The 144179-nt window shown below is 37.2% G+C and overlaps 3 protein-coding genes and 1 long non-coding RNA gene across 4 annotated transcripts; 2 read left to right on the top strand and 2 right to left on the bottom strand.

The window, feature by feature from the left end:
• Nucleotides 1-38830: 38830 nt before the first annotated feature.
• Nucleotides 38831-50862, bottom strand: LOC142606710 (uncharacterized). The gene is made up of 4 exons (XR_012839165.1): nt 50495-50862; nt 50336-50402; nt 39248-39349; nt 38831-39166 (listed from the first exon to the last, which is right to left on the bottom strand). It is a non-coding gene; the product is annotated as an uncharacterized LOC142606710 (long non-coding RNA).
• Nucleotides 50863-69154: 18292 nt separating this feature from the next.
• On the top strand, nt 69155-75343 carry LOC142608284 (endoglucanase 7). The gene is made up of 5 exons (XM_075780029.1): nt 69155-69772; nt 72502-72806; nt 73053-73653; nt 74396-74568; nt 74717-75343. Exons 1-5 carry the CDS (start codon nt 69379-69381, stop codon nt 75116-75118), a joined length of 1875 nt encoding a protein of 624 aa, XP_075636144.1. The 5' UTR covers nt 69155-69378; the 3' UTR covers nt 75119-75343.
• A 6973-nt stretch (nt 75344-82316) lies between these two features.
• Nucleotides 82317-122969, bottom strand: LOC142607960 (beta-hexosaminidase 3-like). The gene is made up of 14 exons (XM_075779650.1): nt 122447-122969; nt 121695-121769; nt 120642-120677; nt 120402-120513; nt 119577-119647; nt 116788-116918; nt 116634-116699; nt 115382-115482; nt 115132-115191; nt 93643-93676; nt 92380-92478; nt 92245-92304; nt 88958-89208; nt 82317-82888 (listed from the first exon to the last, which is right to left on the bottom strand). Exons 1-14 carry the CDS (start codon nt 122777-122779, stop codon nt 82722-82724), a joined length of 1596 nt encoding a protein of 531 aa, XP_075635765.1. The 5' UTR covers nt 122780-122969; the 3' UTR covers nt 82317-82721.
• Nucleotides 122970-130327: 7358 nt separating this feature from the next.
• Nucleotides 130328-130816, top strand: LOC142607603 (uncharacterized). Its single transcript, XM_075779146.1, has one exon. It carries the CDS (start codon nt 130328-130330, stop codon nt 130814-130816), a length of 489 nt encoding a protein of 162 aa, XP_075635261.1.
• Nucleotides 130817-144179: the final 13363 nt, after the last annotated feature.

Genomic DNA, 144179 nt, shown 5'->3' with positions numbered 1-144179 from the left:
GGGGCTAAGCTACCACCACTTCTTTCACCAAGGCACCACCAGTCACAGGAGGAAGCACCTAGGCTTGTAAAGAAAAGAAAGGCTTTAAAAAAAAAAGTGACAGTGCCAAAGAAAGAAAGAAAGCAAAAAGTGAAAGAGAATAAGTAAATAAGAGCCATACCACATCATCATCAGAGGATTGACTCTTTGCTCCCTTAGGGTCTGACTTGCACTTAGACTACAAAAAAGGAACGTCCACTCATTAGTAAGGAAAAAGAGGAAGATGCAACAAAACAACAAACCAAAGTAAGGAGATGTCAAAAAAAAAAAAGGAATGAGGCCTTGCCCTTCTCTCTCTTTCTCTATAGATTCTTCAACAAAATTTTGCTTACTACAGGTATACCTAGAGGGTCGTAGGGGAAATTAAGGTATGATGTCAAGAGACCCCGAAGAACCATGGGTTAAGGAAGTAACAGCTACTAAAGAGGTTCCTTTAAAGGAATCCATAGGAACCTGAAGGACAGAATACGCTACCTTAGTCTTCACTCTGATCTTTGGGATGAGAAGATGGCTGACCTCCTTTCCAATTATAGAAGGGTCCACTCCCTCGGGCTCTTCGAAAATAACAAGCTACTTGTGAAACTTAGCCATTTTCCTCTTCTTGGTCTTATGGCCTGTCTCAGTACCCTCAACACTGCGCTCAACCTCAGCCTTCTTGACAGCCTCCTGCTTGATCTTCTCTTCCTTGCCTTTGCCCATAGGGGTTACAGCACCAATTTCCTCTACCACTCCTCTCTTGATTGGCACACGAGAGGAAGATCCCATAATGAGGTCACACCTTGACCAAGCATCAGGAAAGGCATTGGCATAGCACACCTAGCCACCCCTAGTGGCATGCCACTCTGCAAATCCTGTTTTACTGCTTATTGTAGCTTAGATAATGCCAGCAGTAGGGAGGGCCAAATGCTTGTTGTAAGTGGGAGTAAAGAAGAGATTAGGATCAGGAACCCTTCCAATCTTGCCAAAACCAACAAAGTCGAAGGACTTCCAGTAACCAGCAAAGCCACTGGAAGCAAATACTCCCTGCTAAGAGTTTGGCACCACGAACTGGGGGCTCCTCCACGACCAATAAGAAAGGGCCTGAAGCCTTAGAAATAGATCTATGGAGAGGAGAGAAGACACTACCTCTTTGAACACCGGTGGCATGTCTAGATCAAAATGAAATTGCCTGAGTACCCGATGTGCTGAGTAGTGAGTGTACCTTGGACCACTTGATGAAGGCACTAGAAGCCATGAGTGACTAGTACAGGCTAAGTATGCCAAGCTGCCTTCATCTCCTTGGCAAAGGTCAAAGGTATGTCCTAGGAAGTTGAGGAAAGAGGCCAACATAAAATCACATGCAAATCCAAGACTAGACTCTCGGGGAGAATGCTAACTCAAGTGCCTTGCCTGATCAAATAACTCCACCAGATTAAGACTGCCACCCTTCAAGTTAGACCAGCGAAAGATGATAGGGTGATTATCAATAGAACTACCATACAGACCCTTAATCACATCTGGGGATCCTTGAAACTTATCCTTTACATACTTCAAGTTCCTGCATTTCGCCAAAGTGACAGAAGAACGATCCCACATGAAAACCTGAAGGATAGCACAGTGGAGAGACAAAGTAGTGGTATAGCAGGAATTGCCTTCAACCTCATCTTCATGAAGCAAGTCCAACTAAGAATAAACATGGCTTAAAAACATGGGGGCTAAAGGATACTGGGCACCCCGGGCCAATTTGATCGTGAGAGGAAAATAGACTTAATCCCATACCCGGGGAACTCGCTGAACAAAAACTTGCTAAGCCATAGTGTCAGGAACCCAGCTTGCCTAACCACCTTGTCCTTTTCCTAAGAAAGGGTTATTACCCACTTGCCCATTCTAGCCGGTTTCCCCCTAAAAGAAGCAATACGCCCGCCAAAGTGACTGAAAAAATTGTCTTCAACCTTGAGATCCTCACTGGAAACGCTAATGTCAAAAGAATTCTCATCACCAAACACTGGGAGGAGGAAATTACTAACCACATCCTCCAATGTGATGGTGAGCTCACCAACAGAAAAGAAAAATGTGTGGAGAGAAGGACACCAACAGCGCACCAAGTGTCTAATGCCCTTAGCGTCCCTAAAATCTTCAAGATTCCTAGAAATTCTCACTAATTTCAGGATCCTGAAACGTTCCAAGCAACTAACAAACTCACTGTTAGAAAGCTCCTTGTCCACCCAATTGGACCAACCAATAATCTTCCCAGGGACAAAGTCAAAAGAGGGGAACTACCTTGCGGGATCCCCGTCTAATATGAAGATCCAAAATCTCCACAGGATCTAGAATCCGGGTGAAACTGGCGAACCCAGGTGAACCAAAAAATACCCAGGTGTGGGGAGAAGGGGGAGCTTTGCCATGGGACACCTGAGGAAAGAACAGGCTAGGGGTTTCCCGTAAAGGGAAGGCTGGGCGATCTGCAACCTCCTGCACCTCGCCCTATGCTTACCCTACTGAAGAATCCTCACCCTCAGAAGGAGTGGGAGAGCACTCCCTCCTTTTTTGTGAAGAAGAAGAATTCATGGAGTAACAGTGCAATGAAAAAAGAGAAGTTAAGGGAGTGAAAGACAAAGAAGAAGGGACAAAGGAAAAAACCAGAAGGAAGAAGATAAGTTTGAAAAGAAAAAATCTCTGGAAGTGAAAAGATGGTTTAGGATGACTGCAATAATGGCACAGACAACAGTTGGAGAAGACAATGACACGCTAGTTGCCAATATTCAATTTTATAAGAAAAAGTTATTGACAGTTATTAATGGGAGTTACGGAAAACGTAAAAGTGGAGGGGGAAGTTTACTCAAACACTTAACTGCCATATTCTGTGGAAAAATGGAGAGTCACAAAAGGAGTGGGATACGTGAAAGATCAGGACGCCAGAGGATAACATGAAGAAGTAGGATCCCAAGAAGCAGAGAATAGGGATCCCGAAGCTAACTAAGACAGCAAATGAGAAATCCTTACAAACATCAAGAGTCTCCCCTACTCATGCGTGGGCTGCAAACAACCCATGAGCTTGAGGGGCTAAACGTTGAGGTCCAAAATATCATAATGTGGTACCAAAGCCCAAAACAACACAAAGGATTGAAATCTGGAAAACATTCGGGTTTCCAATAAAAAAGGGAAGGCCCAAATCTATTAAGGGGCCATAAGAAGGGACCCAAGCCCATGAATGAGCAAGCTTTGGACCTCACAAAACAAAAGAAAGAAGAAGTCTAGCCCATCACTCAAAAGTAGGAAAATCATTAAGGAGCCCGAGGAGAAAATTGGACCGGGATACCTAGGGATTCCTAGGAGCCTGAGATCCTTGAGATGTGCAGCAAGGCCAAGTTAAGATTGAAATAGTTCAAGGAGGCATGCTTAGAAACACAAAGAACGAGGGCAAATATGTCCCATCAGCCACCTAATGATGCAAACAAATGATCAAAAGACTTGAGAACTAACAACTCATGAATAAGGGCCTAGTACCTCAAGCAACCCAAGAAGATGAACCATGAAGGAAGGTGGCTAGGGATCTTTCAGCCTAGTAGAAAGGAATCAATCCATTTGGGAAAAATGACAAAAGGGAAAGCAGCAAAAAGGTGGGTCTAAAAAAGTGAAATCTAGAAGCTTTGGAAAAAGAAAGATCAAAGGTCAACCCTCTAGGACCCCCCAGAACAGAAAGTCAGCTAAGGGCTTTTGAGGAGGGAACCTCAAAAGAGAGAAATAGTGAAGAATAAGGAAAGGACCAGCCACCAATGTTGCTGACACAATATTGGTTCTAGTACCCAGGGGAGCAAATATAAGGAATAAATGGTACCCTAGAAACCCTAGGATGGCACTATAAAATGAGAGGCAGCCAAAAGTGAAAGGGTCATTTAGCAACAGTGGAATTAGAGTGAAAAATCCTTGAGAAAGCTCTATTAGAATTCAAAAAAAGAGAAAAGAAAGGGAAAACACCGTCCGGGATCCTCGTACAGCCACTAGAGAGAACACTTGGATTCAAAGGGATTCAAACATCACAAGTATTGGAAGCCTAAAGAGCCATCTAAGTCTGTGATTTTTGAACTTATTTGGACCTTGTAACACGTCCTAGTGAGCATGATGTATTACAAATAAGTAAACAATGAAATACTTCATATTGTCTTAAGGATCCTTAACGTTTTTTTTTTATACTTTTCTCCTTCATTATTACGTTCTTTGCTATTCCTTGCTATTCAATGCGTATATATTCTCTATATGTTAGTGTGTATGTGTTGTAGGATCTGCTCTTTGTGCACCACTTGGTTCGAAATCAGCCCAATTTAGCTACGGTGAACAAAGCTGAGTCCCTCAAAACAATAAGCAACTGACCCAGGATCCCTATTTGGCTACTTGGGCCTTTATGTTGTTTAACAAAAACAAAGAACCCACACACATCTTATGTGAAAAGGTGAGTAAATACTAAAACTTAAAGGGAAAAATGAAAAGGCACAAATGTTCGGTGTTTTTAAATGTATATGTGGCATAAATCTCTATAGCCACATGGAGCAATGAGGAGCGGTAAAAAAAAAAAGTCAAACATTTCGACTATTAGTTATTATGTGTGTGTGTGTGTGCACGCGCGCGCGTATGAAAGCCAAGATTTCATATGAGAGAATATGAGGTTCTGGCATGTAGCGTTTTATTATATTAGTTTTACATTTAACCTTCCACATTAACTTCTTCCAACTCTATTCCAAGTAATAAAGGTAATTTTTAAATTAGCGAAACAACTCAAATCTTTAATTTACCTTTATTACTTTAAATGCTTTAGATAGATTTAATGTGTAACTTTTCAGTTTTCTCTTTTTTCATAAGAACTATTATTATTTTAAATAATTTACATGGATTCAATGAATAATTTTTCATTTTTTTCCTTTACTGCATAAGAACTAACTTCAATGTAGAGTTGCAAAATTCAAATTCAATGGATTGGGACCACAACAATGACTATTATACATTGGTTTGACTATGTCCCAACTCTAGCACATTCTAAGTCATGAAATGACAACAACAACAACAACAACAACAACAACAACAACAAAAATCTATTGAGCACATTTAGTTCAATTTAACTACTTTTTTAATAATACCCAAATATCATTTTCCATCCAATAAACCATGTACAAAACTTTTTCTACTTTTAAGTTCTAAAAAAAATAATCTAACAATTTATAGTTTCATGATCACTACTTGAATGTTTAAAGACTCAAGTCAATCAGTTGCTACATATATATTTCCCAAAAGATATATATATATATATATATATATATTCCAAACATCTATACAAACATTTTAATTTTTCTTTAGATTGAGAACTACGTATCATGTGACTTGGAGACTTGCTTTATTTGCTTAACTCTAATTTGGATTGATGATCACTGCCCATATCATCATCCTCGTATCTCTTCCTCCCAACCACATTCCGTGTATTAGGATTTCTGGAGAAAAAAAAAATACAATTAAGCAATTTTATCAAACAAATTGTATACATCTAATAAATATTACTAAAAGCTCAACCACAACCTTATAATCACCTTTTGCATTTTTTTAAAAAAAATTTATCAAAGTATAAAGTAACTAATCTATTGAGTAGACATATAATAAACACAATATCATCACTCTCATCTAAAACAATTCCAATCCGAATTAGTCAACAAAGACAAATTTTTGTTTTTTAGCATAAAACCTAAATTTATGGTGTTCCAAAAAAAAGGTTTTAGTGTATTTTAAAAAGTATTTCCAAATATATATATATATATATATATATATATATATATATATATATATATATATATATAAATTAAAAAAAAGAAAAAAGAAAAGAAGAAAAGGTGTAGTACATGTTAAAAAGTGTAGATACACACACAAAACACTTATGCGCAAGTTTATATAGATACCGTATTTTGTCTGCTCTCAATTTGCGTGCCACCCTGAAAATTTGAAAAATATTAACTTCTCTCCATGGGGCCGAGGAAACATCTAGATTGACGTGATGCAACCCGTTTGGACATCAGAGCACTCAAAGTGCTATTTTAGGTTAAATTGAACAAAATGCCTTTGGTTAACCCTAGGTTGACCAAAAGTCAAAGTTAAAATCATCCTAAAATAACATTTTTCACGTTTCTTCATCAAACCTAAGCTACTTGGAGATTTTTTTCTACTTTGACCATGTTTGACCCAAGGTTGACTCTTGGAGGCACCAAAAACCCTTATTTTAATCTAGCCATCAAAACGGGTTGAGGCTAGTGTCATTACAAAGATTATTGAATTCCCTTTCCAATGACTATTTAGGGGTCGAAATCAAAATTAAAACGGTTGAGATATCTTTGAAAATCGGGTGGAACGCATCAGCATGTTTCCTAAGGCCATAAGTTTTGATCTAACCGTCGAAATATCAACTTCTTTAATGTTTTGGAATCTAGACATCTAGATTTTTCCATGGAAACCAAGATCAGCACAATTGGAGTTTGGGAAGACCTTCAAATATGCATCTGAAGTTGAACTAAGGAAGAAGCTGAGATTGCTAAGATCATCATTAAACCTAGCGGCCACTAAAGGGCCGCCAGAGTTGACTGGCACTGAAAGGTCATTTTTTTTTAGATCTTTAACCCCAAGACCCCCCTCAGACCAAAAAGAAAAAAGAAAAAAAGATTTTGGCCACTTGGGAGCATTTTCTTGGCAGTTTCTTTCTCTCTCTTTCTCTCTATATACTCTTCCAAATACACCCAAAAACCTTTGATTTCTCTTTTTTCTCAACAATCAAGAGGTAGTGTTCTTGCACTCTTTTTCTTCTCCTTGGTCTTAGGATGTTGGATTTGAGGTTTTGAGGGTGTAGATGTAGCTTTTTAGCTACAACCTACACCCATTACTTTATCTTGCTTTATAATATTTTTTATTGCTTTCCATAGTATATATCTTACTTTATCTTGCTTCCTAGCATGTTTTATAGTTTTTCTAGCATGTCTCCTTGCTTTCTAACATGTTTTATTACTTTGACGATGTTGGCCTAGCCTTCTTGGGCTAGGATATTCCTAAATATTATGTTTGTGCTTAGATCTATATGCCTAGGTGCTTTTTTGCCATTTTATGCCTAGATCCATATATTCATGTCCTCCTTGCATGCTTATGCTTAGATCTACATGTTTATGTGCTCCTTGCCATGCCTATGTGTCTAGATCTACATGTTGGATGCTATTCCTTATGCTTTTTATGGCTTTTGTCTCTTGCTATACCCTTTTTCTTATCTTTTGGCCCTTAGGTAGGGTGTAGATCTAGATCTTGTGGTTTAGGCCTACATCCATACACCCAGGCCTACATTAAAGGGGTTTGGATCATTTCCTATATGGATATGTTTTCTTGTTTGCTTCTATGCTTTATATCCATGTATACCTGCCTAGATCTAGGTTTTGCCATACTTTGTGCCCTTTGTGGTCTTGTGCTTGTTGGTCTTTGGGGCCACTTGCTTGTGTGGTTGCATTCGTCCCACTTGTGGCTTATTTGGATGTAACTACTTGTGAGATACATTTTCTATGATGTTGGTTTGCTTGATGCATACTTCTCTCCAGTCTATGTAATGATATGCTTGCCTTGTTTGCTTTGTGCCCCCGTTTGGATTTCTTTGTTTCTTTGCATCTACTAGGACATATGTAAATCATTTTAGGAACATTGGCTAATCCTTTGACAAAACGCACTTTACTTGTAATTGGGTAGATCTAGGATGTGTTTAATGCTTCAAGGAACAAGTTTTCAAGTTCAAGTGTTAAAACCATGCAAGTCTGTCCAAGAATCAAGTGAAGAAGTGATGGATTTTAAAGCTCAACAACTAGTATCTATCGAGGCTTAAAAGGCTGTTTTAGCTCGTGGCTCGATAGCAGCTCGATAGATAGGGTATTTGTCGAGATTTATGAAAATCAATTTTTCAGATCTGATTTCATTCCAATCCGTGAATGTATGTTTGGGTTTTCTTTTCACACAACCCTAAACATATATAAGGATTGTTTTAAGGGCCGTCAAAGGTTGCTTAAGTTGCACAAGTGTGAAGCAAAGTGTTGTTCATGCAAATTGTGACCGGAAACCTAATTTGCCCTAGTTCTTCTTTCTCTTGAAAAATCTGCTGTGTTTGTACACCATAGGGTTTTGTGATCAAGTAACTTTGTGATCTTCATCGTGTGATGAACTGAAGAACTTTGCAACCAACATCCTTCTCAAGTTGGTGATCAAGTCGTGTACTAGGATCCACGCATCTATTGGTTAGTCAAGTACTGGGAGCCGTGCATTAAAAGGAGAGATTGTCACTACAAAACAAGTCCAATCGGGTATTGGGGTAAGGGTTCAACTGTAGGTTGGTATAAGGTACTAGGATTTCATTACTTGTAACAATTTGGTGTGATAATAATGAATTCTCGGGAGTGGTGACCTTAAAATCACCTGGTGGGGTTTTTGCCTCGAAGGTTTTCCCCATTTGTAAACAAATCACCGGGTCAACTTTATTTTCCACTGCACTTTATTTTAGTTGGTGATTTGTTTGTGCTGCCACGTATATTGCATGTTAATTTGATTAATTAATAAACTTGGTTAATTAATCAATTAATTTATCACAAGGGGTCAATACATTTTTGGCCTTTCAGCATCCTTGCACGCTTGCCTACGTGTCCATGCATGCGTCCTTGTGTGTATTTGTGTCATCAAGAGTAATTCCTACAAATCTTCTACAGGTTCACACCCTTTCTTGACACACAAGTCCTCAAGTCCCTTTAGGAATTTTGCTTGATGGCACGTGCGTCGTCCATACTCCAATCTCATGGAACTATAGACACCCAATCCAAACCTATATTTGTCCTCCTAGGACACCCCCTTTTTGTTTGATAACACGCTTGTTTACCCTTGTTTGGCTCTCTTTGAAAGTTCAATCCCTTTGCATGCTTTCTTTGTAGTTGTTTCTTTGCTTGTCTGCTGGCTTGTTTCCTTTTTCATTGCATATACACGCTAGAAGCAAGGACGCTTGGAGTGAGGGTGCGACTTCCTAGGCATGAGCAAAAAAGGCAAGGATGCAAGCAAGAAGATGCAGGCCAAAAAAGGGCAATGTTCAGTAGATTAGGAACTTTAGCCTTCCATGTAGATTAGGAGGTTTAGCCTGCTCTTCTTAGCTTCTTGCTTAGAGCCTTATTTTATGGTTCTCATCCTTGTATCCAACTATAGGCTACATTTCTAGGGTATGGCATATGTTTGTTTTACATTTCCTGTACCTTGTTAGGCTATACCCTTTAGATGTAGGCATGTATCATTTATCCTTCCTACACTTTGCCTGGGCCGCGTTCCTTGGGTATGTCAATGTCTGATTTACATTTCATGTACCGTGCTGGGTCATACCCTTGAAACATCGGCAATGTCTACTTCACTTTCCCGCTCTTTGTGATAGCATTATGCATGTTTTATGTATATCTATATATGTTTGTATGTGGGTGATCGTACACTTCGTTTAACGAACTTTTGTGGCTAAGAGAGCGACCCTCTCTAGTGATGAGTGCTCTTGACCTTGTAGTGTGAGTATGTGCTCAAAGCAATTGTTGTAGGTGCATATTCATGCTACATTGTGTGCGTGATCATCGTGGTGTAATTGTCTCAATCCATATCACCTAAGTTACATTGGATTTCCCATGTATGTGACACGCATCAATATGCTTGATGCTTTGATGGGCTTCGGCTCGTCTTAGCACGAGTATGTTGGCACACACCATATACATAGGTATGAGACTCTGCCTGTGCACCATAGCGCATCAAATGCAAAACTTTGCCAGATTTTCGCCATAAAAATGGGGTACCTCCATTGCCGTATTCTCATTGCAAAAGCTTGGTAAGAATAGTTTTTTATGCACTATGACGCACCTGAGGCAAAGCGTTGCCGGATTTCTGCCACAAAAATAAGGTGAAATGCAACCCAATTTTCATCGTAGAATTTTGGTAACAATTCCAAACACACTAGGGAAGCATCGATCAAGACCATACCCTTTCTGAAACCAAACCTCAATGAAATTTGTTTAAAGCCTCGAAAGCTAATGCCAATAGCTTGTTTTTAATTGCCAATGTCCTTAAATTAAGATTTTACCAAAACAAAGAATTGTCTATGGAAAGGCGTTGTGGGGTGCCTAACAACTTCCCCACATGTAACCAAACTTCCAATCTCAAAAATCAAGAGTTGTATCCATCCATATTAGATTAAGAAAAACGGCCTTTTTCTTAGCCTGGGATTGGTAATAAAGTCAAATAGAGTCTAGTGACCAATCACAACTTAGAAAAAACCCAATGATTGGTGACAACTTCACTTACCTTTGGTAACTTCAATAAAATTGACTTATTTCCAGTCACACACCAGAGGTCTACACTTTTCACAGCGCCCGAGCTCCTAGGCACATACACCACGAGCCCATGCACGCCTCCCAAGAGAGGGCGCACATGTGAGTGTGGTCACGATGGGTGGTCAACCGTTGCAAGGCATCAATAGACTATATCCTTTGTACACTGTCTTTCAAAAACATTGCAATTGGCATTAGCTTCTGGGTCTTTCTTTTTGAAAAATTCTTTTACTATATCCTTAGTAAACTACTTTCAAAATATTTGATGCATGCATAATAGATTTGAATTATGAATATGAATCCTCTTTTAATTTTTTTTATCCTTTACAAAACAGATCTGATGTTATTCATTAAACTCCATTTTTCTCAATCTTACAAAATAGATCTAATTTTTCTTTGAGAAGAGGTCATATTCATAAGACGAATTTTTTTAAATTAATTTTTGTCAAGTAAGTATTTGTTACATGTATTATAGCATAACATTCAACATTATACAAAATGGTTTATAATGCTCATTAGAGTCTAGAAGACCAAACTCTATCTAGGGGGAATGGGTGCCTAACACCTTCCAATTCTGTAATCTAGCCCCCGAACTTAGGTTTTGCATAGGTAGATTAGTATTTTGTCTTTTTTTTTTTTTTTTTGGGTAGATTGTAACTAGGATCAAAGCTTTGTAATTTTTACATAGATTGTATTAGGACCAAAGCCTTTTAAAGTTATTCTACCATGATGTAATTGTATTTCCATAGTCAATTAATAACATTCGAGGAATTTTTGGACATATAATTGTATTTTATTTTCTTTCTTATTATTTTGTATAAAACACAAGTGGCAACTCCACACAATTACCCAAAAGAAAGGTGCCCTAAGCACCCAAATCCCCTTTTTTTAGAGCACCCCTTATGGTCTCTTACAGTGGCGACTCCGCTGGCGATGTCGAGAGTTAAGCTTCGTATTAGACTTTAAGTGGCCAACTATATACCCTTGTTTTTTGTATGATGTTGTTGTTTGGTTGGTTGTCTATGTCTTGAGATGTTTGTATGATATTTTTTGTTTGTGTTGCCATGTTGATTGTTAAAAGCTTTTCCTAACTGTCATACTGTATGCCATAAAAAAAAAACAACAAATATGTAAGCACCCATCTCAACATATGGTGGTAGTAACTATGGATAACTAGTCTTCATTAGATACGGGTACCTAGTGGCGAACTCACCAACTCATAGCCTAAAGTCACTGGATCATTTCATGTTGACTATAAAGGATAGACCATGCCGTTTGGACCAATGTAATGTTCATTACATTACAAGTTGGGAGGTGTAACGTCCTAACTATGGGAAAAAATAAAATAACAAACTCACCCTACAATGTAATGACTTAGAACCTACCCTCAAGGCGGTCCATGTTAAAATTGCATTGCATTTTGCGTGTGTTTGTTTGGTTGGTAGACTACTGTAGATGGGGACCTAACTTTGTTTGACCCAACCAAGCCTTTTCTTAAGGGAGACTTTGGTCAAGATCAGAGGGAATACTCCAAAGAGAATCCAAGGCCGACAGTCAAGCTGGTAGTGTCAATTCCAAGCCTATCATGGTACTAAAGCCCATGAGCATAAAAGGCACTCCACTGTTACAACATCGTAATCCTATGTTCGACCTACAAGACAGCCCAAGCCACAAGAAGTCTGAAGATTCCATTACATTGGCAGAATGGGAAGAGCATCCAAACACTAAAGAACCCATGAACACTCAGGAGCTACTAAACACCATGGTAGCTAGTCAATCTAATTGAGGGAAGCCATGAACCTTATCGTACAGCAGTTTCAGAACCTGAAGAGTGGCCAAAAGGAGAACAAGATGGATCATAATCCCCCAACCATGAAAGGTGAGAAGACGATAAATGAGAGGATAAACAAGGTAGAAGAGATGATCAAAAGGGCCCGTAAGATGGAGGACCTCATGGAGTACCAATCTCTCTCACTTTTCCCAAATGTGAGATTGCCTCCCAAATTCAAGATGCCAACTTTAGATAAGTTCAATGGGACTGGCTGCCCAAAGTCCCATTTGAAGATGTACATGAGGGCTATACTGCCCCTAGGAGTAACCGAAGAACTACTAGCTCAAATGTTTCAAAATACCTTGATTGGAGCTGCTCTTAGGTGGTTCCTCAACCTAGATGATGCTTGAGTAAGGAGTTAGAGGACATCTGCTACGAGTTTCACAATCAATACAAGTATAACACAGAAGTGGATGTGACGAGGAGAGATTTGGAGACCACCAAACAAGAGCTGAAATAATCTTTCTCTACCTTCATTACCAAGTGGAGGTCCAAAGCTACATAGATAATGAATAGGCCAAATGAAGAACAATTAACCATGATTGTAAAAAACTTGTTACCTATATACCATAAGTATTTGTTTGCTTTATATTTTCCAAATTTTAAAGCTTTAATTTTTGCTGGTACCTAAATTGAGGATGCAATAAATAATGGCACCATAAAGAATGAGGATGCACTGAGGTTTAAAAAGAATTTAGGATCTAGTTCTAAAACTACAAAAGTCTTCAATATATACAAAAATGATCCTTACCAACTTATTACCCCTGTGCAAATATCACAAAGGCCGCCTCCAAAGCCTAGGAGGGAATTTCATGAGTTGTATATGATCGTAAGTCAAGTGTTTGAAAAAGTAAAAGCAAAGGGGTTGCTAAAACCCTTAGACCCAAGACCAATCCCAAACCCATTATCTATGAGATTTAATGTGAGTAAAAGGCGTGCCTACCATCAAGGCTCATGCCACGACATTGACAAGTGTTTTAGCCTTTGTCATGCAATTCAAGATTTAATAGACACCAAGGTGATTGCACCACCTACGAGGCCTAGCATCACCAATAATCCTTTGCCTAACCATAATTTTGGGAAAGGACCGAGGATTAATTGTTTGATGACCAAAGAGGAAGGTGAAAAGAACCCATCTGAGTTGATTTATGACCTACCTGAATGCTTTATGATGACATGGGAAGAGTTGATAGGTATGACATCCACTGCAGGATGTGATATATGGAGTGAAGATGCTACGGAAACCCCAAATTACCCAACATCCACATACGGGGGGAGACATTTCAAACCCTAATCAAATCACCCAACAACCACATATGGGGAGAGACACTTCGAACCCCACACAAACAACCCAACACCCACCTATGGGAAGAGACACTTCAAACCCCCATACTTGGAGATAGATAACTCGATAGAGGCCTTGAACAAATCTACCCAACAAATATTCACTGAAGAAGATGAGGTCCTCAAGCAATGGCAGAAGATGCAAGCCAATATATCTTTATGGGGTTTACTCATGGCCTCATACAACTACCACCAAAATCTAGTAGACCTTCTTAATTAAATCCAATTCCCTACTGTTAAGGACATATTCTATGTAATTGGCTAATCCTTTGACAAAACGTACAAAGATTTCAAGAAACATGTTTTTCAAGTCAAGTATTAAAGCCACGAAGATTGGTTTAAGACTTCAAGGGCATATTCTATCTAGGATGGTTTAAGACTTCAAGAATCATGTTTTTCAAGTCAAGTATTAAAGCCACGAAGATTGGACCAAGAAACAAGCGAAGAAAAAGCTGTTCATTAAAGCTAGACAAATTCTCAACAGCTTCCGATAGATAATATCTATTGAGGATTAATGAATCTCGATAGATAGCTCGAGCAATATATCTATCAAGGTCTCAAAGATAGCTTAACAGTTCTATCTATCGAGAATTATGAAATTCAGATTTCCAGATCTGATTTTCGGCCCATGTTGACATGTATGTGTTGGGTTTCTTTTCTCACAACCCTAGACATATATAAGGCTTATTTTAAAGGCCGTCACATAATAGACTACGAGGAGAACACATGCATAAGGTGACCAATGCCTTGTTCTCTCTGAAAGAAGCTACTGCGTCTTTGTGCCTTAGGGTTTTGTAACCAATTGCTTCTTTATCTTCATTATTAATGAAGTGAAGAGCTTTGTGTTAGGATTAGTGCCCATAAATCCTATTGTATGATGCTATGTATGATATTATGTATGACATTATGTATGACATAATGTATGACTTAATATTGTGATTGATAAAGTTATTTTATTATTATCTAAAATAACGGTAACATGAATATGGGACATTATCATATAGTCCATGAGTTGCATTGTATGTGATTTATGTGAAAAGTCACAGAAGATGTAAATCACAAATTCTTTGTAAACTCAGAATTTATAGTTCGTAGCCGGTGATGAAATTGGGCATTTCATTTGCGAAGACTATAACGTATCAATTAAGATGATTTGTCTTAATCATGGAAGTGGAGACTTCTAGTTGATATATTGATATATTTTAAGAGTTAAGACATATTGAACAGGACCGCTATGAGATTTATTATTCTCCTAACGACTGTCAAATGAATAATAAATCTCAGGACTTCTATTTGCATGAACTCTTAATCCTGAGAGAATAATGGACCTGATCATGAGGTGTAGGTTGCTTTGATATATCAGGAGTGAGATCTAAAGTGACGGTCAAAACCTCAGTATGTTGCGTAGCCACATTTAGTGTTGATGGAACATATATTCTCAAGATGGAATTCATAGTCTCTTGATGGAGATATAAAATATTCCCTTGAGATAAATTTAATGAGTTCAGTTATTCAGAGAGTTAAGCCTAACCCACTTTAGTAAGAAATTACTAAAGTATATATTTATGAAATTGGATTTCATAAATATATAATGAATAACTTTAAAGAATTAAACCGGGTACTCAAGGATAAGATGTAGTAATTTACAAAGTGGCAGTCTACATTTATGACTTTGTGTTACTACGAATATTTTATGAAGGGGTTGCATGTATAATAAAGTCTTGGGATATAATTTATTAATAAGGCCTAGAGTGCAATTATATTTATATAGTGGTATTAAATATAATTAATGGTAACTTTGGACTTGTCAAGAGTTGACGAAAAAGCCCAAGGCCCATTGGAGCTAGTGTCTTATTGGTCCCTTTTTGGTCCCACTCCAAGCCACACACTAAAACCCAATTGGAAAGGCCCAATAGGCCAGCCCAAGGAGCATACAGAATTTTTATTAGTGAAATAAGAAACGGTGTGTGAGAGAGTGTGAGACACACTTTCATTCTCCCTTGAAAACTGATTGAGAGACCACACATCTTGAGCGTAAAGTAGAATTAGAGTGAAAATTAAAAGTGTTCCCAAGTGCTTCTAATCTTTGTTTTGAATATCTCCACACCAAGGTACGCTATCTTGTTCTTAAATTCTAAAATTTACATAGTGCATGTTATCAATCATGAATGAAATAGATCCTTGTTTGTTGCTTCCGCTATGTGTTTTGTATGAGATACAAAACCAGAATTTTTCCTACACTTTGTAGCCAACAATCTTCTTCAAGTTGGCGAGTCAGTCAAGTAGGGAGTTGTACATCTTTGGTTAGTCACGTACTGGGATCCGTACAAAAGGGTGGCGTTCATATATTGAAGAGTTCAAAGATTTTACAGTAGTAAAAGGTTTCTGCTGTAAGTTCATCGACGGGGATTGTAAAGTCTAGGGATAAAGATTTTGTACTAGATCTAAAACTTCTCTATACTATAATAAAATTCTTTTCAGGAAGGTTTCCTCATAGATTTTTTATTGTGAAACTAGTTTATTTAATTGGTTTTCCTGGGTCATCATATCTTGTCTTTAATTTTCTGTTGTGCATGATTTTGACATGATATTGATGTTTTTTTGTTTTAACCAGTTTTATACATAATAAATCTAATTAAAAACTTGGGTTTAATACTTGTTAATTTTATCAACCGGGGTCTAAAATTCTCAACTACTTCTCAAGATCTGAATGCTATGATTGGGTCTATAAGTAGTGAACTCACTATTTCCTACTCCGACAAAGATTTGATGAAGAAAGGGAAGCATCACAATGACCCATTGCACATTATTGTAGATGCCAAAGGAAAGAGGATCCCAATGGTCCTAATTGATGATGGAAGTGCCTTAAATGTGTGTCCTTTAAAGACTGCAAGTAGCCTAGGCCTAAGCATTGAGGATTTTGTGCCAACTGATCAACATGTAACAACAGCAAAATGTATCTTTAGTGACAACTATTAGTGAGAAAATATTTTCCATCATTAAAAGTACAGATTTAGTGACGAAATTACATCGTTAAAAGTACAGATTTAGTGACGAAATATGAATTTCGTCACTAAGAATGAAAAAAAAATTATAACATTTAGTGGCAAAAAATAATTTTCATTGCTATTGTGATCTGAAAAATGGGCGCCAGTAAGGGAAACTTTGGCGCGAACTTAATTAATCTATAGCGACTAAATATTTCGTTGCTAAAAGTTGAAATTTTTAGTGACGCAATACTTTGTCACTGTTGGTATTGCTGTGGATAGTATTAACGACGAAAATCCTTTCGTCGCTATAAGGAAGAACTAACGACGGAAAATAATCATCGCTAAAAATAATAATGGTTTTACATTTCATTGTTTTAGTGACGAAATCACAATTCGTCACTAAAAGTATGCTATAGCAACTAAATATGAATTTCGTCTCTAAAAATCTTTACAAAATCTGGGTTCTTTAGTGACGAAATTGACCTTCGTCACTAAAAACTTAAAAAACATGATACCTTTTGCGACGAAGAGGAAGCAATAGCGACAGAAAGAGTCATTGCTAAAAACGCGACTATAAATATACCCTTATAAAGCATCCTCTCTCTCTCACCACCATTAAACCTACCTAGTCCCTCCCAATCACATCTCTTGCCGTCCATTCCAATCTCCTCTTCGCCGCCTCCTCCCACAAGATCAACATCTACATTCCATCTGTTAGCTCATTCAACGGCTAGGATTCTTCCTCGGCATGGATCGAGCATTCCAACTCTGTCACTAGCCTCACCGTTAACGACGATTTCATCTATTGGATTTCGACTTCTAATCTCCATTGCATTGAGTCCGTTAAATCTCACGAGGATGTCGTTAACGCAATAATGGTCTCTAAAGATGGAATGGTTTACATGAGCTTCACCGATAAGCGAATCCAAGTTTGGGCCAAACCATTCGCTGTGAATTCCTTGGCCTTAAACAACAACAGATTGGTGAGTGCGCTGCCATGGATTTGAGCATCTCACTGCCAATCTGAGCCACCCTTTCCCTCCCAAACCCATCTTGACCCTTCACCTCCCTTCCCCTCACAAAGCCATCCTGACCCTTCGCCTCCCTTCCCGTCACAAACCCATCACAAACTCTGTGGCTCCAATCCCATCTTCGACTCAGTACCCATTTTTTTCTTTATTTTCATTTACATGTATTTTATGAGCAGCCAAACAGAGACTATCTGAATGTCTATGGTTATCTTTTTTTGTTTGTAAATAAGAATTCACTTAAAGGATCAAGAAAATTCATTAGCAAATCAAGTTCGGCACTTGCTTCAGTGAAATGCGTGTTGAAATTTTTTTAATCTTTGAGTTGTACTGACTGGTTTCTTCTTCTTCTTTTTTTCATTTTACAAGAAATGCCTTTCTGATGGGAAACTTTTGTAAGTCAAAAATGATTATGCACTATTTTGGAAGGAAAATGAAAACCTTGATAAATGTCTGATGTGTGAAGCGCCTAGGCACAAGGATACACATGCCCAAGGTAAGAAGATTCCTCAAAAGGTATTGCGTTACTTCCCATTGACACCGAAACTAAGAAGATTGTACATGTCAGGCCAAAGAGCTAAGAACATGAGATGGTATATGGACAAACATGTGGATGATGGGATAATGAGGCATCCGGCTAATAGTGAGGAGTGGAAGGAGTTTGATTTGCAGCATCCAAATTTTTCCCTCGAACCTTGCAATGTAAGATTAGGGTTGGATATAGATGGATTTAACCTTTTGGGAATATGAACAACAACTATAGTATGTGGCCTGTCATACTTATCCCCTATAACCTACCACCTTGGTTGGTTATGAAGGAGCCATATTTTATGTTGTCTTTGCTTATTCCTGATCCCCATCAACCGGAAAATGAGATTGATATTTACTTGAAACCATTGGTTGACAAGTTGGAGGAGTTGTGGGAAGAATGTGTAGAAACTTATAATGCTTATAGTAAAGAGCATTTTTAGATGCGTGCAACTTTGTTGTGGACAATACATGACTATCCTAGATTTGGTAACATGTCTAGGTGGAGGACAAAAGGTTATCATTCTTGTTACACTTGCAACAATGGACCATATTCAAAAGCTTTGGAAAGTAAAATTGGATTCATTAACCATCGAGCTTATTTGCCTATGGAACATCGTTGGAGACATAGTCAGTTGCATAATGGTTTATCGGAGAAACGGAAGAGATTTTTAGAGTTACCAGTGGGAAAGATACAAGAGTAGCTACATAGAATGCCAAATATAATTTTAGGAAAGCATCCAAGTAACAAGAAGAGACAACTTATTGGGGAGCCAAATTTGTCAAAGGTAAGTATTTTGTACAAGCTTCCATACTGGAAAAAAAGAAGCTTAAGCACAACATTGATGTCATGCATGTGGAGAAAAACATTAGTGAGAATACTTACAGTACTTTATTGGGCATTGAAAGGAAAAACAAGGACACTAACAAGGCATGGATAGACTTGCAAAATATGAACTTTAAGCACACGTTGCATTTGAAACAACACCCTGATGGATCATATGACAAGCCTCAGGCTTTCTTTTCATAAAGCCCAAATGAAAGGGATGGTTTCTATGACTTTTTGAAATCATATCAAGGTCAGTGAATGTAAAAAATGGTAGATTATCTGGTTTGAAAAGCCATGACTGTCATGTGCTACTACAACATATTCTTCCAATTTGGTTGTAAGGGTTTGCACATAAAGACCTTAGTATTGTACTGTTTGAGTTAAGCAGTTTCTTCCAAGCCTTATGCTCAAGGACCCTAAAGCAGAGTGAATTGCAGAAACTAGAAAAACGTATAGTTCTTATCCTATGCAAGCTTAAGAAGTTCTTTCCTCCAGCATTCTTTGATGTTATGGTCCACCTTGCTGTTCACTTGCCTCAAGAAGCAATTCTAGTAGGCTCGATACAATATTTGTGGATGTACCCAATTGAAAGGTAATTAGATCCTTTGATGCATCCATCAATTGCATCTTTACCATGTGGTATAAAATCACATACTTCAAAAAACTTTTCCTCGTAGGTACCTTAGAAAATTGAAAAGATACGTTTCCAACCAAGCTCAACCAAAAGGTTCGATTGTAGAGGCTTACATTCTTAAAGAATGTATTAACAACTGGTCTTTGTATATTGATAGGATCAAAACTGTGCATAATCAAAAATTAAGAAATGAAGATTTTGGTGAATCTAGAGAAGGATTGATAGTTTTTTCACAGGCTGCCTGACCTACAAGTGGTAGGCGGAATGATGGCAACTTGTCTCGTGCATTGCTTGATACTGCTCATTGGTACATGTTGTACAATAGTCTTGAGCTAGGGCCTTATTTAAAGTATGTGATTTCATATGCATGTATTGTTTGATCAAGTTTTGAATATTATCTGCAATGCTTAGCTAAAAATAAATCACCTTATATTTAACAGTGAACACAAAAGCACATTGCATAATCCTACTGGAGAAGCAATAACTCAAATCCAATGACAAGAGTTTCCCAAGTGGTTCAAAGAACATGTGAGACATTTGAAATTTAATCACATACTAATAAAAATTAAACATTTAAATAGTTTCGTCATTGCTTATTACTAATTAATATCACTTGTTGTAAGTCATTATAGATGAATAGATTGAAAGTTAACGAATCACCAGAATCTACTAAACAGTTATGGTCATTAGCAAATGGTTCTAACCCGCATGTGAAGGAGTACACAATTTGTATGGTCAATGGTGTAAAGTTCCATACAAGGGAATTAAAGTATGTGTTTCGCCATAAAGTTGTTTTGTTCAAGTGTGAATTGTACAATACTGGTACCAATGGTCGAAGGAGAATGATAAGAACCGATGCACACTGCATAAGCATTGATGTTACAAGTCAGTGGTCTAAAAATGACCCTTTTATACTTCCTAGTCAAGCGAGACAAGTTTTCTACCTTCAAGATACCAAATTGGGTGAACCTTGGAAAATTGTGCAATCCATCCAACATAGGGGAGTGTTTGATGTCTCAGAAGTCAGGGGTGGAGAATCCAATGATAATATAGAAGATAGTCACACATTCCAACAAGAAGCGATTGTTGATGTTGTCTCTATCAATGTTAGGAACAATATTATTGAGTATTTTATCGGTGATGTTGAAACTGAGGCTATTCTTGAAGGTGGAACTTCAAGAGATGCTAATCAAAACGGAGAGCATGGCATACCTGATGTTGATCTTGATATGGATTATGATATATAGAGTTCATAACAATTGTCTCAAATGTTGTGTGCTTGTCTTAAAGTTTTATGCTGGTCTAAGTAGCAATTTTTTTAAAGTTTTGTGCTTATCTTGAACTTGATATGGATATTGATGTGGTCATTTGTTGTGTTAAGTTAATAGTAATTGTGTTAAAATTTTGCACTTGAGAATTGCTTCATATGGATAATGGTGTGGACTATGATATGTAAAGTTAGTAGTAATTGTTATTGAGATGTTTTGTACTTATCTTGAACTTGATATGGATATTGATGTAGTCATTTGTTGTGTTGAGTTAGTAGCAATTGTGTTCAAATTTTGCACATGTGAATTGCTTGATATGGATAATTGTGTGAACTATGATGTTAAGTTAGTAGCAATGGTACTTATCTTTCATGTCAATACATAGTTTCAAAAAATGCCCAAAATGGCCAAATACACTCATAATATACCGATGTATGAGATGGCAAGATTGGATAGAATGAGGCAAAACCAAGAGAGAATTGATGCTTTAGGATTAAAGCACATCTCAACTTCTCTAAAGGATTCTGCTCAGTCCAATTGTGCAAAAGGGAAAAGAAGTAAAGCTAGTGTTGTGGTAGATGATAATTATGTATCACCTATTGGTGACGATGACAATGATGATGAGTCATCTAGTTCTTTAATCTGTAAGGTATAATAGATGTTCCATAGGGTACAATAGATGATAATAACTTTGTTGTTCAATTATTTGTAATGACTTTGTTATTCCATTATATGTATGTTTGCTAGTTACAGATGGCACCAGGATGACTTACACGCTCGCAAGGTGAGGCATCTATCTCGATGGTCCAATCTACGATCCAATTTATGGAAACACCTCCTGAAGCAAATCCTCCCACCCAAAGTTCTTCTAGTGCGGAGGCGCGGACTACCAACGCATTAACTATCATGACTGGTAATTACATTGAACATACTTAATTACAATTGCACCCTATTTTTACTATTAAGATTATACTTCAGTTAATTTAGCTATAATGTAAATGGAATGTATAATTTTTTAACATTGATAATGTTTAAATAGGATCTATTAGCATAAATACCCGTGGAACAACACATGGTACAGAAATACGGGCACTTGTTGAAAAAAGTGGTAAGCTGCCAGTATGTAAAGCTGTAGAGTATGATGCTCCTGTTGGAAAGAATGCGTGCAAGCTTGTCAATCAAACTGGTGTACAAGTGCGAAGTAATTTGTCCAGTTACAACATGAAACATTGCAAAAGTGTTGATGCTGCTACTAGAGATCTAGTGCTTCAAAATATTGTAGTAAATTTACATTGATAACGTCTAACTCGTCTTTGCTGTCACTAAGCATATTAAATTCATATAATAATATTTTTATAATACATATACACTTCATTTTATAGGATCAATTTGAGTTACAAGGAGATTCCAACATGGTAACGAAAACATTAAATACAAAATGTGGAAGATTATTGAATTGCAGCTCCAACAAGCTGCATTAGGCTTATAAAAGCTCGTACAATCTCATGGTGCTGACTATGCAAGAAGCCACCCGGAAAAGAATGCCACACTTGAGTAATGGACTGGACTCATTGATGGGAAACGGACCAATGAGGAATGGCTGGTAAATTATTTATGCATATATTATTATTATCCAATGTTTACTATATTATGTTGCCAAATGATTAGATTAATACTTAGATGAAGTAAAAGTGTACTGTTTTATTCATGATCTAATAAATAGCTTGAATGTTCTTTATTAGAAAAAATCGAGAAAGAACTCTGAAAATAGGAAGAACTCTGAAAATAGGAAGAAAACCTCAGGCAAACATAGATGCGGGACAAAGGCACTTGCTGTTAGGGTTGATAAGGAGGTGCGTGTTTTTTCATTTTCTTAAACCTTAGTATATTACATGTTGTGATTAATTAACTATATATATCTAACACTCGAATTTTAATTAATCAGACAAATAATAATGACGGTCAAGTTCCTAAATTGGCAAAAATCCTCAAAGATGTTCATTTCAATCCAAATACAAATATGTAGATACACCATAAGGATGAAGCGACATATGTATGTATATCATTCCATCCCTATCATGTTTGTAAAGCTATAACATATGTAGTATTAATGTTGTGATTGTTTGTTTCTTTCTCTCTTTCAAATGATAGCAAACTTTTCTCAAAGTACAAGAGGATCACTGTCAAGATCCTAATGCAATTCCCCTTACACAAGAGGAGATCTGAAACTTGGTTTTTAAGAAGAAGTCCAATTTTGTAAAAGGACTTGGCATGAGACCTTCCTATTCTCTAGTAACCACTGCCTCATCTAGTTCCTCGGTGGAGTATATCCATCGGCTAGAAAATGAGATAATTGAGCTTAAAGAGGCAAGAGCTAGGGACCAAGTGGCTCAAGCTAAGCAATAAGAGATCCAAAAGAATATTCTTAACTTTTTGAGGAGCAAGGGTTATGATGATGCTCTTACCTATGGGGGTAGTTCGTCTTCAAGTTAAAACACTTACTGGTTAGTACTTTATTTTAGCAAATGACCCGCACTACATGGTGTGACTACTTTTTTTGATGCATTATTTGAAACTAATTATATTATATTACACTTGAAAATCTATATTTGCTTTCTACAACTTATACATTAGGAGTTGTGATTTTAATTCACTGGTGTGGCTACTCTTAATGCATTTTTAGAAATATTTCCTATAACATAGTTAATGTTTTTACTTTATGATTTTAATGTAGTATTTTTTTTTTTTTTTTTTTTTGTGCAGATTTCTTATTGGTGGCTTTTAGGGAATTTACTTTTGGCATTACTTGAAGACATATGAGGATATCTTCCGTTGGTTCTAATTATATTATGCTACAATTTTTGTATTGTTATAAAACATCTTGAGTTATTGTATGTGTTGCAAAAAATTAGTGTAGGAAAGAAGTTTGAATTGGATACTTGTTTTATTTTTTACTTGTGGAATGTACGGATCTTTTTATATAAATGTGTTGTTGAAATAAATTTGTTATTCAAATGTAAGGTTTTAATAATGTAATGACAGGTTACAAGTTAATTTCAAGCTACGAAAAAAATAAAACCAGAAAATAAGTTTTAGCGACGAATTTTTCCGTCACAAATATAACAACAAAAAATTGTTTTAGTGACGAAATATTTCGTTGCTATATGTAGCAGAATTTTGTAAGAAATGGTTTTAGTGACGAAAATTTTCGTCGCTATATGTGCTTGGATTTTCTTAAAAATAGTTGAAGTGGCAAACTTTTTTGTCACTATATGTACCCGAAAATAATTTTAGTGACTAAATTATTCATCACTAAATATGATTTGATAAACTAAAGTGTTTTTAGCGACGAAATATTTTCGTCACTGAATAGTGTTTTTAGCAAGGAAAACATTTAGCGACGAAATATTTTCGTCGCTAAAAGTTTTTTTTTTTTTTTTAACAAATGGGACTTTATTGATGAAATTTTTCGTCGCCAAGACTTTTAGCGACGAGGTTTTAGAGACAAAATAAATTTCATCGCTAATTAGTAGATTTTGTCGCTAAAGGTCCTTGGCGACAAAAAACTAGACTTTTAGTGACGAATTTTTTCATCAATGAAAATACATTTTGTTGTAGTGCGTGAGAGCATAACAATAGTAGAAGCGAGGTCTTGGGAACTGTGACACTAGAGCTCACCATATGGCCAATGATCCAGAATGTGGAATTTCAAGTTCTGAACATAGTTTCGTGCTTCAATATGCTTCTTGGGCAACCATGGATCCATGATACAGAAGCTGTACCTTCATCCCTATGCCAAAAGGTTCAGTTTACACATGAAGGAGCCAAGAGAGGTGTTGGGAACCGTGACACTAGAGCTCACCATAGGGCCAATGATCAAGAAGGTGGAATTTCAAGTTCTGAACATAGTTTCGTGCTTCAATATGCTCCTTGGGCAACCATAGATCCATGATATAGAAGCCGTACCTTTATCCCTACGCCAAACGGTTCGGTTTACGCATGATGGAGCCATAGTTACCATATATTGTGATACTTCGACTATACCAAAGCCCATTTTTGGTATCGATTCTGACAAAGAGCCATTAACCTTGGAGGGCTTTGAAATTGAGAAGCCTAGTTTTGGAAGAAGAGAAGAAGAGGTTGAAAAGATTCCCATGGAGTTTGCTCCCTCTAGTAACAACAATGTAGTGGCAATGACTACGCTTTTGGGAGATGCCATCTTCAATATAGAAGAAGAAGAGTACTGGGAAGCTTGCCAACATGCATTGAAAAACTCGTATGAACCAAGAACAAATGATGAAGATGAGGAAGGGGGGGAAGCCCCTAGTGATGATGATGAAGGTAGCGACAGCAAGAGTGTAGTAGTAGTGATAGTAGCAGTAGTGACAGTGGAGATAGTGAGGACAACAGCAACAATGATAGTGATAGTGACAGCAACAGTAGTGAAGATTATGATAGCCAATACAGTGGCAATGATAGAGGAGAACCCCCTAGTGATAGAGAGGATAAAGATATAGGATCTTTCTATGAAGACCACTTTAATGATGATGTGGACTACTATGATGGAGATATAGAGGACGATGCTGAAGCTGAGCCTCTAGATAGGGAGGATAGTGTAGAAGCTGAAAGTGAAGAAAATGATCTAGAAGCTGAAGGTGAAGATGTAAGAGATAATGTAGAAGTTGAAGATGAAGAAGTGGAGGAAGCTATAGAAGCTAAAGGTATAGATTATGAAAATTACCCCTATGGGCGGCCCTCAGATTGATGTTAGTTTAAGATCAGGCCCTTGATACGACAAGCCTGGTAGAGAAATTCCTGAGTTAGGGTCATTCCACAATTCAGAACTTGGCTCATTGACCCCATACACTGAGGAAGAAGATGACATAAATGCTAGATGGGCTACATTAGACAGAAAATTGATGATCCACAATTTCAAAAACTTAACACTAGAGAGTCTTGAAGGTGAAGATGAGAGAATGGAAGAGAATGAGTCAGAATACCTCCCCTAATACATCCACCTAAGCAACAAAGGAAAGCAAGATCTATTTGGTGAGTGGATGGACAACATAGAGCGTCTGGATGCTGAAGGCACAAATTACATGGATGAATGTCACATGGTACTAATACAAGGGAAGAAGGAACTCATTGGGAGCCACTCACCATTGTTGAAGCCTCAACCGAGTTGAAGAATTGGGCATGGGTGGGAGCCGCCCACCCCATGGAAGACTCTCTAGAGAAGATCAAAACCGCTGAGCTAATCACTCCTACCAAAAACATTGTTTCTATCCCTATTGAGTCTATTTCTGCTAGCATTATTGTTCCTGTTGAGTTTACTTGTGGTTGTATTCCTATAGAGTCTATTTCTGTTGAGTCTGTTAAGAACTCTATTCCTTATAATATGATTTCTAAGTCTGCTTATTTGTTGGCTGTGAATGTTTTTATTTCAAAAATTGGTAAAGAAACTTTTATTAATGAGGAATTAAAACAAGGGCATGTAGAACCTATAAAAGAAGAAACCCAACCTGTTAACTTGGGAACTAATGATGAACCTAAAATGGTATAAAAGGGCAACGCCTTAACCTCCACTGAAAAAGATGCATTAGTAGCACTACTGACAAAATTCAAAGAGGTATTTTCATGGTCATACGAAGACATGCCTAAGATTGATACAAATATAATGCAATACTACATTCTAACAAATCTAACCATAAAGCCAGTCAAGTAGAAGTTAAGAAGAATGAAGCCAGAATGAACTCTCAAGATCAAAGAAGAAGTTGAGAAATAGTACAATGCAGGATTTTTGAGGGTGGTCAACTACCCAGAATGGTTAGCAAATGTGGTTCTAGTGCCGAAGAAGGATGGGAAAGTGAGAATGTGTGTAGACTTCTGAGATCTTAATAAGGCTAGCCTAAAAGATGATTTTCCTTTGCCTCACATTGATATCATGTTTAATAACACAATAGGAGATGCCTTGCTATCATTTATGGTTGTTTTTTCAGGATATAATTAGATAAAGATGGCTCCGGAAGATATGGAGAAGACCTCCTTCATTACTCCATGGGGGACGTATTGCGACAAGGGCATGCCATTTGGCCTTAAAAATGCTGGTGCTACTTACCAACATGCAGCCACTACCCTATTGCATAATTTGATCCATAAAGAAGTAGAAGTTTATGTTGACAACATGATAGTGAAGTCCAGAAACCGTGAAGGGCACATACCAGCTTTACGGAAGTTCTTTGAAAGAATCCAATCTTATAAATTGCAGTTGAATCCAAAGAAGCGTACTTTTGGTGTAACATCCAGGAAGTTGTTGCGGTTTATGGTAAGTTAGAGGGGAACTGAAGTCGATTCTGACAAAATCAAGGCAATTGTAGAGATGAAGCCTTCAAGGACTGAGAAGGAGAATTGAGGATTTTTAGGGAGGATACAATACATCAGCAGATTCATAGCCCAGCTCACCATTACATGTGAGCCACTTTTCTGATTGCTCAAGAAAGAAATTCCCATAGTATGGAATGAACAATGCCAAGAAGCTTTTGAGAAGATTAAGAATTATTTGATGAAGCCACCCATATTGGTTCCACCGGTACCTGAAAAGCCATTACTATTTTATCTCACAACTATGGATATAGCAATGGGGGCTTTGCTTGCTCAGTACCTAAAGGAGTCTAGGAAGGAGAATACAATTTACTACATTAGCAAGATGATGTTGGCTTATGAAGAGAAGTATTTACCACTCGAGAAGACATGTGTAGCATTTGTATGGGCAACCCGAAAACTCAGACATTACTCGTTTGCTTCCAAGGTTTTGTTGATTGCAAGAATGGACCCATTGAAATACTTGACGGACAAGCCTATGCAAGATGGGAAGACAGCTAAATGGGTTTTATTGTGTCAAAATTTGATATTAAATATATGACTTAGAAGTTTGTAAAGGTTAGAGCAATTACTAATCACTTAGCCCACTGTTCACCTAAAGAAGTCGAAGAAATCCAAGGAGATTTTCTAGATGACGATATCATGGGGATCGAGTTAGAATTATGGAAGATGTATTTTGATGGAGAAACTAATCAAAATGGAAATGGCATTGGAGTTCTCTTAATTTCTCCAAAAGGGACAAACAACCCATTCTCTGGTAGGCTCAACTTTCTTGCTACTAATAATGCCACTGAATATGAAGCTTGCATTATGGGGTTACAAGTGGCCCTAGGTCTTAGAGTAAAAGAGTTGGAAGTATATGGTGATTCAACCTTGATAATTTCTCAGATTCAAAATAGCTGGAAGATCAAGGAAGAAAAACTAATGCCTTATCATGAACATCTTCAAAAGTAAACCTCGAAATTCAGTAAGATTCAATACCAGTATGTGCCAAGAATGCAAATTATATTGCAAATGCTTTAGCAACAATGGTATCCATGATGGATGGACCTAAGGAGGATGAAACTTAACCAATAGTGGTGGAACAAAAAGAAGAGCCAACTTATTGCATGTCAATAGAAGAAGATGAGGAAAAGAATGGGGAAGGTGAATGGTATTCAGACATTTTACAATACCTCAAGGATGGGACATACCCAAACTCTGTAGATAACAATGACCAATTGACCATCAAAAGGCTGTCCACTAATTATATTATTCTTGGTGAGAGGCTTTACAGAAGATCATATGATGGAATTGTTAGGATGTGTGTCCTTAAATCCTATTGTATGATGCTATGTATAACTTAATGTTATGTTTAATAAAGTTGTTTTATTATTATCTAAAATAATAGTAACATGAATATTGGGACATTATCATATAGTCCATGAGATGCATAGTATGTGATTTATGTGATTTAGTCACAGAAGATATAAATCACAAGTTCTTTATAAACTCAGAATTTTAGTTCGTAGTCGGTGATGAAATTGGGCATTTCATCTGCAAAGACTATAACATATCAACTAAGATGATTTGTCTTGATCATGGAAGTAGAGACTTCTAGTTGGTATGTTGATATGTTTTAAGAGTTAAGACATATTGAACTGGGCCGCTGTGAGATTTATTAATCTTCTAACGACTGTCAAATGAATAATAAACTCACGACTTCTATTTATATGAACTCTTAATCCTGAGAGGATAATGGACCTGATCATGAAGTGTAGGTTCCTTTGATATATCAGGAGTGAGGTCTAAAGTCACGATCAAAACCTAAGTATGTTGGGCAGCCACATTTAGTATTGATGGAACATATATTCTCAAGATGGAATTCATAGTCTCTTAACGAAGATATAAAATATTCCCTTGAGATAAGTTTAATGGGTTTGGTTATTCAGAGTGTTAGGCCTAACCACTTTAGTAGGGAGTTACTAAAGTATATATTTATAGGATTGGATTTCGTAAATATATGATGAATAACTTAAAAGATTAAACCAGGTACTCAAGGAATTAAGATGTAGTAATTTACAAAGTGGCAGTCTACATTCATGACTTTGTATTACTACGAATATATTATGAAAAGGTTGCATGTACAATAAACTCTTGAGATATAATTTATAAATAAGGCTTAGAGTGCAACTATATTTATATAGTGGTATTAAATTTAGTTAATGGTAACTTTGGACTTGTCAAGAGTTAACAGAAAAGCCCAAGGCTTATTGGAGCTAGTGTCTTATTGGTCCCTTTTGGTCCCACTCCAAGCCACACACTTAAGCCCAATTGGAAAGGCCCAAAAGACCAGCCCAATTAGATAATCAGTTAGATACAAAGGGAAAAACATACAGAATTTTTATTAAGGAACAACACTCTTGTGAAATGGTGTATGTGTGAGTGTAAGTCACTCTCTCTAATTCTCCCATGGAAAACTGATTGAGAGACCACACTTCTTGGGCGTTAGTAGAATTGGAGTGAAGATTAAAAGTGTTCCCAAATGCTTCTGATCTTTGTTTTTGAAATTCACCACACCAAGGTACACTCTCTTGTTCTTAAATTTTGAAACTTACATAGTGCATGTTATTAATTGCGAATGAAGTAGATCCGTTAATTTTCCGCAGCGTATGTTTTGTATGCAATACAAACATGTATTTTTCCAACAATTACAAACATGTATTTTTCCAACAGGAATTCATCTCCTTTACATGACTGCCAAGGAAGCACAACAAGTAATTGAGGAGGTTCATAAGTCAAGTTATGGGCGACATACGAATGCACAAATGCTATCACGAAAGATAATGAGACAAGGTTATTACTGGACTACTATAGAGGTAGACTACGTAAGCCATGTTCAAAGATGCCATCAATGCCATGTCCATGGATATCTGAAGCATATGCCAACTATGCCATTACATACCATGACTTTGCCCTGGCCATTCTCTACATGGGGAATAGATATTATTGGGAAGATTCACCCAACAACATCCAATGACCATGAATTTATACTTGTTTCTATTGACTACTTCACTAAATGGATGGAAGCTGCCTCATACAAGGTTTTGAACTCAAAGAAAGTTGCTCAGTTTATTCAAACTAATATCAATTGTAGATATGGGGTACCGCATGAAATTATTTCAAACAATGGGCTGCATTTCAAGGGAGAAACAGAGAAGCTGCAAATGAATAATTATTCTCCTAATGACTATCAAATGAATAATAAATCTCACGACTTCTATTTGCATGAACTCTTAATCCTGAGAGAATAATGGATCTGATCATGAGGTGTAGGTTGCTTTGATATATTAGGAGTGAGATCTAAAGTAACGGTCAAAACCTCAGTATGTTGGGCAGCCACATTTAGTGTTGATGGAACATATATTCTCAAGATGGAATTCATAATCTCTTAACGGAGATACAAAATATTCCCTTAAGATAAGTTTAATAGGTTTGTTATTCAGAGAGTTAGGCCTAACCACTTTGGTAAGGAGTTACTAAAGTATATATTTATAAAATTGGATTTCATAAATATATGATGAATAACTTTAAAGGATTAAACCGGGTACTCAAGGATAAGATGTAGTAATTTACAAAGTGGCAGTCTACATTCATGACTTTATGTTACTACGAATATTTTATGAAGGGGTTGCATGTATAATAAAGTCTTGGGATATAATTTATTAATAAGGCCTAGAGTGCAATTATATTTATATAGTGGTATTAAATATAATTAATGGTAACTTTGGACTTGTCAAGAGTTGACAGAAAAGCCCAAGACCCATTAAAGCTAAAGACCCATTAAAGTTAGTGTCTTATTGGTCCCACTCCAAGCCATACACTAAATCCCAATTGGAAAGGCCTAATAGGCCAGCCTAATTAGATAATTAGTTAGTTATAAAGGGAGAAACATATAGAATTTTTTTATTAGAGAAATAATAAGAAAGAGACATCATTGTGAAATGGTGTGTATGTGTGAGTGAAGCCACTCAATCATTCTCCCTTAGAAACTGATTGAGAGACCACTATTCTTATGCGTAAAGTGGAATTGGAGTGAAGATTAAAAGTGTTCCCAGGTGCTTTCGATCTTTTGTTTTGAATTTCACCACACCAAGGTACGCTTTCTTATTTTTAAATTCTGAAATTTACATAGTGCATGTTATCAATCATGAATGAAATAGATCCTTGTTTGTTGCTTTCGCTGTGTGTTTTGTATGACATACAAAACTAGTTTTTCCAACAATTGGTTTCAAAACCAGGTTTTCATATCATGATTGTATAGCATGTGATTGGATTTTAGAATAAAAGAAAAATGGTTTCTTAATAGTTATTGCATCATTTGGATATAATGAAGAGAATTGCATCACTAGTATATATATCCGTGTGACTATTGAAATAACCGTCATGATTGAAAGGCATTGTTAATGTATATCAACCAAGAGACCCATTAATGGAAGAATACAGTTGAGTGTTAATGCATTGACAGATTGCCTTGATGCATTGATTGTTATGTTATATATATGAATTTTGTATGGATTGCATTGATTAATGGAAGTTATGTAACTATCAAAGCCCTTTGGATTGTTAATGCACCGTTTGGCCTATAATTGCACTCTTGGACTTTAATGCATGGATTGCATGGCTTGGCCTATATTTTCACGGCTAAGACTTAATGCATGGATTGCATGGCTTGAATTTGATGCACGGCTTGGCTATTCAAGGATTCAATTGTCTTGCATGTATTATAGCCAACTTGCATGCATATATAAAGGATTCCATTTGCATATATAATCCATATGTAAGATTTCATATAATAATAATATATAATGTAATAATTATATATTACTTATATTAATCCGTATATTATATTATATATAATATAAAATGGATTTTTATAATTTAATATGGGTTTATTTTACATTATATATATTTATATATGTTAATGCTAGTTTAATGAAATTTATTCCTAATGAGATTAGGATTATGTTTTCGAAGTGTCTAGCATTATTATGATTCTTGATCTTAAAAACCTTTAATTTAGAATATCTAGTGGGAGAGAGATACAAGCATTGGATCTCACGGCCTCCATTATCGGTTCATAGTAGTGTGGGTAAACACCTCGTCTTGGCGTATATGTCTCGCGATCCCAAAGGAGAACGTTTACTTCATAGTACTACAAGATTGAACTTACCTATTTAAAGTAGTGTGGACGAACACCTCGTCTTGGTGTATATGCCTCGTGATCCCAAAGGAGGGTGTTTTGTTTCTTGGTACTACAAGTTTAAACACTATAAAAGGGAGATGAAATGTGGCTACACATGACTCTAGATAATGGTGTACACTAGACTAAGTGTAATGTTAACCCCCTAAAGGTAATACGGAATATTGTTAGTGTTTGATAAGAGTTATTATGATAGCACTAATAATGAGAATAGTTCTCAACCAATTAATGTGTTTATAATAAACTTGTTACCAAGGAATTATAGACATGGATTGGGTTGTCGTTGCATATATTATTTTATGGTTTTATTAAGATTTCATATTATATGCTTATATGCTAAATTGATAATGTCCAGTTTATTTATTGTATTTATGTTTATTATTTTCAGATTTAAATCATGGCATCATTTAGCCCACTTGTTGCTATTCTTAACCAAAACAAAATGACTGGATCCAACTATGTTGACTGGAAAAGAAATTTAGACATTATTCTTATAGTTGAAGAGCACAAATATGTGCTTACTCAACCATGTCCTAACTTTCCTTCATTAGATGCTCTTCTTAAGGAAAAACAGCAATATGATCATTGGCAAAAATCTAATGAGATGGCCAAGTGCTATATCCTAGCATCTATCTCAAATGTTCTACAGCATCAAATGCAAGATGTAGAACTAGCTTCAAACATAATGCTAAGTCTGAAGGAGATGTTTGGTGAGTAAGGCCGTTCTGCAAGGTAAGAAACTATGAGGCAAATTTCTAATACCAAAATGGCTGAAGGAAGTTCAGTGAGGGAGCATTATCTTAGGATGATCTCTAATCTGAACACATTAGAAGTTTTAGGTGCCGACATTGATGGAAAATCCCAAGTGGATATGATACTCCAGTCACTACCGGAATCATTCAAGGAATTCAGACTCAATTATAATATGAACAAAAAGATTTATTCTTTGTCTGAATTAATGAATGAGTTAGTGGCAGTGGAAGGCGTCCTTGGTACTTCTAGTGTTGAAGCCAATGTAGGTAAAGTTTCTACTTCTTAACCTAAGTCGAAAGGTAAGGGTAAGAAGAAGAAGAAGAAGGACTTCGCTAAGCAAAAGGGTAAGCAAATTGCCTTAGGGGTTGCCGACAAAGGAAAGAAAACCAAAGGAAAGTGTTTCCATTATGGTGAGAAATGACATTGGAAGAGGAATTGTCCAACATTCAAGGATGCCAAGAATAAGGGTATGAAAAGTTCATTTCTTTTTGAAATATGTTTGGTACAGAATCCCACAGATTCTTGGTGTGTAGATTCAGGTTGTACTAATCATATCTGCAATTCTTTGTAGGGGTTCCAAGAGACCAGAAAGTTGAATGAAGGAGAACTATTTCTTACTTTGGCTGATGAGAGCAGGATTCCGGTTGTAGCTGTTGGAGTGTTTAATTTATGCTTTGAGTCTAGAGTTTTAATATTGGAAGACTATTTGTATGTACCTAATATTCGTAGGAATTTAATTTCTGCAACTTACTTAGGTAAACATGGATATTGTGTTATCCTCAAAGACAATATTGTAACAAAGAAGGATAAAATGTTTATCTATTTTGACAATATTGTGGATGGTCTTTATATTTTAACTCCTGACAAGCATGAATTATATAATCCTGAGTTAGATAGTAGCTCTCATGTAAAATCATTAAAGAGAAAGTTTCCTTCTATTAATGATGCATATCTATGGCACTTGCGTTTGGGTCATATTAATTCAAATAGGATTCAAAGACTAATCAAAGATAGACTTTTACAGCCCATGGACTTTGATGGATTTCCAATTTGTGAATCTTGTTTGGAAGGTAAAATGACCAAACGACCTTTTAATGCAAAAGGTAGAAGAGCCTAAGAGTTGCTTGAATTAGTTCATACAGATATATGTGGTCCTATGTCAACCCAAGCAAAAGGAGGTTATGAGTACTTCGTCACTTTTACAGATGATTACTCAAGATATGATTATGTGTACCAATGAGACAGAAGTCTGAAGTCTTTGAAAAGTTCAAAGAGTTTAGGGCTGAAGTTGAAAATCAATTAAGCAAACGCATAAAGGCCATTCGATCTAATCGAGGTGGCGAATACCTTCTTGGAGATTTCAAGGATTACCTAATTCAAAATGGGATTGTCTCCCAATTGACTACACCTGGAACTCCCCAACAAAATGGTGTAGCAGAAAGAAAGAATAGGACTCTTTTGGAAATGGTTAGGTCCATGATGAGTTATTCAACTTTACCAATTTCCTTTTGGGGATATGCACTAAAAACTGCTATGCATATTTTGAATTTAGTTCCATCAAAATCTGTTCCCAACACACCTAAGGAATTGTGGAGTGGGCGTAAGCCTAGTATGAAATATCTCCACATTTGGGGATGTCCAGCACATATGTTGAAAGGAAAGTTTGATAAGTTGGAAGCTAAAATGGAAGTATGCATGTTTTTAGGATATTCAAAGGAAACCAAGGGTTATTTATTCTATAATCATAAGGATAACAAAATGTTTACTAGCACCCATGCCAAATTTTTGGAAGATGATTATGTGAATAATTTTAATCCTAGAAGTAAAGTTGTCTCGGCTGAAATGAATGAACTTGTAGTTGAACAACCAATGGATGAAACTAGGGATGATGTGGCTGTATTAGATACACCACAAGATACTACTCATGAAATGTCTAGTACTTAGGTGCCTCGTCGTAATGGGAGAACTATTCCGCCTCCTATAAGATTTATAGGTTTGGGAGAAACTTATGAAGCTATCTCAGAAGAGGCTAAATTGGATCCTTACACTTATGATGAAGCAATAAATGATATAGATGCACATCATTGGGTCCAAGCTATGAAATATGAATTGGATTCTATGAATTCCAATCATTATGGGATCTTGTAAAGGCACCTAACGGCATTAAACCTGTTGGTTGCAAATGGGTTTACAAGAGGAAGAGAGGGATAGATGGAAAGGTTGAAACCTTTAAAGCAAGACTAGTGGCGAAAGGGTATACACAAAAACAAAAAGGTATTGATTATGATGAAACTTTTTCGTCAGTAGCCATGCTTAAGTCTATCAGAATTCTCTTATCCATTGCTGCTCATTATGATTATGAGATTTGGAAAATGGATGTCAAGACTGCATTTCTTACTAGCAATCTTGAAGAAGAAATATACATGTTGCAACCAGAAGGTTTCATAGCAAAGAAGTAAGAGCATATGATATGCAAGTTGAAAAGGTCCATTTATGGACTTAAACAAGCATCTAGGTCATGGAACATCAGATTTGATCAAGCAATCAAGTCATTTGGTTTTGAACAAAATCTTGATGAACCTTGTGTGTACAAAAGACATCGAGATAAAGTAGTAATGTTCCCAGTGCTTTATGTTGATGATATTTTACTCATTGGGAATGATGTAGGGGTAATGTCATCAATAAAGGTTTGGTTGTCAAGCCAATTTGATATGAAGGACTTGGGTGAGTCTAACTTTGTTCTAAGGATCAAGCTTTATCGAGATCGCAAGAATAAGATGTTAGGCTTATCACAAGTTGGATATATAGATAAGGTTCTAGAATGGTTTAGCATGCAAAACTCCAAGAAAGGATTGCTTCGTTTTAGACATGGAGTTCCTCTGTCTGACGACCAAAGGCCTCAGACTCACAAGGAAGAAAATATGATGAGACAAGTTCCTTATGCTTCTGCAGTGGGAAGTCTCATGTATGCCATGCTTTGTACTAGACCAGATATTTGTTATTCAATTGGCATGGTCAGCCGATATCAATCAAATTCAGAACCAAAACATTGGCAAGCTGTAAAGCATATTCTCAAGTATCTTAGGAGAACAAGAGATTATATGCTTGTTTATCGGTGTGAGGATTTAATTCCCATTGGCTATACAGATTCAGATTTTCAATCGGATCTAGATTTTAGAAAATCCACTTCAAGATGTGTTTTCACCTTTGGAGGTGGAGCCATAACTTGGAGGAGTGTTAAGACTCCACCATGGAAGCTAAATATATTGCTGCTTGTGAGGCAACAAAAGAGGCTGTTTGGCTCAAGAAATTCCTTTCTGATCTTGGTGTTGTGAGAATTGAGCAAGTTCCTATTACTTTATTCTGCAACAATAGTGGAGCAGTTGCACAATCCAAAGATCTAAGAAATCACAAGAAGGAAAGCACATTAAGAGAAAGTACCACATTATTCGAGACTTTGTCACTCGAGGAGATGTAGTAGTAGCAAAGATTGATAGTGCAAGTAATCTAGCGGATCCCTTTACCAAAACCTTACCCCAAAGGACTTTTGAGTCACATTTGGAAGGAATGGGAGTTAGATTAATGCACAATAGTCTTTAGGGCAAGTGGGAGATTGTTAGGATGTGTGCCCTTGAATACTATTGTATGATGCTATGTATGACATTATGTATGACTTAATGTTACGATTAATAAAGTTGTTTTATTTTTATCTAAAATAATGGTAACATGAATATTTGGACATTATTATATAGTCCATGAGATATATAGTATGTGATTTATGTGATTTAGTCACAGAAGATATAAGTCACAAGTTCTTTATAAACTCAAAATTTATAGTTTGTAGTCGGTGATAAAATTGGGCATTTCATCTGTGAAGACTATAACGTATCAACTACGATGATTTGTCTTGATCATGGAAGTGGGGACTTCTAGTTGATATGTTGATATGTTTTAAGAGTTAAGACATATTGAACTGGACCAAGTGAGATTTATTATTCTCCTAATGACTGTCAAATGAATAATAAATCTCACGACTTCTATTTGCATGAACTCTTAATCCTAAGAGAATAATGGACATGATCATGAGGTGTAGATTGCTTTGATATATCAGAAGTGAGATCTAAAGTAACGGTCAAAACCTCAGTATGTTGGGCAGCCACAATTAGTGTTGATGGAACATATATTTTGAAGATGGAATTCATAATCTCTTAACAGAGATACAAAATATTCTCTTGAGATATGTTTAATGGGTTTGTTATTCAGAGAGTAAGGCCTAACCACTTTGGTAAGAAATTACTAAAGTATATATTTATGAACTTGAATTTCATAAATATATGATGAATAACTTTAAAGAATTAAACCGGGTACTCAAGGATAAGATGTAGTAATTTACAAAGTGGCAGTCTACATTCATGACTTTGTGTTACTACGAATATTTTATGAAGGGGTTGCATGTATAATAAAGTCTTGGGATATAATTTATTAATAAGGCCTAGAATGCAATTATATTTTATAGAGGTATTAAATATAATTAATGGTAACTTTGGACTTGTCAAGAGTTGACAGAAAAACCCAAGGCCCATTGGAGCTAGTGTGTTATTAGTCCCTTTTGGTCCCACTACAAGCCACACACTAAAGCCCAATTGGAAAGGCCCAATAGGCTAGCCCAATTAGATAATCAATTAGTTATAAAGGGAGAAACATATAGAATTTTTTATTAAAGAAATAATAAGAAAGAGACATCATTGTGAAATGGTATGTATGTGTGAGTGAAGCAACTCAATCATTCTCCCTTAGAAACTGATTGAGAGACCACACTTCTTGGGCGTAAAATGGAATTGGAGTGGAGATTAAAAGTGTTCCTAAGTTCTTTTGATCTTTTGTTTTGAATTTCACCACACCAAGGTACACTTTCTTGTTCTTAAATTCTGAAATTTACATAGTGCATGTTATTAATCATGAATGAAATAGATTCTTGTTTGTTGCTTCCACTGTGTGTTTTGTATGAGATACAAAACCAGTTTTTCCAACACCTATCGGCACCCTAAAGTGCCAATCAGCACTCCAAGAGTGTCGATTAGCACCCAGCTCAACCATGGCCCAATTACCCTGTTTTGTTTTTTTTGGGCACTTTACGGGTTCGTTTTGACTCCATTTTTCACTCAAAAAAATTGATTGTACAGTAAAGTTCTCAAAAATTTTCATGGTTGTCAAACTGGGGCATTTAGACAAGCCTTGTCCATTTGTTTTAAAAAAAAAATCACTTTCATTTCTTGTTTCAAAAAAAAAAAAAGGGAAGAGAAAATTAATTAAGTCAAGATTTTCGAAAGTCATGCCTTTATCTCTTAAACTAGGGGCTTTTGGCTATGCCTTATCCCCTTTCTCTGGAACAAGTAAAAATCACTCACCCCTTTTCAAAACAAAACAAAACAAAAAAAAACAAAAAAAAAAAGAGAAAAATTATATTCAAAAATAAAAGGTCATTATGCATAAAGTTTTCAAACTAGAGGCATTCGGCCCTACCTCATTCAGGTGAGTACAAATCACATCAAAGGTGGTCAGAAATGTTTAAATTGTTTACTACAAAACTTTAATCAAGTGAATTCTAAACTTGTCTCATCTAAGTTTCAACAAGATTAAAAGTAATCCAAAGATAAAGAGCTAAGATCATAAATTAATACAAATTGTCTAAGGAATACTTTTTCTCATCTTTACTAGAAAATTAAAATACAGGTTAAGCATCATTTGGACTTCGGGTCCGCCTGCGAGAAGATCTCCTAGACCCACCCCTAGAGGAGCCACCCTCAGTGTCTCCTTCCTGACTTGCATAAAACCGAGATTCTTGTTGCCAGTTCTGAAGTTCAAGATTTTTGATTCCCTCCTCCAAGGATCTTGTGTTGGCATCAGCCATTGCCATTCGGTTGTTCTGAAAAATCAATAAAGACAAGTGTTAAATCCATTATCATGGAAGTTCAAGTAGAAGCATTAAGGAAGGATCATCTTTTACCGAATTCATTTCATTGAGCGCATATTGAGAAGATTGAGTGCGTGCCACAAGCTACAAACCTCCAATCATTTGCATGCTTTCTTCCACAAGATCAAGGCCAACCTGAAGCATAAATCCACAAGTTCATAATTAACTTAGTGAGCAAACATAAGGACAGAAGACTAAAGGATTCAAGAATATACTCGGTCATTTTAGGGGACATTGGGGGTATACTCTGGCCTGTCTAGATTCATAAAGTTGTATGACCCATCAGGGTTCATTACTTTGTATTGCCATGCGAAAAAATGAGAATATGACTTTATGAAAGAACTAGAAGAGCTGTCAGCATGGCTAGGAGGACTCTCCTCCTCTTCAGAGGATGAAGCCTAAAAGTGCAACATGTAGATATTCTCACAAAAAGTTAGAAAAAAGAAGATAAAAGATGAGGATGCAAGACATTGTGCAAATTGAATGTAGAAAGAAAGAAAGCTACCAAGGTTACAGGAATGCCAGCTAAATAACCATGCAATTTAGTCTAGACAAATTCGAGATAGTCTCCTGGTGTCTCTGAAACAACATGGCCGACTCAAGCCCAAGCAATTTCTTCATTAGCTAAGAGGTTTGCCAACTGGATAGAGGGATAAGGATCAACAAGAATAGTCTCAAGAGGGTACACATGTCAAACTTGAGCCAACACCCAGTCACCAAGATATGAATATCTTCCATGGCCACACTCAAATAGTACTTGACGACCATTCGGCTCTTGAGCCCATTCACACTCAACATGCTCCTCACATCCAAGCCAAGGATTCAAAGACATCTTAAAATCACAAAGAACATAGAATGAAAGGAAGCCAACCCACACAGTACCCAAAAAAAACACACACACACACACACACACATACGCACACACAAAAACCCTTAACCAAACACAAAACCCCTAAAAAAAACTCACATCAACGGCAGTTAAGTTATCAATCACCATATTCCAAGCCTGCAAAGAACACTTAGGAGTGTTGACAAACAATACCTAGGTAGCCAACGAAGAAACCTTGGATACATGTCACCAACATCTTTTAAAACTTGAGGACCAACCCAAAAATATTCATACATCCAAACCTAAAAAAATTCAACACATATCATCAACAGCATGATAACACAAATAACCTTCCTAAACACATATAACCAAGAATTCAAAACATCACCTACCAAACAAATGGTGCACCTCCTAAGCTTGAGAGGCTACGTCGAGAAAGATGAGTCATGCAGTGCAAAAGGGTTGCATAAGCCATGCCACCCCAATCATAATTTTTGATTTGGCCAATATCCCTCAGACTCCACAAATAGCGCAAGTTCATAGTACTACCTAAGTCTGGACATAAGAGAGTGCCAATGAAGAGAAGCATGAACATGTGAGTGCTAGTTGCTACAATCTTACAACTGTCAATATTTGAGTACAGCCACATCAAGGGTACATTTTTACTCCTGACTTTTGGAGGCATCACACCCAAAAGACCTCTAATTTCTACTGAGGTGATGGAATCATTAACTTTAATTCTTTCACCACCCAAGTTTAAGCTAATAATGGCTAAGAAGTCATAGGGTGTCAACATCACCTCACCAATACCTGGAAAATGAAAGTGTAAGTAGTGTCCTAGAAACACTCTAACAAAGCAAGGAGTAATTGGAGGTCCTAATACTTATTGGTATCATGATCCAATAGAGCTCGGAAAAAGGTTTGGAAGCCGGCTTCATTAATGATATTCTTAATGTCTGGGGACAATAATTCCCACTTGCAGTTCAACATCTGGAGAATACCTCGACACTTGGGGTTCTGCAAACCAAAGTTTAGCCAATTAGAAATGTGTTCACAAAACGCCATGTCCCAAAATACTCATTCCAAAATCCCAACAAATAAAACAATGGCCCTAAAAATTTTAGTCAAACCCCAAAGGCCATTCCATAAATTCAAATCCAATGACATCCCAACAATAGCCCCTATCAACCCAAAAATCTTTCATCTTCATAAGATCATTCAACAATGGCTCAAGCATATGCACAAAAAAAACCCATGCCAAAAAATCCCAGGTCTAACAAAAAAAAAAAAATTCATGCCCAACAAAAAAATCCCATGCCAAAAAAATTTTCATGTCCAACAAAAAATTCCATGCCCAACACAAAAATTCCATTTGGCTCTCATTGCTAATGTGTCTCTTTGCATGCTTTCTTTCTACTTGTCTCTTTGCTTTTTTGGTAGCTTATTTCCTTTTTCATTGCATGTACACGCTTGGAGTGAGGGTGCGACTTCCTAGGCACGAGCAAAAAGGGTCAGGATGCAAGTAAGAAGACATAGGCCCAAAAAGGGTAATGTTTAGCAGATTAGGAGGTTTAGCCTCCCCTTGTGGTTATCTCTCTCTCTCTCTCTCTCTCTCTCTCTCTCTCTCTCTTAGCCTCTTCTTTAGAGCCTTGTTTTAGGGTTCTCATCCATGTACCCAACTTTAGGCCGCATTCCTAGGGTATGGCATATGTTTGTTTTACGTTTCTTGTACTTGTTTGGCCATACCCTTTGGATGTAGGCATGTATCATTTATCTTTCCTGCACTTTGCTTGGGCCACCCTTGGAACATTGGCAATGTCTACTTTACTTTCCTGCTGTGTGATAGCATTGTACATGATTTATGTATATCTATACATGTTTCTATGTTGATGATCGTACACTTTGTATGACAAACTCTCGTGGCTAAGAAAGTGACCCTGTCTAGTCATGAGTGGTCTTGACCTTGTAGTGTGAGTATGTGCTTAAGGCAATTGTTGTAGGTGCATATTCATGCTCAAGGCAATTGTTGTGTGATTGAATCGATCCATTTCACCTAAGTGACACTATGCGACACACATCAAAATGCTTGATGCTTTGAGGGGCTCCAGCTCGTCTTAGCATGAGCACGTTGGCACGCACTGTATACACAGGCATGAAACCTTGCCAGTGCGCCAAAGCACACCAAACTTTGCAGGATTTTCACTGTGAAGATGGGGCACCCCCGTTGCCATATTCTCACAGTGAAAACATGGTGAGAATAGTGTTTTGTGCACCATGACGCACCTGAGGCAAAGCGCTACTGGATTTCCGCCACAAAAATAGGGCGGAATGCTAATGGATTTTCATTGTAGAATTTTGGCAACAATTCCAAACACACTAGGGAAGCATCTATCAAGACCACACCTTTTCCAAAACCAAACCTCAAAGCCCAATTTAATTGCCAATGTCCCTAAATGAAGATTTTACTAAAACAAAGAACTGTCTACGGACAGGCGTTGTGGGGTGTCTAACTCCTTCCCCACATGTAACTAGGCTTCCGAACTCAAGAATCAAGATTTTTTATCCATCCATACTAGATTAGGAAAAACAGCTTTTTTCATAGCCTAGGATCGGTAATAAAATCAAATAGAGTTATGTGACCAATCACACCTTAGAAAAAACCCAATGATTAGTGGCGACTTTACTTACCTTTGGTAACTTCATTAAAATTGACTCATTTCTAGTCATACACTAGAGGTCTACCCTTTTTCACAGTAGCCAAGCTCCCAGGCCCGTACACCACAAGCCCACACACACCTCCTAAGAGAAGGCACACACACAAGCATTGCCGTGATGGGCGGTCGACCGCCACGAGGCATCGACAGTTTACTTATGGAATTGCTCATTCGAAGGCTCGTGATAGAGACATAGAAGGTTGTTTTTGTGTTTTTTATAGATCAAGGAAGGATGAGTGGGAGATGAAGAGAAATATCCATTGTATCTCAACTTAGATAATAAATTTAATTATGAGTAAAAAACTTTTAAAATCACAAAAATAAAAAAGAAAAAAGAAAGAAATTTAGTAGAGAAATAAGTGAAATTCAAAAAGGCATAAATTGGTTTAGAGTAAAAAATGAAGTCATAAATTTTGTTCAAAATGATTATATTCATCAATCAGTTTTCAATCCCACTTTTATTTTATATATATATATATATACCCATTTTTATTATGATTCTCTATTCACACATGATACATATACAATTTAATCAATTCATTGTAGTATGATTGGAGAAATTGTAAAAAAAAAAATTAATTAATTTCATAAAAATTATACGTAAAAATTTAATTTAATTGTATATGTATCATGTGTGAATAGAGAATCATAATAAAAAAAAAAGGGGTATATATATATATATATATATATATATATATATATATAGAGAGAGAGAGAGAGAGAGAGAGAGAGAGGGAGAGAGAGAGAGAGATGATTTAGAAGAAAACGAATGGAATTTTTTTTTTAAGAAAAGAAATTGAAATGATTTAGTAGTAAATGAATATTCATTTTGAAGTTTTAATTAAAAATAGATTACACGTCATGATAATATATGTGAAAAAAATGAACATGTGTTATCGTTTTGTGCATTCTACAATTTGGGATCCAACTTTTATAATATATTATAGATAAATAGATAGGTGAACTATTTTGTCACAATATCAAAGGATTAAGGACTAAATTGATTTATTTGAAATGTTAGGTACCATTTTTTAAAAATATGGGACTAAAATTAGGAACGAAAATAGAAATTAAACATTTTTTTAATATAATGTTAAAGAATTGCATGTATGATAGACAGGATACTAATAAAAAACATTAAAAAAAACTAATGCGACTTGCCTAACTCTAATGGCAAATAAACAAAGTGAAAAACTAATATATTTACTGGTGCGTTTGGCTCTAAATTAAAAGGTCAGCTTATTTTACTATTCAGCTTATTTTTTGTACTATTCATGGGCTTCACTGTACTTTTTGGTACTATTCATAGGTCTCACTATACTATTTCAGCTAACTTTTACTTTTATCTACAGTTCTTGTATGTCTTGCATAATGGGCTTCACTGAACTAGTCTGTACACAAGACAGAAACTCCAAAAATAAACGCAATATGGCTCTATAATCGTTAGCTCATGGCAGAATCAGCATATAGATATTAATAAGTATCTTATAAATATATTCTATAGCACATAGGCATAAGGAAAATACTCCGCTACAGAACAGGACTCAGTTAAAAATATATCGGCCTCATTCCCATAGTCCTATTACTTGAGAACAGCACAAAACTATGGAATTTGGAACTTGAAACAATCTTGACCATGTCGGAGTGGGTATTAACAAGCCCAAAGAAGAGTGTTTTCTTCAAGAGAGAGGGAGTACTTTAGTGGTGCATGCCTAGTAACTCTAGTAAGGATATCCTCCTACTATTCTCCCTAGTATACTCACTACTACACTAATTCTTTTGCTACTCTTGTTGTTGTGTTGATGATCTTTTGTGGGTGAGTTCTATCCCTATTTATACACAAATGTTTTGGACTTCCCCCTCCCCCCCCACCCCCCTTTTTCCTTAGCTCTGTCTAAGCTTTGGTGGTATTTTAATTCATAGCCGCCCCTTTTTCTCACTGACTTTAGTTTCTTTCCATATACAGTAAATACTCTAATTTCAACACGAACTCTCAAATCACAGAAGCCATTATTTTCTGATGAGGATTCCTATGAGGTTAATTGATGGAAATTGATTATCCTATTTAACCAAGATTCAATCCTAAGATTTCCTAAGCATGCACCTTATGGCCCAGTGTTGCTCATCCTTTCAGTCAAAACACTTCCCAACAAAGTCTTTTTCTAAAGGAACCATGGTAAAATACCAAAAATCAAAGACTCCCTCCCCTCCACCAAGCCACAAATCTTGAGCTTCAATCAATAGTAGGTCCTCCTCTCCCTCTGAGTTTAGGATATGGCAGAGCAAGACCCAACCTCTTCTCCACACTCCCTGATATCCAAAATTTAGGGCCCAATCTTGTGAATCTTTAGCTTGAAGTATGTTTTGGTGAAAAAGACAGGCAGAAAACTGTAAGTATGCGCATGCATACTTGTATGGAAAACTTTTCAACATAAAATCATATAAAGTGAATCTGACATCAGTTAGGAGCTGCCCTACACCTCTCTATGATCACTATAAAAGGCCCCAAAGGCTTTATTACCTAAACACACCAAATTCATGAGAAAATATTGAATCAAAGAGGGAGTTTTTATTCTAAAACATCCTCGATTAAGTTAAAGTTTTGCTTGATTGGGACCTACTTTGGTCTTGACTTTTGAGTTTTAAGCTTACTAATCTTCTTGGTTTTGTTCTTAATTTGATTGACTAAGGGAAACAGTCAAATCAAAATTCTAAGGAGATTCAATGTTTGATGTAAGGGTTTAAAACTTTTTCTCTTCATTCTTGTTTTTTTTTTTTTCTTTTTGTGTTTTATGTTGGAAAAGTACATGTTTGTATCGCATACAAAACATACGCAACGGAAAATTAACAGATCTACTTCATTCGCAATTGATAACATGCACTATGTAAGTTTCATAATTTAAGAACAAGAGAGTGTACCTTGGTGTGGTGAATTTTAAAAACAAAGATCAGAAGCACTTGGGAACGCTTTTAATCTTCACTCCAATTCCACTAACGCCCAAGAAGTATGGTCTCTCCATCAGTTTTCCAAGGGAGAGTTAGAGAGAGTGACTCACACTCACACATACACCATTTCACAAGAGTGTTGTTACTTCATAAAAATTCTGTATGTTTTTCCCTTTGTATCTAACTGATTATCTAATTGAGTTGGCTTTTTGGGGACCAAATTTTTTAAATAACTATAAAAACCAAACTATATTATTAGTTAGCCAAGGTTTGAAACAAATTTGGTATATAACAAATCGAGTCCTTTGGACTCGATTTTGGAATGCTAAATCGAGTACACCGAACTCGATTTCAACCTCATTCGTAGCTGATGTGGATACCTGGTCCACGTCAGCATAGAAATCGAGTCCTGTGGACTCGAGTTCTGTGAAGTAGAAAACAAGTCCTACGGACTCGATTTCGTACCACCTAAACCGAGAAATCAAAACGCTGAGGAAGAAAACGCTGAAGAACCAGAGGTTTTCACCCAGGCAAAAACCCAAAGATCAAAACGCCGAAAAAGAAATCCAAAGATCAAAACCCAGAGATCAAAACACCGAAGCAAAACCTAGAGATCAAAACGCCAAAACAAAATGCAGAGATCAACAACCAGAGATAAACAACGAAGAAGAAAGAAGCAACGATGCAAATCGGATCGGGCGCCGAATCAATCGATGGAAATCGGATCGAGCGTGTGGTTTCTCGCCGCCGCCACTCCAGTGGAGGAGAAGAACATGTACCCAGCAACCCAGGTGCCGATTCTGACCAAACCCAAGTGGCGAAAACTTCAGGCGATGGAAATCGGATCGTGGTTTCTCGCCGCCGCTCCAGAATGCGTTGATTTGTTTTGGGTTTTGTATTTGGTTTTGTTCATGGGTTTTGGGTTTGGGATTTTTAGAAATGGGTTTGGATTTTGAGAAATGGGTTTGGGATTATGAGAAAAATGGGTTTGGGATTTTTGGAGGCTTGGCAAAAGGGAAGAAGATGTGAACAAGACCTGAAATGGAGAAAGAAGGGAAGAAGAGAACGGGACCTGGAATGGAGAAAAAAAAAAGAAAAAAAAACGAAGGGAGAAGATGATGAACAAAATGAAATCGAGTCCTGAGGACTCGAGTTCTATGTCTATGTGGACCACCTTTCCACATCAGCTACGAACGATGTTGAAATCGACTTCAAAGCAGTCGATTTAGCATTCAAAAATTGAGTCCAAAGGACTCGATTTGTTATATACCAAATTAGTTTTAAACCTTGGCTAACTAATAATATAGTTTGGTTTTTATAGTTATTTAAAAAAAAATTTCTCCCTTTTGAGCCTTTCCAATTGGGCTTAAGTGTGTGGCTTGGAATGGGACCAAAAGGGACTAATAAGACACTAGCTCCAATGGGCCTTGGGCTTTTCTGTCAACTCTTGACAAGTCCAAAATTACCATTAACTATATTTAATATCACTATATAAATATAGTTGCACTCTAGGCCTTATTTGTAAATTATATATCAAGACTTTATTGTACATGCAACCCTTTCATAAAATATTCGTAATAATATAAAGTCATGAATATAGACTGCCACTTTGTAGATTACTACATCTTAATTCCTTAAGCACCCGGTTTAATCCTTTAAGTTATTCATCATATATTTATGAAATTCAATCTCATAAATATATACTTTAGTAACTCCTTACTAAAGTGGTTAGGCCTAACACTTTGAATAACAAAACCCATTAAACTTATCTCAAGGGAATATTTTGTATCTCCGTTAAGAGACTTTGAATTCCGTCTTGAGAATATATGTTCCATCAACACTAAATGTGATTGTCCAATATACTGAGATTTTGATCGTGACTTTAGACCTCACTCCTGATATATCAAAGCAATCTACACCTCATGATCAGGTCCATTATCCTTTCAGGATTAAAAGTTCATGTAAATAGAAGTTGTGAGTTTATTATTCATTTGACAATCGTTAAGAGAATAATAAATCTCACAGTGATCCAGTTCAATATGTCTTAACTCTTAAAACATATCAACATACCAACTAGAAATCTCCATTTCCATGATCAAGACAAATCATCTTAGTTGATATCTTATAGTCTTCGCAGATGAAATGTCCAATTTCATCACTGACTACGAACTAAAATTTTGAGTTTACAAAGAACTTGTGATTTATATCTTCTATAACTAAATCACATACTATGCATCTCATGGACTATATGATAATGTCACAATATTCATGTTACCATTATTTTTAAATAATAATAAAACAACTTTATTAATCACAGCATAATGTCATACATAGCATCATACAATAGAATTTAAGGGCACACATCCTAACATTTTATTGCTTTAAAACATCTGTTGTTAGTTTAAGTTACATAGTCTTCATATTATAAGCATGATAGGTTATTAGATTTTCTGCTTTGATCATCTATTCTTTGTTGTTTCTAGGTCTGCATTTCTGGGTGTGCATGCGTGCGCATGCTTGCACACGCATACTCGTAGCATGCGTACACATGCACATGGGATGCACATGCATACCCTGTGTATGTGCATGCATACTCGTACCCAGAAACCTAGATTTAGGGTTTTTAATGTTTCATCTATTTTATTAGTTTTAATAACTTGTTTAGCTCCTATTTGACTTAGCTTTACATGCTTAGACCATACGATCAGTACGATAACATGCTTTGCTTGCTTTTTATTGTTTTATTAAAATTTGGTTTATATGTCTTGGATGAAAAATATGGACATGCACATGTACAAGAACATGCATCAATGCATAGATGTTGTGATACAGTAATGTAAGTAAGGTAAGTCATGCATAATCACGTGGACATGCATTGATATGATTGCCTAACATGATTATGAGTTGGTGGTATAAAATGATGAGCATGCTTGTTTAGCTGCTATGATGCCATGATCGTTTACTTGTCTCATGCTATGTTACTACTTTGGCATGCTTACTACCCTTGGATAAATGAATGAAAATGCCATGATAGATGAAAGCTAGATTCTTGGGATGATATGCAATGTTGCATGTTTAGATGCTTGTTAGTGTGTATGAGTTTAGAATAACCTATTAGAAGATCCTTTGATGGGATTAGGATTTGCAACACAATGAGGCAAACCTACGGGTCGAGTGGGGTTAGGTGCCTAAAACCTTCCCATCCCCATACCTAAACTCTGGACACGTGCTCTGGTAAAGATCAGTCATTCCAAAAGCACGCTACATATATGGTTCCTAGATCTAATCTAGGTGGCGACTCTATTTTCACCTTCTACCCGGTCCACCCTAGGCCAAGACATACTTCCCACGAGGAAATCACTCATTCACGGGCCTTATAAGATATTGCTTCTCTCTTTTGCAATGGACCCTTTCACTTGGTAACTATACTATTACTGATTGCCTCATCCTAAGGGATTTTACAGCAGGTCCTTTTTCTCCTACTCTTCTTGGACTTCCTCGACGATTTCATTCTTTGGTTCAATAACGCTAAAAAATAGGCATCAATAAAGATGATGTTGTAACTTTCAAATTTAGTAGGAAAAAAAAAAACCAAACTCATATCAAATTGAAAGATATGTTTGAGAGAGAGAGAGAGAGAGAGAGAGAGAGAGAGAGAGAGGCAAAATGGTATATTTTAGTCACCATTCCGCTCTCTTTTCTCCATTTCTTTCTCCACCTTTTCATCTAAGCATATTGGATCTTGTTAGAACATAAATACTACATATTCTAACTAAAAGTTTAGGCTAACATGCAAATTATTCCCTCTAAATTTAATTAAAATCCGTTTCAGGTCTTTAATTTTACTTTTATTTAATTGAGTCATTTAAGTTTTAAATTTATTAAATACAAGCATTTCGTCAAGTTCCGTTAAAAATTGCCGTCAAGTATGCTATTAACTAATGAAAAAAACTCATAAAAAAACTAATGAAAAAGAGTTTTTGAAAAAAAAAATTGACATAAAAAATCTATAAAATATTTTTATTAATTATTTGAAATATATTTTTAATGGTAATTTTTTTACAAAATTTGAATGAATAACTAAATTAAATAATCTAGTTGCTAACCCGAGCGATGCACGGGATTCTTTAAAAAGAATATAAAAAATAAAAAACAATATTGCAATTATCATTTGCTGGACTAAATCAAAATGTCTCAAGACTCACTAATCAAATAATACAATTAAATGGAGAAGACCCAAACATAACATAAAATCTTCACTAATTCAAATATTAAACATTGTCAAACCTAGTACACAATATGCTTGTGCCCAATAAAAGAAATCTTGTATATTAGCTCCATAAAAATACATACATGCCGAAAAGATTAAACAAATAAACGAATTGCAATAATGATCACAATCTTATTTTCATAATTAATAAATAGAATATAGTTACTAATGTCAAATTCTTTTGCTATGACTCAAAAAGAGTAGAGAAAGAACATAATACAACAAATCGGCATTATATAGAAGAGTACATATATTTATTTAACATAAAACATTGAGTTCTATAAATAGTTATTTAGAATAGAGAAAGCAAAAATTTGACCTCACACCACGTGGAGAGAGAAAGTGAGTAAGGAAGCTTTTACCAATTTGAATCAAAAGAGGACGTCCATGGCATCTTGATTTTACTCCTTCAATCCCAATTCTGCAAAGCTTACAAAAACCCAATAGGAAATCGATTGTCAATTGAACCGAAGGTGAAACAAAGAGAAAACAAATCTCTCCATCTAATTTTAATCGCTTACCATCATTAGGAGCGGAGACAAAGGAGAAGGTGCACTAAAGGCGAAGCATAGAGATTGGGGAGAGAAACGGATAAGAAGCTGTGGTTTTCCTTCTTCTTTTTTTCTTTTTTGATAGGAAGGGGCTATGGTTTTTGATTTGGGGGTTTCCTACGTATTAGTGTTATCATGGGAAATTTTAGCATAACTCCAAAATAAGTTTTAATAAACCATCTCTGTTAACTGATTTTTTTTTAACCAAAAAAGGCCAAGAATTGTTGAAATAAACAGAGTATTTACAGGAAGATTTATAAACAGTAAACAGATGCAGGACATGACTAATCTAATCCTGAACAAAAATTAAAGCATGATGGCATTAAAGTTAGATAAGTTTGACCTGTATAAAGAAAACAGGAATCTTCACATTCCCAACCACATCTCTTGTGCTAAGATAACGTAGATATTGCTTTTTCAAAATCATGAACAGACTTTGCCAATAAAGCCTTCTCGACATTAAACCTTTTTGCTTTGCCTTGAAATAGTTCTTAGAAGTTAAGTAGACATTAAACATAAGTTATTCCCAATTAAAAAATTAAGCATAAGTTATTACACTTAAATGGTGGCCAACACAATTCAAAGCATACCACATCAATGATTATGTTTGTTCAACATTAAAACGATGCTAGAATTGAGCGGCATAAAGCATTTGAACCAAAATAGACAGACGATCTTAGAATATCTATCAGTCCACCAGTGAACTTCTGACCAATGGCCATGTGATAAGGAAAGGACCTTGTAGCCTCCTCTAAGTCAAATGGATTGTCTATGCACATGGCAGCTGTAAGCAATGTATTCTCTCCAGCTTCTGCCCAGTACTTTGTCAACATGTTTGCACCATATTCCCAACCAATAGCCATCAATGTAATCCATGGCCTTGCCTTATTGATGAACTGTATAGCTGTGTAGATATCATCGTTGTTAGCAGCTGTAAATAACCTGCAGAAAATAGAACAGTAAAGAAGCTCCTACTATTAGCACATTCAAAGAAACCTATATTAGACGATTCTCCTATCCATGAACCTGAGCATGAGAGTGATTAAAATTTACCATGAAAACAACTACTTTGAAGTAAAAGCAGCAAGGTTTCCTCCCATGCCCACACCACTGAATTTTAAAAATATATATTAAAAAATGCTCAATCCTAATTCACCCCACACATCCGGAATGCAATCCCTCATTACTAGATGTGGTGAAATGAAAAAATACGTAAAGTATATGCAATGGTAAGAACATGGAAACACATACTTACAAAGATGCCCTTAAATCAATGTCATAGTAGTGAAGCTAAAATTTTCTTAATAGTGACTTATGAACAATTATGAAGCATATATAAATCATTAAACAAACTTTTTTAAAAATCAATTACATAGATAACAAATACTCACAAAGCCTTGGTATTTCCTCAAAATTATCAAAGGAAATAGAAACTCAACCACAAAGCCTTGGCTATTGTTAAGGTACAAAAAGTCACGACATCAACGCCCAAAGTAGCACAGTGAATGCACCCTATGGAAAATAACAATAAAAGAGTCAAAGCTCCCCACAATAGGAAAGGGAGTAAGCCCAAGTCCATTAAATAGGATTTTAAGCCCAAGTCCATTAAAAAAGGATTTTAAGTCCAAGATACAAGGAAGGATAAGGCTTAAGGCCTATCGAACGAAAGGGAGAAAGAAAGGGGGCCCAGCTTATCAAGATCAGAAAACCAAAAGAGCCCAACAGTAAGTATTGAGCCGAGATACCCAGAGGCCGTCAGGGGCTTGGGGTCCTCAGGATGTGCAGAACAGCTGAGCATAAGATTAAGATAGTTCAAGAGGAGTACCAAGAAACATGGGAAACGAAGAGCAAAAGCATCCTTCCCAATCACATGATGATGCAGAAGGGAACCAGAAGGATTGGAAAATAACAACTCATGAACAAGGAAGCTGGTACCTCGGGGAAACCAGAAAGAAGAACTATGAAGGGAAGTAGCTAGGGGGACTTTCAACCTAGCAGGGATAGAATCGGCCCACTTAGGAAAAATGACAAAAAGGAAGGACGGCCAAAAAGCTGAGTCTGGAAAAAGGAAAATAGAGAAGCCTTGGAGGAAGAGAAATTGAAGGTCAACTCCCTAAAAGTCATCTTAGAATGGAAGGTTAGCAAGGGACTTTTGGAGAAAAGGCATCAAAAGAAGAAAATTGTGAGAAATAAGGAATGGGCCAGCCACCAAAGTTGCTGGCACGCTACAGGCTCTGTTACCCAGGGAGCAAAGAGAGGGAACCAGTGGTACCCCGGAGCCCTAAGGTGACGCTATAAAAGGAAGAAGCAGCAACAGTGAAAGACATTCAGCAATAGAGAATCAGAATAGAATCATTGAGAAAATTCTGTTAAAACACTCAAAGAAAGTAGTAAGGAGAAAAGAAATATTGCCCAGTGTACCAAGGCAACCACTTTAGAACATACTCGGATTCATAGGGGTTCAAACTTTGCAAGTCTTAGAGGCTGAGAGGGTCATCTAAGTCTGTAATTTTTTAGTTCATTTGGATCTTGTAACATGTCTTAGTGAACGCTTTGTGGTTCCTCAATTAAAAGCAACGAAATATTCCTCATTGATTTAAGGATCCTTAACTTTCTATTTTCTTCTTTAAGTACTGCTCCTTTACTGTTTTGCTTGTTGTTCAATATATATACATATACAACCCTACTTGTTAGAATATATATATATATATATATATATATATATATATATATATATATGTTTATTGTAGGATCCCCGCTCTGTGCACCACTTGGTTCGTAAAACAGCCCTTTTAGCTGCGGTGAACCAAGCCAAGTTCCTTAACACAACAGCAAGGCACAGGGTCCTCACTTCTATCGCGAGTCTGGACACTTTGTCGATAAAGGACCTTCACATTTTGGCGACTCCACTGGGGACTGGGCAAAAAATAGGGAAGAAGCAGTCCCTTCGCAAAGCATGGCTCCAAGAGCAAGGAACAGCAAAGGTACCAATGTGCCACCTGCGGCATCGGAACCCGTGGGAGAAAACAAAGTAGCCTCCAGACAAAGGTACAAGATACCCCTAGTAGAACAAGAGGTCATATCAGGATAGAGGCACACAGAACAGGAACTAGACCCTGTGGTTCGAATGGCAGAAATGCTGAAATATTTGTAGTAAGAGATTCGCCTCCTCAAAGAAGGCAAGACTCAGGAAATCAGGGATAACGTCCCCCATGTGTTCAACCAGGATAGAGCTCAACCAGAGGTAGGGTCAATAGTAGGAAGGGGAGGCAACCCCCAATATCTAACACTAGCGGATGTCAATGCCCTTTTGGAGCAGGAAAGGGAAAAACTCTCGAGGATCCCTAAGCAATTTTCTCAAGATCCCCCATTCCTGCCAGGACTCCTTGGCAAACTGTATCCTAAAGGATATGAACCCCTAAAGTTCCATCCTTTTGATGGAAGAAATGGGAGTGCTGTGAAACATGTGAGTAGGTTTATTCACACTATGGGCCCTTACGCAGGAGACAGAGAACTGTGCCTAAGAGAGTTTTCTAAGTCCCTAATGGATAGAGCATATACGTGGTACACCACCCTTGAAGCCTGGGTCCATTAAGACCTGGGACGAAATGATGGAGAGGTTTTGCGTAAAATACTACCCAAGCAAGGACAATGTCACTTTCCAAAGCTTTCAGATGGTAAGGCAAAGGCCTGAAGAGGATCCCATTCAGTTCATTAAGAGATTTGAAGATGTTTCTCTGGACTGTTATGGAGACCACGAAGAGAAGGAGCTCATGGAGACGTGCATATCCAACATGCTTTTTGATTACAAGCTCAACCTCGAAAATCTATGTATAACCCAGTTTACGAACCTACTGCAAAGAACTAGAAGGACAGCGCAAACTATGAGAACAAAAAGGGTACCAGTCCCCCAAGCCATGACAGCATCAGTTGGAGAAAAAAGGAAGAGGCCCAAAGGAAAAATGATTGAGGAACCACCTGTGGTCCCATGTACTGCAAAAGAATTGAATCATGTCTTGGAGAAATGGATTGGAGATGGAATTGTCAGGTCGTTTATTGTATCTAGGCCACCAACCGAGGAAGAAAGAAAAAACCCCTTGTTTTGTAGAATTCACAACTATGTCAAGCATTCTACCAAAGATTTTTGGACCCTCCATAGGCTTTTTCACAAGAAGCTTAGGGAGGGAACCCTAGAGCTGACTCAAAAGGAACCTGAGGTGCAAAGAAACCCTATGCCCAACCACAAGGGAAAGGGAGTGGTGGCTGTAGTAATTCACGGGAACCCGAAGAAAGCAGAAGGGTCTGAAGGATCCTCCCATCCAAGCACAGTCAGGACCCTTCAGAAAAACCCCAAGTTTAGATTGCTATTCAACCAGTTAGGATTTGGGCTGGAGGCTAGAAGAGTGGCTACCGAGTCCCTCATGAGTATAGCAACAGATTCAGGAATGGAATGTTTCACGGCAGAATCCCATGCTAGCCGAACCTACTTGGAGACAACCAACGCCATAACCTTCACTAATGAAGACATGGAGGTTAAGCATCCGGACCATCGTAGACCTCTTTATCTGATGGCCACCTTAAACAGAGTTCAAATCAGGAGAGCACGAGTGGATACAGGGGCATCGCTTAATCTCATAGCCCTGAGTACCCTAGAGGCCGTGGGCCTGACTAGCAGGAGAATCCTAGGGGCTCCTATGGAGATAACAGAATTCGGAGGATCAGCGGAATCAACTGAGGGATATGTGCAACTGGCCCTAAGGTAGGCCCAATAGTAGCCCTAACTAGATTTCATGTGATCAATTCAGAAGTTTCTTATCATGTGGTGCTGGGACGCCTATAGCTCCATAAGCACCGCTTCATCCCTTCCACGTACCATCAGTCCATTAAGGGGAGATTGAATGGGAGACCTATAAGGATCCCTGCCAACCACAACCCCTTCAGCCAAGGAGAAGTAAACTTTGTGGAAACAATGTTTTACGATGAGTTAGAACCAGATGATGAGAGCCCAACTCCGAGAACACCTATCCTGGAAGAAGAAGAGGGAGGAGGTACCCGCAACCTAAGAAACCTCCTGGAAAGAAAAAGACAAAAAAGGGAGCCTAGCTCCTCGGGATCCCGGGAATGCATGGTGGTACGAGAACCTGAAGGAAGGTTAATCTATCGTCTATGAAGGTGCATGGGGCCTGAATTCATCATGCAGGAGGGTCCTAAACCACCAAAACGTATGATGGTGCAAGAAGAAATCCTAGAGGACCCAGTCAGGGAAGCACCGATTCAACCCCAGGAAGAATTAAGGGAGATAAACTTGGAAGCTTAATTGGGACCCCGTAAGCCTATTTTTATTAGTAGCCAGTTGACAGTACATGAGGAAGAGCAGTTAGTGGCCTTACTCAAGAAATATGTGGATGTGTTCGCATGGACCTATGATGAGATGCCTGGTCTGGATCCAGGACTGATAGTCCATTCTCTAAATGTAGATCTAGGAGCCAAGCCAGTAGTTCAGCCAGCAAGGGTCTTTAACACTAATGTAGAGGCTCAGATAACCCAAGAAGTCAAGAAGTTACTAGCAGCAAGCTTTATCAAGCCCATCCAGCACCCTAGATGGCTCTCCAACATAGTACCTGTGAAGAAAAAGAATGGCCTAATCTGGTGCTGTGTGGACTTTCGTAATCTGAACAAGGCATGTCCAAAAGATGAGTTCCCCTTGCTTAATGTTGACCTCCTAGTAGATTCAACTGCAGGAAGCTCTGTGTTCTCATTTATGGATGGGTATAGTGGGTACAATCAAATCCATATGGCTACCAAGGATGCTGAGAAGACAGCATTCAAGACTCCAATTGGAAATTTTTATTATACTATAATGCCCTTTGGTCTCAAGAATGCAGGGGCTATGTACCAGTGAACCATGACAGCTATCTTCCATGACATGATGCACAAGGAAATGGAAGACTATGTGGATGATATTGTGGTGAAATCAAAAACTAGGACAAGGCACTTTCAGATACTCGAACAAGTTTTTGAAAGGTGCTCGAAGTACAAACTACGGATGAACCCCATGAAGTGTGCCTTTGGGGTATCTGTTGGAAAGTTGCTCGGGTTCTTGGTACATCGCAGGGGCATAAGTGTGGATCCGACCAAAGCCACAGCCATTGCAACAATGAAAAGGCCTACAACTGTAAGAGAGCTCAAAAGTTTCTTGGGGAGGGTTTCCTACATCAAAAGGTTTATACCGGGACTAGCTTCAGCCACAAATGGTTTATCCAAACTGATGAAAAAGGGGGCTGAATTCATTTGAAAAATTGAGCAACAATAATCCTTTCAAAGGATCCAACAAATCATGAACCATCTCCCTACCCTACAGGCACCAGTACGAGGGTAACCCCTGTTGCTATATTTGGCATCAAACTCCCAGGCTATAAGAGCCCTGCTAGCACAAGAAGACAATGAGGGGAATGAGCAACCCATCTATTACGTAAGTAGGGCACTCAAGGATATAAAAACCAGGTACCCTAGGATAGAAAGAGCATGCCTAGTGGTTATCTACACATCCTAGAGGGGTATCTGTTGGAAAGTTGCTCGGGTTCTTAGTACATCGTAGGGGCATAAGTGTGGATCCGACCAAAGCCACAGCCATTGAAACAATGAAAAGGCCTACAGCCGTAAGAAAGCTCAAAAGTTTCTTGGGGAGGTTTCCTACATCAAAAGGTTTATACCAGGACTAGCTTCAGCCACAAATGGTTTATCCAAACTGTTAAACAAGGGAGCTGAATTCATTTGAAAAATTGAGCAGCAAGAAGCCTTTCAAAGAATCCAACAAATCATGAACCATCTCCCTACCCTACAGGCACCAATACGAGGGTAACCCCTGTTGCTATATTTGGCATCAAACTCCCAGGCTATAGGAGCCCTGCTAGCACAAGAAGACAATGAGGGGAATGAACAACCCATCTATTACGTAAGTAGGGCACTCAAGGATACAGAAACCAGGTACCCTAGGATAGAAAAAGCATGCCTAGTGGTTATCTACACATCCCAGAGGCTAAAACGATACTTCTCAGCCCATCAAATCCTCCTGGTAACTAAGTCACATCCCATAAAGCGCTCCTTCATCAGCCCCTCTTGACAGGAAGGGCAGTGCAATGGCTGGTCTTGCTTTCTCAGTATGACATAGGCATCAGGACCCCCAAGGCTATCAAAAACCAAGCCATAGCAGATCTGCTAGCCCAGTTCCCCGGGAATAAGGAATGCACGTTAAGTGAGGAGATCCTAGGGGAGGTGGCAGTGGTAGAGCTCCCGAGAAAGAAGTGGACAATGAGATTTGATGGGTCAGCAACGGCGACCTCAAATGGACTGGGAATTGTATTAAGTTGTGAAGATGGGGACACCTTACCTTTATCTTTCAAGCTTGGGTTTTCCTATTCAAATAACGTCGCTAAATATGAAGTGTACTTAACTGGGCTGACCATAGCACTCAACATAGGAGTAAAGCACATGAGAGTTTTAGGAGACTCCAACCTTGTAGTTTCTCAGGTGAAAGGTGACTTTGCATTAAGAGAACAGGGTTTGGCAGCCTACAGAACTTGGGCGCAGAGGCTGGAGCAGGAATTTCAGACCTTTAGTGTAGAGTACGCCCAGAAGAGTGAGAATAGGTCACCGATACACTAGCCACCTTGGGATCCCAAATGCCAGTTAAAGAGAGAAACACCTTGATAAGGGTAAGTAGACAGGAACACTCCATCATAGAAATCCTCAGAAGGACGTTCTCTAAAGAACCGGAGCAACAAGATTGGAGAAATGAGGTTAAAGAAAAAATAAAAGGATCAAGACATGGAGGAAGTATCAAAGAGCTAAAAGATTACACTTTGATAGAAGGAGAGCTGTATAGGAGACTGCCCGGAGGGATCCTGTCCAGGTGTATCAATGAAAAGGAAGGAAAGTTGAGATTGGAAGAACTGCATAGCCAAGTCTGTGGGGTTGCGGATAGGATCAGTCTATACAGAAGAATGCAGGGCATGGGATACTACTAGCCAAACATGAACAAAGAAGCTGCAACTATACAGGGAGAATGTCAAGGATGTCAATTCTCAGTGGACAAGGAAGAAAGCTATGTCGTGTTTGTCATGAAATATTGGAGGACCCCATTCATAGAATACTTGACTTAAGGGATCCTACCAACTAAGAGAACATTGGCTTGCCAACTCAAGAAACTTGTAGTCAGATACTTCCTACAAAACGGGATCCTATTCAAAAGGGGATATAGTGGAGATCCCCTAAGATACTTGGGACCAAGGGAAGCCAGAGAGGTAGTTAGGAAAGTCCATTGCAGAGACTATGGAAGTCACCTAAGGAAAAGAAGACTCTACAGGCAGTTGTTGCTACTAATGTACTATTGGCCAACAATGAAAAAAGATTCTGAGAAGCTAGTTAAAATGTGTCATGCAACCCCGTGGCCTTTCCACACTTGTGGGCTTGATCTCATAGGCCCCATAAACCCTCCTGCCAATGGTTACATATGGATACTGACAGCCACCAAGTACTTTACAAAATGGGTAAAGGCTATTCCTCTGAAAAAAGCCAATGGAGCAACCATGGCAAACTTTATTCGACGACACGTCATTATGAGATTCGGGATCCCCAGGAAGCTGATTAGTGACAATGGAACCCCGTTCATAAACAAGGACATGAAGAACCTAACTGAGGCATATTGCATCAAGCATGGGAGATCCACACCATACTACCCACAAGGGAATGGCCAGGCTGAAGCTACTAACAAGGTGATGCTGAAGACCCTAAAAAAAATGAAGCACAAGTATGGGGGAAAATGGAGCGACCACTTGGCAAACGCACTCTGGGCATGCAGGAGCTCTGTGAAGACAGCCACAGGATTCTCACCATTCTCCTTAGTTTATGGGACAGAAGCTAGTGGATATAGTTGTCCCTACGCCAAGAGTGGTGCTTGAAGAAAACCAAGAGAACACTAAGCATGCAAATAATGAAAGAAGGATGGTAGATTTGGAAGGGTTGGAGGAAGAAAGGGAGAAGGCCAGAAGGAGAAGCCAAAGGTACCAGCAAAGGATGGCTAAGGCCTACGCCCAGACAGTACACCCAAGGGCCTTCATTGAGGGGCAGCTAGTACTGAGAGCAACAGAGCATGTGAGGAAGAATCTCCCAGTTACTTCCAAATTTTCCCCAAAATGGGAGAGGTCCTACATCATCAGAAAAGCCCATGATAGTGGGTACTACCACCTCACGAAATAAGATGGGATGGCTCTAGAGGACCCCATAAATGGGAAATGGATGAAGCAGTATTACGCATGAAAAAGGAGGGACCTCAGTACACTGAGACCCTTTTTTCCAAACTCTCCAACCTGCTAAGTGCTCGTCATTCTTTACTTTTGTTGTGATTTTTGTTCAAAGTACTTTTTCTTGTTTAGGAACCCATGGTAAGAGGACACTTGGTGATCTCTACTATGTCGACAACCCTTCTTCTTTTTGTATTTCCCTTAGTGTTGATGCAATGAAATTCCTTTTTATATATATTCCTTTAAGCTATAGCTAAGTTAGATATTATGTAAAACAAATATGAGCAGTTTTGGGAGGGGTACTTGGGCCAATGCAAAAAAAAAAAAAAAAAGCCTTGACATATGACCCAGGACTCACACCATAATTAGTTCAAAGTACATGACCTGGGAGGGATACCCAGCCCAGTACTTGAAGAAAATGAGTCTGCTTGGTTCATGACTTGGGACTAAAAAGGAGGAGAGTTAATGCTTAATGTACCCAGTTCAATACCTACGCAACAAAGTAACCACAAGGGTACCTAATCCAAGACCTACAGCAGAACTTGTAGGGACCATGGTCTAGGATTCAGTGCAAAAAAAAAAAATCACATACTACTAAAAATTAGAAGTAGCCTAAAAAAAATTCATGTCACAGAAGATGAAGAGAGAAAAGTTGGAAAAAAATTTCAATAGAGAAGATAAAACTTATACAACCCAAATTGTCCAAAAGAAAATATACATCTGAACTAGTAAAAAAAAAGGAAGAAGAGACTAAGGAATGAGGCCGACTAGCAGAGAGCTGTTTGGAGAAACAACAAGAACAGCTGAGGCAGAGAGGACCTATTGCTTTCTAACCTTCAAGTCTTGCAAAACCCTGTGAACATAGGCTGAAGCCTCCTCAGCAACAACAATGTCAGCATCCAAATTTTTGGAAGCCTGTCTTTGGAACAGCACGTAAGCCAATGAACGCAAATACTCCAACAAGAAGGACATATTGAATTTTGCTTCTATGAGATCTTACACCACTCCCCTCCATTCCAAAAGCCTCTCCTCAGATAAGGATTCAAGGGAAGAATCCCTCAAAGAAATTAGCACAGCACACAACAGCTCCATTAGGATATTCCCCAGAAATACACCTCCCTTAAAACCACTAATGAAGTCTCCATGGATCCTGAATAACCCCCCCCCCCAATTAATGGAAAACCTTCCACATGCACAAACAAGCATAAGAACCTACCAAAGGAAGGCCCAAAATGATGAAATTGGCTTGTAGGGAAGCTGTTGAACTCCAAGAGATCAAAGCGGACCAGGAAAGCAGGAAGCCTCAAGGTAGGATCTGAAACAGTTGCCTTTGGAGTCTTCCCCATTTTTGTATCTCCACTCACAGGAATTAAGGAACTCCCAACCCCCTAGGTGCTTCCGGGGATCCTTGCCTGAGATTCAGTAACTTGGACGCCAGGAGCAGATTCCACGGCAACCTCAGGAACCACGAGCACAAGACCCTTGACACTTGTATCAACACCTGCAAAGAAAGCTAGATTCAAGAAAATGGGAAAGAGTCAAGATAGAAAACGCAAGGTGGGAAAGTAAGAAAAAGCTAAGCCAAACCAGTATTAGCTCCCTACGGCAGAGCTTCCTCCTCTTGCCCCTCTGATTCCCTGGGAGATTCTGTAAAAGAACATACAACCCGTTGGAGAAAGGGTGAGGAAACCTTGGCAAAATGGCTAAAGGAAGGAAAAGACACTAAGGGCTTCTCCATGGAAGGAAGAAGCAGAAGAAAAGTATAAAAGGAGAAGAGGAAGAAAGGGAGAGAAGACGAGGCGCAGTAAAGGTGAATAACATACACCTTCAAAACCCTCTGATTCCAAAGAAGAAGCGGCCTCAGGGGCAGATAGAGCACTGGCTTGGCCTAAAAAAAAGGGAGAAAAGAAAGAAAAAAAAATGAGAACCCTCAAAAAATATATATGATAATGATAGGGTGAAGCATATTTATAGGAAGCAGATAAGGCTCACCTGCTAGTAGGGTTGGAGATGCACCCCCCAATGACTCTTTGCCTAACACAGGCCTTTACACAAGTTCAAGTAACGCAATTTTGGTAAGACTGAAAGTCTGCACAGGCTAGAGATCTTGAGGAATAGGAGGCTGGGGAGCTTCAAGGTCCTGAGCAACTAAGGGAACAGAGGACAAGGTAGCTTGGACATCTTGCATTGGCTGCCCAACCTCCTTGGTCACACTGCCATGAAGGGGCTCCTCTTCTATGCCTGAGAGAACAATAGAGGGAGTTGTAATCACTTCTTCTACCAAAATCCCACCAGTAATGGGAGGAGGTACCTCTACCTGCAAACATAAAAAAAAAAAAGGGACAAATGGTAGAACATCACAAGGTACACAAGTGCACAACACTGGAAGGGAGAGAAAGCACACAGAAAAATGCACGAATAGAGAAGGACCATACCACATCATCGCCAGAAGACTGATTCCTGCCTCTCTTGGGTTCTAACTTGCACTTGGACTGCAAGGAAGATGTAACCATCCATCAATTAAAAGAAAAGAGGGAAGAGACAGCAACAACAATGAACCACTGTAAAACAAAAACAAAAAGAAAAGCAAAAAAGAAGCCTTGCCCTTCTCTCTCTCTCTACGGATCCTCCAATGGTCTTTTCTCTACTACAGGTACGCCCAAAGGGTCCTAAGGGAGATTGGGGTCCAAAATCAAAGGACCCCGAAGAACCCTAGGCTGAGGAACTCATAGAAACCTGAGAGAGAGAAGACTCTACCTTGGTCTTCACTTGAGTCTTTGGAATTAAAGGGTGGCCAACTTCTTTTCCAACTAGAAGGGGGCTCACTCTCTCAGGTTCCTCCGAAATCACCAACTACTTCTGAGATCTTACAGTCTTCTTCCTCTTAGTCTCAGGAGCAGCCTCAGTACCCTCAGCACCTTCTTCGTGCTCAGGCCTTCCAACCTTTTCCTACCTAATCTCCTTTTCTTTACCTTTGCTTATGGGAGTAACCATGCCAATTGCTTCTACTGCCCCTCTCTTAATTGGCACACTAGAAGAGGCACCAACAATGAGATCACACCCTGACCAAGTTTTCGGGAAATCTTGTGCATAACATACCCAACCACCTTTGGAAGCATGCCACTCCGCGAATCTTGTCTTGCTGCTTATGGCAGCAGTTACAATGCTAGCAGTGGGGCGAGATAGGCGCCTGTTGGAGGTTGGAGCAAAGAAAATATCAGGACTGGGAACCCTCTCAATCTTGCCAGGACCAACATAATTAGAGAAGGACTTTTGAACCCTTTTCCAGTAACTAGCAAAGACTCTCCTCTGAGAATTGGGCATAACAAACTGAGGACTCCTCCGAGACCAATAGGTTAAGGCCTAGAGCCTTAGGAATGGGTCCAAAGAAGGGAGAGAAGGAACTATATCTTTAAATACTGACAAAACGTCTTGGTCAAAGCCGAATCACCAGAGTACCCGATGTGCTGAGTAGTGGGTGTACCTAGGACCACTTAAGGAGGGCACTGGAAGCCATGAGGGACTAATACAAGCCAAGTAGGCCAAGCTGCCTTCATCACCACAGCAAAGATCAAAGGTGTTCCCTGGGGAATTGACAAAATAAGCCAATACAGAATCACAGACGAACCCAAGGCTGAACTCCCAGGGAGACCGCCAACTTAAGTGTCCTACCTGATCAAATAGCTCAACCAGATTGAGGCTGCCACCTTTTAAGTTAGCCCAATGAAAAATAATGGGGTGACTGTCAGTAGAACTACCACACAAACCCTTAATTACATTAGAGGATCCCTGGAATTTATCCTTCACAAACTTCAAATTTATACTTTGCCAAAGTAACAAAAGAGCGGTCCCACATGAATACCTAGAGAATGGCACAGTGGAGGGACAAGGTGATGGCATAACAAGAATTACCTTCAACTTCATCTCCATGAAGCATATCCAGTTGAGACGTGACCCAAAAACATGGGGGCTAGAGGATACTGAGCACCCTGAGCCAGTCTAATTGTCAAGGGGAAGAAAATAGACTTAACCCCGTACTCGGGGAACTCACTAAACAAGAACTTACTTAGCCAGAGTGCCAGGAACCCAGCTCACATAACTACCTTGTCCTTCTCTCACAAAAGGTTCATGACCCACTTGCCCATTCTGGCCAGTTTCCCACTAGGAGAAGCAGTACGCCCCCCAAAATGGCTGAATAATTTGTCCTCCACTTCAAGATCCCTGTCGAAAAGGCTAATGTCGAAGAGATCCTCATCTCCAAACACCGGAAGGAGGAGATTATTGACCACATCCTCCAATGGTAATGGTAAGCTCGCCAACAGAAAAGAAGAATGTATGAAGAGAGGGGCACCAGCTACGTACCAAGTGCTTGAGGCCTTTGGCATCTTTAAAGCCTTCAAGGCTCCTGGAAATCGCCACCACTCTCAGGATCCCAGCACACTCCAAACAACGAACAAACTCCTTGTCAGAAAGTTCCTTGTCCACCCAAATGGGCCAACCTGTGATCTTCTTAAGAACGAAGTCGAAGAAAATAGGTACTGCCTCTCGGCATCCTCGCCTAATTTGGAGATCTAAAATCTCTCTTGGATTTGGAACTTGGGCGGAACTGGCAAAATGGGACTGACCGGAGAACACCCAAGTGTGAGGGGAAGGAGGGGCTTCACTGTGAGACACCGAAGGAAAAAATAGGCTAGAGTGTACTAGGGGTCCCGTAGAGGGAAAGCTGGGCACTTCGTGACCCCCTGTGACTCGCCTTGTGTAGACCCAGAAGAGGCCTTGCCCTCAAAGGGACTTGGAGTGCGTTCTTTCCTTTTTCGTGAGGAAGAAGAAGTCATAGAACGACAAGTGCACTAGGAAACAGGGATTGAAGAACAAAAAAAAAGAAGAGAGAATAGAGAGAAAAACAGAGGAATGAACTGACTGAGGAAAAGAAGATAAGTTTGGAATAAAGGATTCTGAGAAGTAAAAAAAGAAAGTATGAGGTGATGGCAATAATGGCACAAAGAGTAGTTAGAGAAGATGATGTATGGAAAGACGCGCCAGTTACCAAAAATTTAATTTCAAAAGAGAAAGTTATTGGCAGTTATTAATGGGAGTTACGGGGAATGAGAAAAGTGGGTGGAAGAAGTTTTTTATCCCCAAATTCAACTGCCATGTTCCATGTAAAGAGGGGGAGTTACAAAAGAAAGAAACGCAACACTCAAAGAAAAACAGGATACTCACCACGGGCGGGAAATACAGGACCCTAAAAGAAGAAGAAGAGGAACCCGGAAGATAATTAAAGTAGTGAGAGTGAGTTCCTATGGAAATTGAAGTTCTGGTCTACTCACGTGTGGGCAACAGGCATCTCACAAGCTTGGGGGGCTAAATGTTGTGGTACAAAAAGTCACGACATCAAAGCCCAAAGTAGCACAGTGAATGCACCCCATGGAAAATAACAATAAAAAGGTCAAAACTCCCCACAACAGGAAAGGGAGTAAGCCCAAGTCCATTAAATAGGATTTTAAGCCCAAGTCCATTAAAAAAAGGATTTTAAGCCCAAGATTCATGGATGGATAGGCCTTAAGGCCTATCGAACGAAAGGGAAAAAGAAAGAGGGCCCAACTTATCAAGATCAGAAAACCAAAAGAGCCCATCTATAAGTATTGAGTTGGGATAGCCAGAGGCCATCAGATGCTCAGGGTCCTCGGGATGTGCAAAATAGCTAAGCATGAGATTAAGACAGTTCAAGAGGAATACCAAGAAACACAGGAAACGAAGAGCAAAAGCATCCTTCCCAATCACCTGATGATGCAAAAGGGAACCAGAAGGATTGGAAAATAACAACTCATGAACAAGGAAGCTGGTACCTCGGGGAACCCAGGAAGAAGAACTATGAAGGGAAGTAGTTAGGGGGACTTTCAACTTGGCAGGGATAGAATCGACCCACTTAGGAAAAATGACAAAAAGGAAGGGCGGCCAAAAAGCTGAGTCTGGAAAAAGGAAAATAAAGAAGCCTTGGAGGAAGAGAAATTGAAGATCAGCTCCCCCGAAGACATCTTAGAATGGAAGGTCAACAAGGGACTTTTTGAGAAAATGCATCAAAAGAAGAAAACTGTGAGAAATAAGGAATGGGCGAACGACCAAAGCTGTTGGCACACTACGGGCTCTATTACCCAAGGGAGCAAAGAGAGGGAACCAGTGGTACCCCAGAGCCCTAAGGTGACGCTATAAAAGGAGGAAGCAACAACAGTGAAAGACATTCAGCAATAGTGAATTAGAATATAATCATTGAGAAAATTATGTTTAAACACTCAACAAAAGTAGTAAGGAGAAAAGAAATATTGCCCAGTGTATCAAGGCAGCCACTTTAGAACATACTCGGATTCATAGGGGTTCAAACTTTGCAAGTCTTAGAGGCTGAGAGGGCCATCTAAGTCAGTAATTTTTGAGTTCATTTGGACCTTGTAACATGTCTTAGTGAGCACTTTGTGGTTCCTCAATTAAAAGCAATGAAATATTCCTCATTGATTTAAGGATCCTTAACTTTCTGCTTTCTTCTTTAAGTACTATTCCTTTACTGTTTTGCTTGCTATTCAATATATATACATATACAACCCTTCTTGTTAGAATATATATATATATATATATATATATATATATATATATATATATATATATATACATGTATTGTAGGATCCCCGCTCTGTGCACCACTTGGTTCGTAAAACAGCCCTTGTAGCTGCGATGAACCAAGCCCAGTTCCTTAACACAACAGCAAGGCCCAGGGTCCTCGCTTCTATCGCGAGCCTAGACACTTTGTCAAAAAAGGACCTTCATAGCTATATTTGTCCATTTTCACCACCTTTTCTTCTACCAAAGTTCCAGACTTGTCCTGTAAATTCACCTACTCAACTGCCCTATTTTCAATTGATATTATGGTAGTTAGGATGTTGATATAAGGCTTTGAGCAAAGCACCTTCAGTGAGGAACTCGCTTTTAGCGCCTAGGGGCCTCATTTTGGTGCCTCTCAACTTGGGAAATTAGGCATTGGCGACTTAAGGTCACCTTTTGCTTTTGATTACCATAGTCCAAACCGAGTGGTAAAATGAGGCAGAATATCCACAATTTATAACCAAGGATAAACACTCAAACAGGGTATAATCAAGCCAAGTCTCACATGTGTATGAGATACAAATTGCAATGCATGACAACTTCGTGTAATGTCAAGCAATATAAAGTTTGCATTAAAGAGCATAAAAACCCAGCCATTGTTACACTACACCATTGCCCTGAAACTTGTACATTCCAGGCAATAAAAAAAATCAGCATAGCCCTTTTGCATAAATCAACACATAATGAATGACTCTAAAGGGTTTTCTAGCAAAATCCTGCTGATGGCATTAGCATGAAGCAGCGTAGTAACTATAACAAACAGCAATTGAGCTTCCTCAGCTCCAGGGTTCAATCGCTGTTTCAAACCTAAATTGCTCAATTTTGTTCCAAATAATAGAAAATAAATGAAGAAAATTGTTGTAATTTTGTCAAATTTATCATTACTCTCCATATGCAGAATCCCACTAAGACCTAGCATCAAACACCTGACAGGCACTATTATAAAGACTCTTTTTATCACTTTGCCGAATAAAGCAAAAACTGATATTTAAATTGCCACAATTAAAAGCACAACCACCATTCAAAATTTGAGAGATAAGTAGGATGATTAACCGATATTTAATTATTATAAAATAAAAAATAAAAAATAAAAAGATGAAGCAGAAGAAGAGTTTGAAGAAGTTACCCATGACTGGATTAGACTATAATTGAATCAAGCAAAGAATGAACTTTGCCCATACATAGAAATCGTCTTTAACCATTGTCATCCAAAAATCTCTACTTAAATCTCAAATCATGAACCTAGAATCACAGAAATCACAAGTCCTCTTCTTCGGCTTGCTCTTGCTCTTGCTAAAATTTGATATATTGAAAGGAACCAAAATTGAGGGAGAACCTATATTAGGTTTTCGAGTATTGATAAAAACCAATTCTAAATCAAAACAAAATCTGAACCAATTTCTTAAATCAAAACCAAACAAAATAGCCAAACCTAAATCCTATTAAACACCCAAAGTTAATACAAAAGATTTTACCTGTAGCCGTTCCATCAGTTTGATGTTAGGTTGGTTGTGAGGTGAAGCATTTGTGGCTTAGTTGAATTTGCTTACCGTCACAGGGGAAGAGAGAAAGATCTGCGTCTAGCTTTTCCGTTTTTGGGTTCTTGCGTATGGGTCTTGCAGTGTTTGTTAGGCTGAGACAGAGACTGAGAAATACTCCCTCCGTCCCACTTTGTTTGTCCTGTTTGAAAAGTCAAACTTTTTAAGAGAACATCATTTATTGTCTTGTCTGCCTTATAAAATTGTATAAATTTACAAAACTGCCCTTAAATAAATTTATCAATTTTTAAAAAAAAAAAGAGTTATTCTTAATGAGGCAACTAAAAAGGTGCCCTAAATAAATTGATTTTTTAAAAATATTTGTTAGTTTTCTTTTCAAATAGTTTTGAAAATAAAGTAGGGGTATGATAGGAATATTAGTAAATTAATTAATTTTATTTTTAGAAATAGGACAACATTTTGGGACATCCCAAAATGGAATAGATGACAAACAAACTGGGACGGAGGGAGTAGGTTTTTGTATTGGGTTTTGTTTAGGGGTTGAAGAGTAAATTTTATTGGGTTTGTTTTGGGGAGAAATAGTTATTGGGTTAGAAATAGTTATAGTGTTAAGGGTTTTTTTTTTTTTTAATAGTTTTATTTTTTAAAATAATGCTAATGTAGAAAAATGTGGGAACTTCAAAAGTTTCAGTTTTATATATATATTTGAAATTTAGAAAACTCAATTTGACGAAAATTGAAATGAATTTAAGTTAAAGTTAGAGAGTATTATTTACATTTTAGTCAAAAATTAACTGTCTTCTTCTACTAACGAAATACTTAACAAGAGATCTTATTTTGGCGTGAAAATATAATTTTACACCATGCGTGTTGAATGGATTAGGATGATGAAAAGGACACCCTCTTTGAAAATAATATCCTAATCAAGCACAGCTAGCTTTCAGTTTTGATTCCACAAAAAAAACCATCAAAAAGCAAAAGCCCCCACCAAATCAAACAAAAAGATCGATCAATTTCAAATACAACTAATATCATATGAACGTAAAAATATATTCCACTCGATCAATTAAAAGGGAATATCTTTCTGTATCCCTCTCCCCTCTCTCTCAAGTCAACTCTCCTTTCTCGGTCTCACCAATTGTTTTTATTTTCTCCTCCCTCTACTCTACAGGTTTATTCATGTTCAATGAATCACACCTACACGAAGGTAAAACAAATAGAGACGGAAAGAATAGAGAGACCAGTTTTCATATTTTGTGTCTCTCTCTTTCCACTCCGATCCATCCACTGAGAGAGAGACCACTTTTCAGACACGTTAATTCCCACTTCGTTTTTTTGTTTTCTCTTCCTTTTTTGGGGAGCACATAAAAAAAACAAATCAAGAACCATCATCATCATCATGCACACTGGAAATAACTGGGGAGGCTCATTTGAGATAAACCATGGAGAAGGAGAACTAGTGACAACCTCCGGCGAGTACGATAGGAGCCGAACCTCGGAATGGGACGGTGCTGCCTTGTATCATCATCATCAACATCTAGATGAAACCCAACAAAGTTGGTTGCTGGGGCCGCAAGAGAAGAAGAAGACGAAGTATGTGGACTTTGGGTGTATTGTTATTAGCCATAAGGCTCTCAAATGGATCTTGGGGTCGATTGTGTTGGCTTTCTGTGTCATTGGACTTCCCATCATCATTGCCAACTCCTTGCCCAAGCACAAGTCTCCTCCTATCACTCCTGACAATTACTCTGTTGCCCTCCACAAAGCACTCCTCTTTTTCAACGCCCAGAAATGTAAGTTACTACTACGTAATAATTGGCTCTTAATGATCAAATTTCTTTCTTTTCTTTTCTTTCTTTATATCTTGATCTACTTGTTTCCTACAAAATGATCTCTCTTTTCTTTTCTTTTCTTTTTTTCTTTTTAATTTATATTTTATATATTAGATTAAATATAATTACCTATGAATGAATTCTATGTCTTTCAAAATCTTAAATGATGGTGCGGTTTGGATTCAGCTTTTCCGCAGGAACACGTCGCTTTTTTCACTCTCTTTGTTTTTTTTCTTTTTTTTTAACCCGTGAATGTTGACTTCTCCCGATGCACCGTTTACGAACTTACAAATACCACTTTGTCGTAACTTTTTCATTTAAAATAAGTCTTAATATATTATTTACTTATTTAAAAATTATTTTACTACCATATTTTCAGTTTTAACGTACAGATAATGTAATACTTGATTCTTTCATTTACTCAAAAGTATTGAGCCATCCATAAATATTACATAGCCCGTTTATGAAAATTTCGGCAATTAACAAGCCCTTTATCCAGAACATAGCAAAAGAAATTGTGTAATTCTGGAGTATATCCAATCCCCTTTTTTTAGTAGTTCATACTTCTAATTTGCATGTCTTTCATGAAACTCCAATCTTCGTTATCAAGATCGTGATGTGGCCCCAGAGCCAAAGCTTTGGCTTAGGTGGGGTAGGATTTGGGCAGAGTTTAACTTCCTTTGTAAGTCATAAAGCCAAAAGACAAAAAAGCTCCTTCTATTGACTTCCTTTTACACACACCCTGGCAAATACCAGCCCAGGCATGTTGGCATGATCTTAGTTAGGTGCTCTTTTATGCCTAACTTCAAAGGTGAAAATTTAATCACATAACAAAATGTTACAAAATTTTAATAACACTTTTTACTTTTAGTTAAGATGTATTTTAATATAATAATTTAGGATTATATTATTTGAGTCTAAATTTGGTGCAAAATTCATATTTTACACCATTTAACAAGAGATTGTCACATTAATTTTTTACTTCAAACTCAACACATCTATCCAGACATAATAACATCTTTATAAACTCATAGTTAGGGTATTAGAATTAATTAAGTATGGTTGTGCTTATTTTTTAATATGTAAAATGATGATGTAATTTGTTGAAATTGCAGAGTTAAATTTTAGGGTTTACACCATATCCTTATATAAATTAATCTCATATTATTTTATTAGGTTATGCTAATGGATATTTTTAAGAAATTTGTTAATAGACTATTTTTAAAAAAATTAAAATATCACTTCAATAAAAAATTTGAAAATTAAAACAAAAAAAAATCAGTAATTTTTTTTTCTTTCTTATAAAAATGTTCTAAAAATACTTTCTAAATTAATTTACTTAGGGCACAGTTAACATTTACCTATTATTTTAACATGTAGCTAAAACCTTAGCTGTTATAAATAAATGTGACTTTTTATTGTGGCAATAAAACATCTCAACATACAATTATAAATTAACAAGGATTAAAAATAAAAAATAAAAAAAAATTGAAGGGTTGGTTTCAAAACTTAGCAGACATACGCAAAACAATGACAGGTTGGAATAGACTAAAGAGAATTCTATTTCTAACACCGTGTGGGTCCCAGAACCGTCATCACGCCATGAAATTTCAAACTGTTTTGGTAATTTCAAGTGACCCAGGTGAGGTGACTATTGGGAATGGAATACGTGGGTTTGAAACATCTAGCCAGCTACTTTCTTTCTTCTTCTTTTTCTTCTTTTTTTTCTTTTTTTCTTTTTTTATCGCTTACTCTTTTTCCATCGACCTTTATATTTTCATTAAATTAGGATACTACAAATTTTAATATATAATATTTATTAATTAATATGCTATTAATCACATAAAATGTAATTTTTATACTCAATTATTATGTTCTTCTCAAAAAAAAAAAAAATCAGCTATTATTTTATTGAGAATCACTTTTCCCATCACGTAATTCCCCATAGTTTGTAAAGTGTATAATAGAATGAAAAATGTGAAAGATTGGGTGGTTTTTAAGAATAATTTATTGTGGATTCGGTTAATAAAATAACATATATTAATAAGAGATGCTTGAAATAATAAATGAAATTCAAAATGTTAGTTCTACTGTCTCCACAACACATATAAAGAATTTATAATATTTTTTAATATTTTCTTATTTTCACGTATTATTACACTCATACCCTTACCCTTAGATCTAAAAAAAAAATTAAACATCCGGTGATTATATGAATTTTTATTGATATTTTAATGTAGATGTAGAGTTTCACTTTATTATTTAATTATACGTGGTAATCATTTTATTGGTTTCACATCTCTTTGGAATTTGTCAACCTTTCAGGCTTTGAATGAGTCTATATTATAAAAGCATGGAAGTAGAAGATCGTGTATAGTGAAATAAATTAATGCAATTTAATATCCCTATGACTTCGTCAACAATTGACAATACTTTTTGGCGCAATAAAAAGACACCTTGTTATTTATTTACATAGTATAGTATAGTATTGTACTAGTTTATCAAAGTATATTATTGCCACTCTATTATAATAATAATGATTGAAGGTGATGTTGTTCCAAATATTGCATGATTAGAGTATGAGTGTAGTAATTAGTAAATATGTAAAAAAAATTAACTAATTTTTTTTTAGGTAAAAAAAATTGAATGATAATTAGTATCAGATGAATGATAAGTGAACTGTGGTGCAGCTGGGAAATTACCCAAAAATAATGGCATTCCCTGGAGAGGAGATTCAGGTCTAAATGATGGGAATGATACTGATGTGAAGGGAGGACTGGCTGGAGGATATTATGACGCCGGAGACAATATAAAGTTCCACTTTCCCATGTCTTATTCCATGACTATGCTAAGCTGGAGTGTGATTGAATACCCTGACAAATATAAGAACATTAACGAGTACAACCATGCTACGGATCTCATTAAGTGGGGCACTGACTACTTGCTCCTAACCTTCAATTCCTCTGCTACCAAAATTAATAAAATCTATTGCCAGGTATTCTTCATGACCCTATTGGCATTACTTTTGTGTCATTCGGATAACGTACTTTTCTATGTGAATTATATATCAAATTGACTTCTACAACTTTAATACCATTTTTTGTTTCGACATTGATATAGTTCTGATGCATGTGCTAAAATGGCTACATTTAATGTGACACACACACACCATATACTTGGGTTGGAGGAAGACAATATATGTAACATGACTAACACCTAAAATGTCTTCATCTGCTGCTAGGTTGGTGGACATCAAAATGGCTCTCAAGCACCAGATGATCACAACTGCTGGCAGAAACCAGAAGAGATGGACTATCCGCGGCCTACACTAACTTGCCAATCAGGACCCGACCTTGCTGGGGAAATGGCAGCAGCCTTAGCTGCAGCCTCTATAGTTTTCAGGGATGATAATGTGTACTCCACGAAACTCATCAAAGGTGCACAAACACTCTTTGCCTTTGCCAGGGACAATGGAAAACGGATGGCATATAGTCGTCCTTACCCTGCTGATATTGCTCCTTACTATAACTCCACCGGCTATTATGATGAGTACATGTGGGGTGCAGCATGGTTGTTCTATGCCACAGGAAATAATAGCTATCTTTCACTGGCAACCAACCCTGGGATCCCTAAGAATGCCAAAGCGTTTTACATGATTCCAGACTTGAGTGTGCCAAGTTGGAATAACAAGTTACCATCAGCCATGCTATTGTTAACAAGGCTCAGGCTGTTCTTGAACCCTGGCTACCCTTATGAGGACATGTTGCAGATGTATCATAATGTGACAGGTCTTAACATGTGCTCTTATCTTCACAACTTCCACGTCTTCAACTGGACTAATGGTATGTAGGATCTCACCTTCTGTTAATCTCGTTCAATCCAGATGTGACATAGTTTATTTCATTAAGTTTCTCAATGATTTTTTGGTAGTACTTCACAATTAGGCTTGTGCAGTTTGGACTCTTACTTACCTAAAGACATCTAGGGATAAGATTTGCACAATAATTAGTTCTAGTCCTTGCTAATGGGATTTTGATAGCATCCTGTTCCAATAAACTCTTGTAACATGTGGAAAGTCCTTTTGTTTTTTCTCTTTTCTAGTAAGGGTTGGGAGGCCAATTTGCAAATGCCATCCACCTTGATTAGAATTGATAATTATATTAGCAAATCAGGCTTCTGATATATACCTGTGAAAGCTACACTTATGCACGTGTTCAAGAGAATGCCTTAATTAATTATGCATGCATTTTGAGTCATCAATGCATTGATGCATTTGTGCTTACAAAATTTAAAGTATGTTACATTTAATTCATTTAGGACATACTTCCCCAGCTAAACTTAAGAAGACACAAATGAGAATACAATGCTAGTTCTTTACCGTACTTAAAAATCCTAGAATATGTTTATACATCCCATGGAAATTGGAATTGCTGTCAATGTTTACATGAGAGCATTTGTGTTTGATGGTCGGTGTTTGATTTCTCCAATAAACAGGTGCATGTCATCAATGGCATGCATTGAAGCACCCCTAAGTAGAATTTAATTGACGAAGATTAGATACATGACCTGTGAAAACCTTTGCAGGGGGTTTGATCATGCTGAGCCGTGGAGGGCCACAAGATCTGCAGTACGTGGCTAATGCTGCTTTCCTGGCGTCTCTGTTTGTTGATTATTTGAATGCCTCCGGCGTTCCAGGATGGTATTGTGGCAACAATTATATTTCATCAGATGTTCTTCGAAGTTTTGCCACCTCCCAGGTGTCGTATTCCTCCCATACTTCTCATTAATCTGCATAGATTCTTGCATGACTTTATAGTATGTCTTTGTTCTAATCTTCATATGCACCCACTAGAATTTACCTGTCAAATTAATGTTAGAATGCTTTTTCCTGTTGCTTTTATGCAGATGGACTATATCTTGGGTAATAACCCCATGAACATGAGCTATGTTGTGGGGTATGGCAACAAGTTCCCTAGACATGTACATCACCGAGGTGCATCAACACCCAATGACCATAAATATTACTCCTGCCAAGGGGGGTGGAAGTGGTTCAACACCAACAATGCCAATCCCAACAACATCACAGGAGCCATGGTTGGAGGGCCTGATCAGTTTGACAAGTTCAGTGATTTGCGTAACCTTTATAATAACACCGAGCCAACTATGGCCGGAAATGCTGGACTGGTTGCAGCACTTGTATCCCTGACAACCACTGCTGGCAATGGCATTGACAAAAATACCATATTTACAGCGGTTCCTCCACTCTATCCACAGACCCCACCATCCCCACCACCTTGGAAGCCATAATAGGCAGATGCAAAAATCCCAATGTTCACATTGTTATTTCATTCGTTATGTTAAGTTTTGTTGTTCTTTGTACAAAAGTAATTTCTGTTATGTTCATTCGCAAGAGATTTATATATATACACCTACTCTTTTTCATAGACAATTTAATGTTGATCTAAGCAATCTTGAAACTTTACATTCAAATTTCCGTGATGAATGATTAAGACCATTACTTCCGTTATTTATTATTTGTTGCATGAGTGTCTTAGTAGTTGATCCCTGAACTTTCTCAATCAGTTGGATGCTATTTTTTCTATTTGAAATACTTAATGAATAGTATTGTATTTCTCAAGCAAGAACATATACAAGAGTGCATTTATATGTGTGCTAATCAAGACAAGTAAAGTGGGCCTAAAGCCCACAAGCCTATTATATGTTAACAATCCCCTTCAAACACAAGGTAGGTGTGACACCAACTTGAGGTTGTCAACCAAAGCATGAAAACGTCCCATAGGAAATGACCTAGTGAAGATATCTGCATGTTGATCTTAAGAGGAGACTGAGAGTAGCTTGAGAGCACCATGGATAAGATGATAACAGATAAAATGACAATCAATCTCGATGTGTTTAGTCCATTCTTGGAAGACATCATTGTGAGCAATATGAATGGCACTCTAGTTATCACAATAAAGAGGAGTTGCAGAGGACATTGACACACCTTAATCCTTGAGAAGCCATTGAAGCAAGATAAGTTCAGATATGGTATTAGCAATGGCACGATATTTTGCTTTAGTGCTGGAGCTAGCCACAATGGTTTGTTTCTTGCTTCACCAAGAGATCAAAGAAGAATCAAGAAGAAAACAATAACCAGTGATTGATCTTCTATCGATGGGATCTCCTACCCAATCAACAACAAAGAATGCACAGGAATAAAAGGAGACCAATCAGAGTAGTAAAGGCCATGAAAGAGAGTGCACTTCAGTTATTGAAGAATGCGCAGGATAGCAGCTTAGTGAGTCAATCATGGAGCAGACAAAAACTAGCTCACCTAGTGAACATAATAAGAAATGTCTAGACAAGTGACAGTGAGATAAACTAGGGTGCCAACCAAACAGTCTATAAAGAGAGGAATTAGACAATGGTTTACTAGTTAAGTTAAATACGCAGTGTCAACAATCTTACTATCAATAAATCCTACTTAAGAAAAAACTTCAAAAGTATACTTAGCTTGAGTAATATAAAGTTCATCAGTGAAATGAGTAATTTCAAAACCCAAAAAATAGTTGAAATGTTAAGATCTTTCATCTCAAATAGCTCACTAAAAAATCCTTGAGTTCTTGAATGCCATTGAAGTCATCACTAGTTATAATCATGTCATCCACATACAAGAGAAGCAAAATAATGCATTCATCGTTGTGACAAAGAAATAAAGGCAGAATCATAAGGGGCTTGTAGTGTAACCTAAGCGAAAGATGGTAGAGCTGAACTTGGCAAACCAAGCTTGTGGAGCTTGTTTAAGGCTGTAAAGTGCACACCAAAGGCAACAAATCTTGTTCGATTCAATAAAGAGACCAGAAGTAGGTTGCATATAAATTTCTTCACTTAAATTCTCATTAAGAAAGAAATTTTTTACATCCATTTGAAAAAGATCCAGTTTACTGCAATGGTAACAACTAAATGAGGATGAACAGATAAGAATCAAGCAACTGGAGCAAAGGTCTCTTTATAATCAATTTCATACACCTATGTAAAACCTTTTTGCAAAAAGATGAGTTTCGTAGCACTCAATGGACCCATCAAAGCCAGTCTTGATCCTATAGATCCACTTACAACCAACCACAAACTTCCTAGGAAGGAGATTCACCAAATCTCAAGTATGATTTTTGGATAATGCATCAAATTCCTCTTTCATTGCAATTTGCCATAAAAGTTCAGTGAAAGTCTCACGATAAGTGTGAGGCTTGTGTAGTGTAGCAAGAGCAGTGTAACAATGATAATCAAGTAAATGTGCAGGAATGGATCTTACCCAAGTTTAGTGACGAGGTGGAATATCTTGTGCATGATCTTCAAGTGAAGCAGAAGCAAGGGACCCAAGCATAAAGTTGCGTAGCTCGTCTTCAACCTATTCATTGAAGGGTGATCCAGGAGAGTCATCAAAAATATCTGGTGATGTGAGAGACTGGCTTTCAAAAAAGAGTGTACCGCTTTTTGGGTTTTTGTGGAGTCGTCACTTATTTTTATGTTACAAAAATACGAAAACTATAAAATACAAATTACATGAATAATATTGAGTTCTTATTGATTTGAACACTTCTAATTGATAGAAAGAAACTATATGCGGCTTTCATCCCAATTTACAATCTAAGTAAAAATACCACAAAGTTTTGTTTCCTAGTTACAATCTATCAAAAAAGGACAAAACACTATTTGCGAACCTAAGATCTAGACTCAGGAGCTAGGTTACAGGATGGGAAGGTGTTAGGCACCCATTTTGCTGAATAGAGTTCAGTCTTCTAGACTTTAAACAACCATCTAGGTACCCATATGCAATAGATAATGAGATGCAAAAAACGCTATGTTAATTTTCCTAGATATAGGGTTAAAATGTTATTCTAAATCCTAGATCTGCAAATTATTTTATGCCAAAAAAAAAATATATTTAATTCATGTTGTGAAAATCATGATTAGAAAGTCAAGAATTGATTTTAAGATGAAAATTGTGAATTTCTAAATAAAAATTATAGATATGGTTTTATGATGTAAAAGAATGGATCTTTCAATAAATAAATAAAAATACAGTTTTGTTTTTGGTGAGATAAAAAATGAACTTTGTGAGAAAAATTCAGATTTGTTTTCTATAGATGTAGAAAGGACGAATTTTATATGAAAAATCGTAGTGGGGCCCCCCCCCCCCCCCCCCCCCGCGCGCGCGCGGAATTCTCAGTGTGGTAGTTAGGCATCCTTAGACAAAAAAGTAGTCTTTTAGGATTGATCATTATGTGTTACCACATGTATCCTACGGTTGTCACTATGAAGCTATAGTTAAGGTGCATGGGGTCTTACTGTCTAGCCATTTGTACTCCGCATCAATTTTTTTTTTTTTTTTTTTGCATATGTAAAAAGATGTATTTATGTAAATAATTTCATATCTGTTTTTGTAGAGGTGTAAAAAGACGTATTTATGCAAAAAGTTTCATATGTTTTTTTGTAGAGAAGTAAAAATATGTATTTACGCAAATAATTTCAAATCTGATAAAATAGAATTGCTTCTATGTTTAATTCAAAATTTAGATATATTTGCCTGAAGCCCCTACGATGTACCTGGGGTGGATCCATACTTCATTTTCCATTTGTCAAACATAAATCCTGAGTACACCCCCAAAAAGCAGAAACCTCGTACATCCTCTCGTATTCATACTGAGGCAGTAATAGAATAGGTAGACAAGTTGAACCAGTTGGGGCTATAAAGGAAGTATTTTTATCCAAATTGGTTAGCCAACACAATGGTGATGAAACGGGGAAATGGAGAGTTTGCATTGATTTCACGGACTTGAGTAAGGCGTGCCCAAAAAATCCTTTCTCGGTTCCAAAGATATACCAATTAGTTGATGCAACGTTCAGACATCCGAGGATGAGTTTCCTAGATGCATTTTATGGGTATCACCAAATCACCTTAGCTCTCAAGGACCAGGAAAAACTTCATTTATTTCCCCTAAAGGAAATTACCACTACAAAGTAATGTCTTTCAAACTAAAGAATGCGGGATCGATCTACCAAAGAACAATTAAGAGGATGTTTAAGGATCAACTCAAGAGAAATATGGAGGCATACATTGATGATATGGTAGTCAAAAGCAAATAAACTCAAAAACATCTGAAAATCTATCCGAAGTATTCAGAATTTAAGGAAATATCTTCTCAGGCTAAATGGCTTAAAGTGTTCATTTGGAGTTGGGTCGGGGAAATTTCTTAGTTTCATGATCACTCACTAAGGAATAGAGGTAAATCTCGATCAAATTACGACCATACAATGTTTGCAGTCCTCAAGGAATCCTAAGGAAGTACAATGTCTCACGGGAATGGCAGCGGCCTTTAACCGATTCATCTCCAAATCGGCTAAACGGTACAAACCTTTCTTCTAGCTCTTTAAGAAATAGAAAGACTATAAGTGGACACCTAAATGCAAAAAGGCATTCCATGGGGTAAAGGAGTATTTAGCAAGATCTCCAATACTCTTACGACCTAAGAAAGGAGAAAATTTCCAACCATGTTGTCAGGGTGGTTCTTATTAGAATAGAAAGGGGTCTTCAAAAACAAATGTATTATGTAAGCAAGACACTGCTCGAGGCTGAGGATAGATACCTTCCCTTTGAAAAGGTCGCTTTAGCCTTGGTGCATGCCACCAGGCAACTACCACACTACTCTTCAGGTCCGCATGGTAATTGTCTTAACTGAACACCAATTGCAAGTAGTTTTGAGAAGAGCTGACTTTTCGGGGAGAGTAGAAAAATGGAGGACTGCCTTAGGAGCCTATGACATCAAATACTAGCCTCGTACATCAATAAAAGGAGAGATTTTGGCAGATTTTGTGGTTGAATTTACCCAAGGAGGTATTGAGGGGAATTCTAGTTTGAATCAAGTACATAATGTGGGCCTAACTCCAACTCCACCATGGAAAGTTTATGCTAATGAAGCGTCCAACTCACAAGGATTCAGACTGGGAGTGGTCCTTATTTCCCCATAAGGAATTGCCCTCGAACGGTCAATAATATTGGAGTTCTTGGCCTCTAACAATAAAGCTGAATATGAAGCATTATTGTCTGGCTTACAAATGGCCAAACAAGTTAGAGCAACCAAGGTAAAGATATTCTGCGACTCTCGATTGGTTACCAACCAAGTTAATGGATAATTTGAAGCTCGGGAAAAAAAAATGGTTAAATAGTGGGGGAGAGGTAAAAATGTTGTAGAAACAATTTCATCAAATCTCCATAGTTCAAATACCTCAGGGAAACAACAGTCATGCAGACTTTCTAGCGACTTTGGCCTTTTCAGTTGCAAGTCCTACTCCTTAGATAATCACTGTGGAATCCTTATCTCAACTGAGCATACATCACTCAGATGGTACACAGATAATAAGAATCCACCCTAGCCTTAATCGAATGGACCCCGTTATGGAATACATTAAAGATGGAACACTTCTTAAGGATGGCTTTGATGCAAAAAAATTCAAGAAAAAAGCTCCAAGATATTGGCTATTAGGGAAAGCAAGCTTTACAAACGCTCATATACCAATCCAAAACTACTATGTGTTCATCCTGAGGAAATAGAGCTACTCTTGGAGGAGTTACATGACGAAACTTGTGGTAGTCACACTGGAGGACGAACTCAAGCACATCGGGCGATCACTCAAGGATATCGATGGCCAAGTATGCAAAAGAGTTCTCAGGAATATACTAAGAAATGTGATCAATGCTAGAGATATGTCCCCAGCATACACCAACCAGGTGGATCTCTGAATCTATTGGCAAGTCCTTGGTTGTTTGCCAAATGAAATTTAGATATGGTGAGACCATTTCCCAGAATCACAAGAAATTGAAGATGGCTATTGGTGGCAACTAACTACTTCACCAAATAGGTTGAAGCCGAGCCATTGGCCAACATCCAAGACTTTGATGTAAAACACTTTGTATGGAAGAACATAGTAACCAGATTCAGAGTTCCTCAGACCTTGGTATTAGACAACGGCGTACAGTTTGACAGCAAGGTCTTTTGCACATATTGTAGCGAATTAGGGATCAATAACTAGTTAGTACTCAACTCTAACTTACCCCCAGAACAATGGTCAAGGTGAAGCAACCAACAAATCTATTGTTAATGGTCTAAAAAAGGCTAGATGACTCTAAAGGAAGATGGACTAAGGAGCTCCCAAGTGTGCTTTGGGCATTTTGGACGACACCAAGGTCCATAAGAGAAACCCTTATTCCATGACCTATGGATCCAAAGCAATCATATCTATCGAGGTCAAAATGCCAACCTCCTGAACTGGAAATTTTAGTCAGGAAAAAAAAAACAATTTGGCACTATACGAAAGTTTGGATACGGTGGAAGGGAAAAAGGAAGTTGCCATGATCAAATTAGCTGAGTATCAACAAATGGCCAACTGAGGTTACAACAAAAATGTGAAAGCCAAAGAATTCATCCCAGGAGATTTAGGCTTGTCAAGAGTAGATGAAAGCCCGAAGCCCATTAGAGCTAGAGCTTTATTTGTCCCCCTTAGGCCCATTCCAAACTACACACTAAAGCCCAATTAGACTGACTCAAAAGGCTAATCCAATTAGATAACAATTGTTTATTTAATAAGAATTATTAAATAAAGTAACTGCCTAGAAATCAAAAACGTACATATCATTAAAAAAAGACAATACAGTTTTCTCATAACATCTCTTAAATACACTTTTCCAAAAAGGAAAATCAATGTACGTAAGAACTGATGGAAAAACTACACATCTTGGGCACCACGTGAAATTATGATAAAGATTGAAGGTCTTCTCAAGATATTATCCACTTCATATTTTTTATTTTCACTACATCAAGGTACACCTTCTACCCTCTACTTTTTTAGAATTCAAAGTTATATGTTATCTCTTATGAATGAAGTAAATCATTGTGTTGCTTCCGCTGCTTGTTTTATATATGATACAAAACAAGTTTACCCAACAAAAAGAAGGGGTTACTTCCTAGGGTGGGCCCTTTACCAGGTCTAGCCCTTCTCTCCTAAAGGATGTGGGATTGGCTCGATCTCTTGAATCACCTTGCTCTATTTATGGGCTTCTGGCCCACTGCCTGTGGAATATGGTTAGATGACCACTCTCCCACGGTAATAAACTAAATGTAAATTGAATATTTATTTTGTTACACTAAACTAGGGCAACATTATTATAAAGTTGACTTCAAGTTATACCTAAGATAATTTTAAATTATATTACATCATCTAATAATTTTTAATTTAATTTATATTTTGAAAATCTCACTGTTGAATTACACTTTTTTTATATTCTTAACGAATGTCAAATTTCTTACAAATCGAATGTTTACCATTCAATCTACAAACTTGTCTTTTATGCATAGTTTTACAATACAAAAACTTGAAATTTAAACATTTAATAACTGACATAGTTATTGACTCTTTCATTAACTTAAAATTTTGCAAGAGTAGTAAGTATAAGAAGAAAATGTAATCTAATTATAAAATTGTTGAAATTCACATCCAACAAAAATATATGAAATATGAATAAGTCTTGGCTATGTATATAATTCCAAAAAATAACCCCTTTTGTACATCCTTTTTCCTGTCTGTCTAAAAGTCATGCACTCGTGCTCTCCTGTGTAATTTTTCCTAGTTTTAAGACTTGATAAAACATATATGTGGGCATTTCCAGAAGGCATCAATTAGAAAGTTGAAACAATAGAATTTTCATTAATGAAGACGCATTCTTGCGGCTTGTTACAAACTTACAGCATAAGGACATGGCCTTGACAATGAATCATGGACCCTTATCAATAAATACTTCCTGATTTTATCAGGTGCTTCCATTACTCTAAGACTTAGAGATGTCCTTGTCTTACTATTGAGTATAGCATGAGCCTGGCTCTTCAGGCGCAACTCGGCCTAGTCCAGCTAAAGGAGCAGCTGCAACTCCTCTTTGGTTCAATAAACACCTGAAATGTGCCAACCTTCCAGTAACTTGCCTTGGATCCTTGGCCAGATTGTCATAAGGTGTCCATAATCGCTCTTCATTCAGAAAGAATAACACAGAAAAAAAATATATTAAAAAAAAAAATCGTTAATGAAAAAATTATCCATAAACATGCCTCTCTTACCACTGCCAAAATTCTTACAACACAAAAATGATATAGAATATAATTATCCATGGCTTGTCTATAAATCTCTACAAGGTTTCTTGTGAGATTAGGAATGAGTTATTTATAACGCATTCAAGATTGTTATAATAAAGAATTGATTAGTCCAAACACTAAATGCCACTATAACAACTACTTATAAGTTCCTATAATCTAGACATGAGATTTGGGAATTTGATGAAAGGTCGATGACTTGGGAGAGAAGTGGCGAGCCTCAAGTTGGGGTACCATTGGCCACAGAAGTTCCGATGGAATTTGAGTATAATTTTGTAAAGGAACTTGGGTGTAAGGAGAATATTGATAGCCATCAGTTATCATTATGGGTAACCAATAGGTTTAAGGCATTTAGGAAATATGTGGGGACTTCATTGGAAGGTTTTAAGGAGTAAATTGCAGGGTTTTTTTTAAGCTCTAGAGGCCAGGAAAATAAATAAATGACAGCATGAGGTAGGTAGTAGTCAGAAGAAGATGGCCAAATCGGGGCAAAAGGGTCATCGAGAATTGAAAAACATAATGAGGTCTTTGAATGTTGAGTATGGGTTAGCTAAGTTAAGAAGTACCAGTAGTGAGCAGGCTGTTGTGGTGCATCAATGAATTTGAAGATTATTTCTTGGAATGTTAGAGGGTTAAATGAGCAAGATAAAAGTGTTCAGGTTCGAAATCTGATTAGGAATTAGAGGCCAGATATTGTTTGTCTTCAAGAAACTAAAATGGAATTGATAACCAAAGCTGTGATTCGCAGTTTTTGGGGTGGCCAACATGTTGTTTGGTCATATTTGGGTTCTAATGGAGCTTTTGGAGGGGTGTTATTGATGTGGGACACGTGCTATCGACAAAGTGGAGGGAACGGTGGGACATTTTTCAGTATCTTGTAAATTTAAAAGTGTGGTAGATCAATTCATATGGGTGTTTACTAGAGTTTATGGTCCTAACTCAGTAGGTGACAGAAGGTTTTTATAGGAGGAATTATTTGGCTTGAGCAGTAGGTGAAATGTTCCATGGTGTGTGGGAGGTGACTTTAATATGGTAAGATTTCCTTCTGAATGAGCTAGTTCAACTGTTTTTACTGCTGCTATGTGTGAGTTCACCGATTTTATTTCAGAACAAGGCCTGATTGATCCCCCGTTGAAAGAGGAAACTTTTACTTGGTCTAATTCTCGAGAAGTTGCTTCAAAGGATAGGCTGGACAGATTATTGTTCTCTGCAAATTGGGAGGATAAGTTTCCTACTGTTTGCTAGCAAAGAATGTCTAGGTTATTATCGGATCACTTTCAATTGTCCTAGAAGGTGGATCCTTTCATAGGGGCAAGAGGCTGTTTAGATTTGAGAACATGTGGCTTAAGGACGACGGTTTTGTGGGAAAGGTGCGATCTTGGTGGGAATCTTATCATTTGCATGGTGCTCCGAGTTTTGTGTTGGCAAACAGATTAAAGATTCTGAAAAATGATTTGAAAAAATGGACTGTGGAGGTTTTTGGAAATGTAGAATAACAGGGGAAACATTTGTGGAAGGATCTTGGTGAATTAGAGACTACTAAGGAAAGTTGTGGTTTAATGGAGGAAAAATTGGATTTGGAAAGAATTCAAGCTAAGTTAGAAAAAGCCTCTCTTTTGGAAGATATTTGTTAGAGGCAAAATTTAGAGTTCTTTGTATTAGAGAAGATGGTGAGAATACTAAATTTTTTCTTCGTATGGCCAATTCTCACTATACATTTTACTCCATAGATAGGCTTATGGTGGACGAAGAAATGTCTTTGGATCCGGAGACCATAACAGAGTGTATTTCTTGTTTTTATAGGCAGCCCTATTATAAGAATGTGACCCATAGACCTATCCTAGATTATGTGGATTTCTCTAGAATATTTGAGGAAGATGCTCTTAGGTTAGATAGGCCATTTGAAGAGGAAGAGGTGTTTGGGATGATCAATGGCTTTAATGGTGATAAGGCGCCTAGCCCAGATGATTTTTCCATGACTTTCTTCCAGTCTTGTTGGAGTGTTTTGAAGAGTAAGATTATGGAAGTTTTTTAGAACTTTCATACTCAAGCTGCGTTCAAGAAGAGTCTTAATGCTTCATTTCTTGCCTTTATTCTTAAAAAGGTTGATGCTATGGACATCAAGGATCTCTGGCCAATTAGTTTAGTTGGTGGGATTTACAAGATTATCTCAAAGGTGTTAGCTAATCGATTTCGAAGGGTGGCACATGGGCTTGTTTCAGATTCATAGAATGCATTTTGAAATGTAGACAAATTTGGATTCTGTTTTAATTGCTTCTAAATGTATTGATAGCAAACTGAAGACAGTGATTCCCGGGTGTTGTGCAAGTTGGATGTGGAGAAGGCATATGATCATGTGAATTGGGGTTTTATAATGTATATGCTCCAGCGTTGTGGGTTCTCAACATAAGTGTAGAAAATGGATAATGTGTTACATTTCTATTGTTAAATTTTCCATTCTGATTAACATTAGCCCTTAGAATTTCTTTGGAAGCTCTTGGGGGATTCAACAAGGGGATCCATTACCCCCATTGCTCTTTGATTTTGTTATGGAGGCTTTGAGCCGTATGTTGGATGTGGCTGCAACTGCTGGCCAGTTTTCGGGCTTCTCTGTAGGTAATACGGCTAGTACTTCAATGATGGTGTCTCATCTTTTATTTGCGGATGACACTCTTATTTTTTGTGATGCTAACCGTAATCAGTTAGTTACTTTAAGGGATTCTGACTAAATTTGAGGAGGTCTCAGGTTTAAGAATTAATTTGGGGAAATCAAAGTTGGTACCAATTGGAGAGGTGCATAATCTAGATGCTCTAGTGGGACTGTTGGGTTGTAGGCATTCTTCCCTCCTTTTGAAATATTTGGGCTTTCCATTAGGTGCTAAATTGAAGGAGCTGTCAATATGGAATCCTATCTTAAAGAAAATGCAGAGGAGACTAGCAGGTTGAAAGAGGCTTTATTTATCTAAGGGGGTAAGGTACCTTTTATTAAAAATACTCACTCCTCCTTACCTACTTATTTTCTTTCCATTCTTCCTACATTTGGGAAGGTGGCTAATTGCACGGAAAAATTACAGAGAGATTTGTTAGGATGTGTGCCCTTAGATCCTATTGTATGATACTATGTATGACATTATGTATGACTTAATGTTGTAATTAATTAAGTTGTTTTATTATCATCTAAAGATAATGGTAACATTTTTTAATGGTAACATGAATATTGGGACATTATCATATAGTCCATGAGATGCACAATATGTGATTTATGTAAAAAAACACAGAAGATATAAATCACAAGTTCTTTATAAACTCAGAATTTTAGTTCGTAATCGGTGATGAAATTGGGCATTTCATCTACGAAGACTATAATATATCAACTAAGATGATTTGTCTTGATCATGGAAATAGAGATTTCTAGTTGGTATGTTGATATGCTTTAAGAGTTAAAACATATTAAACTAGACCGCTGTGAGATTTATTATTCTCCTAACGACTGTCAAATGAATAATAAATCTCACGACTTCTATTTACATAAATTCTTAATTCTAAGAGAATAATAGACTTGATCATGAAGTGTAGGTTACTTTGATATATCAGGAGTGAGGTCTAAAGTCACGATCAAAATCTTAATATGTTAGGCAACCACATTTAGTGTTGATGGAACATATATTCTCAAGATAGAATTCATAGTCTCTTAACGGAGATATAAAATATTCCCTTGAAATAAGTTTAATGGGTTTGGTTATTCAAAGTGTTAGGTCTAACCACTTTAGTAAGGAGTTACTAAAGTATATATTTATGGAATTGGATTTCATAAATATATGATAAATAACATTAAAATGATTAAACCGGGTACTCAAGAAATTAAGAGGCAATCTGCATTCATGACTTCGTATTACTACGAATATTTTATGAAAATGTTGCATGTATAATAAAGTCTTGGGATATAATTTATAAATAAGGCCTAGAGTGCAACTATAATTATATAGTGGTATTAAATATAGTTAATGGTCACTTTGAACTTGTCAAGAGTTGACAAAAAAGTCCAAGACCCATTGGAGCTAGTATCTTATTAGTCTATTTTGGTCCCACTCCAAGTCACATACTAAAGTCTGATTGGAAAGACCCAAAAGGCCAGCCCAATTAGATAATCTGTTAGATACAAAGGGAGAAACATACAGAATTTTGGTAAGTAACACTATTGTAAAATGGTGTGTATGTATGAGAAAAAGACTTTCTTATTCTCCCTTGAACTAATTGAGAGACCATACTTCTTGGGCGTTAGTGGAATTGGAGTGAAGATTGAAAGTGTTCCCAAGTGCTTCTGATCTTTGTTTTGAAATTCACTGCTTCAAGATACGCTGTCTTGTTCTTAATTTCTGAAACTTACATGGTGCATCTTATCCATTGTGAATGAAGTAAATTCGTTAATTTTCCGCTGCGTATATTTTGTATAAGATACAAACTATGTTTTTCCAACAAGATTTTCTTTAGAGTGGTATTAGTGGTGATTCAAAATTACACCTAGTGAAATGGGCTAAAGTTTGTTCGCCAATGCAAGTTGGAAGGCTAGGTATAAGACATTTGAGAAGTTTTAACTCTGCCATGTTAGGTAAGTGGTTGTAGAGGTAAGGCATAAAGACGATTGCTTTATGGAAGAGGGTTATCGAGGCAAAATATAGGAATGTTTGGGGCGATTGGTGCACAAAAAAGGTGACAAGTGCGTATTGTGTTAGCCTTTGGAGGTTTATTAGAAGTGGTTGGTTGAACTTCTCTAGACTTCTACAGTATGATGTGAGTATAATGTGGGTGATGATACTAGAGTGAATTTTTGGAAGCATATGTGGTGTGGGGATTGTACCCTTGTGGCTTTTCCTAAACTTTACTGTCTTAGTAGGGCAAGAGATTCTTCATTGGCTAGGAGGATTCATTTTGATGTTCACTTTCGTCGTTCACCGCAAGATTGGGAGCAAGAATCTTTTGATCGGTTTATGACATTGTCTACTCTTCAACTGTGCAGGGGATTGGCCCTAACAAGGTTTGTTGGAAGCCAACAAGGAGTAGAGGTTTCGAGGTTAGAGGATTTTATCTAATCTTACTTTTTTCCCTTGAAGAATGGTATGGCAACCGAAAGTTCCATCAAGGGTAGCTTTATTTTCATGGTCTGCTTCCTTAAGTAAGATTCTTACAATAGATAACCTTCGCAAAAGGCGTATTATTGTTCTTGACTGATGTTATATGTGTAAGAGGTGTAAGGAGTCAGTGGATCATCTTCTTCTTCATTGCCCCCATTGCATTTGAGTTGTGGTCTTTGGTGTTTTGTTTGTTTTGAATCCACTGGGTTATGCCTCGTAAGGTAATTGAGTTGCTTAAGGCTTGGCAAGGTAAGTTCGAGCGACTTCACAATACAAACTTTTGGAGACTTGTGCTGCATTGCTTGATATGGTGAATTTGGAGTGAAAGGAATGCTAGATGTTTTGAGGGATGTGAACGGTCCTTGCTAGAGATTAAGTCCTTTTTCTTACATATTCTCCTTGCTTGGAGTGTGGCTCTCTCGCATTTTTCTTGATTATGCTTTCATGTTTTACTTGATCACTTTGGAATGCCAACGTGCACAGGCATCCTATAAATTGTTACTATAATACATGCCTACAGTGACTTGAGATGAAATTCTGATAGTTTTACTTGATAAATGAAAAGGGACAATGTCACCAGAAAAAGGGACAATTTCACCTCTGGTGACATATTGATCGCCCATATTCTATGTGGTCCATTTTTCATCAATTTCCTAAGCATCTACAAAAGCTTACTCAGTTAATAGACAGTCACGATACTAACAAGTCTGCCTTTGATTGTTCAATCTTAGTTCTCCAGTATCACTTGTGAATTATATGAGGTGAAAAACATAAAATTCCAGAAATTTAATTTGACAATGACATGAAATAAGTACCTGCAGCTGCTGCAGCACGTGGCCATATGGTTTGTTCGATGTCTGACCCATCAATGTGTTCACCCCACATGCATACCTCACCACCGAGAACTAATTTCTGTTGATTGGGATTTGTGATATTTGTGAGTGGTTCATTCATATAGAACTGCTGCCATGTGGCATCTAAGTGATCCAAATACCATTTGTCCTGGTTGCTTACAATGCACCGTAACCCAGCTGCTACCACTTTTTCAGCAACACCAGCTCCAAGCCTGCCAGAAAATTTTAAGCCAAAAATGATCCCACCAGAAATCTTATAACAAGTGGACCACAAATAACCCTTGTAAAAAGAATTTGCAATCCAAATATCAATCATTTCATCTTCATCAACTATTCCAAGTAAATGTGAGTCAAGCAACTCAAGCCCATAGACCCCAAGTTTCTATTGTATCAGTTTTAAAATGGTTAAAGCATCCAATCAAAAAGCTTAAGCTATTAGGCAGAAAGGCTGATGGAGTCATAGAAGATTAATATGCTATTACTTTGCAAATTTGCTTATTCAAGAATTATTTTATTGGGTCCTCGTGTGAAGTCTTATTGAAGTGAAAGTAGTGCCCTTTTAATGGTCTAAGTATGAGTCTTTTAGGGTTAAAGTAGTTTTTAATTTGGTTTTTTATTTTATTAGTTGTGGTCAGTTATATATTGAGGGGAAAATCTGTAATTTCTGAAATTCCTGCAAATTAAGGATATTTTGGTAATTTTGTTGAGTCTAGAATCTTCTAGGTTTTAAGTATCTTAATTTACTTTGGGTACAAGTTAGTATTTATTAGGTTTTATTAGTAGTCCTAATACTAGTAGGAATCATATTACTACTAGTATAAGTTAGATATATATACTGTGCTCAATGTATTCAAAGAAACAAAATGAGTTGACTAATAAAATTGAGTGTTTTGAGCAATAGGCACGTTGGCCTTTGTTGTTTCTTTCTCTCTCTCTTTTCTTTATTTTCTCTTCTTTCTTTCTAGGGTTACAGTTCACGTTATTGTTCACAGGTACTGTTCACACATCCCCTAAACAGCCCTAACTTCTCTCTAATTCTTCTTCTTTCCTACCCTAAACCCACCACAACTTAACGTAGACAAAATCCCTAATTGTCCTACATTAATTTGGTATCAACGCAAAAATCTTATCACAAGTCCTTGCCAAAATCTTCTTCAGCCGCTTGACAAAATTTATCATCTAGGATCATGTTGATGCACGAAGATGGTGATCTCAAGGAAGATGAAGAAGATGCATCTCTTCTCTCAATTGTTAGGTATATTCAAGATATACTCAGGCAAGAGGAGGGTTGGAAGCGTACTTCAATATTTAGGACCATAGTGCGTTGTGAAACTGAAAGAATGCTTATTATTGACGGTAGCAGTGAGATGAATGTTGTTTCTGAAGCTACTGTTGAGAGGTTGAAGCTACCAATAGAACCACATCCAAAACATACAAGGTAGCGTGGATAAATCACACCTTTATTCCAGATACAAAACAATGCTTGGTTTCTATTTCTCATGGGCAATATAATGATTCTATATGGTGTGATGTTATTCCTATGACTGTGACTCATATTTTATTAGGTCGCCCTTGGCTTTATGACCGAGATGTGTGTCATATTGAAGAGGACAATACATATAAATTTATGTTCAATAATGCACAAATTGTGTTAAAGTCTATGAGTGCAGAACAACTAGAACAGCTAAGGCAAAGACAAAAGGTCAAGCCCAAGGATGCTGCTGAAACTCCAGAGCTATAGTGCCACTAAAGGGAGTTAGAGAGCTGGAGCAAGATGAGAATAAATTTGATCATCGGAAAGTTGATACCAAGGAAGTTATTGGTGTTCTTGCAATGGAGATCACAAAGGAGCAAGGCGAGCATAAAATTGATATTGGAAAAATCTAGATGAAGGAAGATGTTGATGTTACTACCATAGATCAATCCGAGAAAGGTTTCAAGTTGGATATTCCTTTGCTTATTGATTTCATCATTCCAAATGAATTTAATGATACAATGCAAAAGAAAGAAAAATTATTTTTCTTGGTGCTTCCAAAGGTGATTGAAGAGTTGGTGCAAGTTTCAAGTTTGAGGATCCTTATACTTCAACACTTTAAAACTCGAGGTTGAGTTTCTTCCAACTAGAGAAGTATGATGGAGTCATGGAAGATTAATGTGCTATTACTTTGCAAATTCACCTATTCAAGAATTATTTTATTGGGTCCTCATGTGAAGTCCTATTGAAGTGAAAGTAGTGCCCTTTTAATGGTCTAAGTATGAGTGTTTTAGGGTTAAACAGTTTTTAATTTGGTTTTTTATTTTATTAGTTATGGTCAGTTTTATATTGAGGGGCAAATCTGTAATTTCTGCAATTCCTGCAAATTAAGAATATTTTGGTAATTTTGTTGAGTCTAGAACCTTCTAGCGTTTTAAGTGTCTTAGGTTTATTTACTTTGGGTCCAAGTTAGTATTTATTAGGTTTTATTAATGGTCCTAATACTAGTAGGAATCATATTACCAAAGTCTACATATATATATATATATATAGTGAATGAATTCAAAGAAAACAAAACGGGTTGACTAATAATTGAGTGTTTTGAGCGATAGGCACGTTGGCCTTTGTTGTTTCTTTCTCTCTCTTTTCTTTATTTTCTCTTCTTTCTTTCTAGGGTTACCGTTAACGGGTACTGTTCACACAGCCCCTAAACGGCCCTAATTTCTCTCTAATTCTTCTTCTTTCCTACCCTAAACCCACCAGAACTAAACGTAGACAAATCCTTAATTTGTCCTTCATCAAAGGCTTAACTTATACATAAACCTACAAACAAGCCCACATCCATCTAAGGAACTCTGTCATTAACAATAATAATTAAACATGTCACAACAAAAGGCAACGTTGATGGATCTTAAGCATGTTTTGAAGACAAAAATACCTGATCATGCTAAGCAGTATGTATTATCCTTATTTCATAATTTTGTACTTGATTCTCTACTAAATTATAGTAGAAAATTTTCAACAATTTTTACCGGATGTAAATTTCTAATATGTATCTTAATATTTTCAATATATTGCAAGTTAATAGTAAAATCAGCAAGATCCCCAATCATTATGCTTGCATTAATTACTATCCAGAGAGAGGAAAATATAAGGTCAACACTCTTCTGAACATTTTTTTTAGAATAAAAATACGAATTGTGGCACAATATCCATATAACAGAAGTAAATAATGCAGGAGCCTCAAATGTTAAATATGCAAAGTAGGACATACCAGTTGTGCACCACAGTCTTTCTGCTCAGTTTATTGCCAAAATTGTTAAAAGTCTCTTCCCTGTAATTTTTCATGTGAGTAAGATTTAAAAATTAAAAAAAAAACCCTACAAAAACTTACGCCTAAAATATATACCAGTTAACAATTTCATATCCATGGGACAAAGCTATGTTCTGTGCCCGCAATACAAAGTACTGATATGCTTGAGATTCATTCATATGATGCTTAGTTAACCTGTACATAGGGCAGTCAAGAAAATCATATGTTATCTCTCAAATGTCTTTGGGCTAATAAATATTGAGTGAGTATAGATTTTCCCTGCCCTTCTTGAAACAATGAAATTAATTTAGAATATAAGTTTGCAAACATGAGCAAAAATTTAACACATTAAAATAGCCTCCTAATGCCAGCACTAGCATGACAGTTTTAGGACCGTATGGTGTTGAGGACCCCCAGTTAATGAGATATTCCAGAAAGAGGCTTCTGGTGTTTAGTGCAAAAACCCAAATTATATGAGATGAGGGATTAGCATGGTTATATAAACCAAGTACTAATCAACAATGGTCATATAAACTTATCAGTACATGTAGAAAAAAATCACCAAATTGTTTGAATAAGGTTAAGTTGCACTTTTATAATATAATATTGCATGCCAGAATGGATATTATTTATGTGAATGTTTGTGTCTGCATATCAACCATATGAACCACTGATATCGATACGGGAAACAGAGCATGGTACAGAAACAATGATATGTCAATTCTTGAAAATCTAGGATATGATGTGGCAGGGCACCGTATTTAATTGATATAAATTTTAAATATATATTTTGTGCTAGTTTTTGGGTCTAAAGAAAAATTAAAAATCAAAATTTATAAAATACGTACATACAATTAAATTAATTTTAGAAGGTAATAAATAGCAAAATAGAGCATGATCCATCATCTATGTTTGAAATTCATAGAAACTTAAAGTTTGAATGTTTCTAAATTTCTAAGATACTAGATCTTTTTTTCTTTTTGCATGCAGAAAATGTGGAAACTACATGGGAACTTCCTGCACTTGCACAATCAGGGCATTTGAAATGACCAAAAGCAATTTAGTATGAGTTTGGATTGCGTTTGGCGTCTGGCGTTTGGCATCTTTGTGTCTGGCGTTTAAACAATGGGTCCTGTGCACTGTTCACAGGACCCACAAGTACGGAATTCAACAAAATTTTCATTAAAACCTGGGTCCCACGGCACTATTCACACATTTAAAAATTATTTTGCTACAGTGTTTTCAGTTTTCAGCAATAAACGGTATTCAAATAGACAGTTAGTCCAACTGAGAAGTATATTGACATTAATTTTACTTTTAAGATATATAGAGTTGATGAGTGAAACATTAATATTGTACCATTTTTTTACATGAGGAGTTAGTGTCCAGCAACCTGAAATGAAATATGCAATTGTGTGTCAGTAAATTGACATTATTAAGTTATGAAGTTCAAGACAAGGACCCAAAATTAAAATTAAAAAAAAAAAAGAGAGAGAGAGAGAGACAAGTATCCAAAATCAGATCAGGAAAGACCAATAGGTAATGATACAAAAGATTAGGGGGAATGTGCAGATTAGGCATGTGGATGGCATGAATATAGTAAGTTAGGCATAGTTTGAAACTATGTAGGAAAATAGCAACTCGAGTTTTTGAAACTCGAGATTTACATAATAAATCGAGTTTCAAAAACTCGCTTTATGCTCGCTTTGGGTTTGCTGAGGTGGAGAAAATGCCACCTGGATCCCGAGTTTCTAAAACTCGTTTTAAGTCTACATAAACTCGAGTTTATAAAACTCGAGTTTGACTATATCTTATTATAAAAATTATGTAGTTTATACGTATATAACTCGAGTCTTAGAGACTCGAGTTTTATGCAGTAACTCGAGTCTTATAGACTCGATTTCCTCTGGGCATGTTTATTTAAAACTCAGCCCGTGGCATTTAACTCTCTCACATTCTCCACTCTCACTGCTCAACACACAGAGAAAACCTAAAATCTCAGCCTCACTAACTCTCTCACTCACTCACCCTCACTAACTCACTCACCCATAACTCTCTCACACCACTCACTCTCACAAAACCACATTCTCCACTCTCACCGGCTCTTCCCTCTCAAAGCAAATTCATATCTAAGGTAAGGGTTTGCATAATTTGATTGTCATTATAGTTGGGTATGTTGTCTATGGGTGTGGGTTAAAGAGTTTTACCATTTATTTTGTAGATAGTTAACATAACTTAGTTAATTTATCAATATTGTGAATTATAGAACTTTGTTTTGTTAGTGTTAATTTTTTGAGTATTTATTTGTATAGTTTTTGTTATCAAAATTTTATTCATCATTTTATTTTGATCATGATCTTACAAATTTCTTTGACTTTATTTATCATTAGTTTGGGTATGAAATGGGTAGTGAATGAATGTAATGAATGGGAATGAGTATGTAATTATCAAAATTTTATTCATCATTTCTAGGTTTTTATTTTTATCATGATTTTACAAATTTCTTTGACTTTATTTATCATTGGTTTGGGTATGAAATGGGTAGTGAATGAATGTAATGAATGGGAATGGGTATGTAATTATCAAAATTTTATTCATCTTTTCTAGGCTTTTATTTTTATCATGATCTTTCAAGTTTTTTTGACTTTATTTATCATTGGTTTGGGTATGAAATGGGTAGTGAATGAATGTAGTGAATGGGTATGTAATCATGCTCCTCTACCCACCTAGTTCTTTCAGAACCCTTTTAGGCATTATAGGTCACCACACAATGGAGTAATAGATAATTCCGTCTCTCCATCCACTAGGATTAGAAGGTTTACGTCTTGGCCTTTAGATATTAATGGGCACTCTAGAACTTGGCTTGAATATGTTCATTGGTAAGATTGCATTACTTTTTTCCCTCACTTTACGACTATGTGATTTAACTAACATAGGACTTGACTTGAACAGGTTCACAATGCCTGATATTGTTATAATCATATACCATGGTGGTCCGCTTAAGAATCCCAATGCGAACAAGGGATTGCCATTTGAGGGCCGGGTATGAAAACTTATTATGCCGAAGTTGATCGTAGGTTGAAAACCCTTGATGAATTGAAGATATTTGTCATGGAAGAGTTGGGTAAGAATCCTAATGCGTACAACATGCAAATTACTTATCGTATGCCAAATGAAATCATGAAGCACCGGATTAATTACAAGTATATGCTGATAGAAAAAGACAAACATGTGAAGATCATGTTTGACAAGTTGGAGAGTATAGCTGAAGTAAGTAACATTGAGTTGTACATACAGTTGGAGCCGCGTGCAGGATGGCAAGAGGATATCCAACAAACAACTAGAAGCTTACAAGTTGCGCTTCCGGATGCTCAATATGAGTATTCTACACATGTAGAGGATGATGATGTTCATGCCGATGGAGATGATGATGATGATGACGACGACGACTATGTTGATGAGACTACTGCCGTTAACAATGATGATGACGATGATGATGACGACGACGACTATGTTGATGAGACTACTGTCGTTAACAATGATGATGACGATGATGATGATGATGACGACTATGTTGATGAGAATCTTGCCATTAACGGTGAAGATTTTGCCGATAAAGATGACTATGAAGACATGATTGAGAGAGAGGACTTTCGGGACTTTGAGAGGGACATTGATGACGATGAGACATTGGACGGCGGTGAACCTGATGCAGACAATGTTATTAGTGTCCAAAACATTACAAACACAATCCCTGCCTACGCACCTCCTGCGTTGTCATTCTCTGCAAATACTTGGGAAAATATGGTTGATCCTTCGCATATTGAGATGCCATTTGTGTCTACTTGGAGAGAGGGGATGAATTTGTGCAAAGGGTTGACTTTTGCCAGTAAAGTGGAGGTGAAGAGCGTATTAACAATTTGTGCCCTCAAGGAAAACAAACACTTTAAGATCACTAGGTCGACGAGGAAAAATTTTTGTGCGAAATGCGCGCATGAGTCGTGCAAGTGGTATGTCTACGCAGTTATGAAGCCCGAGCTCCAAAATCTATGGATGGTCACCGTGTATGTGGGTCCTCACACGTGTATACCGACTGGGGTGCGAAATGATGGTAGAATGATGAGTTGTAATTTTATTGCGGCGAGAAATCCATAACAAGTTACTTGAGGATCACACCACTCAAATTAAGCATCTCGCATCTCTCCGATAGAGACAAAATATAATGGCCATAAGCCTTCTTACTACAAGGTATGGGATGCGAAACAAAAGGCGATTGCGCTTATGTTTGGAGATTGGGAAGAATCTTACCAAAGGCGCAAAAGTTGCTAATGGCGTATATTGATCGAGGACCCGACTACCCGGCTTTTGCTATCGTGTCACACCCACCGATGAAGATCACACCGTATTGTTGCATTATGTGTTTTGGTCTTTCGGTCCATGCATATCGGGATTCAAATACTGCAAGCCGGTTATCGCATTGATGGGACCCATCCGTATGGTAAATATCGGGGAAAGTTGTTGGTCGCAATGGCAACCGATGCTAACAACAAGGTATTCCCTCTCGCCTTTCTTGTTGTGGATTGTGAGTCGTGGTCCAGCTTGGAGGTGGTTTTTACGATGCCTCGGAGAAACGATTGGCCACGATACTCGACGACGGCATTTGCATAATTTCGACCGACATCTCGGTATCAAAAACGCCATTGCAAGCGGCCTAGAAGGGATGATGGAAAAGCAAAGGTATTTCATAGATATTGTCTTCGACATGTTGCTAGCAACTTCAACACCCATTTTCGGAACTCGACTCTAAAGTCGGCGGCGTTGGAAGCGGGATATGCTAGTCGTGTAGTTAAATTTGCTACCATAATGGACTCCATTAAAGCGGTGGAAATTGAGGCCATTAGGAAGAAGAAGAAGGTGACGGGGAGGGATGGTAAGGAAAAGAATCAAGATTATCTTCCATACACATACCTAATGAGCGAGGATGTGGACATGTGGACCCGGTCATACGATGGTGGGAGACGTTTTGGAGCAATGACAACCAATATATCGAGTGTTTCAATGGTGTGCCTGAAAGGTGCTTCCTATTGCCGCGTTGGTCGAGTTCACTTGGAGCAAACTTGTTCAATATTTCCACGACCGGCGCAAAGAATACCATTATGAGTTGTCGAGAGGGTAAGAAATGGAGTGAATATGCCTTATCCACGTGGGATGGAAATAAGCGTAAATGCGAGAAACACTATCTCAAGCCATTTAGCAATGAAGAAGCCGATATTTCAAGTAGTTACCCAACTCAACGTGTCTAGCGCAGAGAGGGGAAACCACGAGTTACGAAGTTCGGTTACGGGAAAAAACATGCAGCTTGTGGGAAATGGCAAAATATAGGGATCCCGTGTTCACATGCAATTAGAGTATGTGACTATTTACATATTGATTCGACCACGTATATTCACCCATGTTATGGTTTGAACCATGCCCTTAACACTTATGAGCATGCATTTGTGGTTCCTAAGTCACGGTCATTATGGAGGGATCCCATGGGGCCAAAGTGGTTGCCTAATCCGGCATTGTTGCGGGCCAAAGGTCGACCGGTGAAGTCACGAATAAGAAATGAGATGGATGGAGTGAGGAATAAGGATCAAGAACCGGGATGGCGGAGGGAGGACGCGATTTGATAGAGAGTCAACCGAAGCGGACATGTGGACCGTGTCATGCTTCCGGCATAACCGCGAGAAAATGTCCGCAATCCCGCTGCTTCCACAAGCGGCCATGTTCCACACTAGGTAGGTTGGCAAAAATTTATGCATCGGTTAAATAATTGTTGTTCATTCGATGTTTACCTAATGTTTACTATCTTGTCTCCTAACGTAAATACTCTACGTTTTTCGTGCATCCTTCCATGGACGACGTTGTATTGGCTCTATGTGAACTTTTTGATTGTTGTTGAATGTACTTGTAATTCTCTATCCAATGTACCTCTATGAAGATTGTGATTTGAGTAGTATGGTTAGAATTGCAAATTAAGCGTGGTTAGACATGTTTAGAATGGTGATATATTGAGAATGACTTTTGTTGTGATTTGAGTGCATTTACATTGTAAAATGATGCCTGAAACAGCATTTTCTCGCCGGGAAAAAAAAATTTGCCCAGTAAAAATCGAGTTTTAGACACTCGAGTTCCTTGGGAAAAAAAAAATTTGCCCAGTGAAAATCGAGTTTTAGAAACTCGAGTTCCACTGGGCAAATTTTTTTGAAACAGGGCATGCCTCTCTGCCTCTCTGCCTGAAACAGAGCATGCTGTTGGGAAAAAAATTTGCCCAGTGAAAATCGAGTTTTAGAAACTCGAGTTCCACTGGGCAAATTTTTTTGAAACAGGGCAAGCCTCTCTGCCTCTCTGCCTGAAACAGAGCATGCTGTTGGGAAAAAAATTTGCCCAGTGGAAGACTAAATTGTGACTGTCCCTTATGACAAGGTTATGACAGGGTTATTAATAAGAAATAAATTATTAGTGGAAAAATGTTAATAGCTTTAAATAAAGGGATGTTCACATTGTGATCGATGTAAATTAGCAGCAGATCTAACCCAATTGTAGTCAGAATTAAAAATAATATTACATGGTTTAGGGTGTTTAGCTGTGTAGTAATTGTATATTTCATTATGTTTTTCACATCTTATTCTATTTTGTATTTGGTTGGCATCTACCGAATTTATTTTTGGCATATGACCAATGCCATTAAATCTCTATACAAAGAGGAGAATAGAACTTGTGATTTAGGATATCAAAGCATCTCTAAGTTCCAAGTTTGATTTTAATTTATAAAATAAAAAATTTGAGATCGATGCAACATAATATAGAGAAGAACAAAACGGTAATGAATTGGTCCGGATGCAAGAGATCTTCACCTTACCATCTAATTGAATCAATACCGGTTATTTCACTTTAAAAATTAAATTATCTTAAGTTTAACAAATTTCAAGACTATAAGCAAGTAAGCAACCAAAATTCATCTTCATTATTATTTTCGCAATATTAAGAACGGCCTTGTCAAAGCACATAATGTACATATGCCAACCAAGAAAGCATAATCTACATATTGAGGATGGTCATAGTCATCAAAACCAAAGATGGAAACAAGGGCATCATAGACATTGAAACATTACGGCGAGTTGAAATAAATTAGAATGAAAAAAGCTCGAACATTAACTATCATGTCAATCTAACTTGCCGAGCAAATGGCAAGCTATCCATATATTTTCTATAAACTACGGCATTATTATGGCATGATTTAAGGATGTATCAATTAACCCACTCACATGCCAAGGTACAAAATTTAAATGTTCAATTCTATTTCACATTAACTACTATGATCCCGCCAATGAGCTCTAGCTCAATTGGCACCTCCTTCCCTTGTAAGTGCTAGGTGGAGGGTTCAAGACCCTCGTAACTTAACAAAAAAAAAAAAAAAAAGACTCCCGATCCCAAAATATCTTTTTGCTTATATGAAGTCCATAAGTAGAGAAAAAAAAATCTTATTAAAAGTCCCGTAAGACACGGCCTTATACATATAACTAAATCTCCATCAATACCTTTTCGCATTTCGGTATCCAACCCTCGGTACCTATGTCGTAGTAATGCAACCATATGGATAGGTGGATACCATGATACAAATTTCTGGCCGCAATGATACCAACCCCAAAGAAATTTATAGAACGGGAAGCAAAAAAGGAAAAAGGTAAAAAGATTAGGAGGATCTTACCTCTTCATCAATAAGTATCAAGCTCGACATTGGCCTCTTAAAACTAGACCTAATTTCTCACACCTATGATGTTCACAAACCCATTACCCACATTAATTGCCCCCCACAAATTTTCACAACCCGGAATTGGTACCAAAGATCAAAGAAAAGATGGAGCAAAGAAAAGAAAGATGAAAGGAAATGGAGAGAAGGGAGAGAGGCTTACCGCGGTGTTACGGCGGACCGGCGTCGGTGTAGCAAGCGAGGCGAGAGCGAGAGAGGGGTTCGAAAAAGGAGAAAGAGCGTTTGAAAGTGACGGATTGAGAGAGCGTTTGAGAGACCGAGAGTTGAGAGATTGAGAGTACCGAGAGTTGAGAGACCGAGAGTTGAGAGATTGAGAGATTGAGAGATCGAGAGTACCGAGAGTTGAGACCGAGAGTTGAGAGTTGAGAGATTGAGATGCAGAGTTGAGAGATTGAGAGTGTTTCAGTTACGCGTTTGAAAGGTAAAGTGGGGGAAAATTGTGTGGATTTCGAGTCTTATAAACTCGATTTCTACGTGGCTAAATTCCGACAAACCCAATAACTCGAGTTTTAAAATCTCGATTTTTAATACATATTTCGAGTCTTATAAACTCGATTTCTACGTGGCTAAATTCCTCCAGGTGGAAACTTTGTCCACGTAATCGAAGAACAAACACGACAACTCGAGTTTTAAAAACTCGAGTTTTAATTAAATCTCGAGTTTCTAAAACTCGAGTTGTTAGTTTCCCACATACTTTCTAAACCCAGCCAACTAACGAAATCATTTGCACAGTAACGTTATTTGGAAAGGGTGTTCCAAAAGATTATAATAAAAATTAATTTGAACAAATGTTAGTCTAATACATATTGCTAAACCAACGGGCAATTTTTACTTAGGATCGAACAATTAGGATTATGTATGTTTATTTATTTTTTGCTGGGACAGAATATATGTATAGAACAATATGCATCTTTTATAGATCTAAGCTCTACCTATAAATGGAATATGCACACATATTGAGCCATAAGAATCAATTCTATAACAAGAGAGCCCTTCAAACACATTTAGCTCCACAAAAAGAATTTCTAAGTGTAAATTCAACAGTGATTTGTAGATTATCTTGACTTGTAAAGGCTTTGAATTAGAACTCAAAACTTATCATGAAAGATGATAGAGAAGTCTTCAAACCTATCATGAACGATGAGGAAACGGTCACCCAAATAAATTTACCAGAGCAAAGGATAATGGAGACGAAGTTGAAAATCCTTTTTTTTTTTTATTGAATAACTACATAATGGAAAGAGGAACACAAGCTTTTGGAAAAATGAAAGTAGTCAAGATTTCATAACTTATCTTGAATTACTGGAAACTGAGTAGGCAATAAAAGCAAGGTAAAAAAGAATGGAGAGGTCTGAAATTTCAGGCTGGAGATAGCTAACATACATGCCATCCTTAATGCATGTTAAGCTTCCTGACAGCCTACGGAAGTGGGCCAAAATTGCAGAATGTCCAGCTTGACACATACTAAAAGCTAAAGTAAATGGGGGCGGTTTGGGTCCAGTGTCCAACGGCACTAGATCTGTTGAGATGGAGACATGTGTCCATTTTTTGACACGTATCACCATCCAAACTTAATTAAAACTGATCCAACAGCTTCCCAACCTAAAAAACTCAATACTAAGACTCAATAGTAACTAAAACAACCTATCAAAGGTGCTAATAAGGTCCAACATCAAAACTAGGCCACAATTCTTGAATCTTTGTATATTTAATCTTCTTTTTCCTTGATCTCTTCCTTGTCCTCATCATCACCATTCATGAACAAAAAAAGAGAGATGTGGACGATATAGAAGAAGAAATCAAGGACATAAATGAAATCACTGAGCCCAACATTGATGAAATTGAGGACCTAGATGATTGAGTGCCGGGTGGAGGGGGGGATTTAAACTTGGTTGTATTCAATTTATACCACCTCGTGATAAACTCCCTAAGAATAGTCTTAAGAAGGCAAAGAGCACCTGCCACCCAACTTGCATATGACAGTCCCATCACTAGGTCTATAGGCATTAATCCATTTCCAGGTAGCCTTTAGATCCCATCCAACTTTCATCCTATTTTAGAACACCTAGATCAGGTCAAGCCTAGCAACCTTTAGATCCCGTCCCACTTTCACCCCATTTTTGAACACCTACATCAGTAGACATATAAGAATCTGAGGTCAGTGAACAATTTCAAGTAATGATCCATATAACATTCAGGTCAATTCAGATTATATGAAATTTCAAGTGGGGGATTAGGTCATAGTTCCAATTAGGCTCGAACGGATTCCCTACAAAGCCGTTAGGCAATTGCAAGCTTGTAGTACTAGACCACTCAAATTGTTGAAATGGTTTAGACCAAATGCATATAATATATTAATGATTTTTCAACATATTACAAAGTAGCTTCACCATTAATATTGAGGATTTGGTTCTTTCTAAAGGCACAACAGTTAATTTTCTCCCCCATGTTCTAGTTATAAACCCTATGACTCATCCAACACATAAAGAACATATTGATGCTATTCTAGATGAGCAGATTGTTTCTACTAGGGATGGAGTTAACTAGTGCTACCTAGTTATTTGAATGGGCAACCAGAGTCAAACCGTACCTGGATCACCAAAGAAGAGCTGCAGCAACTAGACACTAATCTATTAAAATTACTACCCAAAGCTATACTCAATGGGGTTGAGTCTTTCCTACCCTGGAAGAATTAGTGCAGGTAACAAGAAGCACCAAAATTAGTTCTAATTTGAATCTCGAACTTTGAAATTTCATTGATGTAATTTTATCTTGATTGAAGATTTTGTGGGATTATCTTTTGTTTTTAAATTATTCTTCTTATTGATGTACTCAATGAAAACCTACTTAAGAGGGCTCCAATAAATATTCTAGGCAAACTAATCTAGGTGGAAAGCCTAGGTTGTCCTGCATCAACTTGGTATCAAAGCCCAACCCGATCACCCCTTTCAACAACCCAAAATCACGACTGACAACCCACACCCATACTCACCATCAGAAAACAAAATCAACCGCTAGACATGCCATTACTCAAATACTTACCCCATGAGATTTGCAAACCAAAGCATCCCAATTTCTTACCTCATGAGATCTGCAAACCAAAGCTAGAACCAATCCGTACCATATATCCCCTTTGGCCACACGAATCTTCATCCCAAAACCAACAGAAAAGCCCACTACTCCCCCAAAACCTATGACCCCAATCTGTGCCTGACTCTGAGGACTACCACCAGATCAGAAACAGAGAACATAAATTCCACCAAAAAAAAAAATTCAGATTCACAACTTCAACCTGCCAGATTGAGAACAAGAGAGTTGAAAGTCAACACCAAGCCGCCAATCCCACCAACAGCATGACACCATCGCACAACCTGCCACAGAAGTCTTCACCAACAACCACCGCCGACACGCCGTCACCATTCCACTTCACAAAACACTGAGATCTGCCTCACCAGCTCCAATCTCCACCTTCGACTCCAACAATGTTTTGTGCTTACTCTGCCACTTCTTCTCTTTTAGTTTTCCTCTATCTCTAGTTTCTCTAGTTTAGGTGTTTAACGTTTAACTTGGCAGATTTTAATTTTAAGTATCGTTCTTTCTTTATTGTATTTGCAAAATAAATAAATAAATAAATCAGATCTAAGAAGCAGGCAGAAGTCTCTTCCACTTCCACTACACTACACGTGAGGCCCAATTTCATCATAGTTAGTAGTGTGACCCACTGTCTAGTGAGGCCCAGGTTGTTAAGTCAACCAAACCAAGGTGTGGACTTTCCTATCTTAATGAATTGAAATGCACTTTCAACTTTAGTATCAATATGTCTACTATGTGCCTCAACTTTACCTTCATAACATGCCACTGCCTTTACCCTTTGTTCTGCTTAAACTTTCACATGACTTTGTTATTTTAGCTGCTGGTTTATTTTCTTTCAGCTTCTTATTTTAGCCACCAAAAAAAAAAAAACAAACAAACAGAACTAAACAAAACAAAAATCCTTTAAGGTAATTAATTCTCAGTATTAGTAGTTGAACTAGCCTAATCACATTGTCACAATTAGGTCCTTTTTAATTTAATTCTTGTTGAAGCCAGTACTGCTTGAATGCAACAACTTGTGGAATTCATGACTTTTCTTCACATATAATTTAACTTGAGTTTTATCCTCACTATTCACTTGCTAGAATTAGTTTGTTGATTTCTTTGCATGCATTTGCGTAGTGGTCGTCTAGTAACTAGTTCTAAAGAACAGTCTAATTCCAAATCAGAGTCTAGTTCTGAATCTCACTCTAGTCCCCAATCCCACCTGAACATAGATCCTCCTCCCCAAGATGAATTAAGACAAGCCATTGCAGAGCATACTGCCCGTCTAGGCCACTTAAAGGCTAGGTATGACGAGGATAATGCACATTATGGAAGAAATAATAATAGACATGGCCCTCATCCTAGGCAAAACCATAGAGACAATGAAGACAATTCGGCAAAGCATATCAAAGTAGAGGCCCCTACCTTCGATGGTGTTAGGAACCCTCAGGTCTACAATGATTGGGTGCGAGAGAAGGAGCATTTTTTTGAGTGGTATGACTTCTCTGAGGACAAAAAGGTTAGCTTTGCCAAAATAAAACTTGTAGGAAGAGCAAAACTCCAATGGGATAGTGTTGTCAACCACCTTCGTAAGACCCGCCAACCACCCATAACACTTTGGGAAGAAATAAAGGCAAAGTTCAATGAAAAGTACTTTCCAATATCTCATCAAGGCAACTTGTTGGATAAATGGCATTATTTGAGACAAGACAATAGGTCTACTACTGAGTATGTAGAACAATTTGAAGAGTACAGGATACGTAGCAATGCAACTGAAGATGAGCCAATTACCTTCAGTAGGTTTAGGAAAGGTATCAATTATGATCTTCAAAGAGAATTGATGGCCCGACAGATCTCAACTCTTGATGATGCTTATACCTTAGTGCAAGATTTAGAGCTGATCCCTACGCCCCAAGGTGGGAGGGGATTTGACAATCGCATGTTGCCTCACAACAATTTTGAAGATCCCTAAGGTAGGTACCTCCAAGGTGCCCAAAATAGGCCTTATCCCAACAATAGACACTTGCACATAGAAGACAATCCTCAAGGTAGATACCAACAAGGTCCTCAGAATAGACCCAATCCCATCAATAGGCCCTTGCGCCCAGAATACAAAGGGAAGAGTGTGGTTAGAGAGATATTTAGGCCCAATTCTTTTTTTTTTTATAAGTAAAAGTTTATTGATCTCAAAAAAGGTGGAACACCCTAGTACATAGGAAGTGTACAAGAGGTCAAACAGTCAAGAACAAAAATTACAAGAATCTAAGAAATCAAGAAAAGATGAAAAAGATTGGTTCCGCAAGGCAGCCAACCAATCCATTAAAGTTCTAAAGAAAAATAGCTTCAAGTCTGATATGGATCTCTCCTTATCTTCAAAGCACCGACTATTTCTCTCCCTCCAAAGGCACCACAATAAACAATGGGGAATCATAAGCCATATATACTCATTTCGATGGCGGCCAAAACTGCCTTGCCAACATGCTAGAAGCCCCACTACAGATTGCGGCATAACCCAGCTCACTCCAAACAACCCAAACGCCATAGCCCACATATCCATTGCAACCGGACAATGAAGAAAAAGATGATCAACCGATTCACCATTACACTTGCACATATAGCACCAGTCCAATATCCAAACCTTCCTTCTTCGTAGATTGTCAATCGTTAAGCATTTCCCTAAAGCAGCAGTCCAAACAAAGAAAGATACTCAAGAAGGAATCTTCTACTTCCAAATGTTTTTCCAAGAAAAGCAATAGTCATTAAAGCCCACTAAGAGATTGTAATAATCCTTAACCGTGAAACCCTTCTCTCTATCAAATATCGAGCACATCTTATCCTCACCAAGCCCTCTCACCGACGCACCATATATGGTGTCCATGAAACCGATCGGTGCCTCTAGTTCCTGAGCATGCACACCCCTAAAGAAACTTACATCTCAAAACAGGATTTCGTTATCAAACTTCATAACCTCAGCCACACTAACCTCTTGATCTCGGCAAAATCTAAACAACTCAGGATAGCTGACTGCAAGAGATGTTTCACCACACCAACGGTCTTGCCAAAATTTCACCTTAGACCTATCCCAATATCATATAGAATGTGGCGAGAGAAAGAAGGTCATCCCCGACTAATATTTTTCCACAAGCCAACACCATATGGACCATTAGTAGGCCTAGTACACCAACTACCCCATCTATTGCCATATTTCTCGCTATCACTTGCCTCCAAAGGGCAGCCCTCCCCATCCCAAATCTCCATAGCCACTTCCCAAGCAGAGCTTCATTAAAAAGTCTTACCTTTCTTATCCCTAAATCACCCGAAACAATGGGAGTGCAAACAGTAGCCCATTTAATCAAATGGAATTTTGGTTCATCACCAATGCCACCCCATAAGAAATCACTCTGAAGTTTCTCAATTCGGTTAGCCACAGAAATAGGAATAGGAAATAAATATAGGAAATAAAGATAGAAAATAAGTGGGTAAATTAGATAGAGTGCTTTTAATTAAAGTGACTCTACCTCCCTTGGATAAGTACAAACGTTTCCATTTTGCTAATCTCTGCTCTATCTTCTCCAGAATTGGGTTCCAAATTGTCTTATCCTTGCAATTAGCTCCCAAAGGAAGGCCTAAATATTTCATTGGAAGGGTACCTTGTTTACAACCAAGGACATTCAACACTAAGTCAAGATTATGCACCATACCAACAAGATCCAGCTCTGACTTACCCAAATTTATCTTTAGACCAGAAACGACCTCAAACCAAATGAGAATCATACAAAGAAACAAAACCTAATCCAAATCAGCATCACAAAAAATTAAAGTGTCGTCTGCAAAGAGCAGATGTGACACCTCCAAAGATCTTCCCTCTAAACGACCTACACCAAAGCCTAACATGTGACCATTATGGATAGCTTTATCCAACATTCTCCCAAGGGCTCCCATCACCAAGACAAACAACAAAGGGGACAATGGGTCACCTTGTCTCAACCCCCTAGAGCTCGCAAAAAACCCACAAAAAGTGTCATTTATCAAAATAGAGAAGTGAACTATAAATATACAAAAGAAAATCCACTGCCTCCATTTAGCAGAGAACCCACTCCGTTCTAGTAAGTGCATAAGAAAACCCCAGTTAACATGATCAAAAGCTTTCTCAACATCTAATTTGCAAAGTAACCTTAGCAAACCAGTTTTCACTCTACTATCGAGGCATTCATTAGCAATAAGCACAGGGTCAAGAATCTGTCTGTTCCTCACAAAAGCATTTTGAGAAGAAGAAATTATATCTTCCATGACCGTGCAAAGTCTGGTGGCTAAGACCTTAGCAATGATTTTATAAACCCCCCCAACAAGACTAATGGGCGAAAATCCTTGACTTCAATTGCTAGATTTTTTTTAGGGATGAGAGTGATGAATGTTGCATTCAATGTTAGGCCCAATTCTAGAATCCAGTGTTTTAAGTATCAAGGCTTTGGTCTAGAATCGAGTGTTTTAAGTGTCAAGGCTTTGGTCATATGGCTGCCCAATGTTCTAATAAGACTTTGTTGATTGAAGAATTGGATGGAGAGGAAGAGGTAGAAGAAGTAATCTATAAGCCTAACATTGAAGACATCGTAGAAATAGGAGAAGATGATTCCACCCAATTAGCTTGCATTAAAGCCCTACAAACTTTTGATAATCTCAATGAGGGTAGTCTTGATACTCCTATAATGAGTGTTGTTAGGTGTACTCTAGCACAGTCCAAAGATAGTGATAATTGGAAAAGAAATACTATCTTCCAAACCTTTGTCAAGTGTGAGAACACAAATTGCAAGGTTATCATTGACAGTGGAAGTTGCATTAATGCAGTTTCTTCTAAACTTGTCTCTCTCTTAGGTTTGAAGATAGTTGCCCATCCTAAACCCTATAAGGTTTCTTGGGTAGATGATTCATCTATCACCATCAAGGAAAGATGTCTTGTTCCTATTCATATCCTCTTATACAAGGCTCAGATTTCATGTGATGTGATTCCAATGGATGTAGGACACATAATTTTGGGACAACCATAGCTCTATGATTTAGATGTCACTCTTTATGGTCCCTCGAACTCTTGTTCTTTCATGCACAATGGACAAAGGATTAAGCTTAACCCAGTCAAAACTAAGTTTGTTAGTGCAAGTAAGGCTAAAAAATAGTCCAAAAGGCAAAGTATGAACCTCATCAATCCAAAAGAACTTGAAAGAGCTATCAATCAAGACTCCATCATCTTTGCTTTAGTTGTTAAGGAAGTTGCACTAGATAGCTTTCAAGAACCAAGAAAAGAAGTACGGTCAATGCTTCAAGAGTTCCAAGACGTTTTCCCTAAGGAGCTCCCAAATCAATTGCCTCCTATGCGTGATATTCAACACGCCATAGATCTTGTCCCAGGAGCAGCACTTCCAAATTTGCCCCACTATAGAATGAGCCCTCCTCAACATGAAGAAATGGCTAGACAAGTGGATGAGCTCTTGCACAAAGGATTTGTGCGTGAAAGCTTAAGCCCATGTGCAGTCCCTGCACTTTTGACCCCAAAAAAAGATGGATCTTGGAGAATGTGCGTGGATAGTCGCACAATCAATAAGATTACTATGAAGTATCGTTTTCCTATCCCTAGGTTAGATGATGTGTTTGATATGATGTCAAGAGCCACAATCTTTTCGAAGATTGATTTGAAAAGTGGATACCACCAGATTCGGATCCGCCCAGGTGATGAATGGAAGACTGCTTTTAAGACAAAGGATGGTCTATATGAGTGGCTTGTGATGCCCTTTGGTCTATCAAATGCTCCTAGTACTTTTATGAGAATGATGACACAAGTACTAAGGCCTTTCATGGGCAAATTTGTGGTAGTGTACTTTGATGACATCCTCATTTATAGTAAATCAAAGGAGCAACATTTAGACCATCTTCAACAAGTTTGTTCCACTTTGAGGAAAGAAAACTTGTATGCCAACCTCAAGAAATGCTCTTTCTTCACTGATAGTGTCATTTTCTTAGGCTTTGTGGTCTCATCTAAAGGAGTTTCTGCTGACCCACAAAAAGTCAAGGCCATAGTGGATTGCCCCAAGCCCAAGAACATTCATGAGGTTCGTAGTTTTCATGGACTTGCAACTTCTATCGCCGCTTCATACGTGGATTTAGTACAATCATGGCACCAATCACTGATTGTATGAAGCAAGGCGAATTCCAATGGTCAAATGCTGCTGGTAAAGCATTTCAAGAAATCAAGAAGAAGATGACAAAAGCACCGATGATTCGCCTACCAGACTTTGATAAGGTCTTTGAAGTTGAATGTGATGCGTCTGGTGTAGGCATAGGAGGAGCTCTTAGCCAAGATTTTCACCCAATAGCTTACTTTAGTGAGAAATTAAATGAGGCTAAGAAGAAGCATTCAACATATGACAAAGAACTCTATGTTGTGGTTCAAGCTTTAAGATATTGGAGCCAAAATTTGACACCCCATGAGTTTGTCATTTATTTTGATCATGATGCTCTCCGCCACATCAACTCCCAAAAGACATTAAATGCTCGTCATGTCCCTTGGGTTGAGTATTTGCAAAGATTCTCTTTTGTTTTGAGACATAAATCTGGTATTGAGAATAAGGTAGCTGACGCTTTAAGTCGTCAAGTCACCTTACTTTCTGTGATGAGCAAAGAAGTCATAGGGTTTGAGAAGTTGCAAGAGGAGTATGAATCTTGCCCAGATTTTGGAGAAGTGTACACTACACTTAGGACTAAGCATCTTCCAGTTGTTGATGATTTTATCCTCCGAGATGGCTACTTGTTTAAAACCAATCACCTTTGTATCCCCCGCACATCAGTTAAAGACTTTTTGGTTTGGTAAGTGCACGTGGGAGAACTTTCAGGACATTTTGGACGTGATAAGACAATTGAAGAGGCAGAGCGGTTGTTCTATTGGCTAAGTCTTAAGAGGGATGTTGCTAAGATAATTGGTCAATGTCGTCAGTGTCAACTAGCTAAGCATTGCAAGCAAAATACTAGCCTTTACACTCCTCTACCAATTCCACACCGTCCTTGGGAGGATATTAGCATGGATTTTATACTAGGTCTCCCTCGTACCCTTAGGAAGTTTGATTTCATTCTTGTAGTGGTAGACCGGTTTTCTAAGATGGCTCACTTTCTTCCATGCTCTAAGACATCTGATGCATCCAAGGTAGCCAAGATTTTCTTTGATGAGATTGTTAAGTTGTGTGGGTTACCTAAAAAATTGTGTCAAATGGGGATTTTAAATTCATGAGCTATTTTTGGAAGGCCCTTTGGCACACGATGGGAACAAAGTTGAAATTCTCCACAGCATACCATCCTTAAACTGATGGTTAAACTAAGGTTATCAATAGGAGTCTAGGAAATCTTTTGAGGTGTCTCATAGGTGAGAATGGTAGGACTTGGGAATCTATACTCCTTGTAGCCCAATTTGCATACAATAACTCACTCAATAGGTCCATAGGTATGAGTCCATTTGAAGTTGTTTATGGTTATACACCTAGGAGACCTTTAGACCTTCTCCCCATGTCCTCACATGATAGGGTTTATGTGTCTGCAGTAGAGTTTGCTAGTCACATGCATGAGCTGCATAAAGAGATCAACAAACGAATTCATGCTAGTAATCTTAAGTATAAGACTCAGGTTGATTTATATCGATGTCATTCAGATTTTGATGTAGGAGATTATGTTATGATTCATATCAGGCCTAAACAGTATCCTTCAGGAACCGTTAAGAAATTGTAGGCCCGCAGTGCTGGCCCATTCAAGGTATTAAAGAAACTTGGATCTAATGCTTATGTGATTGATAAAACTTCAGATTATGGTATTAGTTCTACTTTTAATATTGCTGATTTAATTGCTTTTAAAGGTCCAGCAGTTATTCCCTATGACCCTTTTGATGATCCACCCTCTTCTTCTTTGGCTAACCCTGTCCCTAGCCCTACACCATCTTGTTTCCAAAACGCACATAAAGATAGGATTGATGTTATTTTCGATGAGCAGTCTCTTTTCACTAGGGATGGAACAGTTTAGCGCTTCTTGAAGGCTTACTTGGATACACTTGCTACCACCTCATCTCTACCTCCTATCACCCACACATATGAGCGTCAACGGAGGCGCTATGCTAACCTAGTGAGCTTGTGGCTTGATGGAGCTTATTCTAATGTAACTTGATCCTTATGAGCTTTACTCGACGGGGTCGAGTTCTTCCCACCTTAGGGGAGTTGGTGCAGACACCACATGATAGCACATCTGTGAAGATTATCTTTATCATTTATGTTATCTTTATTTGGGTTTATCTTTAGTATTGGATTAGTATTTGAGATTGTTAGGATTATCGTATTAGTATTTGAGGTTGTTTAGGAAAGTTTTATCTTTATCATTGTGATTCCTGGAAGCTATATATAAAGCTCTAGATGGTTTCTTTTGTATTTTACATACTATTATTATTATTATTATTATTGAGATTATTTGCATTGATTTGTTTGGTGGTGATTCCAAACACCTTAGGTGGGAAGCCTAAGGTTCTCCGGTAGGACTAATCTAGGTGGGAAGCCTAGGTTGTCCTGCATCACAGACCTTGGTGAATAAAATTTTGTCTTGGAATTTTTCCAACTGTTGCGTGATTGTTAGAATATTTATGTGTGAGTGGTATGGTTAGTTAAATGTTGAAGTCCCACATGAAACACTAATGACAAGAGTGAGCGGTTAATATAATAAAATTAGACCCAAACTTATTAATTTAAGCCTTTTAGTGGTCTCCCTGTATGTTATACTAATTCCTAAATTGGATTCTCCCCAAGGTTTTATCTCCCAAACAAGTGGTACCATAGCAAATGGTAACGTATAGCAAGGTGACAAAGTATGCAGGGTCCCTTTTACTGTTGGAGGGGAACAAGATGTGTGTACTTAGAGCCCACACAAATGTGTATCGAATGAGAGAAGCCCATAAAACTAGATGATCTTGGAAAAAGCCGAACAAAGTAGTTGACAATGGCGCTAGATCAAAAAGAACAATGTGTACAAGGTTCCCATGGACATGGCTATGCAGGGTTCCCATTGATGAGCATATGGGGTTAAGAAATGGTTTCCATGGACAGCACACGAAAGGCCCATGGATGATGTTCTGATGAAGAAAAAAACACATAGGCAAGGGAGAGCTAATAGGATTTTTTCAAGACCCACAAAGAGGTTTCAAAGCCATAAAGAGGCAATAACTCACATGTGAGGGGAAAATTTTTGGGTATACATGTGTGAGTAAAATCCTGCATTGAATAATAATAACAAAAGTGAGTGGTTCATATAAAATAATTAGGCCCAAACTCGTAAGCTTAAACTTTTGGGACTAGTGATGTCCTTATATGTTATATTAATCTCTTAATGTTAGGAATAAGAGACTCCAATTTAGAGATTAATTTATCAAAAGAAGATTAACCTCTCAATTGGAGTCTTCTTTCCCCAACATTCAACTTTTGGACCAAGTGTTGTCCCTATATATTATATTTACCCCTCAATTAGAGCTTCCCCAATGAGTTATCTCCCCCAACAAGTGGTATCAGAGCTAGGTTCAACTAGGCAAGTGTTCATTAGTGGAACCCAATCCCATCAAGTAGAAGATGGAAAACTGTCTTATTCACTCCACCTATGGTTGAGTAACGGGCTCTCTATTGTTGATGGTACTAAATGACACTAGGATTGTTAATAAAAAGACTCTAGTTCAAGGGAAAGCGTAATTGAAATGCCACAAGTGACTTGGTAGAAGGCTTACACATAAGGGGAGATTTGTTTGAACATTCATGTGTGAATGGTGCGATTAATTAAGTTACATGGGATACTAATGACAATAGTGAGTGGTCAATATAATATAATTAAAGTCATTAGCTTAATCTTTTGGGTTAAGTGGTGTCCCTATATATTATATTACATACTTAATTGGAGTCGTCCAAAGGCGTTATCTTCCTAATAGTGATAATTCCTAGCAACTTAGGTGTTGATTCCTATGTTTTTCTGCTTAGTGTTGATTCTAAGCAAACCCTAAATGTTGGTTCTTAGGTTCGGCTACATCTAATCAAACATTCTATTATATCTAAAGTTATACACTTTGTTACTTCCCTAGTTGGCATATCCTTTTTTACTACTTCTATCTTTTTAGATTCCCTTAACTTGAAGAGGGATTTGTCTTTGATGAATTGGTATTGTATTTGTCGAAGAAATGGGAAACAATGGGTCACCTTTTCATTCACTACAATGTTGTTTTTTCTCTGTGGCGAGATGTACTTCAGATGTTTGGAATTCACTGGATCATGTCGGGGTCTGTTGCGAGTTTAATGTTCTGTTGGAGAAATTGGCTAGAGAATCATGGCTCAAACTTTTGGAATTTGGTGTTGGGTTGTTTGATGTGGATTGTTCAGAAGGAGCGGAACCTTCGTTCGTTTGAGGATACTGAAAGTACATTGGATCAATTAAAATCTTTGCTTCTGCGCACTCTTTTTGAATGATCCAGAGTTTGAGGTTCAGCACAATGTTCCTCCATTTTTGAGTTCCTAGCTTCTCTTAGATCTTCCACTTAATATTCTTGTACTTTGTTGATCCTTTGTGTTAATTTTTTTATTTACTATTAATTAAACAGCACTACATAATTATTAAATAAAAAAGAATTAAATTACTCTTTTCTCATTGGTGCATTAATTGCTATCATCTAAACATAAACAAACCATCTCAAGCAACTCTCACTCATCTTTTCATCAATAAGAGTCATCCCTATCTGTAAGAGAACTTCCACATTATGAATCATATCGTTCATTGCATTTCCACATAGCCATCTTAAGATTCTCATACGTTTACACTCATTTTATGAATATGTTACTTCTAAATAACCCAACATTCAATGCAAAGAGCATATCTGGTTTTATGGCAATCCTAAAAAGTTTTCCCTTAAACTTAGTCGATATTCTACAATCACACAATATTCTTAATTTGCTTCCCCACTTCATCCACCCTACTCTCATCCTATGTTTCACATCCTCTTTGATCTCTCTATCTTTCTGGATTATTGATCAAGATATCAAAAAATTTCGCTCTTTGTTATCTGTTGACCATCAAGTCTTACAGCCCCTTCATTTTTGTTCTACTCTTACTAAGCTTACATTCCATCTACTTTGTTTTAGTCCCACTTAACCGAAAACCTTTAGATTCTAGGGTGTCATGACAAAGTTCCAGCTTCAAATTACCTTCAAGTATTTCATACATTAAAAATATATCATCTACAAAAGGCATATACCAAAAAAGAAATGATTAAGTTGTGGATTCTTAAAATTTATCCTGATGGAGAGAAACCAAGGAAATGTTAAATAGATTAGTCATTTACAACTTATGGATCACATTTCTAAGAAGTCCATTTTTCATTTAAAAAGACAGCCTCATATATCTTTGATACTTCATGGTCTAGTTTTATGTTTTCCTTGATGTCCATGACACCATTTATAGTATTCTTTGGTTGTTGCATCCAAACAGTTATCCGATCATCCAAACCAAGAGAAAATTCCCAGCTTGGCCATATGCCTTCATCAACCGAAAACTTGAATACTAAGGGTTAAGCAAGTTTTGCCGACTACCATGCCTCATAAAGCAGAGGTCCTTAGTTTGACTATTCCCCAAAGGAACCAGCTCCACATGATTTTCACAGGTTCACCCAGTGTGTGTGTGCATGGGTGAGGATATATCCTCATTGTTTCACCCCTTTCCCCACCCCCAAAAATACAAGATGAAGCAAAAGGAAAAAAACTCCATCTCTTCTATAATTTCCAAGGTCATTAAAATAAATCCTGTTATCTAAACTAATCAGTAGAGACTAATAGGAAATATTCATAACAGCAATAAACATTAATTATATATATATATATATATATATATATATGAAAGATCATTGAACTTACTTGTATTAACCTCATCACCTCCCAAGTGAACAAACTTGAATTTGAAAATTTTGCTGAAATCTGAAAAGAAAAAATATATATATATATAATTTTTTTTTTTAAACATTGGTTATTCCATTTTCCATTAATGTTAACTATGTTACTGCAACTTAAAAAAATATATATATTAATGCTTTCAGAAACTAAAAGTACGATTTTCTTAATGGGAACAATGGTGCAATGTTTTTTCCAAAGGAAATTGTGATATTACCTGATAGAATTCCATCTATTACTTTAAAGGTGAAATTGTTGCTGACATCAAGTGGCTCCGGACAATCCTTGGACGGCCACAGGGAAGGATAGCCAATCCCCCTAAACATTTAAACTGTGAGCTCCCATGACAACTTAGTGCAAAGTCATTGCAAGAGCAGTTCATCTCTAGAAGTTAGAAGACCATTATGCATATAAGAAACTAAGAATATCATTAGATCCCTTTCTCTTCTTTGGTTGCTATGACTTTGTAAATATCTCAAAATGAACTTTAATTATATAGGGAAGTGTGTGACAGATATAAACTAACATGTTGCTCGGGAAACAACCAATGCCTGTCATTTTTCAATTTATATTGATTGTACTTTGCGTTCTTAAAAGATTTACTTCTCTTTTTATGATTCAAAGCACTAATATCTCTACATTGGTGTCTTGAATTTTTCTGGCTAGGTAAGTTCTTTAGAGTGGTGTCTTTGAGCTCAGAAGTTTTTCAATTCATGGAACTATGTTGTAATACTACGTGGTTGTAAAGCTTACTAGTTTGAGTCATTAAGACAAGTAACAGAAATTTTACTAGCGGTATTAATAATTAACTTCAAAACTTGGATCACAAGGTACTCTTAAACAATATATAAAGTTCATAAATTTTTACGGACTACCTGAAACAAAATACACAACAATTAGATTTTTTTTCCCTATCATAAGGAGATACTAATTTAACAATCTTCTAGGATCAACAATTCTCCACACAACTTCAAGGCCAAAATGTCTTGCTAAGAGTATGTTAGAGAGCTATACAAACTTTTCTAGCTGCAGCTGGCAATTCTTTTATTCAGTAGTTACGTTAGGGCAGAGTGACAGTCCATGGAACTTATGTACATGCGGAGTTTGAAGTGAAAGAAGCTCTAGTAGTCATTGCTGTAGTGCTTGACAAGATGTTTAATATTCCAAGAATCAGATGAAGGGAGAAAGATGAAATTTTAATAAAGAAATGCCAATGAGAAATTATTGTTAATCAAAAGAATTAAGATGTCAATCAATAATGCAAGAGGTAGTTTCAAAAAGCAGAAAGGTTGATGAGACAAAAAAAAAAAAAAACAATAAAGGATAGTTTGTAAAATGCAGAACAAGTAACAGAAAGGATAAATTCAATGTACTGAGTATCAGGAATAAATAGATTTGGTTAAGTCTTCTTTTTTTTCTATACACATTGCAATTAGACTACAATGAGACTTGGCAGAGGTAGTAGCTACCATGAGCGAGCATGTCCAGGAACATCAATTTCACCCAATACATTGATCCCTCGTCTTTGAGCATAACTGCAAATATTAATAATCAATATATGAGAAGAATAATGAAAGATGAAGGTAATAACTAGATAGTGAAGTAGATTCAAAAATTACTTGCCTCACAATTTCTGCAGCATCAGCAAATGTATATCGTTCTGAAACTGAATATGCACCATCCCACAGTTTTGGATATGAAGGTATCTCCAAAGGGAAAGACTGTGCATCTACAATGTGCCAGTGCAACACATTCTGCAAGAAAGTGGGAGACAGCATATCAGTCACTTAGGCAAAAATATGGTATCACTTTATTGATAGATAAAGGTATGGTATTGCATGGAAGTAAATATATTGTTCACACCAATCAGAGGGATATGTGTTCAAGGTAGAAATTTAATTTGGATACACCAAACTCTAGAAGACTATTTGCATTAATTGAAGAAGACCTTTTCTTTGTTCTAGGTTCATACTTATCTCTGCATTGATATATTTTTTTTTTTTGATAAGTAACGAAAAATATATATTAGAGAAGAACACAGCCCCGTACATAGGAAATATACTAAAGAGGCAAAAACATCAGGAAACCAAATTACAATGATCAAGCAAAACAAGAAGGGAAAGACGAGAAAAAGATGGTAAAACTAAACACCATTCGAGAAGAGAAAAAAAGAAAAAATACTTAAACTCAAGAATGGACCATTTGCGACCCTCAAAGCTTCTAGAATTCCGTTCCCGCCAGATACACCACATCAAACAGTGCGGCACCATCCTCCGAATCACTATATTGTGATGACGCCTGAAATTGCAGGCCCAACAATCCAACAGATCCACTACCCTTTGCGGCAGCACCCAACAAATACCAAACAAGCAAAAAACCATACTCCACATCTCATAAGCTATAGGACAGTGAAGGAGGAGATGATCTACAGATTCCCCACACCTTTTGCACATATAGCACCACTCAAGAACAACAAAGTGCCTTTTCCGAAGATTATCAATAGTAAGAATCTTTCCTAGAGCAGCAGTCCAAGAGAAAAAAGCAACCCGGGGAGAACCTTCGATTGCCATATCATTTTCCAAGGGAAAGGAGTGGTAGGGGGGGGGGGGGGAAAGGGAGTGATAATACCCACTCACCACACCTGCTAGCTAGTTTCCAACAAAGCTTGTCAGAACCTACACCCCGCACCTTTGTGGAATGGATCAAAGCCATACATGAATCCAACGAGTGTGACTCTTGATCATTCACAAAACGGCGAAATTGTAGGTCCCAAAAAATTCTCCCATTTGCATAACACATAACCTCAGAGACCGAAGCATCCCTTGTCCTACTAATATTGTATAAATCTGGAAACGCCTCCTTAAGAGGACTATCCCCACACCACACATCAACCCAAAACTTCACACGAGTACCATCACCCACATCATACCAAAGGAACTTGGAAAAATTCAACCAACCACTTCTAATGGACTTCCACATACAAACACCATAAGCCCCGAACACAGATTTTGTACACCAACCACCCCAGTCATTCTCATACTTCGCCCCAATGACCCTTCTCCAAAGGGCATCATTCTCCACACCATAACGCCACAACCATTTGGCTAAAAGGGCAGAATTAAACCTTCTCAAGAACCGAATGCCTAGCCCTCCATTCTTCACTGGCCTACAAACCTTCGACCAATTTGCTAAATGAAGTTTACATTCGACACCAATACCATTCCAAAGAAAATTTCTTTGTAATTCCTCCATCCGCTTGGCCAACGTAACTGGGATAGGAAGGAGAGGAAGAAAATAAGTAAGCAACCTAGAGAGAGTACTCTTAATAAGGGTAACCTTGCCCCCCTTAGATAAATACAATATCTTCCATTCAGCTAGCCTTCGCTCCATCTTCTCCAAAATAGGATTCCAAACCGCCTTATCTTTAAAGGTAGCACCCAACAGAAGACCTAAATATTTTAGTGGAAGAGCAGACTCTCTACAGCCCAAAATCTCCACTAGCTCATGCAAATTAGGCACATCTCCAACTGGAACCAACTCAGACTTTCCTAGATTAATTTTTAGCCCTGACACCTCCTCAAATCTAGAAAGAATACCACGCAAAACTGTTATATGATTGTTGTAAGCATCACAGAAAACAAGAGTATCATCCGCAAACAACAAATGAGACACCGTCATCAAGGAAACATTTGCATTCCCCACTGAGAAGCCCGAAAACTGTCTTACCACCATAGCAGCACCCAACATACGGCTCAACGCCTCCATGACAAGATCAAAGAGAAAAGGGGAAAGCGGATCACCTTGCCTCAAACCTCTAGAACTCCCAAAAAAGTTAGATGGGCTACCATTAATCAAAATGGAGAATTTAACAGTTGATAAATTTTCTTGATCTCTAGAAAACCTTTTCCAAACACCATGACTGAGGCTATTAATGACCATCTACCTCTCTTCTTCATGCTGATAATGACAGCAACCACAAGGCTGGCAAGTGGCAATAATATGCAGTTACATTATATTCATATTACTGGTTATTACAAACTTGAGCAAAAAAATCACTCTACTTAAAGTATTCAATGTGCTAATAGTATGGTCCACCCGAATAAGAAACAAGACAACTAATTAAGGCACAGTTGTCAAGATTTTATTTGCATTGATAATTGATTTTATTCCACGGTACAAGTGTGAAGCATACAGTAATTTCATATTTGTTCTCAAACAAAATACAGTGAAAATTGCTCTAAATTATAAATCTAGCAAAGTAAAGGTTCAAGAACAATTGCAGCACTAAGCTACGATATGAAGCTGCATAAATTTTTATCACAAAAACAGTTGCAAATTGGAGTTTTCTGTTCTTGAGCATGGTTGGCAAATACAAATTGAAAACAGCATAAACTGAGTTATACAGCCCATACCAGCTTTGCATAGGCCATCGAATCAATAACATTCTTTATCACTGGCAATGGCAGATAGTGTCGAGATGTGTCTGCAACAATTTCATCCTCAAGTCAGCAAACAAAAATTTAAAATTTTTGTTTCTTACTTCAAATTGTCAATAACCAAAAGTGTCAGATCTACTTATGCCATGTTCTCATTTGTATCCTGAAATTTTGAGGTAGACATGTTAGAGTTATGTGGCACAATATAGTAATTTATAAAGCCTCTATCATGAACAAATAATTCTTTGATAATTTCTTGTGAAATTATTAGCATAAACTAGCAATTTCTGAAATAGGTCTACTGGATATAGTAGACTAAAGATACGACTAAACTCATATATTGTCCTTGACTGGTCCATATCCATCAATCATGTATCATACCATTCTAGGTACATGGTCAGACCATGATGAGATGGACGTACAAGTTATAATGTCTAGTACTATGAAAGATAAAAAGGGCTAGTCTTTTGATAGGCAGAGCAGAACAATCTCAGTAGTTCTTTTGTATGAGGTTTTGTACAAGTTGAGCATCAAACTTAGCGGCCATACTGAATAATCATTGATATGAAGAAGTTGAACTAAAGGTTATCTAATCTTTACAATTTCAAAAAATCAAATAATGTTAAATATGCACATTATAATTAAAAGGAGAAAATAGAAAACTAGGAATTAAAGATTGTTAACTATGAAAATCAAATCCTCAAAGATAGAGGATAGAACATATCAACAATAATATATATATATATATATATATATATATATATATATATATTGTTCATGAGTAAATGAAAGGCATCTCACCTATTAAGAGCCCTCGAAAAAAGAATCTTGGCTGATCAATAACAGTCCATGGGACCATAGGAACCTCAATTACCCTAGCTGTAAAGTTAAAAAGGCATAATTGGCTGAATGTCTGTAATATTTAATTTCAAAAGAAACATTAAGGATTTTTACACGTTCAATTAACTAAGATAAAAAGAAACTTTTTTTTTTATGGGTAAAAAGAAACATATTTTAGTGTCATGAAAAGCAGCACATGACCTGAAATCCATGCAACGCCCCATAAACTGTATGTGCCTGCATCATTTCAGAAAACAATTGATCACAAAACCATAAACTAATCAAAAGCTACAATACAACCTATGCTAGTCATCAATCATCTGATAAATGGCCATCCATATGACATCTCAATATTGACAACCAAATCATGCATTATTGGTCATGTTGCTTCAGGTTGCCAAGTCCAAACAACACATTTCCATCTTAGAAACCAACACTGGCTACAGTATCCAACTAAATTACCCCCCCCCCCCCCAATCGTATTTATTCCATGGACAATTTAGAAATATATAAGACAAGAATTAACAAATTTGTGGAGATTGACTTTATCAAGTATATTCAATGCGGAACAAAATTCCATGAATAGTATATTGTACAGAAATAATTAGCTTAGTTTTAGCACTAAAAAATTAGGATTCAAGCTGCCTAAAAATACAAAGCTGTGGCCAATACACGCAATATGATTGAAGCTTTTAGAAATAACTTAAACTTGTTAATTTTACATGGTTTATGGTCCAACCACCTCAAAATTTGTTTAAGATATATTTAATGGTTATAATAATCTTCATAAAAATGTGTCAATATTTCCTTAGGCTATTAGTTCAATGGAGCAAAAGTTAATTTGGTAGACGAATACTTTAGCCTTTTTTCTATGTTGAAATCAATCACCATGTATGTAATGAGATATTAAATGTCACAGCAATATTTTCAAAGAATGCCAGATTTACTAATTCTTGCTTTCATTGTCCATGTTAAAGAAAGATACCCTTGTAAATATCCTCAAGACAAAGGTCAAGGTAATTCTCAATATGTCAAGGTAAATCTGAAGAACCTTATTTATATGTAAATTTTCAACGTGTAAAATAAAATCCAATCTATATTAAGCGAAAATGTCCCAAAACATAGCACAAGAAAACTGCATAATTGTAAATTTAAGCAGGTGGTAATGCAGACTTCTAATCACCAACACTAGAGTGTATCAAAATGAAACTTCATATGGTGCTAAGAAGCAGAAAAGGGATTATTTTCACCCACTTCAAGATAAGCATAACCAGGCTTCCCAGATGCAGGAACTGATAACTTGTATGACTCATCAATACCATATTGTAACTGCACAGCAAAGAAGAGCTTTCAGTGATTGATGTCTGCATTCATTTATTATAAATAAACAAATAAAAAAAGCACATATGAAATTGGAAATTTCCCCAATAAAATAGTCTTGGAGTATTTTGAACAGTAGAGGCAGATAAGCCAAGAGACTACATATATGAAGGTATGGAAAGAGAGATGAACTTAGATTATAGAAGCTACTATATTTATCTCCAAAACTATTACCCAATACAGTATAAAAAAAAAAAAAAAAACCCAAGCAAGTCCCTCATTTCCCTTGTTTGAGAAAATAAAGGGAGGATTTCATTTAACACATTATCCAATTGTTCAGATTACTTCTTCTTCTCCAAAAGTTTACACCAAGCAACATGCAAATGAATATACTTGTGCCTTACTCTTATAAGACCCAAAAGAAAACCATTTTACACAAATCCTCATTAGAAACTAGCCAATCTTTTTATAAATATATGAAAAATAATAAATTCTATCTTCAAAATCATTAATCATGTTCATGCCCACATGCATAACTCGTTGGAAATAGACAAAGGAAAAAAAATGTAATCAGAAAACATTATCCAGGGCCAAATGCCAATTCATGAGGAATTAGAAAGAAAAAAAATTGCAAATAAGCAAAACCCACATAGAAACATCAACCAACTCATGAAAAGAAACAGTACCTGACCATCTGCTGACAAAACAACCACATGGAGACCCTGAAGCAGAAGCGAAGTATCAATCTTAGAAAAATTACCATCTACAACATGAGCCACCCGTACCATATCCAGCAACCTTGAAAACCCATCTTTCAAAATCCCAGAACCATCATTGTACTTGGTCCCCTCAGTGTTGAGCTCAAAATCCTTACTCAAGAACAGACTTTCACGTCCATGGCTCACAGAATGTGGCATGGGCCATATGTTCAACCTGTCCACACTAACACCATCTATTGCAAGCACTGCTTGAACCAACAACAACACCACCAATAACACCCACACTATCTTCCCCATCATCAAAAATCTGTGTCAAACTAACAAAGAAGAAGCTAATGCACAATGAGGTTGCACCAATATGCACAATGCTACAGGTAGGTAGTATTTAGTACAGCTTTACCTACCAAACAAGATGGGAAAGGAAGTGGATGAGAATGTGATTGGTTTTAATTTTATAGAGATAAGCAAAAGTGTGTTTTTTTTTTTTGGCTGAATAAAGCAAAAGTGTGGTTTGGGTGGGGGAATCTTAAAGAATGTGCGGCTTGTGTCCGGTTAAAGTTTTCATTGAATGCGTGTCCACTCTTGAACCCGGGTCCAAATCTGGACGGGTGGACAGAAGCCTTACCCACAAAAGAATGGAACTTTGTGATTGGCTCCCATTGAACGCGTGTCCACTCTTAAACCCGGGTCCAAATCTGGACGTGTGGACAGAAGCCTTACCCACAAAAGAATGGAACTTTGTGATTGGCTCTGAAGAGTGAAGACAAAGAATTTGGGTTAAAATTAAATAGTTAAATAGGAGGGAATAAATATAGACGTTTGTTTTTTTCTTTTTTTTTCTTTCTTTTTCTTTTTTTTTTTTAACTTTCTTTCTTTGTATGAAAGTTGAAACTATATGAGTCAAGTCTTTTTTTTTTTTTTTGTTAAGAATAAAAATTATTACGCACTCTATCAAAATGTACCTACACAAGTTTCATCCTTTTTATCTTGCCCATTTTGCTTCTGTTTCTTAATAATATGTCAGTTTTATTTCAGTTTTTTTTTTCTAAAAAAAAAAAAGTATATAATGTCCATATATAGGTGATTTTTTTTGTAGAATATTTTGTTAACTTTAATATGTATCAAGGTGCATACATAGACCATAGGTGTGATTTTATTTTCTAAAGTTACATGTATCACGATTATTATTATTATTATTATTATTATTATTATTTTGTTCTTCAGTGAGCACGTTTATATTTTTAAAAAAAACCATAGGTGTGATTATTTTCTAAAGTTTTAGTCATGTATCAGTATCACACAGCATTATTGCTCGTTGGTGATTTTTTTTTCTTCTAAAGTTGGTTCAAATGTCATGTTACATATATATGTTACATATATTGACCAAATACATATGTATGATTTTCTGGATCCATTTAAATATTTTCCTAAATAACAAAAATGAACTTATTTGGGCGTGTCAGAGTCAGACATATTGCATCTGGGTCCACCAGCCTGATAATCTGGACGCTAATAATAGTTTACTAGATCTAAATCTTAGCTGTTGGATTCTGATCTAGTGGTGGCGGTGCGAAAAATCAGCATCATGCATGTAGCGGACAACAAGAAGGAACATTAATGCAGCCACGGTGAGCCCTTCCTCGGAGTTGAGGAACCCGAATAGGAACATCTTCCCTCCTGCCCTAAGGACTCAAGGGCCCAGCTCGTTTGCTCTAGCTGAAGGTGGGGCAGAAGAGGGGTGAGGTCAAGAAATGAGGGTTAGGAGACTTAGAAAATTTTTGTAGAAAAGCGCTTAGGACTCGATAACTGGCTCCTCTTTTTTTTAATTGGGCTTTGACTTGTAATTCCTCATTCTCTGATTACTGACAAGTATTTTTCCTCTCCTTATGACAAGTGTTCTATTTTTTTACTTTGTTTTTCCTTTGTTGGTATGATGAAAGTACGATTTACTGTGGTCATTGATCTGAAGAACTCAAATCAACCTGGAACTTCTTAAAATTAACTTTGTTGAGGCAAGTAATCCGAGGAGTTGAATCTAGCTGAAGTCCTACTCAAAACTTTTTGTAGAAGTTAATTTACCATTTAATTTTCTTTTGTAAGAGTTAATTTACCCAAGGCAAATGACCCGAAGAGTCAAACCTTACCGAGGTTCTGTTCAACCATTTAAAAAAAAATTCATTTACCCAAGGCAAATGACTCGCGGAGTCCAACCTTGCCGAAGTTCTGTTCAACCCTTTTTAAAAATTAATAGAGGGGCTGGCCCTTGTGACCCGGGTCTAATTACCCATCATAATAGACATAGTAGTAAGAAAGCGTAGTAAAGACAGGAACTTAAATCAAGTCAAAAATATGAATATAATTAGCTCCTTTTATTAATAATAGTATCTACGCAAGTTATTTACATTATATGGTCGAAGGAGTGGGTTTTCGTCTAAGTCCTCCAAGTGATAAGTCATTGTCCTAGCCATTGATGTGACCTAATAGGGCTCTTCCTAGTTGGGGCCCAACTTCCCTCATGTAGGGTTCTTCATGTTTCTCACAACCTATCTTAGGACCAAATCCTTAGGCACAAAGGCTCTCGTCCTGATACCTTTATCATACCTGTAAACACTGCATTTTGTACCCCTTACAACTCGGACCCACATTCCCTAATGATGCTCAAACTCTAAGGACCAAGACTAGTTTGGAGCCCAATCAGATGTCAAATTGACTTAAGGAGTGTTAAAGTGGAAAATATAACCTTTTAAATAAGGAAAAATCTATTTTTGGAAATAAATTGACTATAGAGGCCCTCGGCCCACATATGTGGGCAACGACCTGCGTACATGGGCCAAAACATGCGTACATAGGCACAATCCTGCATACGCATCTAGGGTTTCAGAAACATAAAAAATGCAAGTTTTCTGCAATAATGGCTAAGGTTTGGAATGAATTTCACATCATCTAGAAGTCGGTTCAAACTCCATTTTTCCACTATATAAAACCTTAAATGGTACATTTTCAAAACACATAAAAATCTCACGGGAAAAACCTAAGATTCACTAGAAAATAGTGAATCAAAAGAGAGTTTTTCACAAACACCCTCAAGTCAATTTTATTTGATTAGGACCTTTTTTGGCCCTAATCTTTTGAGTTCAAGATTACTAATCACGTGTTTATTGAATAGGATAGATTTGACTGAGGGGAACAGCCAAAATCAAAGTTTGGAAACTCCTTTTTAAGGTATCAAGCTTCAACCTTTTTTTATTTATTTTCTTTTCAGCTTTTCTTTCTACATTTTAATCTTATTTTTTTGCTTAGTTTATGTTTATGTATGTTTGCTTAGGTTAGTTTTATAGTTTTTTTTATGTCATGAGCATGTGTGCGCAAATTAAACCCTACGTATACAGGCCTCTTGCTACATACACAAGCACTTGCCCAGAAACCCTAATTTCTTATGTTGTTTGGTTTGCTTGTTTCACATCTTTTACCTCTGCTTAAGCCCATTTCACATGTTTATACGTACATGAGTCTCTATTATGTATGCTTGCTTATCCTTAATATGTTTAAATTAGGGTTTTATGTTCATGTCTTGTTTAAATACCATGTCATTCATTCACATGTCCATGCATCAATGCCATAGGTGATGTGTTGCTGAAAGGTAATTAAAAGTAAGTTATGCATTGCTATGAACATGCATTGGATGGTGTACGTTGTTGAGTGTTTGTTTTGTATCTTTCAATTCCAATCATATGCTTTATATGATTTTGTGATTGTCATGATATGTTTGCTACCATGTTTGGGGGTTTTGCCTTATTTTAGATATATGATAGGGTTTTCACATGCAAGATGAATGCTAGGGTTTGCATATGTGTGTGGTTTGGCTTCTTTTTGCTTTATGGATAAATAAATGTGTGCTTTGGGATAATAATGCCATGATTATATGTTTAGATGCATGCTAGTGTGTGTGTGTGTGAGTTTAAGACCCAAGTATTAAAAGTGTTTTTAATGAGGTTAAGACGTAAGACATAATGATGGGAGGCTAACCTTAGGGTTGGACGATCTTAGGTGCCTAATACCTTCTGAATAGCATACCCAAACTCTGAACTCATACTTTGATAGTAAGATTAAAGGTCCCTCCTCGAAAGGACGCTCTATAAATGGTTCTTAAACCATTGCAAAAATTAGGTGGCGACTCCGAGACCCCTTGTGTCCACAGTGGCAACTTCACTGGGGATAGTAAGTTTAATTCCTATGTGTCTTATTTCTTAACTTTAATAAAAACTATTTTAATACTTGTTTGCACACACATCACTTATTTTCTTTTGTCCCTTAACCTTGATTGGTGATGAGTGGGAAGATGGAAGCCTCTATTTGAGCCTAAATCTTCCGGAGTTCATCCCCCCAACTCACAATCGATGTCTTCACCTATAATAGGCTTTGAGTACGTTAAAGGTTTGCTACCAATCCACTACGGGGTCCATTTAGGCCCTCGGTTGGAATCGTAGCCCACCTAGTTGTGAGTGACCTACTTGTCTATCCCTTTAGCCTTAGGGAGCTTACCCACACTAGAGAGATCCTAGACCCTATTACAAAGTATACCATTTATATCTCTTGTTTATTCAACCATATATCATGTGTTCACCTAATTCTAAAGAACAAATAAAAGATATAAAATGGAAGGGATGACCCTAAAGTTATGGTATACCCTAAGATGTTATGGGATAACAAGAAAGAAGTTCTCACATATAAGAGGCTTGCCCCTAAATCTAAAGGTATATCTTAACTTGAAAGGTTCATTAGACCATGGCTTAATTGCTATCATAAGCCCACGTGGAAAAAACCCTTTTGAAAAAGAGGACTTTGGGCCTAAGGTGACAACTATGCTATGGACTTAGCATCAAAAATCCTACAAAGCCAATATAAAATTCCCTATCTTGGGCCTCCTTGTTGTATACCTAGGCCCAAAATGATGAGAACTTCATAGACTTTGAGAGGAAGGCTACAATATATTCTAGCTAAAGAGCTATTTTCAAAACAAAAAAGAAAAGAATGAAAATAATAATAAAAATGTAAAGCCCAAAGGTGATGAATACATTGTAAGCTCATGTTTAAGGCAAAGGGTTGAAAATTTCTAAGTATATTATAATGAAAGCCCATGAGAATAAGATGAGAGCTTTATTATAAATGGAACAAAGTCCAATGAAACAAGGGGCGAAAATCCACGAGAGGGAAATGAGTGATATTGTAATTGGACCTTCATTAAAATGAACTTAAGAATTATCTAAAGACATCTTAAAAGTTAAAAATCTTTAATTGGGACATGAACTTAATGAAAATAGGACTTCTTTTCAGATATCGCTCCAATCCAAGTCCAATGGAAGGCAAGACATTCAAAGGGAAGACCCTTCAAGAGGGAAAGATGGACGCTTCAAGTGAGAAGGTCCTCATGCAAAAGATGCTCTAGTATACAGAGGCGCAAGTTGAAGTCCTTAAGAAGATAATAAGTCACATCTCCGAGATCGAAAAAAAGGAAGCTGAAAAAACAAGGCTAATCACTTAACTCTTAGGTGGAAGAGTCTCTCGTTGACGGAAGTGGAGGAATCAAAGGTAGACTTAACGAGGGATAAGAAGAAGATGGGGCTTGTTTTGGCTGCGAAATTCTTCACACGGAGGAATGTAAACATTGAGGCGGTGACTAAGACATTCCGTCCAATATGGCGTACCAGGGGAAAGTTCGAGGTGAGTGATGGAAAAGACAACGTGGTACTAGTAGCTTTTGAGCTAGAAGTGGATGCGGAGAAAGTCATTCAAGGGCAGCCATAGGTGTTTGATCGTCACCTTGTTGCCTTGCAGCGATACTACAGCTCGATACCAGTTCATAATTTAGTTTTTAAAACGACTATTTTCTGGGTTCAAATTCACAATTTCCCTTTCTCGCTGTTAACGGTGGAGACGGCGCTCACCATCGAAGAAACAATTAGGCAAGTGATTCGGCCAAAGGATACTGGTGAAATGAAAGGTGGTAGTTTCATACAAGTTTGAGTTGAAGATATTACAAAGCCTTTATGCAGAGGACGGAAAATCTCATGGGATCAGTCATGTGAGGGTTGGGCAGTAATTATGTATGAACGTTTACCAAACATATGCTACTGGTGTGGGCTTGTCTCTCATGATGATAAAGATTGTGTGTTGTGGCTAGGTAGCAGAGGTACACTACAGGTCAAGGAACAACAGTTTGGACCTTGGATGAGGGCCCCTAAGCCAGGCCAAGAAGACAATTGTTAAGGTACAGGGCAATGAGAAATCAGGGAGAGCAACGCCACAATTGTAGGTATCCAATGTTACGCAAACAGAGGAGGTAGTGAAGGAAAGTTTAGGGAGGTCTGCAGAAACTGCCCCAGGAACAAGAACGACGGTGTCAAGTCAATAGGCAGCGACGCCGATGGAAGAAAACGACGAAAGGGCAGTGTCAAGGGATGGCGAAGTAACATATGAAGAGGAATCACGGATTTCGAGGAAGCATATCCCGAATTTTGAGGAAATATTAAAGGATATTGATGGCGCTATCCATAATAACTATATAGGTTCAAATTCAAATATCTCTGATCTTGTAATACAAGGAAATCAAATTGTCATTAGTTGCAACCTAATAGATATCGAAATCATGGAAGATGATCCTAGTTGGGACAATTAGATGCCGGAATCAAAGGTTAATCAAATGGAAAGAAATAGTGGCGCCAAACACTCTGTAGTAGAATTTAATATGGGTTGGGCTGATACAGGCTTGAGTGGGGTTGATAATAAAAGTAGGTTCACTAAAAGTGGGGGTAAAGGGAAGCCAAAACTAAAGCCCAAAAGTGGGTCCGTGGTGTTACAAGGTAAAGTCTTACCAACTGTGGGTAAGAGCCCAAAGCAAGGTACGTGGATTAGAAAGGCAACACAAAGGCCGGACTTTCGTGCAAGCCCATCTCTAGAAGTTAAGATTGGTTTGAAAAGAAAAACAGAGGCTTTGAATAGAGCAGTAGCAAACGAGGTGTTTCAGGAAAAAAAGAAGAAGTTGGCTAATGAAAATATTGACACAAGAGCGGCGAAGGTTGTTGGGCAACCCCGCCGAGACCAATGAGTCTCTTAAACTGGAAATGTCGGGGGCTTGGGAACCTCCGAACAATTAAAGCCTTGGAAAAGGTAGTGAATAAAGAAGATCCCAATATCATCTTCTTGATGGAGACAAAGTCAAACAGAGAATGGATGGAACAAGTAAAGGATCAGTGCAAAATGAAATATGGGCTTATAGTCCCCAGCAACAGAAGCAAGGGTGGTCTAGCCATGTTGTGGAAGGATGGGATTAAGGTGGATGTGAAGACTTTTTCTCAGGATCATATAGATGCATGGGTTGAAGGGGGATTGGATGTGGGCTGCTAGCATCTCACGGGGCTCTATGGCAATCCCGACACAGCAAAAAGACCAGAGTCTTGGGCCAAATTAAAATCTCTTAGAGGTACGTCATTGTTGCCATGGCATGCAATCGGTGATTTCAATGAAATCACGGGTCTCACAGAGGAGGAAGGAGGCAGTGAAAGACCAAGAAGATAGATTGAAAACTTCATCGATGCCATAAATCAGTGTGGTTTTCGAGATGTAGGCTTTATAGGTCCGAAGTACACTTGGCTGTATCAGAAGTCGGATGGAACATAAATCCGTGAGAGGCTTGATAGGGCGTTGGCTACTAAGGAGTGGATAGACCTGTTTCCCGCTGCAAAACTTCATCACTTATCTACATCGGCGTCGGATCACTCATCTCTTTCACTTCATTTGGTGCAGAAAAAGAAGCGGAAGAAAGTAAAGAAAATATTTAAATTTGAGTCCATGTGGTTGAAAGATGATAGGTGTGAGGAAATTGTAAGGGTTGCATGGGAAGAAGGATTACAATCAAGCATAGATGGGGTATTAAGAAGCTGCTTAGAACGTTGCAGATCTGATTTAGACGCATGGAATAAGGCGGAATTTGGTCACGTGGGTAGGAAAATATCTGAACTTCAAAACAGGTTGGAGTGGTTGCAATTACAACCAACTAGTCCGGACATGATTCATGCTATGAGAAATATAAGAGTGGACCTAATTTGTTGGTTAGAGAAAAAAGATGAGATGTGGCGTCAAAGGTCACGACTTAATTGGTTTCAAGAAGGTGACAGAAATACTAGTTTCTTTCATGCAAAAGCTTCAGCAAGATTCAAAAAGAATTACATTGAAGGTTTGTTTGATGACCATGGGACTTGGCAGGAAGATGAAACCAAGATCAGAGAAGTGGTGGTGGATTATTACAACAAGCTCTTCACTTCAAACAGTCCAATATAACTTTGCCGAACTCCTAGATGCCATCCAACCAAAAGTATCAACTACCATTAATGAAGAACTCACCTGAACTTTCACAGCTCATGAAGTTAGAGTGGCCCTGAAGCAGATGTACCCCCTCAAAGTCCCAGGTCTTGATGGCATGCCCCCTATTTTTTTTCCAGCATTTTTGGACTACATGTGGTGGGGTAGTCACAACTACGGTTTTGGATTTCCTCAATAATAGTATGTTACCTCCTAATTTTAATGAAACTCGTATTGTACTTATCCCAAAAATAAAAGAGCCAAAAACAATTTCTAATTATAGGTCTATTAGCCTATGTAATGTGACCTACAAGATTGCCTCAAAAGCCATAGCAAACATATTAAAAAAATTCCTTCCATCCATTATCAGTTTAACCCAAAGTGCTTTTGTGCACGGAAGATTAATCACTGACAATGTTTTAGTAGCTTTTGAGATCATGCATCATATTAGTCAGAAAAAGGGGGGTGGTGTGGGTGAGATGGCTGTAAAATTAGATATGAGCAAAGCCTATGAGAGGGAGGAGTGGACATGTTTGGAAAGAATTATGGAAAAATTGGGCTTTGAGGATAAATGGAGGAAGTTGATTATGCTATGTGTTACTATAGTTACCTATGCCATAAGGATCAATGGTTACCCTGAGGGTCATATTATTCCTTCTAGGGGTATCCGCCAAGGAGACCCCCTATCACCTTATTTGTTTCTTTTGTATGCAGAAGGTTTGTTAGCAATGATTAAAGCTTCGGTATGCAATGGAAGCATGGAGGGGATTGCTATTTGCCGTGGTCGACCAAAGCTTTCCCATTTATTTTTTGCAGATGACAATCTCATTTTTTTCAAAGCAATAATAGCTTAATATGACGCTTTGCAAGGAATATTGGAAGCATATGAAAAAGTATCGAGTCAACAACTGAACAGAGCCAAAACATCCCTGTTTTTTAGCAGCAACACCCTTAAAGAGGTTCAAGAAGAGATAAAAGAAAGATTTGGTGTTCAAGTCATCAAGCAGCATGAAAAGCATCTAGGTTTGCCATCACTTATAGGAAGGAATAAAATGAACACATTTATTGATATAAAAGCGAAGCTTGGTAGGAAATTGGCCAGATGGAAGGAGAAGATGCTATCTAAAGCTGGAAAAGAAGTCTTGATTAATGTAGCCGGACTCTCTTTGTGACGAGTTGACAGCTATGATCAGAAAGTTTTGGTGGGGACAAAGGAAGGACAAAAACAAGATCTCTTGGTTGAGTTGGGAGAAGATGCAAGGATGGGTTTCAAGAACTTAAAATTATTTATTTTGGCTTTATTGGCAAAGCAAGGATGGAGACTTCAAGTTGGCCAAGATTTTTTAGTGTATCGAGTTTTGAAAGCAAGATACTTCCCGAGATGTGATTTTATAAATGCTTCACTTGGCAATAATCCCTCGTATACATGGCGGAGCCTAATGGCAGTATAAAACTTAGTAAAAAAGGGACTGAGGTGGAGAGTTGGTAACAGGGCAAGTATTCGTATATGGAAGGACAAGTGGTTGTCAATTCCATCCACTTATAAAATAACATCTCCAAGGCTATTTTTGCAATCAGACACTCGAGTACAAGACTTGATAAATGAGGCCACTGCTGAATGGAAATCCACGATCATTGATGCATTATTCTTACGCCACAAAGCTGATATCATTAAGAGCATACCCATCAGCTCTCGGTTGCCACCTGATAAGCTTATTTGGACGAAGACTAGGAGTGGTTTGTTCATAGTAAGCAGTGCCTATCACCTTGCAATGAATCAGGTCTTTTCATCTAATAGAGGCACGAGCTCTGATAACAACACCCACAAACGGTTCTGGAAGAAGATATTGAGTATTCTTTGTTGGGGTTTATGCCCTAAAAATCCAATTTATTGGCATGTTATAAATAATTAAATTGTTTAATTATATGAGATTATTTATAAATGAATTAATGGGACATTATCATAGTCCATGAGATGCATTGTATGTGATTTATGTGAAAAGTCACAGAAAATGTAAATCACAATTTCCTTGTAAACTCAAAATGTAGTTCGTACTCAGTGATGAAATTGGGCGTTTCATTTGCGAAGACTATAACACATCAACTAAGATGATTTGTTTTGATCATGGAAGTGGAGATTTCTAATTGATGTGTTGATGTGTCTTAAGAGTTAAGACATATTGAACTGGACTACCGTGAGATTAATTATTCAATCAACAACCGTCACCCGAATAATTAATCTCACAATTTCTAATTTCATAGAATCTCAATCCTGAGAGGGTAGTGGACCTGATCATGAAATGTAGGTTACTTTGATATATCAGGAGTGAGATCTAATAGTCATGGTCAAAACCTCAGTATGTTGGGTAACCACACGTAGTGTTGAGGGAAAACATATTCTCAAGATGGAATCTATAATCTCTTTTTATAGAGACACGAAATATCCCCTTGAGATAAGTTTAATGAGAACTGGTTATTCAGGGCGCCCACTTTAGTAAGGATTTACTAAAACTTATATTTATTGAAATTGGATTTCAATAAACGTGAATAACTAAAAGATTAAACCAGGTACTCAAGGATAAACTAGTTGTTTACAAAGTGACAGTTTATTATGACTTTGTTCACTATGGATATTTTATGGAGGGGTCAAATGATATTATTTGAGTCTTGGGATATAATTTATTAATAAGGCTTAGAGTGCAATTATATTTATATAGTGGTATTAAATATAATCAATGGTAACTTTCAACTTGTTAAGAGTTGACAGAAAAGCCCAAGGCCCATTGGAGCGAGTGTCTTATTGGTCCATTTTGGTTACACTCCAAACCACACGCTAAAGCCCAATTGGAAAGGCGTAATAGGCCAGCCCAATTAGATAATTAGTTAGTTATAAAGGGAGAAACATTCAGAATTTTTTATTAAGAAAAAGAGAGACATCATTGTGAAATGGTGTGTATGTGTGAGTGAAATCACTCAATTATTCTTCCTTAAAAACTGATTGAGAGACCACACTTCTTGGGTGTAAAGTGGAATTGGAGTGAAGATTAAAAGTGTTCCCAAGTACTTTTAATCTTTTGTTTTGAATTTCATTGCACCAAGGTACGCTATCTTGTTCTTAAATTCTGAAATTTACATTGTGCATGTTATCAATCATGAATGAAATAGATCTATGTTTGTTGCTTCCGCTGTGTGTTTTGTATGAGATACAAAACCAAATTTTTTAACAATTGGTATCAGAGCCAGGTTTTCATCTCGTGCTTGTATAACATGTGATTGAGTTTTAGAATCAAAGAAATCTTTTTCATGCTTTAATGGTGCTGTATTCATGAAGTTTGATATGGCAAAAGGTTGAATCCGTATGATATAAGTTTGATATGGCAAAAGGTTGAATCCGTATGTTATAATATGGAATTAATCTATAATCTATAAGAATTCAATAGACCAATTCCATGTTATTGCATCAAGGCAATAACTGTCATGTGCGTGAAACGAGTCTTAATGGTTATTGCATATATATGGTTATGGAATGTTAATGTAATAACTATTAAGTGGCCAATGATTATAATGTAATGGTGCCGAGTCTTATTGGTTATTGCATGATATATAGTTATTGTTATAACCGTCCAGTGTGTGAATCAAGTTATTGCACCACTTGGATTCTTATTGCACTGTTTGGCTTATTATTCCGCTTGGCCATCATGCATTTGCATTATTATATAATGTAATAATCATACGGATTGAATCTTGGACTTTGTTTTGCACTGCTAGAATCCTTCATTGCATGGTTTGGATGTTAATGCACCGCTTGGATATAAATATATATAAGGCTTGCATGGTTTGATTATTAAAAGCATGTTATATGTGCCTTGAATGTATAGAATGCTTTATATACAATTTACATTGAATCCGTATATTATTTGATATATATATGGGTTTATATTACATAAATCGGGTTTATATGCAAATTTTTTATAAAAGATTCATTGTATTGTTGCTTGCCTTGGTTTATGTATTTATATATATTAATGCTAGGATTATGAAATTTATTCCTAATGAGATTATAATTATGTTTTCAAAGTATCTAACATTATTAGGGTTCTTGATAATCATCTTGAAAACCTTAATGTTTGATCTGTAAATCTTCGTTAATAAAATCAAAAGGTGTTTTTGATGGAAGAACAATGAAGATGTCAAAAACGGTTACTTGAAAATTCTTGAAAAATTCAATTTTGCGAGTTTCGATCAATCGAGAATTCCTTTCGATTGATTGAATGTATTTTTCGATTGATCGAAGAGGAATCGAGGACCGATCGAGTTAGGTAGAAACTTTATGATGAAATTCTTCATTGTCTCAATCGATCGAGAATTCTTTTCGACCGATCAAATGTTAATTTTGATCGATTGAACAGGAATCGAGAATCAATTGAACGAGGCAGAAGCTTTGTGATGAGTTTCTTCAATTTTCAATCGATCGAGTAATAGGTTCGACCGATCGAAGGCACTGAATTTTGAATTTTCACTTGTTTTTGACTAAGTGTTAAAACTTTGATAAAAAGCAAGGTTGTGTGATTAATTTTATAGTCCTATAAAGTTAAGGATATACGTTAATCATTATCTAACTAAAAGACCTAATAAGATCAAAGATGTTAGTTAAATAGAACTCTTAGTCCTTAATTTATTTTAATTAGAGGTTTTTAATGAGATTAAAATTCTAATTAAAAGGTATATAATTTCTAATGAAATTAAAATCTTTTATTTAGTAAATTAAGGATAGAGTTCTATGTAACTAATTTTTTTTGATTCATTAATGTTTAAGGAATCCTAAATAGTTTAGGACTTCCATTTTAGTTAGTGATTCTAATGAGATTAGAGTCTTCAATAAGTGCAAGGTTATTAGTTGTGATGAGATCACAATTATTTAAGAAAAACCCAAATAACGAGTGGGAGTGTTGAAATGACCCTTTTGTTAAGTTTATTGTAATGTGAATAGATACCTTGTCTTGACTTCGAGTCTTGCATTCCAAGCGGAGGGTATTTACTTCACGGATTACATGATTAAACTTTTTTGTGATTGCGCGAATGTTCGTTACGCTATTGTGACTTGACTTAGTAACATCACATTGAATTTAAACGATTAAACACATTTGATGTGTAGGGTTAAAATTATGATAAGATCACAATGATTTCAATACAATCCACTTGTTCTAAAATTTTTAGTGGGAGAGAGATTCAAGGGTTGGATCTCACGGCCTCCATTGTCGGTTCATAGTGATGTGGGGTAAACATCTCGTCTTAGCCTCGAGCCTTGCGTTCCATGCGAAGGATGTTTATTTCATGGTACTACAAGATTGAACTTCCCGGTTTATAGTGGTGTGGGGCAAGCACCTCGTCTTGGCCTCGAGCCTTGTGTTCCATGCGGAGGGTGTTTTGCATCATGGTACCACAAGATTAAACCTTACAAGGGTAGAGTTATGTAGCTACACATGGGTCTAGGCAATGGTGTACACTAGACTAAGTTTGATAGTATCCTCTATGCTGAATTCTTGCTATTATTACTTAAAGGCTAAAGGAAGAGCGGTAAATTATTTTTGTTTGGTAAGAGTTATCATGATAGCATTAATAATGAGAGTAATTCTCACCTGATCATAATGGTTGATATTCACTCTATGCTGAGGAATATTAATTGCAGGATTAGGTTGTCGTTGCACCTAGTATAGTATGGTTTTCGAGTTCCACATTATATGGTTAAGGATGTAAAATATAATGTCCTTGTAATTATGTTCATAGTCTCAAAATAAAGTTGTCATGAATTTTTGTTCTATAAATACTATTTTAATAGAATCGCATTAACAAAGAAATAATTTTGGACATAGTACTTAAAGGAGCTGAAGTACATATTTATATTTCGATTCAGCATTGTCATAATTTCCTATACATGATGCATTTATGGAATATAGCTTATAATGTGATCATAGTCTCCATAGAAATGCTAAAATGTTACATTGGCTTATATTTCAATTGTACTAAAGCATGAGATGCAAGAGTTAGTACTAGTTTTAGACTTTATATTAAGTCTAAATGAGATGTTTGGTATGAATCATATTGAGTACTAAAAAAGGTTTAAGGAGTTCCAATTCTATATCATTTTATGAAAAATGATTTATATTTTTAAAATGAGTTAGAATTCTTGGATGTAGAGATTAATTGTTAATCTCATTTGGATATGATCCACGGGTTCTTGTTAAAATCATTTGATCAATTTAGATTGTTTTTAAAAATAAATTCTTTTTATATTATCTGAATTGATGAGTGAGTTCTACGCAACGGAAGACATCCTAAAAGCTAAGGTTAGGATCAAGATGATTTAATTCAAATTCTTAGCCTAGACCGAAAGGAAAAGGTGGCAAGAATAAGAATTATAATACCAAACAGTTGGACATGCTAGTTGTCATAGTAGTTGCCAAAAGGAAATTAGACCTAAAATTATGACCAAAAGTGTTTCCATTTTGGTAAAGCGTTTCCATTTTGGTAAAGCTAAGCATTGTCCATGATTGTCTTTTAGATGGAAGTTTACATGTTTTACTTTTTAAAAAGAAAGTTTCATCCTTTGGTATTGTATGTTTTGGCACTTATGTCTAGATCTTATTAATCTAAATGATATTTAAGATTGGTGAAAGATGGGCTTTTAGAACCATTATTTTGTTATATTCCCAGTTTATGAATTTTATTTAAAGGATAATATGATCTAGGGCTCATTTTCATAAAGGAATAAAATTTCAATGACTTCTTTAAGTCAGTGCATACATAAAGGACAAATATGACTATTTTAAAGGTAGAATGTTCTAGAAGAAAAATGTCAGAATTTATTGTAAGACAACTATAAAATAAATTTAGAAATGAGATGGTTGTATTAGATACACCACAAGACATTATTCTGTAGATAACTATTACACTGTACAATATCATAGTGGGGGGGTTATCAATTACCAAATAAATTCATACTTTTAGAATAAACCTTTGAAGTCATTTCACAAGGGTATGAATTTGATCCTCAGTCCTACGTAAAGGTAATAGATGATATGAATATGAATTACTGGATCAAGGTTATGTGAATAGAATTAAATTCTGTTTAAAATCTAGAACTTGTAGAGGCGCCTAGTGGCATTAAGCCTATTGTTTTAAAATAGGTCTACAAGTAAATGAGATTGATAGATTTGAAGGTGCAAACCTTCAAAGTCAAGACTAGTGGCGAAGAGATTTATTCAGAAAGAAATGGTTCGATTATGAAAAAAAAATTTCACCAATAGTCAAGTTTGACCATATCTAGATTCTCTTTTCCATTATATTTCATTTGGATGAAATATGGCAATAGATATCAAGAAAGCTTCTTTTAGTAGCAATCTTGAGGAAAACATCTATTTGATGTAATTAGACTTGTTCATAGCAAAGAACCAGTAGTGTTTAGTATTCAAGTTGCTTAAAGTCCATTTATGGACTAAAGCAAGCATCTGAATCATAAAATATCATCTTTGGTCAAGCAATCAAGTTGTTTGATTTTGATCAAGTATTTAAAAGCCTTATGTGTGTAAAAGCTATATAGAATAAAAAATTTCTTAATGTATTTTGATGACATTCTAATCATTTAGAATGATGTAGAGTTACTGTCATCAATGGAGATTTTTTGTTATCTAGTCCAGTTTGATATAAAGTACTTGGGAAAGACTGGTCACATCCTAAGAATTGAAACTTTGTTAAAACTCAGAAATTAGGATGTTGGGTCTATCTTAAACTACTTAAATATATTAGATTCTAGTCAAGTATAGCATGTAATACTTCAAGAAATGATTCTTTCCTTTTAAGTTTGAATTTCCTTTATAAAGGACTATAGTCTTAAGACATATAAAAGGAAGAGTATATTAAGACGGTTCCTTATACCATATCAATAGGAAGTCTTTATGCTATGCTATGTACTAGGCTAAATATCTATTTTGCAGTGGGCATGGTAAGCAAATATCAATTGAATCTATGATCACTTAATTTAGTGGAAGTAAAGCATATACTCAAATATCTTAGGAGAATGAGAGATTATATGCTTGTCTACCAAAATGAGAATTTGATCGTTACTGGTTGTACAAATATTGAATTGTAGTTTGATTGTGATTCATGAAATTGGACTTCAAGATATGTGTTCGTCCTAGGTGGTGAAGATACACATTAAGCGCAATTATTATCTGATTAGAGAAATATGAGTACGTGAGATGTAGTAGTAGAAAATATAATTTATGTAATAGATCAGGCTAAAACTTGTTTCCAAACCTTGCCTTAGAGTGATTATGAATTACTCTAAGAGGAAATAAGTGTCGGATATATGGTAAATTGTCTTTGAGGGCAAGTGGGAGATTGTTGGGATTTATGCCATAAAAATTCAATTTATTGGCATATTATAAATAATTAAATTGTTTAATTATATGAGACTATTTATAAATGAACTAATGAGATATTATCATAATCGAAGAGATGCATTGTATGTGATTTATGTGAAAAGTCATAGAAGATGTAAGTGCACAATTGCACCTAGACCCAAAGAAGATTATGGGCTCAGGCCCAATGAGCTTTAAACAATAAAAATTTGTAGAGTGTGGGCTTGAAACCTAGGTTAGAAGTGCTAGGAGCTTGATAACAGGCTTTTATAAACGAATATAGGTAAATAACGAACGATAATTGCAAATGGATCTCCTCGGACTCGAGCCGAGGACTACTTCTTTATTATTTTTCTTTCTTTCTTACAGGTTACAATCCTTTATTTCTTTTCTTTTTCTTTAGAGAGAGAGAGTCAGCAAGAGAGAAAAAGATCCAGATCCCCCCTTAAATACCCATTTTTTAGATGCCCTTTGGGACCCTGACTAGAAGTTTATGCCCTACTGTTCAAGGGTCACTTCCCCATTAATGCGGCCAGGGAGGTAAGTGCAGAGTCTTTAATGCGGATGTGACAGCCTTTGCTCTAGATATTTTCCTTAACACTAGGGTATCGAGAAGGTTCAGGGTTTCCCCCTTTAACCATTAGTCTTTCTAGAGTTGAGCTTTGACCTTCATAATGAAGCTTTGAATTATCTAGGGCTTGTCCGAGGAGAAGCTCGTCCTCGGTTGCACCCTTGGACCCTTGGCGTATTGGCCAATTCGTAGAGTTCAATTCTGAAGCAGGTCGGCCCTTCATGCTACAGTCCAAAGGCCCATATGCCCATTTGGGTCCTTTTACTCCCCACAGAAGATATAAATCACAAATTCCTTATAAACTCAAAATGTAGTTCGTAGTTAGTGATGAAATTGGGCGTTTCATTTGCGAAAACTATAACACATCAACTTAATTTGTCTTGATCATGGAAGTGGAGACTTCTAGTTGATGTGTCTTAAGAGTTAAGACATATTGAACTGGACCGCCTTGAGATTAATTATTCAATCAACAACTGTCACCCGAATAATTAATCTCACAACTTCTAATTTCATAGACTTTCAATTTGGAGAGGGTAGTGGATCTGATCATGAAATGTAGATTACTTTGATATATCAGGAGTGGGATTTAATAGTCATGGTTGAAATCTCAATATGTTGGGTAAACACACGTAGAGTTGAGGGAACACATCTTCTCAAGATGGAATCCATAATCTCTTTTTATAGAGACACGAAATATCCCCTTGAAATAAGTTTAATGGGAACTGGTTATTTAGGGCGCTCACTTTAGTAAGGAGTTACTAAAGCTTATATTTATTAAAATTGGATTTCAATAAACGTGAATGACTAAAAGATTAAACCAGGTACTCAAGGATAAAATAGTTGTTTACAAAGTGACAATTTATTATGATTTTGTTCACTGTGGATATTTCATGGAGATGTCAAATGATATTATTAGAGTCTTGAGATATAATTTATCAATAAGGCATAGAGTGCAATTATATTTATATAATGGTATTAAATATAATTAATGGTAACTTTGGACTTGTCAAGAGTTGACAGAAAAGCCCAAGACTCATTGGAGCTAGTGTCTTATTGGTCCAACTCCAAGCCACACACTAAACCCCAATTGGGAAGACCTAATAGGCCAACCCAATAGGCCAACCCAATTAGATAATTAGTTAGTTATAAAGGGAGAAACATACATAATTTTTTATTAAGAAAAAGAGAGATCATTGTGAAATGGTGTGTATGTGTAAGTGAAGCCACTCGATTATTCTCCATTGGAAACTGATTGAGAGACTACACTTCTTGGGCGTAAAGTGGAATTGAAGTAAAGATTAAAAATGTTCCTAAGTACTTCTAATCTTTTGTTTTGAATTTCACGGCACCAAGGTACGCTATCTTGTTCTTAAATTCTAAAATTTACATTGTGCATGTTATCAATTATGAATGAAATAGATCAATATTTGTTGCTTCCGCTATGTGTTTTGTATGAGATATAAAACTAGATTTTCCAACATTCTCGTTCCGTATAAAATCTGACATTTTGTTTGGAGAGCTTGCCGTGAAGCTTTGCCAGCAAAGAACAATTTGTTGAGAAGAAAGGTCATCTAGGAGGAACTCTATGAAAGCTGTAAGGAAGCGCCAGAGACAATGGGTCACGTACTGTGGAGCTGCCCGAAAGCTAGAGAAGCTTGGGAGTGTTCAAAGTTGGTAATCTTGCAAAATGAAAGGACAATCCTGTCTTTCCAAGATCTCATGTGGGAGTTGTTGGTAAATGGCGATGTAGGAGACGACTAGGTGGCTCAAGCTTAACTATTGCATGGGCATTGTGGCACAATCGTAATGAGCTAAAATATGGTGGCGTGAGGAAGTCTAGGCAACAACTGATCAGATGGGCAGCAGACTATCTTATGGAGTACAGGGCGGTAGTTGCACAAATTGTTCCAGTTGGGCCTATGTCACGGCAGGTTGCATCTTAGTCCCCTCCACAAGGTGGTGACTTCAAAATTAATGTGGATGGGGTTGTTTTCTCGGCACAGAAAGCGGTGGGAGTTGGGGTGGTTATAAGGGATGAAAAAGGGAGGCTTGAGGCAGCTTTATGCAAAAAAATCACAGTACCAATGGGAGCAGCTAAGGCAAAGGCAAAGGCGTTTAAAGCTGGTCTTCTTTTTGCAAAAGATGTTGGCGTTTGTGATGTCATTCTGGAAGGAGACTCCTTGGTCGTTTATAATGTACTATGTAACATTTCTCCACTCCTATCCTCAATAGCTTCAATTGTCCATGATATATTAGATATTAATGGGGATTTTAAGAGTGTGGATATTCTCATATTGGAAGATAGGGCAATGTACCTGATGGGGTATAAAAAAAATACAACTCCACCTTCGTCCATGGAGGTCGTCTAAGACAAAATCAGGTAGGCAAAGGTTGTAGGAACCTCATCCAGGATAAGGCCGTCCACGCAGTAAGGTGCGTGGACGAAGCTTTGCATGGTCAAAGTTTCACAACGCCATGCCATGTCGTCCAAATAATCTCGTCTTGGGAGATCGTCCAGAAGGGAATGACCTCGCTTGGAAGCAAGATGCGCCTAATTGGAGGTTCCTTGGACGAGGACCCTGGACGAGTCCTTGACACTTAGGAAAAATTCCTAAAGTGAATATAATAACTCCGTATCACACGCATAACTTCCAGTGACCGTTTTATGAGGAAAATGTAACTCCTAAACAGCTAAAGAAGTTATCCCTGAACCTTCACACCTCCTCAAATCTAGGGGAGGTTACAAGTTTGGTAACTGTCTTTAGGACACTATATAAACGCCCATTCAGACCAAACAAAGCTACGTTTTTACATTTTCCAAAAAAGTTGGAACTCCAAAATTATGGAGAGAAAACTAACTTTGCCATCGGAGGGTTCTTGGCCGGCAACCCCGGTCACCTTTGATTGTTTTTCTTTCTTTTTCAGACCACCAAGGCAACTAGTAGTCCTTTCAAGTCTGAAGCATCTAGCCTACTAATTTTCTTCGCATCATCAGTTGGTGCCGTTTTGTTCAACTCCCAAGGGAGGAAAATATGGAAGAGGATGCCTTGGCGAAAGCAGCTTCAGGGGGAGAAGTTATGGATGCATACGACAGGATCTAGTACATGCCAAGCATAGACCTCCCAGATATACAACAAATAGGAGGGGGAGAAAATTGGATGAGTCCAATAGTAATCTATCTTGAAGATGGAAGGCTTCCAGAAAACAAGGACGAAGCTAGGAAGCTAAGGGTCAGAGCAGCCAAGTACGTCCTCATAAACGAAGTCCTTTACAAGCGAGGATTTTCTCAACCTTACCTAAAGTGCTTGGCTCCGGACGAGTCAAACTATGTTTTGAGGGAAGTTCATGAAGGAACATGTGAAAATCACTCAAGAGCAAGATCGCTTGTCCATAAGGTCGTCCGTGCAGGCTACTACTGGCCTACAATACAGGCAGATGCTAAGGCTTATGTCAAGGTGTGTGATCAGTGTCAGCACTATAGCAATGTCTCTAGACAGCTGTCGGAGTACTAGACCCCAATGATGGCCCCATGGCCTTTTGCACAGTGGGGATTGGATATCCTAGGTCCTTTCCCCACGGGAACCAGAAAAATGAAGTTTTTGGTAGTAAGGATTGATTACTTTACCAAGTGGGTAGAGACCGAACTTCTTACAAAAATTACTCAGCAAAATGTCAAGAATTTTGTTTGGAAGAATATTCTATGTAGGTTCGGAGTACCTAGGGTACTAGTATCAGATAACGGACGTCAGGTTGACAACGCACTCTTCAGGGACTTTTGCGAATAGTTTGGAATCAAGAATCACTATTCCTCACCCTCCTACCCACAGGCAAATGGACAAGCAGAAGTAGTAAACCGATCCCTGCTGAAAATTATCAAGACTCGGCTCGAGGGGGCAAAGGGGATATGGCCAGACGAGTTACCAGGTGTTCTTTAGGCCTACAAGACGACTGTGAGAACCCCGACAGGAGAAACCCCCTTCAAGTTAGCCTATGGAAGTGAAGCCGTCATACCAGCAGAAGTTCATATGGCTAACCATTGAGTGATGAAGTATCAAGAGAAAGAAAATGAGGAACAACTTTGTCTTGATCTTGATCTCATTGACGAGGTAAGGATGGATGCGGAGCAGAGGACAGTAAGATACAAGAATCTTATGGTTAGGTAGCATGATGCCATGGTCAAACCTAGGCGTTTCAACGTCGGGGACCTCGTTCTAAAAAAGGTGTCCTTGGCAACCAGGAACCCAGCTCATGAAAAATTGGGACCCAACTGGGAAAGACCCTACAGGGTAATCAACTGCAAAAGGCAGGGGTCATACTACCTGGAAGCCCTGGACGGACGAAATTTAGAGCA

The sequence above is a fragment of the Castanea sativa genome, chromosome 8 (genome assembly GCF_040712315.1).
Source record: "Castanea sativa cultivar Marrone di Chiusa Pesio chromosome 8, ASM4071231v1".
In the NCBI taxonomy this organism is placed as follows: Eukaryota; Viridiplantae; Streptophyta; class Magnoliopsida; order Fagales; family Fagaceae; genus Castanea; species Castanea sativa.
This window is presented reverse-complemented; position numbering and strand designations above follow the sequence as displayed.

What these genes read in the sequence shown, in the direction of transcription:
- LOC142607603 (XM_075779146.1), top strand. Translation starts at nt 130,328, where the DNA reads ATGTGGTTGAAAGATGATAGGTGTGAGGAAATTGTAAGGGTTGCATGG.
- LOC142607960 (XM_075779650.1), bottom strand. Translation starts at nt 122,779, where the DNA reads ATGATGGGGAAGATAGTGTGGGTGTTATTGGTGGTGTTGTTGTTGGTT. An exon ending in TTTTCGAGGGCTCTTAATAG is followed by an intron (nt 119,648 to 120,401) that starts GTGAGATGCCTT and finishes AAATTGTTGCAG; the next exon opens with ACACATCTCGACACTATCTG. An exon ending in ACGTGCTGCAGCAGCTGCAG is followed by an intron (nt 82,889 to 88,957) that starts GTACTTATTTCA and finishes TTCTGAATGAAG; the next exon opens with AGCGATTATGGACACCTTAT.
- LOC142608284 (XM_075780029.1), top strand. Translation starts at nt 69,379, where the DNA reads ATGCACACTGGAAATAACTGGGGAGGCTCATTTGAGATAAACCATGGA. An exon ending in CGTCTTCAACTGGACTAATG is followed by an intron (nt 73,654 to 74,395) that starts GTATGTAGGATC and finishes AAACCTTTGCAG; the next exon opens with GGGGTTTGATCATGCTGAGC. An exon ending in GAAGTTTTGCCACCTCCCAG is followed by an intron (nt 74,569 to 74,716) that starts GTGTCGTATTCC and finishes GCTTTTATGCAG; the next exon opens with ATGGACTATATCTTGGGTAA.